Raw genomic sequence first — 144,179 nt, 5'->3', positions numbered from 1 at the left:
ACTCAAGCAAAATGTCTGGTGCCAAGTCTGTTTCTCTATCCATCCGTCTGTCCCTCCATCCATCCTTCTTTGCTTTTTTTAAGGCAAGGATTTAGGCTCCAAAGGCAAATTGAAATCTAAAACATATGGTCCTAAATTAATAAGTAGCAATTCCATCACCTTAGGATCAATGGAGCAGAATAATATCTGGCCACTAATAACAGCTTAATAAAATGAATGGCTTCAGCCTTGTCATGAATTACTTTAAAGCAGGGGATTGAGGAATGGCAATATAAACAACCATTGATTTTCTCCCCTTGTGTGAGAAAGTACAGTATCACAAGTAAAATATGACTCTGCTCTGCCTATAATTGATACCAGGCAAAGCTGCACATCACTGACAAGTCTGGTGTGAAGGGAACGCAGAAGGGAACTTTTGTGATTCTTGGGTGGAGATGAGATGAATCGACGGGGTCTGATGCAAGAAGATGAAAGCTCACACATGGTGCTTGGGATCATCCAAATCTAACATGATCTCATTAATAACCCATTAACCCAAACCAGCTAGTTCGGCTCCATTAATTGAAATAATGTGATTAATGCCATTAAAGCCGACTGGGCAGACTGAGAGAAATGAATGGCTCCTGTACCTCTCCCAGCCACTAGGGATGGAATTTATAACAGATGTCGCCTCGTGGAGATGGATCCCATGCTTGTTTATCCAGAGATAAATTCCACGGTGTTTGGTGGAGCTTATGATGCTCAGGCTGCAGTCCTCAGGGTACCCACTTGGGGAGACCATATGGAATAAAGAGGAACCTCTTTCTTGGTGAACCATGCAGGACTGCTCCGTTGGTCAAAAAGATACGTGAGAAGCTTTTAGTTCTCTTTGCATTTTGGAAGGATTTCTCTTTAAGTCAGCCTGGCTAATGATTAGGCTGGGCTTGCTCCTATTTTGGGAGAGTGCTCTGCAAAGAAGCTGGGGCTGCAGCAACACGCCATAGTGTGATGGCACCCGGGGGCAAAGCCATGGTGATGTACCCTGCGGTGGGCTTGCCTGTATTGTGCTTAAGGCAGGGGTTGGGCAGCTATGGGAAGTTGGTTTTTGCCAGGCCTCCACCATCAGTGGCTTGCAGCTCACAAGGCAACCGCCAATTTTATCATGCCAGCGAATTGAAGAGGACCCCTTCCTATGAGGGGAACTGGGAGCCCTGCTCCTGCCAGCAAGGATGCTTCTTGATGCCCTCACACAAGTTCTACAATGCTCTGAAGCTTGGCATGGAGTAAAGAGAAACCCACACGAGCAGCAGGGCCGCTCCATGAAATCACAACAGAATGAACACAGAAAATCCTGACTGAATTTGCTTCCCAGCCCCAATAACCAGCTGCTAACCTGAGTCCCTAGCAATCCCTCCAGTTACCTAGAGCAGGGGGACAGGACCAGGCAACTCAGAAGCACAGTGGCTGAGGCCCTGGTGGGCCCACCTTGATAATCCTTTGGAGTAGACCTGAAGAAAGGATTTCTCTGCCCAGGCAGGCTGCAGCAAGACACAGGAACATGGAAGCAGTGTTACTGTGAGTGGCTGACTTATACTGGGCTTCAGTCCATCTAGCCCAGCATGTTCAGGAAGGACTAGCGGTGCTCCAGGATCTTCTGCACGCAAAACAGGTGCCCTGTCCCTGAGCGGTGAGCCCTTCCCAGCTTCGCGCTCTCCTTCTCAGCCATGTCACGACTGGCCAGGGGAGTAGCAGAGCAGCCAGCTCCAGCCATGGCTTTCACCCCCAGTTGTCACAGTGGCCGGTGTGGGGCCACTTGCTGGGGAAGGTGAGCAGGGCACCAGATCCTGGGAAAGCTGGTGGCAGCTTCTCAAGGGGGCACCATGGTGGAAAGGGGATGCGGGGAAGTAGAGGTCAGTGGTGATAAACAAGTGAGTGCTGCTGCTGGGACAGACAAGAGAGAAGGGGGCAACCCCACGGGGGGCAGGTGCCCAAGAACACCTTGCTCAGTGTGCCAGGATTGGTTGAGATAGTCCCGAGAGGCCAAGCAAGCAGGCTCCCTTTCCCACACTCCGAATGCCAGTGTTGGCAGGAAGAGGAGCGTTCTGTTCAAAAGCCAGACTTCTTAGAAGAGCTCAGAAAATCACCAAAGCACAGGGCTGAAAGGAATCCGAAGGGGCAAGCACGTTGCCCAGTCCCATGCCCTAAGAAAGAACGATTTTGGGCTCAAGGACCTGCTGCCGAGAGCAAATGACAAGTTCAGACAGATAACCGGAAGCACAAGGCAGGCTGAGTCGCGGGGGAAGCGAGGCCCTTGTGTGGAAGAGGGGCACCTTGCGTCTGGACCGAAAGCAAGCAAGCTGCTGCAGAGGCAAGCTGCTCCTGCTCTTCCCAGGCTGAGACGAGTCTCATTTTGTTTTGAAGGAGAGCAGGCGAGGCTGGTGTGGCTGACTGAGCAGGCGGCGTGCTTAGGGTTGCAGTCCAAAATGGTTTGCGGCCAGGCTCGACGTGCTTGTGACTTGCCACGACATGGCCCTGCGGCAGGTCATGAGGTGTTAGCAGTGGATGGAGGGCAGCTCCCCTGGCCCTCGCAAATGTGTGGGGGCTGGCAGCATGCTGGCTGTAGCTGAGCATGCTGCAAAGGAGTGCTTGGATGGTGCTCCATCAGGTTGGAAATTCCTGATGTTGTGACATGCGTAGGCACGTTTTCCTCTCCCACGTCCCCTCCTGTCCTCACATTCCATTTATATCTCACCTCCTTTCTTCTTGCAAGGACCCCAAGACGCCTTACAAGTCTTGCTCCTCTCCATTTCATCCTCACAACAGAGGGAGGATCGGTTGGGGTCAATGAGTGGCCCAGGGTTGCCCACTGGGCTTCATGGCCAAGCCAGGAGTAGAACCCAGATCTCCGGAGTCCCAGCCTGTCACCCTAACCACGGCACCACATTGGTTCTAATGCTACCCCATAGTGACGCTCGATGACGTAATTCAAAATATCTGGTGGATACCAGAATGGACTGGCTGGAGATACTGGGACCTGTAGTCCAACATATCTGGGGCTTACCAAGGGTGGAGACCCTGCCTGAACTTCTCCTCCCTGGGAAACTCTTCTGCTACTCCCATCATGCAAAAACAGGCCCAAGCAGAGTTGCCACGTTCCCTACTTTCTCCTGCTTGTCTGAACTGAGCCATGATGGCCACCCATATTCCAAGAGAGCTGGCTGAAAAAGTGCATTTCTTTAACTCATAATAAAATTAAGAGCTTCAATCCTGTGTGCAGTTAGAAGATCTTAAGTTTTGTTGCTGCTTTCAGGGGGTCCCAAGCAGAAATAGTCATGAGCTGAGTTGCAATTCCTGTATCCAAGGTCTAAAACTTACAACATTTTGGGTAGGTGCAGACTAAGCATTCCCTAAGTGGGGTGTGGACATTTGCTGATTCTCTTCTCCCACTGTTGCTATTTTGCTCTTGGGGAAATGGTCTGGCTTGGTAGTAAAATGCAAGCTTTGCATGTGGAAGGTTCCAGGCTGGATCCCTGGTATGTCCAAGTTAGGTGGGAAAAACTCTCACCTGAACCCCCAAAGAGCTGCAGCTGTGCTAGTGGGAACCCCCTGCTGGATTAATACCTTCCGTGGATGGTAGAAACCTTTCTGTTTATGGCATGGAAAGCCTAAATCTGGCCCTTTGAATTGTGGGAGTCAAGAATATTCAGCTTCACATTCATTTCATTTCTTCGTCCCTCTGAGTGGGGAAGAAAGAAATGTTGATTCAACTTATTTATTAACTCAAATTAATGTGGCTATTTATATTCTACCTTCTTTTCTTTCCCTCTCATCCAACTGGACTGGGGATTGTTTAAATTTGTTCACAAGAGCCCAGCAATCTGTTCTCCTCTTTGCAATCAATACAAAGAACTTGTGGAAGGGGGGAAAAAGAATAAACGCACATCTGTTTTCCCACAGTGACTGAAACACATTGCAGGCTGCATGCAACACAGGGAGGTCGGCTTTTGCGGACTGTTTGCTTTCTAGCTTTTTGGTTTGCCTTCCATCCACTCACTCCTCATCAGAAAGCAAACACTGGTGAAGGAGTTTCCATGTTAAAATGCTCGCTTTTCCATAGTGGCCTGATTGGCAAACACACCTTGTTGTCTCTATTTTTCCTACCCTGAAAGTTAATTGCTTCTTCTATAAATATTTTTTTCATCTTTTCTATTAATATTTGCAAAAGAGAAGTTGGTACCTACTTCTAAAAATAAATCTATACTCCATTTTTTGTGTATCACTTAATGCAGGCAGCCATTCACACTAGATTGTTTGGTGGTCAGCAGCTGATACGAAAGTTAATGCTTTTTGCTGCATTTGGGTAATTGGTCAAATGGTTAGGATTAATATTCATTCATATCTACACTTTTATGATATTATCAATATAGCTAGACAATGGATTTCAGATTGCAATAAAACTCTTTATTATGACTCTTCTTCTCAGCTAAGATTGTCTTACTTAATTTTTTCAGCTCCCTTTATTAAAGAATGGCTGGTTAAAACCTTGCGGATGACAGAAATGAGCAAATTGATTGACAGCATACAAGGACGAAATAGAGTCACCACACCAGTTGCTCCGTTACATAAATGGTTTCCTTTTATAGCATTCTAGAACCTGCACCATAACCTGCTATCACTGACACACTTTTTAAGAGTGGTATTTTGAACATAACACTTTATGTTTTCTATTTAAAGAAAACGGTGCCAGTTATTGTATCAGCCTTTGCCAATGTGGTGTGTTAGACTACAACTCCATCAACTCCAGCCAGGCCTTGAATGGCACGCGTTACAGTCCAAGACATTTAAAAGATACTGTGTTTGTGAAAGCTGGTTTAGGTGGTCTGCTGTGGACTTCATCACTCTGAAGTTGTAGATATTTGCTGTCTGGTGTAGGTTGGAGCCAATGTAGTATGTGGTCTAAGCTTGAACTGAGCTTAAACATAAGCTTCCTTTAAGCGTGGATGTCCACAAACTTACTAGATGTTTCCAGGAAAGATCTGATTCTCAAAGCCTCGGGCCCCCATCTGTAATATGGAATATTATTTTCTTCCACATTTTTCCTGTCTGGTGGGTTAGGCTGAGAGTGAACAGCTCATTTCCAACTTCCTTAAATGGCCAAGAGGGAACCAGAAGTCAAATCTTCTGGGTGTCCAACATTATAACCGCACTGACCCTCAACACTGGCCTGCCTTAAGGGGCTCTTGTAAAGGTTAGAGATTAGACTGGCAAAGTGCTCTGAACATTTGTCTATTTATTTAAAATATTTCTTGCCTGCCTTTCAGGGCAGCAACATTCCAAAGGGGGTGAATAATATGGTGTGTAATATAAACCAAAATGGTCTTATGATGCACTAAAAGCAAGATAAAAACAGCAAACCTCAATCTGACAGCAATCGAAACAGCAACAACTGTAAATGTGTCCAGGGAAGGTCAACACTCAGGACCTTCTCAAAGGCCTGCACAATGGGGCCTGGCAGAACCCCACTGGCACCATCCCAGAGGTGTGGGGTCACAGTGCAAGTGCTTCCCCTCTCACCTCCCTCACAGACATACAAATGAGAATGGCTTCTTTCGCTGCTGTAGCTGGTTCTTCAGGTAATTGGTCCCTGACTGTTTAAGGTGCCAGAGGTAAAAAACAGCCCTCTGAATGGATGCTGGATGCTGTGTGAGCATCAGGACCAAACCGCCTCCTCCCCACCAACATGCAAGGGATGCTCCAGCTCAGGTTTCCAGACAGTCTTCAAAGGCAGCCCTATGGACTGTGTCCTGGCTGGCTATTCCAGAGACCTCCCAGGCTATGTCTTTGGTCTCTGGAGGGAGCAGAAACCCATCAAAGATCAGATGTAAAGCTCTGTTTGGAGTAGCTGGTTCTCAGCCCACAGCACCTCCCAGCATATTCATCCCACCCACTCCAAAATAGCCTCCAGACACTGGTTTGCGGACGCGACATCCGATTTGTGGAACATTCTTCCAGAACAGGCTCTGCTGGTGCCTGGTTTTATCATCTTTTCAGTGCCAGGTGTAGATCTTTTTGTTCCCCCATGCATTTTAAGAGCTGTTTTTAGTGCTTCGAGGACTTCATTCTGCTGCTGATTTTAATCTGGTTTTATGCACTGGAGTGGTTTTATTCTTTGGGGCCGGTTTTATCTTGATTGTATTCTGTCCCATTGTTATTCGTTGTCTTATGTTTGTATTATGCTTTTAATGTATTGTGCACTGGCTTGAGAACATTACAATGAATAATGTTTCCTTGTGCTAAATATGAATACTAAGTAATTTGTATATTAAATTTATATCCCATCTTTTTTATTATTCTTGCAAGGAAACCAAGGCAACCCAAGGATGAGATTGAAAGAAGGGAGATTAGTAAGCAGTCTTGAGTTCCTAGAAAGGAAAAAAGGCAGGTTATAAATAAGATAAATAAACAAAATGCATTTACTTGATCCTCTCACTTCCCTCCATGTCCTACTTACATCAACCCTGCGAGTTAGGTTAGTCTGAGAGTTGGTGCCTGGTTCAAAGTCAACGCTGCTGCTCATTATGGGCTGAGGCCTCTTCAACTTCTGTGTTTTGTTGAAATTTGGAAAAGTTTAACAGGATGGTAGTGACAATGGTAAACATCTAAAGATTCTACAGGAGGAAAAACAAAAATCAGACGGAGCATTTGTATAAGCTATACATCATGCAGTGTAACGAATACATTGCACAATAAATTTAATACATTTTGTACTCAGAATGATGCATTACTTTCAGGATCAAATTTATCACCACTTCAGTTTCACTTCATCTGCTGAATCAGAGTCACCACCTACTTAATTAAAATCTTCACCTGTGGTTTGTATTATACTATAAATCAGGTCAAACTGGAAATAAATGTGTTGCATATTAAAACTCATTCATCAACCCATAAGTTAATTAGAAAACAAAACAAACCTTATGAAGATGTGCCAAAAGTGAGCCCATCTAGCAGCACTTCCGCACAGACACAATTGGGGCCACGTCTTTTGAACCTAGTGCCATTGAAAAGCTGGAGTCAGGGCATGCACAAAGCACAACAAATCTGACTGATGATCCAATGATACGGGAGCACCACTTGACCATGCATGGGCAGCCATCTACACTTGAGCAGGCTCTGATCCCCATATAGGCACTTGCTGGCTCTGCTTTGCAAGCCATTGAAATGAGCAGATGTGGTGAAATGCAAGCTCACAGCACTGGAGAATCTCCCGTTGAATTGCGCCCCTTCAATGTAGTCTTCCAGATTCTTGATCAATATTAAATATTATTGGTGCCACACCTGCACATTTGGCACTAATTTCCAGTCTTGTTGTTCCGGTGCCATCTTGGACGAGAAGGAACCCTCCTAGAGCAGCAGATCTAGCATGCCTGGAAATGCAGAGCATGCTAGTTGCTGTCCCTGAGGTGCTTCTGCATCTCCTACCGCACGGGGCTTTGCTGAGAACCTGCTGTAGAGCTGGCTGCATGCAGGCCCGGCAGAAGCAAGCCCTCAACAGAGGCTGCCCCTTGCACCTGGATCTATTGCAAGCCACACTGAGAAGCTCGTAAACAAAGGTAACAAGGCCTCTTTACTCACAAACAATCCATAGATGACTTGCATGAAGGAGAGATGTAGGCAGGTCCATGCAGGATATCTTGCTTCCAAAGAAAAGTTCATCGTTAGAAGGTTACCTTAGAAGGGGAAAGAGATGCACAGAAAGGGAAGGAGGGAAGGCACAACAGGTCATGCGACACTTTTGCCTTTCCGGGTGAGGTGGGAAGAGGAAGCGGGACAGGCCCTCTTTGGCAAGGGCATTAGCACTCTGTTACTGGACGGAAGCATGCAGTTTTGATGCAGGTGATGCTGCACAGCTCTCGTGCGGATCCTGCAGCTCCTTGAATGAAGCCTTGGCGCCTTGCAGCGGCAGGAAGGAGGAGAGGCACATTGAGGACGGCAGCCTCCCATGTGCAGCCTGTGTGGACTTGCTCTGGAATGTGAGATTTAAAACTCCTTGAGACAGGATTCGAGTGGGTACAAGCAGTTTATTCCATACAAAAAGCGTTTGCAAAGGCTGGCTCAATGCCTCAGTAGTCTGAGAAACAAAGAACAATCTTTTACTGTTTACAAGAGATTTTATACATTCCTTTCCCCACGCTCAACACTATCCCCGCTTCGCCATTGGCTGGTTACTAAGAAGTCACAATCTTCCCCATCCGTCTATATCATACTACTCCGTAATATGTTCCCCCCTCCTGCTCACACATCCCATGTTCATGCTAATGAGCCTATTATCTATGAGAGGTGTGTCATTTACTATTCATAAACTTATTACGCATGCGCAGTACCTTCACAGAGGTCAACAGGCTGAAGTGGCCTTGAAAATTCTTACTTGACACCAAAATGTTTCTTAAATCTTGTGGGGAGAATGAGACAACGAGAACAGGCCTTTATTCATTCTAACAGATACAGATTCTATGCTTCTTAAGAAAGAACAATCCTTCACTCATATTTTAAAAGATACAGACTTTATACTTCCCACAGGAAGCAATAGCCTCACCCGAATCACCTGCACAGGGTCAAGATGGCTGGGGTCATTTTTCTAGTACCCTCCTAGCTGCCCCGTAATATATGAGTGAAGTCGTAACTACCTGCATGCACCTCACTTAAAGGTGGAGGACCCTTTCAGTTGCCTCTCTTTGGTTTCCTTTGCAAGGAGGATGCAAGAGGCATTTTGCAACATGGGCCTTGGTTTGTAAATATACAGGCTCTATATAAGTGAAGGTGCATAGTCTGTGCACCCCAACCGATGGGCTAACATCTACCACTCCCCTATCAGATTCCTGACACACACACACACACACACACACACACACACACAGAGAGAGAGAGAGAGAGAGAGAGAGAGAGAGAGAGAGAGCGCACCTGCTCACACTGCCTCACAACAATATTTTGACTGAAAGCTGTTCAAAATGTACTGCCCCACACTGCTTTGGCATTGCCTGTGTTTGGATCAGATTTGCCCTGCAAACCTCTCCAGTGTTGGGCAGCCCACCTTGCTTTTAGGCTGAATCTGTTCCGTCTGAGGGAATTTGTTCTGTTCCAGAGAGGAGAGTCAGAAATGGGATTTAGCAAGCGCTCTTTCCCCCTCCCTAGTAAAGCCATGCTGCTTTCATATTATCTGCCTTTTAATCTCACCTCCTCAATTCTAATTCAATTAGATCTTGACAGCTAGCAGATGACATTACTTCTATTTAATTAGCACTCCATCCCACAAGGTCCTGTTCATCAATAGTTCTTTCACACAGACATGGCTTCTCGCAGTTTCCCCTGATGATTCTTTCTATAGTTGGATACGTCGAGTGTCCTGCCAGCACCACATTCTTCTGTCAGTGAGTGTGCAACAACCACAACAAACACAAGCAAGCAGAACTGAAAACTCACACACAAATTGGATTGCCATTCTCTCTCTCTCTCAGGGGGTGGGGGTTGTTACAGGCTATGGGGTGAAGGAGAGCCCAGAGCTTGGGCAGGGGAGAGGAGAGGAGAGGACCACACCTGCAGACAGGTGTGAGAGCAACCTGTGCCCCATCACCACGCTGCTCTGCAGCCGCCACCCCCCCCCCCACTGTTCTCGGCCCAACAGAGCTTGTGGGAACAGCCTCAAAAGACTGCAGCCTGTAGCAGGAAGGCAGGATTTCTGGACCCAGGGCACATTTGGTAATTTGAGAAACTGTGGTGGGCGCCTGTATGAAATAGCTGCAGTGAGAGGTTTAACTACTTGCAAAGGGCCTAGAGACTGGGCAGAAGGCAGAGGTGGGGCTGAGTCCCAACACACTAAGCCCATGCCTTGAACCCTCGCTTTTGCGTGCCAGCAGAAGCCTGAAGGCGAGCTCCTTTTCTTCTCCACCCTTGGCCAGCCAGTGCATTCCCTCCATCTCTGTGTGGAGCTCAGCACCCAAACGCCATGTGCACGTGCACTGGCTACGGTGGCAGCTAGGCTCATTTGGCATGTGGGCATGACCAGCTGAGGGGGGTGGATGCCCTCCCTCTCCATGTGTGGCCACTGCATGCTCCTGTGGACTGGGCAGCAGGAGAAGCACGTTCCGGCCAAAGCCGTGACTACCGTGCCCAGGCCCACAGCAGAGCCTCTGCCCCAACGTGGCCTAGAGGCTCTGAGGCAGCAAGGGGCCTGCCATGGGTGAATGCTGCCTGTGGGGAGGCAGGAATATGGGGATCATCCACAGAGCATGGCCGGTGGGCTTAGGGTGGCCTTTCAGTGGGCGGAGCTCTGCCTGCAGGGAGGCCCTGAGTAAAGACAAGGACTCCCAAGACTCGACATGAGTGCCGTGGCCTTGCAAATGCCCGTCAGCAGCACCTGGAGAACACACAGAGCAGGCACAGAGGAATATGAAATTGTCTTTAAGAACTGGGACAAACCTATGCATTCTTTTTTCCTCCCCTTTGGTCTGATATTTCCTCTTTTCCGGAGATGTTTAAGCAGCTGCCCTAGGTAGGTCAGGCTTAGGTCCATAAGTCACAAGTTGTGTAGGCCTGGTTTAGAAAATGGCGTAAATGTAGAGGCACTCAGAGAGAGGCAACTAATCAGCATGTTCTCAAAGTTACAGCCTCTGCTCTTGATGAAAGCGTAGAACAAGCAAGGAGTGGAGCCTGGGTTTACGTCTCGTGCAAAAGCTGTCTACTCACCTCAGGCAAACCAAGAGGGCTGGTGTGGGCAACTTCAGGAGATCTGGGGTATTCCTTCTTCCTGGACCTACCTGCAGGCCATTTCCTGTGTGCCCCCAATTCTGTGGCATCAGTGCAAAAACAAAACAAAACAAGTAAACAACACTGCAAACCACTCCAGAATGTTACAGTGGCCGAATGCGGTCAGTAAACAAGCCACATTATCATGGCTTTTGGTGGCAGGTCAGCAGCATTTTTGCCAACGTGAATTTTGGTGGCGAAGCAGCAGTGGGAGCCTCTGTGGGCCACATATTGCCTAACGATGTACAAAAGCAGGCGGAAGGGCTTTTCTTCTCTCTCTCTCTCTCTCTCTCTCTCTCTCTCTCTCTCTCTCTCTCTCTTTCAAAAGCAAAAAGAAAAACACACCCCATTCAGGTTGTCTCCCAGGTCAAGTTGGCAGCCTTAGGGACCATTCTCAGCTGTTGTTCCTTCAAATAATTGGAGTCCTGTAAACCTCATTCCTTACATTCAGTAGCTAAAACTGGCAAAGAAAAGTTCCGACTCAGGCTTTTGCTCTTGCGTGCAAACTGTCTGAAGAGGCTGGACCTGGCATTCAGCCACGAGAGCTGCCTTCAGGCATAAATCTGCATTTCCACTTGTACCAGAACTGTTTTCAATAAAACCCAGCCTGCTTGCAACGATTATTACCTGTGTCCACGGAAGTGTGCCACTGGCTTCCCTGACACTCACGCACCGTACCAAATGAAGCATGTTGCCAATTGTGTGACTGAAGACTGACCTCTACAGACTTGGGAGGGTGCCGTCATCTTCGTTCTGATGCCGAAACGGCCCAGGCTGATGGAAGGCAGTGCAGTTGTCTTCCTAAATGAGTTATTTTGTAAGCATTGTTTGCAGCTTTGCCATTAAAATTCATTGAACTACAAAATCAATTACTTTAGGACATTTCATAGATTATAAACATGAATGATGATATCTTCATAATTAATGATTATAAGAAAGCAGCTTTAATCGTTTTCTTCCTTGTGGTTGGTTGGATGTCTAATCTGCGACCGTTGCTGATGGTGAATCGCAAACAGGTAACTGGGTCAGCTTACCCTTGGTGCATCGAGCTGACAGTTGCAATCGCCGATCTCTGACTAAGCCCACTTTGCTTCTCTTCATTTTTGAATCCCCATCTTCCCAGTAAGGATTTGAAATCCATTCACAGCAATGCTTGTGTTCCATCAAAGAAGGTTAGAGAAAAAGAGGACCCTTTGGCAGTGATGAGATCAATGGGTGCCATGCCAGAACTCCCAGACATTTCTGCAGGATCTCTAACACTTTGCACAGACCATCAAGGCTGCAGAAGCATCCTCTGGTAGGGTCAGGGTTGGTTCGCAACAGCTGTCCTTTACCGGCATCCTATGGAGGAGGAGATTCCTCAGGCTCCTGACTTCCAGATATGTTGGATTACAACTTCCAACATCCCTGACCATTGACCACGCTGTTGGAAACCGAAGTCCCAGACATCCGGAGGGCATCGTATTAGCTCTCTCTGGTGTAGTGGGATCACTGAAAAGAGTGTGAAGTTATTTTATTTTAATACACTTCTGTATTGTCCCAACTTGAAGCTCTCCAAGCAGTTCACAGAACAAAACTCAGCAATGAACTACAGTGACATAGTAAAACATAATACTAAAGTCTTACATTTAAGGAGGATTAAACCACAGTTACCAGTAGTAGTAGTAGTAATAGTATTATATTCCATTATATTTATACCCAACCTTTTACTGTCTTGGCTTACAAGGTTCTCTTTCTCACTGCTTTATCCTCACAACTGCAACCCTGAGAGGGAAATTAATCTGAGAGTCTGTGACTGGCCGGAAGTTGAGCGGGAACTAGAACCCAGATTGCCTGGCTTCCAGTCCGTCACCCGTAAAACCCACAAGCAGTGCAAAGATCTAGAAAGGCACCAACACAATTTAGAAATGCAAGGACAAAATGTGCCAAATGGACCAGTTACCGATCCACTGAGCTGCTCCCCGCTTCCCATTGCATCTGCACAGTGCTGAACAATGTCGCTTCAGACGGAAGTGTCCGAACGCATGAAGAAAGTGGGTGCGCTGCAGGGAGTCCTCCTGGCACTCCACTTCTGTCCAGCTTATCCCTGCCCATTTTCAGAACCGCCTTTCCTCCTATGCCATACCCAGAGTTGTAGAATCAATGTTATTTTCAGCAGGAGAAAAGAATTGAGTCTGAGTGCCTTCTAAAAAGGATTGGGGGAGCTCCTTGGATGTGTGGGGTTATTAAAAACACATATTTTTGGTACTTTTATATCAGGGGTGGACAATATGCAGCAACTGTGACCCCTCACCCTCTGGTGCCCCCCTCCCTTTCAAAAGCATGGCATTTTTGTTTTATATTGCTTTCCATGCAGAATCCCTTGGATCTCCAGTTAAAAGGACAAGGCAGCCCCTCATAGGAGAGGAAGTCTGAAACATCAAGGGGACCCCTGGCTGGGGAAAGCAGCCACAGACCTTCTCTCCATACTGCCCCACAGGGCAGCACAGAGATCAATCCTGGGGGGTGGGGGATTCTCTGGGGGGAACAATCCCATTTGGCCTGTTACAGGACCAGCCTATTCTTGGGCTGCACAGAAAGGATGACGGATGGGCGGGCAGAGATAAGGTCCCAGTGGGGCCAGGGAAGGTGCAGGTGATCTTGAAAAGGCCCCATCAAGCTTTCTCCCTCCCATGGCAGCTGCCGCTGCTGCCAAACAGAGCTGGACCAATGGAGCTGAGTCCTCTTGCACTGAAGCGCAGGAATCCCTAGAAGTTCGATTTCTCAGAAAAACAGCAGGTCAGAAAGGATAATGGGGGTGTTTTCAAAATGCCCCAGATCTCTTGGGTTTAATTTTGCCTGCCTGCAGAGCTTATTCACTTTGCAACTACAGACACACACAGACTGCCCATCACGAAATGATTTTTTAAGTGAAATCATTACTAATTGCAGCTGCAGCTGTCAAGAAGATTGAAATGCAGACCCAGAAAGAAGAAGAAAAGGCGAGCCTGCTAATTTGTTTGTTAAATGTTTTCAAACTGTCACATCAATAACGCATAATAAGAAAAGCCTGAAGTTGCGGGTTCGGCGCACAATGCAACACGCCAGTATATTGCTTCGCAGCCATTATCAGTGGCACATTTATTATCATAAAGGGCAAGGAAAAACAAACTTCCCGGCTGAAAAACAGGATCAATTTGTGCTGAAAGTATTGTGCAGTAATCTAAGTGCTGTAATTAAAATGGAGGGTAGGCATTTCTCAAAAACAAGCAGAAGTATAGCCTTGTCATAATGAGGATGTACTCGCAAAGCTGACTGCACAGCCACGGACTCGAGTGAGCGACATTGCTTTCCAGCTCAGCGCGACTTGGACCGCTAGTTCCCAAGAGAGGCCCAAGCAGACTGAGTGCAATGGAATGCCCCCAGGGAGAAGGGGTGATTCAAGATTTCCCACCCAACATTGTGAAATGTTATACCACAAGCAGCTCTATTATTTCTCTTTTTCTAGTCCCACAGGGTGTTGATAATTGAAACTGAGATATTAAATAAGTTTTCTACAGGTTAAAGATGAAACCACATTTGAAACACAAGCTATAATTGGTGTCCCCAGTTAGAAAAACCATTATTCGTCTCTTCTGAACTTCAGAGGTAAGGATGGATCTTCATGTAGCTAAATTGGCATTATCTGCACCCAAAAAGAAGTTGTCAGCAGACTTGGAGAAAGTTTTGCAAAGGTAAAATTAATTGGAGTAGAAAGAAGCTTGTTTTTTAAGGTGAGGTGCTTCCTTAAGGTTCCTAAGTAGGGAGAACCACACAAAAAAGCCCAAGGAGGAGTAAGTGTGCGCAATGCATGCGGAATGCTGACCCACTTGGAAGGGGTGGTGTGAATGGAAAGCTAGGAGGGAGGGGACGGAATAGAATATTCTAGAGGGGCAAGGGAAATACCTTAGATTTCTAAGGTAGCTGGAGTAATTTAGCAGTGATCTGCAGTATTCAGACCAGCACCAGACAGAACTCGTCATTTATTTTATTTCAGTCAAGTAAATCACTTAATTTTATAAACATATTTTGTTTTTCTTCTGGATAAAAATATCAATAGCCATTTAAAAAACGGAATAAAGGTAGAATTTCTACTCATGTAAAAAGTCAATGAAATTCAGACTCTGGGCTGAACGAGACATGAAATACATAATTGTATTTAGCATGTCTAGCTGTTTCTTTTAAATGTCAGCCGTGGTAGGCATGGGATTCAGATGGGGATGATGGCACAAATCTTCCTCCCACTGTAATGCTGATGACTGTCCCACCCGCACATGGGCCTGTGGGTGCTGTTAGCTCTGGGAAGGGCCTTGTCATGACCAAGACCCTGAACTGCATCCAGGGCAGAGAGGATGTTGCCACCCAACATTCAGTGACATCTAATACCCAGGCTCTGATATCAAACCTGTGCCAGTCGTGAGCCTGTTAAGCCAGACAGCACCAAACTGGCTTCCCAGAGGAGAGGCACCATAGCTCAAGAGTAATCATGTGTTTTCCATGCAGAAGGGCCCAGTCCAGATCCCTGGCATCTCCCAGTTGGGCTGAAGAACACCTGAAGAGGGGAGATGTTGCCAGATGGTTTTGGCAGTGCTGGCCTTGATGAACCCATGGTCAGATTCCTTAGAGATGGCACTTCCCTGAACTGAGATGCCCCTGAGGAATATTTATTGGAAGCCGCCCCGAGGCTTATGTGAATGGGTCGGCATACAAGAACCCCAAATAAATAAATAAAAATAAATGAGCTCCAATTAAAATTGGACCTCATAACACCAGTGAAAACAACACACAGGGTGAGAACTGACTGAGAGAATCTTTTAAGGCCCTGCACTCTTCAAGATGTCAGTGCAACTTGGCTGGCCCAAGAAGCAGCGAGAAAGGAGTCCTGTAGCTCTCACCTGACACCGCTTCCTGCCTGCCTGGCTGAGTGGCCTGCAGCCATCGACCGTGCCCCAAGGAATGCCTTGGTGGTCAGGATGAGATGCTGGCTTCCATTAGCAGGAACAGCAGGATCCCTGTGAAGGTAATATGCAGAGAGAGGAAAGTAATCCAGACTGTGATGTGTGTGTGTGTGGCTAGGGGGAAGGCGCAGGACCGATCCTCATCACACCTGAAGCTGTTATTTGAGGGGGCAAGTTGGAAACATCAAATGCATGTAGAGTCATATTTAGTTTGACCTCAAGGCACAAAAACTTTATTTCCATGGTTAAGTGAGAAAAGGGAGAAATTCATAAAGGACAGTGCATGGATAACCGAAGCTTCTTGAAAAGTGTCTGCCTATTATCTCAGTGCTTAAAAAAATAGTCCTGATCCCTCTGGAATTACATACCTCATACACCATCCAGATTGACTCATCAAATCAATTTATCAGGAGAGCCTAATTTAATCTTGCTCGTTGATGAAAAGGGTGTCTATGCAGAGAAGCATGGCTGTAATGCGCTCCTCAGCTTATCCGGCTTAAAGAACCATGAATGTAGTTTGACAGAACTCAGGGGAGCCATAATGGAAAACCATGATGGAAAGGATGGAGATGCCAGCCCGTTGACAGCTTTATCTAGGAGAAACCGCAGGAGAAGTCCAGAACAATAGAGGAGAGTGAAGAGATGACATAAACTGGAGGGCAAATGTCATAAGCAGTAACAGTCAAACGGAACAAACCTTGAACTCGAGCTGGAATGCAACATCAATAATCAGCCAGGAGAAGCATGATCCTAAATGCTCTTCTGCGAGAGTCAATGTCCGCCTAGTGATTTGCGAAATGCTCAACACGGGACACCTGTCACCCCGGCACCAGTGCTGTGATGTCAAAAGTAGGGTGCTCTGTCACCATCTTGGAGCTTTTTCACGTGACACGGCTACTCAGCTGCATTGCCTCCTGGTTTCATAGCAGAATGGAGATCTGGGAACACAAGAGACATTCCCTTTCCTGCTTTTTCACCACCTATCCTGTAGTGCGAACTGCTCCAAAACCCGTGGTATACCAGAATAGCACAAATACACAAGAGGAAATAGTGCTTTCCTTAGCCTTCCCTTTTAAATGCTGCATTTTCCCTGCTCGGAAAAATCATGCTAAAAGCACTGCTGAGACATGGAAATGAAGCTGGATAGCCATGGTGTCATCTAAGGAATCCATGGGAAAAGGTGAGTAAGGAATGAAAAGTGCGTAAAAATGGCTTCTTTGGAAAAGCCTATTGTTTTGTGAAGAAAGAACACAGAATGAGCTGATGAGATGGGGTACAAACTGCAGTTTGGTTTTATAGTCACAGGAGATGTTATGCTTGATAGGGAGTGCCTGAGGATTTTGCTCCATTTGCATTTTTAAGCAAACTGACCCGATTCACAATTTCCAGACTAATATGTGGATTGGGAAGCAGTTGGGAAGCAGGTGGCTTTTGCACCTGTTCAGATTTTGCAATATAGCACTTGGCTCATAAAAAGTTCATAAAATGTGCATTTTAGGATGAAATGTGTATAAAATGTATATCAGCAGGTAAAGCGTATGCAACAATCCTATTTTGCAGAGTGGGAGTAAATGTTAATGCTGTTTAAAATAGATTGCAGGAGAGATGCAGAGACAGAATGGATCAGCTGTATAAATGAACCCATGAGAAAATGGCCTAGATTGAAACTGGACCATCCATGGTCCAGAATCCCTTGGCCAGATTGTTGACCTGAACCATCTGCAGGGCACTCAGGAGTCCCTCGTTACAGAAGCCCCACTGGCTACTGGTATGTTTCTGGGGAGTGCTGTGAAACCCTAGAGGGCTTGGAACCAGGCGACCTCCCCCCACACAAGACTACCTGGTTCTTCAGATGCTCTCAGGAGGACCTTCTGTTGAGGTCACTGCCTTCAGGGGACGCATCTGGTGGAGACACTGTGGTGATGTGCTGCCTGCAGGCACGCCGGCTACAGGTACGAGGCACAGTGCAGTGGTGCTGGCTGCTACTTTGGTCTCCCCCATGCCCAAGTGCTCCCATCCCTTGCGAATGACTGCCCAGTGATCCCACTGGGGGGCTCTGTGCTGGCCTTCTCTGCAACCCCCTTGTGTCCTCCGGGGAGCACGGCCAGGTCACAGGTTTTCCTCAGCAGCCTGACTGCAGCCAGGTTGCTAAATTAGATTTCACCTGACCAGTAGCATGGTGCACCCTTCTGGGAGTGCCTCCCTTTCAACCCTGGAGCACATAGCCTGGGTTTTGGCAAAAACATGGTGGCAGATTTAGGAGCAGGAATAGGAAATACGTTGGCTAGAATAGGAAAAAGGCCGATCAGGTTCAGATCACAAAACAGGAGGCCATTAAACGTGACAATTCAGGGTCAAATACAGTGTAACTAGCAGTCTGGTGCAGGCAGCATACTTGGCTCCTTGAAGACCCACAGGGTTTGTAGTGAAGTTTCACTGGTGCCTGTGTCAATTCTCCGCCCACCCCCCCTTTGTGTGCCTGTACCAGAGAAAGCCCTCCTGCTCCCTGAGAGGGTGGTTCATGGCTCCTGTCCAGGAACACAAAGTTCCTCAGCTACTTTTCACAGGGGAGTATATCTCCTTTGATCTTCTGGGAGATTCCAGAAGAATCTCTGGGTTTTGTCTGCTGACGATCCAGTCATGGCTTATCCCCAGCTCTGAGATGGATTCTAGGAGATTCCACATTGCTTGGGTACCTGAACAGTTTAGTATTCAATAGATTTGCTGAGTAGAGGTGTTTGCCCTTGAGATGTCCTCAGTCAGGATCCAGATGTCTGGTTTTTAGCCTTTGGCAGAGTCCTGCAATTGACTGGAGGTTATTGTCTCTCGGGCCTGAGCTAGACAGAGTCTGCTGAATAGGCCATCCCAGGCAGACCGTAACAGGCCTGAGGTGCCCCAAGAGAAGGCACGTTTGGGTGCTGCAGAATTTCCTCCCAAGAAAATCTAGATTTGCACCCTTTCTGTTGTCCTTCTGCTGGGTCTGTCGAGTCAAGTGCTATTTCTAATTTTATTTTATAATTTATTGTACTTCATTGCACTTTAATATATAGTTTTATTGCTTAAATCCATTTTAATTTGTGTCGGTAAGTCACCTTGAGTGCCATTTTGGGGATTGGGTTAGAAAGGCAGAGTACAAATCAGATCAATAAATAAAATAAATATTTGCTCAGAGGAAACATTCTGATATACATGTGGCCAGAGGGACTGCAATTGTATGCCTGCACTGTCCCAGAAACAAACCTATGGAAATGGATAAGTCCAGCTGAAAATTAATGCAGCCAATGAAAGGTCTTCTCCCACAGGGATCCTGCTTGGACCCTTCACTCATCCTTGGAAGCCCCCAGTAAAAGACAGTTAGGTGGGTGGCTTCAAGACAGAGGTTCTTTCCAGGTATGGATTGCCCTCCACATGTAGGCCCACATGGTGCCTAAGCCCTCGCTGCTGTTTGAGGCAAACTCCAAGTGAAACCCCACACCACCCCTTTCCCAGGCATTTTAAAGACTTGTTTCTTTAGTTCCCAAAAAATTGGTGATTCACTGAGCGGGAACCATTCATAGTGCTAAAAGGGTTAAATTGTTTCCATGATGAATTTGATATTTTTATGGGTAGGTTCTGTATCAACCATGGAATTCCAAAACAGTTAGCTTAGCTTGCAGACATGTTAAATGTAACCCTTTTGCTGTTCTGTGGTGCTAAATGCTCAAGTTCTGCATAATATTTCCCCCGCTGCCGCATTCACTGGCGGTAGGCAGGTTGGGGTGGCAGCGGAAAAGGCTGCATGGGGCACGTGGTGCCCGCTCCCCCTGCAGATGCCTGCATGGGCATCATGACAAATGCACAGGGACAGGGGGTGGGTTGATAATCGCACGCTGCCTGTCGAGAGCAATGTTTCTATTTGAGCTCTGCTTGTAAGACTCCATCTGGCCAGGCTGAACTGGCACCAAGTGGGCGGCTTCAGGCAGCAGAACGAGCCATGGTGCTTTCTTCAGCAGGACGTTTCTTGCTGCGTTGTGTCATCTGAGCCCTGCCACGGTATCTCAGCATGGTCCTTTTGGTTTTTAGAACCCACGATAATACAGCACGTCCTGTTTTATGGTTTAGCTAAACTGCATTTCTGTGAAAAATTTAATCCCTACTCCCATTAGGGGATTGGGAATGATGTTCTAGTCAGACTGTGACTGGCTAAGAAAGATCTTCCTCAAGTTGTGAGGGGGCTGAGCAGAAAGAAAAGGAGCTTGGAGCCACCCATAGTCCTCATCTTAAGGCTTGTGATTCTCTGGATCCAAACTGGACCTTGTCCCGTTAGAAGATCCATGTGCAGGCAACAGAATGGGCACTTTAAAAGACTTTACCTGGAGTTTCCCCCCACAAAGATTGCTTTGGTTCTTTTATATCTCTCCGCTGCCCACCATCTTCCATGTAAAAAACAACACCCACTTCAGGATGTACTTCCTTCCAGAGAAGTCTAAGTTCTTAATGCAAAGCCTTCTACTTGTGGCTGATGTTTAACATTCCAGGCCTGAGGCTTGGGGAAAGGGCGTGCTGACTGAACCCCTATTCCTAAGCAGGGGAGTGTCCTGCAAGGTCTAGGTGTGATGAGTGGTGGCAGCTGAGCCTGGGAATTGCTTGCCCTAATTACACTGCTGGGGGTTGAAGCAGCCTCCTCCCTCCCTCCCTTCATGCAGCCTTGGACTGGGTCAGAGGATTTGTCCATCCAACCCACTACTGTCAGCTCTGACTGTCAGCAGCTCTCCACAGTCCCAGGCAGAAAAAGGTCTCTCCAGCCCCCTGCTATGGGAGATTCTTTACAGACTGGCCTGGGATCGCCTGCGTGCATGCAAAGCACGTGCTCAGCTACCAGATTGCAGGAAGAGTGAGAGTGTAGGGAGATGCAAAACTGCAAGCCAGGCAAGGATACCGCAAATGTCTCTTGTGCCTGCCTAGCAGACGTCACCCTGGATTCTGAAGTGAATGCCTGGAGAGGCTGACGGACAACCAGCTGGCTCCTTTAGCATCCATTGCCCAAAGAGGTCAGCGCTGTTGACATGAATTCCTTGTTGTCAGTGGAAATCCGCATCTGCGTCTGCTCCGGACTGTCTTTTGTCAAAAGCGTGGAGTTCCCATGGATAGCAAAGCCACTTGTGGCCTGTATCAGACACCCCTGTGTGTTTATCTACAGTCTCAGATCTCCTGCTATTTAATCATACGACCTTTTCCGTTTCTACAATCTCATTTTCTCTCAGGCCAATGTGCCACAGTCCATTTGACCTGCTAGCAGCTGGTGCACCCCTATTTTCTGAGACAATCTGCTTGTCAGAAAGCTCCTTGATGGTGGAAATCCTTGGCACTTTTCAATCTGTTTCTTTTGCATTAGTAAGCTGAGTGATATGATACTGCAGTTGTTACTGAAAAGCCATCAGTACCTGCAGTTTTTTAAATACAATCTGCCAGTTTAAGACTGCATAGAAATGGTTGAAAAACCGTTCTCTGGACTCATTTCTGTACCTTTGAAGAAGGTGCTACCGCCTCTGCCACCTCCACCTTGGGCCCCTTCCTGGCCATGCAGTCGTCACGAGCTTTCAGCTAGTTAGGAAAGCCAAGGGGAAGGGGTAGCACATTCCAGAGAGTCCCGGCAGCCACTCTCTTGCTTTGACAAGTGCCGCTGTGGAAAAGCAGCTGGTGATGCTCTCCAGAGCCTCTGCTGGAGGCAGCAGCGACAAGCCCTCCTGGTCTGGTGGAGTGGAATGGTCACATTTCCCACTCTTCCCACTCTGCCACCTGATGCAGCTGCCTCAGTTTACCTCAAGAAGGGGCTGGCCCTGGAGCTTTCCACTGCTGCACTGGGTGACCCTCTGGAGAGAGATGCTGCAGTCACCCTGGCAGCCCATCTTCTCTGCTGGTGATGGGGCCTTCTGCCCACAGCTCCTCAGTTCCCCTCCTGTGGAGCAACGCGTCGCTCTCTGAACTTGTTCTTCTCCTACTTCCACTGCCATGGCATGGGAGAGGTGTGTGTGGATGCTCTGCCTCAGGTGCCACATAACTTACCAGCCCGAAGCAGCAAAATGTCTTGGGCTAGCCATCCTTCTTAAAATCCACCGTCATGGAATAGGGCTAGAATTTGTGTCTGTCTTGCTTTGCCATGATCTTGACGCTTTAAAAAAAGCCTGCCTGCCTCTGTCTGACTGAAACACGAGTGGTGCTGGCGGGGCACAATGGCCCCGATCTTGCTGTTCGTGATGCCTTGGGTGCTCCCGGGACCCCTGGGCACCGGCAGAGGTAGCCTGGAGTCTGACGTGTGAAGCAAGCATGTGTTCCTGCAGGATGTCACTTGAGACGGACCGGTGTTTTTTTTATTAGAAATGAGGCTATGGTTGTAGCCTAGCCTGGTGTGTTGTGGGGCTGCTTCCTTGTTTTCTGGTAAGAATATGTACTGCAGTCTGACCTAAAGTGTATTCTTTAAGGACATAAATTGGACAAAGTACAATGGGACTGCTTTTCAGGAAACAACAACAACAACTGTCTTTTTCCTACAAAGAACTCAAATTTCCTTACGTGATCTTCCTTCTCTCCATTTTTTCCACACAACAACACTGGCATACAACTCCCATAACCCCCATGCATTCGCCATACTGGCTGTGGCTGATTCTGTATGCTGATTTTCACTAGTATGTCTGAACAAGATATCCGGCTTACCCCCTGCCCCCACCCTCTCTCCCCCTCTCCCTCTCCCTCTTTGCCATTTTTAAAGGAGTTCTATCATTTCCACTTTACCACAATTTACAGTTATACATTTGGATCCAGGACGCAAGTAGACTCAGTGGCACAGAGCAGCTTAGGCTGATTTACCAACTGCAACCCTGGATAGACAGAGCACGGCCACAGTGATCCCTGCTCTGCTAGCCTCCCATCTGGATTATTGTGATGCGCTCCATGTAGGGCTACCTTTGAAAACAGTCTGCGCACTGCAACTGATTCAAAGCAGAGCAGTGCAGCTGTGGATGAGGTCTGACTCACAAGACTCTACCACACCAGTCCTCCATCTGTTGCACTGGCTGCCATTGAAGTCTGGGCTAAATTCAAAGTGCTGATGTTCACATTTAAAGCAAAACCCTAAACAATTTGGGGTCAGGTTATCTGAAGGGCCTCTTTGTTCCAAATGTTTCTACCTGAATCCCACAGTCCTTTGGAGAGGTTTTCCTCAGGAAACCACCCCCAAATGAAGTAGGGGAAATGACAAAGTGGAGCAGAGCCTTCTCAGCCACTGCACCCCATCTCTGGAACATGCTCCTCGAGGAGGTGTGCCTGCAGCCATCCTTGTTTTCTTTTCGGTGCCAGGTAAAAGCCTTTTTATTTGCCAAATATTTTAATAGATAAAATCTGTTCTAATCCTGTTTTTATTATATTGGCTGCCATGCTGTGTGTTGATTTCTATTTTAATTGCTGTTGGTTGTTTGGATGTTGGTTTTATTGTTTTTGTTTATATAAATCTTGTTGTTCTGTTGTGGTAAGTTTTTAAGATTGTAAATCACCCAGAGAAACCAATGGGCTATGGGGTGGTATATAAAAGTAATAATTAATAAATAAATAAATTTGGCAAAATCTAAGGCAAGTATTCTCTGGCAATGTGAATTGGAAATAAAGATTTATGTTGTGTATATATTGACTGTTTTATGATCTTGGAACTTAATTCCTTTAATTTGAGCTCAGATTTCCTCCTCCCCCTCTCTTGTATGCTTGTTTTGTTTTTAAACGAGGCATTCTGGAAAGTCTGTAGTTTTTGATAATATCACATTAGGCCATCAGCACTGCCTTCTGCAGATAAAGTTGTTAAGCCCTTGGTATACTGACAATTTCATGACAAAATAAAATGACTTTAATGTGCGCTCCAAAAGCCAAGTAATCAAATTGAAGGCTTATAAAAAAATTAAATGTTCCAGTAATTTGAAATCATGTCTGTTAGTGCCTACCAGTGCTGGAATTCATCTGTTCCTTCAGGCACGGGATTTGGGATGGGTAAGAGGCCTATTTTCTCTTTGCGGCTCAGTTTGGAAGCTGTTCAGGCATCATCAGGCTCATGCAATTCAGCTGTTGCAGAGCTAATTTGTATTGTATTGTAAAAGAGAATTTAGGAAAAGCAAACAAATCTCTTGATGAATGGGCCAGCCTACTAATCCCTGAGCATAATGAGCATGAACAGGGCAAGTCGAAAACAAGTGACGAATCAGACCAGTTGGGCTGCCTCGTGTAGAACGCTCCTCTGCACTGGTGGCCAGTCATGGGCACAGCGAGGGGACCACCCACGGTCTCACAACAGACCCTGCCTCTTCTCTGCTGGGGGACAGATCGTTCTGGACTCTGCACCAGGTGAAGTGCAAGATCATGCCCCAGTTCCAGTGCTTAAGTAAGATTAAATTGCTAGTCAATCAGTATCTCGCTATGAGATCGGCAGAGGAGGTCTTGCTCCAGGAACCCTCTTTGAAGGAGGTACAGAGGGTATCTTCTCAGAGGAGGGCCTTCTCTGCAGTGGTGCCCACACTGTGGAATGCACTCCCCAAAGAGGTCTGCCTGGCACCGACCTTATACTCTTTTTATTCAGTCATCATTTTAATAATTAAGGATTTTAGATATTTTAAGATCTGCTCACAGTCGCACTTTCTTTTCTTTCTCTTCCTTTCTTTTTATCTTTAGTTTTATGAAAGTATTTCTTTTATGTATGTTTATTATTTATTGTTTTAATTACTATATTATTGTATTATTATAGTATTATTTTATCATAGTAAGCCGTCCTGAGCTGTTATTGGAAAGGACAGGATACAAATGTTTTAAATAAATAAATGAGATAAGGCAGGGCACCATCTTGTCTGTCAGCTCAGGCAGCAGAAGGCCTTGGGCCAACCCCACTGCCCTCCTTAGGAAGTGCCTCATGAAGCCAAGTGTGGGCTGTCTGACCTCACGAGAAGGAAGTTGCTAATTGTCTCCTCATGCAAGTGCTTGTTGACCTGCTCTTGTGCTGAGTGCAGTGTGATTATATAACCTTCCCGGAAATGCTGGTGGCTATGCTTAAGCAGTCCTTTATCCGTGTGATACGTGAGGTTCCTCAAACACATTGTGGTCCTTCATAGGCAATTGTCTGTGTAGCTTATCCACACATGCTTCCCTGTTTATTTTGGTTTTATTTTCCTTTTTCATATTTTCATTTTCAACCCATTTTCATAAATGGGTTTATTTTCATTCTGCCATGAATATCCTGTTGATATTGCTTAGGAGAAATTAAGGCAAGAGAGTTTTCGTTATTTTTTTATCCACGTGACGGCTTCATATGGGCCGGCCTCAGTGGTTCCAGGCGAGACTTTTGTTGCCCTGCCTCACTGTGTGGAACAGATGCTGCTGCTTATGGACGGGAACCTTCCATGATTCCCCAGCACTCCTACTCTCTTCTTGTCACCAGAAATATATTCAGAAGAAAAGGATGGAACAGCTGCACAAGGCCTTCTCTTGGGGACCCCTCTAGAGTGGTTCTGCTCAGCATGGAGCAATGTTGCAGGCAATTCTGTTAAATGTATGGCAGACATCACTCGTCGCTTCCTCCACGTGCACACTTGCAAAATGAACTTCCAAGAATCTTTATACAAGTGTCTCCAGATTAATACAGGAACACTGCCTCTCAGTCAGGATTGTTCCATGCCATTCTATACAGCAGCAAAGGGCAGAGGGTGTATGGGTAAGACCGTGAGACTGGGACTCGGGCAATCTGGCTTCTAGTGCCCACTCAGCCATGGAGGCAACTGGGTGACTTTGGGCCAGACATAGACTCTCAGCCCAGCCTACCTCACAGGGCTGTTATGAGGATAAGATTGAGAGCAGGAGGAGGAGAATGATGGCATCCCCTTTGGGTGCATTGTAAGATAAAAGGTGGATTGAAAATCTAATGAATGAATGAAAAGTCTGTGACCCTCCAGATGTTTCAGTCTACAAGCCCCATGATCCCTCACTGTTGACCATGCTGGCTAGCACTGATGGAAGTTGTTGGTCAAAGAGAAATAATTTAAAGTCAGTACCATATTAGACTTCGCCAACCAGATGCTTGGGAGTACAACTCCCTCATCCCTGACCATTTTCCATACTGGCTGGGGCTGATGGGAATTGGAGTCCAAAATATCTAGAGGGAACCATACTGGGGTAAGCTGATCAATATACAAGAAGGTTTTATTCACTGATTTTGGATTCAGAACTTTGACAAACTATGCCTATCCATTCATGTGACTATATTCCTAAAACTCAAAAGCATCACTTTGGAACTGGAAGGGCAAGGCAGGGATAAGCAGCTTAAACCAAACATACATATTCTCTTTGTTTCAGTGCCCCTTTGTGCCAGTGCAGATTTCTGCATGGTGCATCCTTCCAATGACAGATTCAGAACAATGAGGGCCCCTGCCACGGAGAAGCTGCTGCACGGCCGCTAAGAGGTGCACCCGCCCATTCTTTCCAAAACCAAAAGCCTGGCCGCAAATGAAATCCAGGCCGAAAGTAAGGATCTCTGCATCTACAGAAACCATCTGGGGCTCAGACAGCACAGAACAGACTTTCCGCAGGCGGTGGCTGTCATCCCCAAATGCATCTCCCCACACTGGATTTCTCATTAGACAATGATGCTGCAGTTTCCTCTGATTACAGTATGACTTGCTTAGCTGCAATGCCACACACAAACACACACACACAGAGCGAGAGACACACGGACCAATAATTATGAGGCTATAATTTCAAGCAAAATATCTCATGCTTGTACAAGCTGAGAAATTGGACAATTATATTACAGCACAGTTGAAAGTTGCACTCCTGGGCTTTGCAAAGAAATAGATGCATCCCTGATTAATTCTCTTACAACAGCCAAAAGCATCACTTACATTTTTATCAGTTCTCTCTGTGCCTGAAGAATGGGAATAAAGATAAGAAAGTACCTTTTTCTGCACAATCCCATAACCCTTAGAGTGCTTATGCTCTAACAATTCACATGCCCTGATCCAGCTGTTGTTTATTGGGTGACAATTTCTAGGGAGAGTGTTCTTCACTTCATACATGGAAAATTCCTCATTAAAAGCCAATCTGCATGGCAAAGGACACGCACTTGCCAATCATGTACATTCTCTGAAAAAAAAAATGGTTTCCACGCCTCACTGGGTGATTTTGGGCCAGTCACTGACTTTCAGCCAAACTTACCTCACAGGGTTATTATGAGGACCAAATGGAGGAGGAAGAGGATAATGTAAGCTGTCTAGAGTTCCTTGCAAGAAAAAGTAGGATATAAATATAATAAACAAATACCATTTATTTCTATTACATACAAATATTTTCTGTCTAGGAATCTGGTCATGTTTTATGGCAGGATCTGGGAAACTGGTGGCCCTCCAGATGTTGCTAGACTACGGTTCTCATTAGTTCCCATGACAGTCAACAGTCATGTGTGATGGGAATTATAGTCAAGCAAGATGCAATTGATGCATATGCTCATACTTGAATAGCAACACACTTGGACCAGACTGTGGACAACATGATTTATGCCACAGAGAGATGTATGAAAAACCAAAACACTCTTGAGCTCCATTCATTAACTAAAGGTGTATTAAGAATAAGGTTCAGCTTAACAGATCGTACAAATATCTCAACATAGACAAATGTCTGCTCGGATCTTCTCAGTCCATAACTGTAGACTAGACAGAAAGGAGTGCTTATGCGCCACAGACTAAAACAAGAACTGAGCTACACTTCGAGGAAGATCAAGTGTTTCTACCTTCCATAACTTCAGAGATCTGCAAGTGGAGGTTCCCTGCTTATAGAAAGCTAACATAGGTGCTATCCTAGGTCCTTGTAATTTTGTCTGAAGGTCAATAGGAGTATTGGGAGCCCTTCAACCTCAGAGCCCCCCTTGCAGGTAGTGAAGAAAGAATCGTGCCAGCTGCCTCTCCAAGGGCAGGGAAAGGCTGGGGCAGATGGCTTCTGCCTTATCCAAACAGTGCCCCAGTTGTCTTCCTACCCCCTCGGAAGCAATTCATCTAGATCGGCCTTCCCCAACCTTGTGCCTTCCAGATATGTTTGGACTGCAACACCCAGAATTCCTAGTCAATGGACCATGGGAGGTGCAGTCTAATTGCTTCTGAGGGCTATCTGCCTGGGGAACGCTGATGGCTGAAAATGGCTGCCTACATGACATACATGGGGTAATGAGTGGGGTGGCAAAGATGACCACTGCTGCACTTTGCACTGGATGCATAGAAGCATCCATGCTTGGAGGCCTCTGTGCAGCAAGAACAGGTAAGAGGATTGCACTTCTATTGGCTTATCCATCTCCTTGGCAACCCAATTCAATGTGCAAGGAGTTTCTTGCTGGGAAGTTCTCAGATGCACCATTTCCCCAACTGCATTCCAAAGTGACTTTCCAGGAAGGACTGAACTATGTGACCATTCTGGACTCAGGTCTGAAGCTGCAATGAATGGCATTATGAGCTTCCCAACAAACTTGTCTGGCTGGAATTATACATTTACCTGGTATTAGGTCTCCTCGAATTCAGTGGGACTTACCTATGAGTAGACATCTATAGGAATGCACCGTGAATGTAAATTTTAGAAGAAGAATGTGAAGCCAAAAGAGAAGGGCAAATTTAAACAACACTGATGAGGTCAACAGAGACAGGCAGATTTAAATGACAGTACATTCAGTTTTAATACTGCAGTTCCCAGGACTTTGTAAAGGTTTATCCAGCTGATTTTCTGGGGACAGGAGCTTATTTTGCCCTTTACGCAGAGCATATGTTGTTAGATACCACTTTCTTGACAACTTGTTAAAGTCCTTTGTCCACCACTATCTTATAGCTCTGTCTTCTTGATAATTAGGTTAATGTTACTGTTTGATGTCTCTTCTTCATTCTGCTTGGCAAAGAGTTCTTCTGGGTTCACACTTGTGTAGAAATATCCCATGATGGAGAAGATGACACACACAACAAAGAGGAGTGCAGCAAAGAGGGTGAACTCAGCCCACTGGAGAAAAGAAAAGTTTTAAAAAATTGTTTTAATTACGTTATGATATACCCTGCTTTTCTCCCCATAGTGACAAATTTAGTGTAAAAATATTTCCCTTCTGATCTACTGAGCATGGAAGCTGTATAAGTACAGAAGTTGTGAATCACATGAGACACATTTTGGGTCCATTTTTGAAAGGGTCCCATATGCTCTGGGTTGGGAGAGACAATTTTTCCTGGATGATTTGCAGACTTGCATGCCTGTGCAATATGGAGCCAATAGCTGGAAGTGGCCAGTTATACATGGTGGAAAAAAGGACATGTATTGCCAAAAAAAGGACAAAAAGAGGACACGGGGTTGTACAAAAATTGCACATGCTACTTTATGTATGGCTGCAAATTCTGAAATAATTGCTATGTTCAACAGAAATAGCATCCATCCCACCATAGTGGGGAAGGCTGTGATTGGGTGACTGTCCAGGTGCCAACCGGATGGGCAACTTCCAGGTCCTGCTTGCCCTTCTTATGGCTCTGTATCTTTAAACTAAACTTGAATGGAAACAGAGGGTGCCCCCAGATGAAGCACTGTCCCCTCACAAAGTGGGAACTACTTGATGCTAAACTCTGTACTAGGAGAGTGGCTCACATGGGGGTCCTAGGCAGTGTCACCTCCAAGCAGATTACAGGACTTCAGCATTAGAACTGTACAAAGTATCTCCTTCAGGCAGTTCTCTGGACCAAAGGAATCTCACAAGGCATCTTGGAAACACAGTCTTTCCAAGTTGGGGCTCCTTGCCATAAAACAAAGCTGCTTGTCTTAAAGTTGTCATGAATGTTTGCAGTAGTAGCTGCCCTGACGCACTGCCCCAGCTGAAGTTGGAAATTCAGCCCCTGTACTTGAGAGCACAGCCACGGCATGATGGAAACCCCTCACAGGAATGAGAGGAAACTCATTCCTCCCTGCAGACACCCTTGAAATACCACCAGAATGAATGAAGAGAAAGGAGTGGGGACAGAGTGAAGCACTCGAACTGAGCCTGATCATCTGTTGGGTTCATCGTGGGTGTTTGGAGGAGAGGGGTTACCAACTTCTCATGGTGAATCATCACAATAAGATGCCATGGTGTGCAAACCCCCCTCAAAATATTTTGGCCTAGTGCTGGGTGAACAGACATAACCACAAAGAAATTCTGGAAATTCTGCTGGAGTTGGTCTTCAAAGACTCCCAACCAGTTCCTAACCTTTGGCCAGCCTCTATGCATCCACTACTACTTACAGAGTTTCATTTTTGGCTTGCCAGTGAAGATGCAGAAAACAAACTCCCATGCAGAGCAAACAGATGAACTTACATGATTAGCTAGCCAGGAGTGTCAAGACATTTCTCCATAGGCACTGAGTGTTCAGAAGGTGCAGTAGGAACCATCTGGTTGTGTGTCCTGCAAGACCTGGTTCTTGTTCTTTGTCTGGCTTATTTCCACCTGGCCTAAAGAGATGAGACCTTGGTGGACTGACTCTAGCTACAGAAGTTACTCCTGCTCTAAGTCAGAGATCTAGAGACCCTTCTAGTTTAGTAGGTCTTGCTTAGGGCAAGATTTAGTCATAGGTAAGATGTATGATTTTTGCTGCTTTTTACATAATGTTTTATATTTCTATTGTTAGGCCTATTGTGAATTAATTGTGGACTGATTAATGCTAGTTTATATGTATTAATATTTGGGTGATCATTTAAACTTGGTTGCCTTTCAGCTGCTAGTGGTTCATTTTGAAATGTTTTATTTTATTAAGTAAGCTCTTCTGAAGCAGTGAATCACTTTAAGCAGGGTTTAATATAGAAAAAAATATAAGGAAAAAAGTGGATGAATCTGCTGGCAGACACTTTGTTGAGACTCATGGCTTAGCATTTTTTTAAACCTTTGAAAGATTGGCTTCGGGAACAGAAAATTATTCTTGTGACACACATCTACATGTGCCAACACATTCAGATGAATAGTTAAAAAGCAAAAATCAAAACCATTCTGTGATTGTGGTTACTTTACATCAGGCGCAATCTGAAAATGATTATGGGGCTCCATTCAATGGAAAACAGGTTTGCATCTGTGCACCAGTGGTGGTTTATCCATATGGTAATAAGCAAGTGCCTGAAATTATACCAAGGAAATGTTGGGCTATTTACAGTTCCATATGGATTCAAAATGGCGACAGGAGAATTTGGCTGTGTGAGTGAGCGGGGCAACCAAATATCACATAGAAACTTCCGCAGTCATATGTACCTACACACAAAGGTTCATGTGGGTCTTCCTTTGTGCAATGATGAGTACCCACACACTGCAGAGGGGTTGTGCGTGAACTTGAAATGCTTGTGTAGGCATAACTCCATGGCCCTGCCACTCACACAGAGTCAAGCGCATCTTGTCTCAGTAGATCTCCTATTCTCCGCAGCATCCTTTCTGTGAACATTTCTTAGCAACGCACACCTATTGTTATGGGTTCAGATTGTTGCAACGCATGTGCTAAATACCCTGGCGTTAATAGCATTTTTAGCTATTCATTTGTGAGGAAGGACACTAAATTGGAAGGGACACTAATTGCATTCTATTCTGTTTGTTGCATCAGCATTACAGCTTAATTAGTTAATTGCTCATTTGCTCAGTGGTCTCTCTCCCTGTTACGCAGGTTAATCGGTTACTTTTGAGGCATGTCTCTTCTCTTTACAAGTTACTTACAAAGTTACTGCTATATTCATTACTACTGGGTTATATACAGGAAGCACCAATAAGCTTGTATTCTAATCAGACTATAGGCAATTACCTAGATTTTAAGTCTCTCTCTAGCAATATTAATTTAGCTGCTATGTACTTGAAAGGGCTCAGTTTCCACCACCTTCTATTTAGAGGCCATGTTCTGTTCCTCAAATGAGGAAATGTCTAGAACTATTAGACCTCTTTTTCATCTCAGGAATGTAGTGGTCCAACTTTGTAATGGTTTAATGGCAAATAGGGCTAGGGTCAGTGCTGGTTCTCAGTCCACACAAACCATCATCTGGAGCAAGGGGAGAACCTACAGATTCCTGGGTACAATCCTAAATGTACCACCTGGGGAAAAGCTCCATGGAACTCAATGGAACTTACTCCAGAGAAGACTTGAATAGGAAATGCCCATGTGCTAAAATGGGCAGGAAAAGAACACTGTGTTATAGCAGTTAGATAGAGCTACCTGGGCCAGAGAGGTCTGTGTTCAGATCTTTGTACAGCCCTGAAGCCCTGACTCAGAGGTTGCTGCTTGGCAAAAAGCATGGGCTTCTATTTTCTCTGCTCTCCAGAACACAGTCACATCACTCAGGAAGAACCGCTGGGGTCCTGCAGCTGCTTTCATTGGTGCTTCAATTATAAAACATAAATTGATTTAGGGGCAGCTTTAGCCCAGCCTTTCCCAACCTGCCATGCACCAGAGCTTTGGACCTCAACTGCTAGCATTTCTGACCATTGGCTATGCTTACTGGGGCTGAGGGGAGCTGATGCCCCAGACATTTGAAGGACACCAGACTGGGGAAGCTTCATTTTGCCATTAGTCTTGCCCAGCTGCTCACAATTTCGGCTTTATTTTTTATTGGGAGAAGTCATAGCTCAGGGGCCAGTCACCTCTGCCAAGTAGGACTTCCAGGTTCCTGGAGCCTTAGACCCTCTGGTGCAGAGAGGGGCTGATCCTGGGGGGCCAAGACAGATAGGGAGATGTAGAGACCAGTGGCACCTAGCATCGCCACTGATGGGTCAGGGTATGATGGAAAGATCAGTCTGCACCATGTCCATTTTGCATGTGTTCATACACAAGTCTGTTCCATCCTGTTTCTTTAAGCATTTGTTGGACTGAATGATGTTTTTCAACACCCTTCATCAGGGGACTCAGCCTGTCTCTGCCTAGCGGATCAAAAATGATGCCTAGTGGACATGGGGTGGAGCAAAAAGCAAAAGCTCTGATCAAGCCAAAGCACAGCTCTGTGCCCTTCACAGTGGGATTTTATTCCTCCCCATGGGCGAGCCAGGGTGTGCAGAGCTGGTATGGCGTAGTTGCTCGAGTGCTGGACTAGGATCCTGGAGATCTGGGTTCTAGTCCCCACTCACCCATGAAATTCACTAGCACTGTGGATAATGCATCCCACCCCCTACCTGTTCCATAGGTGCAGCCTGGGCAACGATGAGCACAATAACATTTCCAAAGGCCACCGTTAATAGCCAGCCTGCTTGTAGCACAGACTTCATGCTGGCAGGAGCCTGGAGGCGGGGGGGGGGGGGGAGAAGAAGAAGAGACCGAATAAATACAGCCATTCAAGAAGGCCCCTCAACAACCCCACTGAACACAACATCAAGACCAAGCTTGGCCATATTGAAGAAGAAGAAATCCCCCATGGCCCCGAGGGCCAGTTCACCTGTGCGGGCTTTTTGCTTGACTACCTGTCCTAACACCTGGTGATCTGCACAAGGGAATGAGTGAATGGACCCCACTGAGAAGTAGTATATCATTCGGAGACAATGCATTAGGAAGTTCTACCTGAGGCGATTGAGAGCTAGTGGCTCATTTGCACCAGTCTGATGCTGCAGACACCAAGGGATGTATGTGTGGACTCACCTTGGGTCACGGCAGATGAAGGCACCAACGAAGCAAGGAGATCCTGAGAACCATCACCTCCCCCAGCAGCACTTACGTATGTCTGCATCGTTTCCCTTGTCCTGCCTGCCTGTGTCCCATGAGGGCCCTCTTTCTAGCCCTCAGGAACAAGGGAGACTGGAGACAAGCCCCCAGGGCCTGTGAATCAGTCGGTCCCATCTCACCATTGCTTTTCAATCACTTCAGTTTCCATCTCTGTATCAGATGAAGGTCCTATTATATACTGCTCACTTCAGATTAAATCGCCTTTTTATTGTCAGATGATGATGTCTCGGCTGCAATAATTCAGGGCTTTGCCTAAAGTACATCATCATGCTTCCCCTCCTCTTATTTTTAATCTCTTTCAGGACACGAGAACTTAGCGTAAGGAAGCACGGTGTTTTCACTTGTTCTCTTGTGCAGCAACACATTCAGCAGTACTGCAGCAGAGCCATGTCATTAGAGCTAGAGGACAAAGCAAGTCGAAGGGAAGGCACATGGCAGGGCCTTAGGAAATGGGCCAGGACAGAGCCATGGCAGAAGCCCAGAGCTGGGCTAGGGCACCAGGGAGAAACAGGCATTCCTAAAAGGGGGCAGGTTTATGGAGAAGCCGATGAACTGTGGCCAAGATTGACCTGTGCCACTGGATTCTTCATGTGGGACACTGGAATTAGGATGCTGTAGACCCAACCCTTCTCTAGTGAGCCTTCTTTCCTGCTAATTCTCTGGCAGTTTCTCTCCCATCTTCTTCAGAGTAACTCATGAGTAACAGATGGGCATAGATGGGCCTCAGCATCCCAATTATGTTTGTTTCAGCGAATTCTTTTTTCCTGAATCAAATTCTGCAGCTAATCAGGTTTTGCGTTCTGAGGTATGAACATCAAATGTGGCTTTAACACCTGTATTAGGGATTGTGCATGCTTGTAGCATACAGTGCACGACTCTGGCTATCTTCAGCTGTCCCCCTGCCTCAGTGAACAGGGCGTCAATTAGCAGGGCTGCTTCCACTTCACTCTACAGAAGTTGGCAGTCTGATCAGATGGCTGGCAAAATGCTCCTCTGTGTCATCCTTCTATAGGGAGGTAACACAATGGGCCTGCTTGCATGAATGCTGCTGCCCCACACGACTTATTTAAGCCACGGTGGGTTGCAGGATGTGCTGGTGGCTTGTCATAGCATGCAATCCCAGTGAAGGGTGGGTTGTTCCTTTGATTAACAAACTACCCAGAAATCATGAGATGTTTGAGAGTTGTGGATGGTTTGTTAACCAGAGTGATAACCCAGCTTGTGCTAGCATTTGAATGACATGATAAGCTGCAGTGACCACTTGCCTCTGCTTGAATACTCAGAATGGTCATTGGCATATATCACAACCCACTGCCGATCTGTGCAAGCCAGGCTAATGTTCCAGAATATGTAGGGCAGACTGGTTGCCATGTCATACATTTCAGCCCTAACCAGGTTTTCTTTTACCAGACATAATCAAGGTGTGAAGTAAGGGGACGCTCTGGCACCAACTCCTTCCTTGTTGTACTCATTGTCCTCTACACATGGAGGCTCTCTGTACAAGCAGGAGCCTGAATTTTTCAGGGGGGAGCTTGTGTGGGGGCTCTCCATCAATGCAGGAGGTGCAGGCTATCATTCCCCAGGAGCAGAAGATGACAAGTGCAACAACGAGAGCACTCCCTCTCTTCATGCATTCTGGTAAGAGAATGTGTGAATAGAGTTTTAGTTGCAAGTAAGTCCGGACTCCGTGAATGCTGGGGTTGTGGTACAAGTCTGCACTGAGCCTACCCTCTGCTCCTTTGGAAGAAAGCGCAACTTTATATCTTGCCCTCCCATGTGCCAAGGCCTTTAGGTGCTTGATTTCCTTCTCCATGAACAAAATCCTAAATATTATACCTGAGAGTAAGAGAAGGCAAGGCCTGTAATGGAGAACACCACTTCCCCAGCTGATATTAACATGTATTGAGGAATTTGCCATGAAATGTGGACGTTATTGGCAGGGATGTCTTCCATCTTCCATGTCTGCAGGTTCTTTGTAGAAGTCTAAGTCAGCAGGGAAGAAGGCATATTGATTAGCTGATGGGGCACACAATTTTTACTGGATATATGTTAATGCAGAATCTACAGTGGCCTGTGGACCACTCAGAGAACTTCAGCTATTGGGTGAAATAGAAACAGAATAAATAATAAACATTTTCTTCTGAAGACTGAAGGCCCAATGTTCTCCTTTTGGGACTACTAAACCGTCATGAATTCTGCTGGTGGTCTGAAATATAGTCCCACTAAAAGCATCAACAAATTCTGCTTTTACCAGGAAAGTGTTGGAATTGTTTATAAGATGCACTTAATCACCATACAAAGAGAGACAACAACAAGGCTGGTTTAGAAAACTAAAAGGGGTGAGCAGTAATTGTTTGCATTACTCACTGGACTATGGAAAAATGTCACAAGCACCTTCAAAAGAAGTTTGCTGCTGACAAAAGGGTGGGCCTAGACGATAATGGCCCTAGAGATTTACATATTGCAGTTCATTCATATTACTGTGCCATGTGCATCATCTGGTTTCTTTTTGCACATGTCACAAACTACAATAGATCTAGAAGCTGAATGAAGCATGTAATTAATTGCAATGTCCCAATTGGAGAAAATCATTCACTTGATCAATAGAAGGGCAAATAAGTATATAATGAGAAGAGATACTGCCAAGAAAAGGGGAAAAAAGAGGGCAAATTAAGTGACAGTTCTTCACATAAAGATCAACAATGGATTGGCCGTCCTACTGTAATCTAGATCTTCCCTTAATCTGCACATCATACATACCGGGGAGCGGGGGCGAATACTAAAAAAAGCAGGAATTATCTTCTGGACAGCAGAACCCTTATAGTACAGGCTTCCCTCACTAGGGAGTGTTCTAGGAACCCACCTGCATCAGTGTACCCAGCTGGGTTGTTGTGAGAGGCTGCGTTCGACCTCAGTGAGGGCTTTTTGTTTGTTTTTGAGACTCAGTGCACTTGCCTATTTCGTGATGGCTGATTAACCGAAGAACGTGTGGCAGTGAAATTTTGCTCAGCTGAGTGTTCGGCCGTTTTTGATCAAAAACAGCATGACCCATGTGCCCCACCCTCCCCACCCTCCCCACCTCCCGATCTTGCCCCATGCGACTTTTTTTTTTGTTTCCCCAGATGAAGAACATCCTCAAAAGGAAAGGTTTTGCCAATGTAGAAGAAACAAAAAACAGCAAAAGTACTAAAAGGCATCAAGATCGACGAGTTCAAAACCTGTTCTGAGCAGTGGAAAACACATCTCAATAGGTGCATTGCATCAAATGGATAGTGCTCTGAAGGTGAGTCAAGTTTGAACATGTAAAAATAAATACATGATTTTTAATAAATAAATTGCTGGGTTTTTGTGGGTCCCCCCCCCATACTTCTTAAGATAATGTAGCTGCATTAGCTCTTTCACATTTACCATTCCTCTCTGGAATGTAATTATTTATAGGTAAAGATTGCTTCACACACTCACATACTAGCAGGAGTAGGGAACCTGAGGTGCTTTAGACTCCAAATCCTATTATCCCTAGCCACTGGCCATTAATGGGCAGAGGCTGAAAACCCACACTTGCCCACCCTGTTTTGCTTGTGTGAGAAACGGGATTGTTGATTTTATGCACAGTAGGGGGATGCAGGTTTGCCAAGACGATGGCTGGGACAGTATGTATCCGCTCATTTCTGCATCATGGAAAGAGGACCCTTCCTATAAGGAAAGGCTGTGAGTCTGTGGCTTTTAGGCCTAATGGGAGCTGAAGAGGGAAATGGGACAAGTTTATGAAAAATATTCTTAGTGTGGCAAAAGTGTATAGAGTCATCCAGCAAAATTAACTGGCACTAGATTTCAGACACATACAAAAGTACTTCCTCGCTTCATTGACTGACATGTCATGGTGATGCCCTGTAGCTTCAATTCCTTTAAAGGGAATTAGACAAATTCAGGAAGGATGGATTCATCAATGGCTACTAATCATGATGATTATGACACCACCCACCAATTGTTTCATATGTGGTGAATATCTAGTCTGCCTTTGAAGTCTATATATAATTTTCTAGACAGTTACTTTTTCATATATACTTACATATGTATATATATTCGTACATATATTACAGTTCACTTATAACAATTGAAATTGCTATATTCTAATGCATGTATGGTTTTCGCAGTTGTAATATATGTCTGTGAGAGCTGGACCATGAGGAAGGCTGAGCACCAAAGAACTGATGCTTTTGAATAGTGCTGTTGGGGAAGACTCCTGAGAGTCCCTCGAACTGCAAACAGATCAAATCAGTCAATCCTAAAAGACATCAATCGTGACTATTCTCTAGAAGGACAAACACTGAAGCTGAAGCTTGAATACTTTGGCCACCTAATGAGAAGGAAGGACCCATTGGAAAAGACCAATTTTTTTTTAGTTGAAATTTACAATGAAAAAACTGTTTTGGCACAGGGGCGGGGTAGTTAGGCTATATGGAAGCACCACTTGCTGGGAAGCAACAACAGGGTAAAACTGGATGCCCTTATCCCTTGGCTATGAACTTTGCTGAAACATCGGGCTGGCCACTGTGGGACCTGGGACTATATGGGCTTCTGCCCTTTTTCAGAAGGACTCCTTTCAAGTTCCTCTTAGATTCTAATTTCTACTGTTTACAACAATCAGTGTCTCCCCTCAAGGGAAAGGTATTCATTGTTGCAGGATAACATGTCACCATATGTATTCTTGGAAGTAAGTCCCAGTGATTTAAATGCAGCTGACTCCCTGTGAAAGCTGGACCATAAGGATGGCTGAGTGCCGAAGAACTGAGGCCTTTGAATTGTGGTGCTGGAGGAGACTCCTGCGAGTCCCTTGGAGTGCAAGGCGATCAAACCAGTCAGTCCTAGAGGAGACCAACCCTGACTGCTCTTTAGAAGCCCAGATGCTGAAGATGAAACTCAAATACTTGGGCCACCTAATGAGAAGGAAGGACTCCCTGGAGAAGAGCCTAATGCTGGGAACAATAGATGGCAAAAGAGGAAGGAGATGGCAGAGGATGAGGTGGCCAGATGGAGTCACTGAAGCAGTCCGGGTGAGCCTAAGTGGACTCCGGGGGATGGTGGAGGACAGGAAGGCCTGGAGGAATGTTGTCCATGGGGTCGTGTGGGTCAGACGCGACTTCACGACTAACAACAACTTCTCAAGGGCAGCAGATACCACAGAATAGGCCGTACTGAACTCATTGGGACTTGCCTCCAAAGGCACTGACATGGGAGCAGGTGGCAGATATCCTGACATAGGACTGGGAGCTCCATGACAATTCAGAGCTGTTGATGTCTCCCTCTTTATGGTGTGGAAGTGCCAGTCTGTACAGTACAACACAGCACTTTCTCTTGTCATATATGCTCTTTGTAAGCATCTATTGAAATGGACGGTCTTCACCTTAGAGCAAGGGGATCTGCTTGCCATCCATCTCTAATGGGTTTTATCAGTGATGGATAAATGTGTGATTCAGGGGGAATAAAACAGCAGGACTGGCTTCTTGACCAGAGAGAACAAAACAGCCAGATTAGCCAGGCACAAATTTTGTCCTGAGAAGCAGGAAGCAGTTTACAGAGCTGTGGATCACAAATGATGAAGTATTGAGGAAAAGGGGGTGGGGAGTGGACCATCTTTGTCAGAGCCTCAAGATTTATGGGTGAAATTTAAGTTTTTGCCAAGTGGCCTTTGGTCCTCTTTCTTGCTATTAACCGTTAAAGTCAGAAATTAATTTTCCCAAGATAAATTCTGCAATTGTATCTATCTACCAATATGTCTATCCATTAATACAGATTACTATCCAGAGAGCACAATGCTAATGAGCAGCCTTCAAACAAATCGAATAAATAAATGAAATGTCCAGCCATCTCTGTTCCCATCTCTGTTGGACTGGGTTGCAAAATGATAGCTTTGCAACCCAATCCAATGCATATCTATCCGGGAAGAAGCCCTGCTACCTTCAGTGGAGGGGGTTGGACTCGATGGCCTGCATGGCCCCTTCCTACTTTACTATTCTATGATTCGTCCTGAGCAGGCATAGGATTATAGCCTTAGTCTGCCACCCTCCTTCCAGTTTCCAAAATACAGAGCAACCAAGAAAACAACAACTTAATGTCTGTGGCTGGAGAATGAAAGAAAGGGCATTGCCACTTCTGTCAAGAAGAGAATCAAGACTGGACACAATGCAGTCAGACTTAAGTTCTTCTAGAAGTGCAAGCTATCGGGGCTGGCCCCAGGTCTGAGTGGGCCCTGGGCAAGACATCGTCTGCCCCCTAGGGAGTAGTGCAGGGAGCGGCAGTGCCACAGCAAGTGTCAGCAGGGACAAGCACTGGTGGGAGCCTGGTGCTGAAAACTGATGTGCCAGTCAATGTGGCTGCAGCAGCAACTGTCTTCTCAACTTTCCCAGAATGTTTTTGGGTCGCATGCAGGAGCCCAGAGACTTTCTGGGGAAACTAAGATGGCAGCTCCAGTGGCTTCATGCGCTGGGCCATTCAGGAAAGTTGTTTTGTTTTGAATTGAACCTGGCTCAAAAGCAAGTCCCGTGGATGATCAGTGGGGTTATTCCCAAGCAAATGTGCTCCACATTTTAGCCAGAGTCTCACTGTTGATAGTGGAAGGTGGATGGCCTTGTTCTTCCCCATTCACCCCAATGGATGAATGGGAAGTTTTTGCTTGAATGGTCATGCAATGTGTTTGCATAACAATATGAACACAAGGCACATGTTTTGCATGTCTCATATGGCTTCTTTCTTTGTCACTGAGACTTTCAACTTGCATTGAACCAAACAATGTAATTTCATTAGGGACCAACACCAGCAGTCCCATGGTCAGGAGCCTGAAAAGGGGATGGAAAGGGCATGCACACCTGAAAAGACAACTTACATTTGTTATGATGACTGTGTATGAAGCTCCAAAATCAAGGAGGCCCAGGTGCAAGGTGGATTCCTCTGCTCCTGTTTGGCATTTTGCATTGTTGTACCTTGACAGGAAAGGGGGAAACAGCAGTTCCTGGTTAGTTTCTCACAGTCAAGAAGCAGAGGGCACAGCTCCTTACAAAGTTTTCCATTCAAGATGATTGGGGCAATGAATAACCCATATTTCCAGCCTTGTTTTAAGTGCAAGTGTTTTAACCTTCACTGCTTTTTTTTTAGGAGCAACTGAAGGACACTAATCAGAATTTATTTAACATTGTATGGTAAATGGCCAGCACTGTTGAATCCTTTCCTTGTTTGTTTCCTTGTGATATTTCCCAGCACTTGCTTTCATTCAGGTTAAATCATTCTCTCATATATTCTGAGTGTGCATATGTATATATTCTGGCTCCCTCATTTATGGAGCCTAATGGAAGCTTTAAATCTGTTTACAACATTTTAAATTATTTATTTAATACATTAGTGGGCTTTCAGAGTGGCCCAGTTTTTGCTCCTCTCTCACTCTCTGATACACACATGCAGGTCTTAAAAGGAACTTTCATACAGGCTGGTTTATCCAGATGCGAAGGTTCTGTACAGATTTGCCACAAGAGCTGTTTGGAATGACTGATTCAGCAAGAACTATGTAAAATAGGAAGCTGGGGTGGGAACCTATGACCTCTGAATGTGGTTTGACTACAGCTCCCATCATCCCAACCACTGGTCATGCTGACTGTGACTGATGTAGTCCAACACCATCTGCAGGGCCACAGGGTCCTCTCTCCTACACAAATTCTCTACGCAGAGTAGAATAATGGGGGCAAATGGGATGCATGACGCATGCATTTTTCTTGGGGAAAGACTGTAGTTCAGTGGAGGGACACCTGCTTGGCAGGCAGAAGGTTGCAGCTTCCAGTCTGGGTACCATATAATTAAAAGATCTTGAGGAGCACCACTTATAAAGAACATGGAGCTTGTGGAGCTCCTAAACTAGTGCTCTGACTCAGTGCAAGACAGCTTCACACACAGCTCCAAACATGCCTTTCAGTGCAACCACAGTCCTTTGTATCCCTTCTAGTGGTTGCAGTGGGCAGAGGCAGAGCTGTGGAAGGAGCAGAAAGCCATACTGGAATTATTTGCACCTGCTTTCCCTTTACCTGCCTGTAAGGACTGCAGCTGCAGGCACCATAAGGGCTAGTACCATAACCTAGATTTCCGGGTGGGTCCAAAAGAGGAAAGCAGCAGTGAGATGCAATTAATAATCTCTCCCCATCCTCATTCTCTTCTTTATCAACAGTGAAGGGAAGGCTGAGTCAAAGTTAGAACTTTCGGCACAGCCGGAGACAGCAGTGCAGAACACAACTCCCCGCTAGGCATACCTGAAAAGAGCACGGAGCAGTGGAGCTCCCGTTGTTCCTCCCAGGAGGCTGACTGTCACAGGGTACACTGTCTAGCCCAGCTGTCTCCAGCCAGGTCTACCCTGACTGGCCGTGACTTCCCAGGGTTGCAGGCAGAAGTCTTTCATGCCACCTGCTACCTGATCCTTTTCACTGGAGATGCTGCTGGGTGTTAAATCTGGGTTCTTCCTCATGCAGGATGTGTGCTCCACCACTGAGCTATGGGTTCCTCATCCTTGTCAAGAGCATCAGTGCAGTCAGTTCTAACCAGGGCTGCAACAAAGCTCCCTAGAATCCACCCCTCTTCATTTTGTGGACTTCCTCTTGTGTTTGGCCCTGTCCTGGAAAGCCAGCCAAACCGAGAAGCAGTCTGCAAACTGCAAAGTCCGATTGTGCAACAGACAACCTTCTTCCACATCAAAGGCTGAAAGTCTTGTGCATGGAAGAGGGATGCTGCTTGTACAGTGTTCACATAGGGCTCAGTTCTTGAGGAGTGTCATGTGAACATTCAGAGTCCGTACCAGGAAGTCAGATGCATAGCCACAAGAAAGCTGGCCAGAGTCCAGCGACCCAAAGCCAGAGACTCCAACAGACCCCCATCCCCAAAGCAGGTGCCTCACACATTCCTCATTTCTGTTGTTATGGCAAAGGCACTGTTATGGCACTGATTGTGCTTAGTCCCAACATGGATCTGCATGATCACTTATGGGTACTCCATGTAGTCATTGTTAGTTGAGAAAGGTCCATGTGACCTTCATTCTTTAACTTGGTGGAGTTCTTGAAGTGGATCTGTTGAGTTTCCTAGCTTAGCCTGTTCCCAGTGCATATTTTCCCCATCTGATGACTTGAACAGGAAGAGCACTGAAAACTATACTGAATGAAGACATACCTGAGGAAGCTGGACCAGTAGCACCTAACAAACAAGGCCCAAATTTCTTAGGGAATGTTCCAGAGATATCAATGAGTCCAGGAAAAGAAATGGAAGTTAGTTCAGACCATAGAAATGTTAATAGAATCTCACCTTCCCCTTGAGAGGAACCTGTAGTCTGAAACACCATAACTTTTGTTAACACTGACAAATTCCTCACTGACAAGAGTGATGTTGACATCCAGGTCCAAAGTATTAATAAATCTGGAATAAATAGCCATAAATATTTATAGTAGCCTTTTCCAAGCTGGTGCCTTCCAGATATTTTGGACTTCTCTATTGCACCCACCCCCAAGCACATGCACACACAATGAGGAATGCTCTGCCCACCACTGACAACCTAAGACATCTATCTAGACATTTGCCAACCACTAGAATTGCCAGGTACCCAGATAATTTTATTTTTTTTTCTATTACAGTTGTATTATGGAATTTTGGCTGGTTTTATCAAATTTTACCTAGTTTTGTATCTTGTGGATTGCTTTAGATTTTGTAATACAAAAGGTTATAGAAATTCTCTGGAAGAAATAACTAATACGGCTTGTTAATTGGTGGAAGAAGAAAGCAACTGGTTGGAGATGAGCAATGGAAGGGTAGGACCCAGACACTTCTCTTCTTTGGGCAATGTCACAACTAGTTCTAGAATCGCACCCAAAATGAATGGATGGTCAATGCATTTTCCAGGAAAGCAATGAAATTCTCCTCAGGAAGAGCTATTTTTGGTGGTTGCTTTAATCAAAATGGTCAAGTTCTTTTCTGAGAAAATTTGACTCAGTCCAGGTTTTTTTCACTTAGACTACTTTAGAAGAACCATTTCTAAAACCATCCAGAGAAGACTGAAGGAAGACTATTGTCGCTTTATCTCAGAGCTGCTGTGCTTGGTGATCATGTTTGCCACATTTACATTCTTCTCTGCAGGAAACTTGGGAAATTTGTCGAGCAGATATACATTCCTAAACTCTCAGGGTTACAGCTGTGCTGGCAGCCTATGTGCATCCTACATTTTAGAAATGCACGTATTCTGTCCTTCACACCTTTCGTGTTTGCTGCATAGACCAATGGTGTAGATGGGGGGGGGGGGAATGTTAACATAGTATGAATGGTAGAGCAACATAAGAGAAGCAGCAACAACGCAGAGGTACATTGAGGCCTTTAACCGTGGGCAAAATGGTGTGGCCGTGGCTGGCCAGCTAGGAGAACGCACTGCAGACTGTGGTGGGATCTTCTCACAAGTCAGCAGCTGGACACCTACACAGTGCTGCTGCCAGCCAGTGCTGCCTCATTCCAGCCTTGCATTTCCTGCCAGCAGGGACTTGGAAGAACCCTTCCTCTATGGCCATTGCCTCGCTAATAATAACCTCTTCCTATTTCTTCCTGCCTGTATACTACCTGAGTGGTTGTCAATGGATCTAGCCATGGGAAATGTAACTGCCATACATGAACACAACTTAAGAATGTAAGTGGAGTACCCTGCTTGCAAAGTGGCTAACCGGACATGTATGGAAAGGCCACCAGCAGGAGATGAGTGCAACTGCCCCCTTCTGCCCCCTCGGGATGTACAGCCCACCCTCAAAATGTACTGAGGAGATCCAAGCTCTGGCTAAGCCTGGGCTAACCATTCCTGTCAAACCATGGAACTATAACTGCCAAGAAACGGAACACCCAAAGCCAGTTCCCACCTCACGGCTGTCATTCCTTCTGATGGCTTTGTATCCATGTCTTTAATCTGGAACCAAAGAAAAACAAAATCAATGTGCAATTTCTCTTTCTATTAAGGATTTCCAAGAAGCCAAGAGACTGCAAATCAAAACATGAATGATGTTGACGGGGAGGGAAAAGCGCACAGAGATTAGTTTCAATTGAGCTGTGCCATCCATGGGCACCATTCTGAATAGGCAACCCTGGCTTGGGGTTCTTGCATCATGCGAGCCTGTTTAACCTCCACATAGCCTTCGGATTCACCAGGTTTGCATGGCATGGCAATCCGCAGGTGGAGGCGGCATATTCCAAATGGCGGCTGCCTGCGCTTTGCCTGTGCTGCAGGCTCCCCAGAAGTTAGGCCATCCCCAGTGGGCGGCTGCACCGTGTGCCCCGTTATGTGGACACCCTGTTGAATGAGTGGCGTGAATCCATCGAATGCCAGATGTCCAGAGCAAGGATGGGCAGAACTGGGGCTTGAAGTCCTACTGCACTCATCCTACTAAGGTAACCCAGAGCCAGGTCGAAGCAGTGCAAGAGGGCATCCTTAGCAGAGTCAGTGCTTGTCATTAGCCAAACACTGTCCTGTGGATGCAAATCTCCCCTGGACTGCTATTTATTCGGGCTTCTATTACAGAAATCTCAAAATGCATCGTTATTACTACTGTTATTACATGGCACTCATATCCCACCTTTTCTTCCTCTTGTGAGGATCCCATGGCATCCTCACAAGCTCCATTTTATCCTCACTACAAGACGCATGTGAGTTAGCCTAGGCTGAGAGAGAGTGACTGGCCCAAAGTCTCCCAAAGAGCTTTGTGATGGAGTGAGGACTAGAACCCAGATCTCCTGGATCCCCAGTTCAGCCCTCCATCCACTTCTGCACACTGGCTTTGAAGTTTTAAGTGGCTCTACTGGGGCTGCATTAAGCCATCAGCAAAAATAATTTGTATGTTTTACTGGTGAATAGCATTGAGGATTAAAGGCAAACAATGCACCTTTGCCAGCTGTGGCAAACAGGTTTTGTTTGTTTGTTTCAGCCTTCCATTTAATTTGCTATTGTTAAATGTCTGGGGCCAGAAATCCTTGCTGATCTGCTGCAATCAGCCAGAGATCTGCCAACAGATCCTAAACTCTACAGGTCTACAGGACCTCTAGGGGCATACAGAGTGCTTTATTTTCTCATATTGAGTGCAAACAATAAATGAACATTTCACAGACTTTCTGTGACCTTGAGTTGGTAAAGCAGGCATTTTATCATCTCAGCATGGCAGCTCATGCTGTTTCAGAAAGGGGATGTGGAAGGAAAGAGAGGGGCTTGGCTGAGTCGCTGTTAAAGGTGAAGGGGACAAGGATGCAGGACGGATATGTGGGGAAACATCTCACTGGCCCTGTCACTCGTTCTTGCAAAGGACTGAGAAATGCAGGCGAGCCTCAACTTCACACATCTGAGCAGTATTTCTTCAGCTGCTCATTGCTAGTGGGGAGGGTGTTCAGTGCTGTCTCCTTATAAGACTCCTGAGCATGCCCCTGTGTGGGCACTGTAAGCACACCTAACAGGGCAGTAATAAACATCCAACCAAATAATCCTAGAGTGGGACATTTATTTACAGGTTTCGTTCTTTTATTTGCAACACTTTTTAGACTATGCCTTCTTCTCTCCCCTCTCCCCCTTTTTTTTCTCCCATGCCTATAAAATGCCTCGGAGTACTATGGTGGATATATGTATACTGGTAAACAGACAGTAAGCTGTAAAATAAATAGTAGTTACACATGATTAATAATGAACAAATTGCTTGCAAATGGTCAACAACTGCATTCCCCTGATAATGAATTCAGCCTGATTAGCATCCCACTAGTGGATCCAGCCAGTTATCAGTGCTGACTGACACTGATAAATTTTTCATTGGAGGCTGTGCAGCCATCAAATAAACTGAGATGTTATTGAACCCATTCCCTTCCTGAATCCCATGAAAAGTCTTGTAAAACAATAGGGCTGAAAGCAGAAAAGAAGTTGTTTAATTGACTTCTGTGTTGTTCTACAAGTGAAAAGGGGATGCTGAGGGAAGGGCAGTAAAGCAGAGCTTTGTATAACATCAGCTTGGCACCTGGGTGCAGCCTCTGCAGGATCTTAAGACTGGAAGCAGTGAAGGCTCACATTCTGCATCATAAGAGCATGGGAAAGGGAGGCAGGAAAGACCCACGGTAGTGGCAAGCAGCCAGGTGAAGTCAAGAGACATGGGCCCTGGAAAGAAAATCTGTTGGCAAAGAAATACCTTAATTTCTTGTAAAACTCTCTAGGGATGTTTCCAGACAGAGGACTCCTGATGCTGCAAATCAAAAGGCGTTCTGTAGTAGGACTGTATGAAAAATCAATTTCCATACGCTTTTAGCAGAATTCATTCATTTTGCACCTTCCAGAAGGAGCACAGACTCAAAACACAATGCATGATGGAGAGCCAGTGTGGTGTAGTGGTTAAGAGCGTGGGACTGGGACTCAGACAATCCGGGTTCTAGTCCCCGCTCAGCCATGGAGCCAACTGGGTGACTTTAGGCCAGTCACAGACTCTCAGCCCAACCTACCTCACAGGGTTGTTGTTATGGGGATAAGATGGAGGAGGAGAATGATGTAAGCTGCCTTGAGCCCTTTGTAGGAAAAAGGCAGGATATAAATTTAAAAATAAATAAATGATCAGAATCTGCACATTACTGAGTGTCAGTGCCAATTGCAGACAATAAAAATTGTGTTTGACAGCAGGCATGTACCAGAAAAGTGTGCATGAAAAAATGCATACTTTTGAAAATGCACACAAATACGCTTTAATCAATGGGAGAGGAATACACTCTTTTCCCCTCTGGAAAAAGGCACACTAGCAAATACACAGATTTTCTTGCCAGTTCACAAACTGATAAGGACATCTCAGAGTAAGCTTTGAGATGGAATTTGAAGAAAGGTCGAGAGGTGCTGATTTGTACATTCTTACTGATTTGCCTATTCAGTCTCTTTCTCCTTCATAGATTTTCTGTGGTAAGACAAAAGATGGAAGAAGCAGCAGGAAAGCACAGGAGGGTTATGTGGAAGTTGTCATTTGGACCTATTGAAAGATTCTGTGAATAAAGTGGGCAATGTCACGATAGAAACCTCATCTGGAATTGCATGGTAGGGTGGGCGAAGCCTTTACATTTGGGATGATTAGAGGAAAAGCACACAAAGGTAGACTAATTCTAATACGATTATCCTTACGGATTGGTTAGTCTTTAATTCAAGGACTTCAGCATCATACAGTCTGACCCTTTTATTTTGGCTTGATTTCGTTCTCCAGGGTGTCTCATACCCCTATGATCCACAGGGTGCAGAAAAGAATGGAAAGAATGGAAAGGTGCTCCCTCATTAAGACTTTGCCCAAGCATATGTTGAAAGATCGGAGATGGCTCAATCATCTGGCCTATTCTGTCAGCTTAATGACTGGTCTGTTCATTAGCAAAGAGTCTTAATTTAGCTGAAATGTCGCTAGAAAATTTACTTCATTTGCTGCATCTGCCATAAAAATGGGGAGTGATTTTACTAAAATAAATATGGTTTGTTTTCAAAGTGGCAACTCATTAACAAAAAATTGAAAGAGCTTTACCATCCCCAAATGGCCAAATGAAAGTCTTATCATTTTGATAGTTTTTGGCATGATTATTTTGGCAACTTCTGTTCTGAACTCCTAAAACAAGTAATACATATATTGCATCATTGAATTGCTTTATCCCATCACCCTTCTGAAGCTTCTCTGTAAACTTTGTTTTATAGGACAATCTCTTGAAGGACATTTCTTCTCATCTGCTACTAACTTTCTAGGGCTTTGTAATTCAGTAGGCTTTATTCTTCTCTCCAACTGCCACATTTGGCAGTCTAAACTAGGTCTAGCAGCTCAGATGTCATAAAACCACCCAGCAGACGTGACAGCAGATGCATTACTACTTGTAAAAACATTGAGAGGAATAATGGGTTGCATCCAACATTGCTATTCTGCCATCAGAAGCAGTTTTTGTCAGTTGAACTGGAAGGGGGTGATGTCCCCCTCGAAACATAGAGCCCAGGCACCCTCAGCATCTGCTCCAGAGGACAGGGAACCACTGAAGCAAACTTTTGGGTGGTCCAGAGGGCTTTGATGGAGAGCAGGCAGGGAGAAAGCTAATAGACTTTACCTATATAGCCATGTTGTCTAAGCAGATGGTCCTGTCTACCTCTTACTGATGGCACTGTGGCTTTTCACTGAAGGGCAGTGATGCCTTTCTAGCTCCATCCATGAGACAAGCTCCTACCCCGTCTACCAGAACCAACATATGGCTGCAAATCCTAACCTCCTGTAATTGGAGATAATGAACATTCAGGCGGGGCCTATTTATGCTTTCTGCTGGATTGTTGCCAGGAAATAAGACAACAGAACTGGAATCTCTCCTTTGAAATCCCAATACAGCCAGGATGGGGAATGTCTGGGTTACAGGCCTAAACTGGTCTGCAGGAGTTCCTCATCTGGCCTACAGGCTGCCTTGGATTTCTCCATGTGTGGGGCTTAACCTCTAAGCTGCACCCCGTCTAGGAATCCTAATTAACACCGTGGATTACTTGAAGCACACAACTTACCTGGAAAGAGGAGATCCTTCCATGTTAAACCCCACTGTTACCTCCTATCACAGGTCAGAGATCATCAGCTGGATGAAGTGGCATCCAGTTTTACCTCTCATTTTAGTCAGGACAATGATAAAGCAGACAAAGCCAGTGACTCAGTCAGTGCTCAGAGGAGCTCTGCTTAGGTCCTGTTCACCACAGAAGCGAAAGTGGTGACTGGCAAGCAAAGGCCAGCAGCTCAGACAGTCCCTGTAGAAGCCCTCACCAGACACTGTCTGAATGAGCCCTAAAGTTGAATGAGCCCTAAAGTTGAGTGAGCCTTTAACTTGAGTGCTGGGCTGAAAGCAAGAATAGGGACAAATGCCAAGTCCTCCTCCTAGGAAAAAGCAAGTCAATGCATTGATACAAGATGGAGAACTTGTGGCTCAGCAGGAGTGAAAAGGAAAAAGATCTTGGAGTTACTGGGGGCAACAGGGTAAACATGAGACAAGAATGTGATGCAGCCACAAAAAGGGCAAATGCTATTTAGGGATTCATTAATAGAAGTATTGCTTGCAAATCACAAGAAGTAATACTTCCCCCATACTCTTCACAAGTCAGACCTTCTCTAAAATACTGTGTCCAGTTCTGGGCTCCAAGATTAATAAAGTTGCAGAAAAATTGGAAAGGGTCCAAAGGAGGGCACCAAAAATGATTCAGGGTTTGGTAGTACTGCCTTATGAGGAGAGACTGAGAGAAATGGGCATGTTCAGCCTTGAGAAAAGAAGACTGAGGGGGGCCATGTTATCCCTTTATAAATACCTCAAAGGCTGTCACAAAGAGGAAGGTCAAGATCTCTTCTCACTGATGTGTAGGACATGGAAAAATTAATTCAAGTTGCAACAACCCAGATATCGAGCAACATTTCCTTGCTGTCAGGGCAATACATCAGTGGAACCAGTTGCCTAGAAAGGTTGTAGGCTCTACCACACCTGAGACATTAAAAAAGAAAGTGGACAGCCATTTGAGTAGGATGGTATAATTTGGTGACCTCCAAGGACCTGCTGGCCTTCCTGGCCCCTTCCAACTCTAGTATTCTATGATTCTGGAAAACTGGCTAGTGCCCTGGTCAGGACAACACAATGTAGGTGAACTCAGTGATGCAGCTGGTGCCTGGGGGAGTTGCCTCAAATGCCACCCAAGCACATTGCGGTGTCCTATTCCCCTTAGTGTAGACCATAAAGAGCCACTCAACCCAGATGACATCTGCTGGAGTCACTTCTCTAGACCTGGCTGAGTACCTTTCTTGGTACAAAGAGAACTTCGTGCCTTTATCTGTATCAAGAAAGGCAAAAGGGCATCAGCATGGCTTCACCCCCTGCAATCATTCACCATGCCTCACTGGTCCCTGAGGAGCATTCTGGCCCATTCCTGCAGCAAATGCTTCATTGGATGCTTTCCAGATATTCGACTTCACCGCCCATTTGGTTTCCATACTTACCAGATGGCTTGCTAGGCTTCCTTTTACCTTGTAGACCACTAAGCTATTCACAGACTTTTCCTGGACAGTATGACTAAATGTGGAAGTCGATCCTTGGTACTGTATCTTAAAATGAAGGATTTGTTGGTCACTACTCAGAATTAATTTGGAGTATTCAGTAGGGTCCTAAGCATAAAGAAAGGGAATAATTAAACATACATTCTCATTCTGTAATGAAGAAACAAATACCAAAATAAACAATTTTGTCAGAGCAGGTGCTGGTTATGACCCTGCATGGTTTGCAACCGACTTCTGCTGCACAAGCAGTTCTTATGATCTGCTAGGGACTCTTCTCTCAAGACCATCACTTTTTGAGATGCATGTGGTGATCCAAGAGAGGGCCTTTTTGGTGGTTGCTTCCAAGCTGTGAAATTTCCTCCCAAAGGAGGCTGGATTCACTCCTCCTCTGCTGTCCTGTTGCTAGCAAGCAGAGACCGCTCTTTTCATGAAGGTTTTTGCCTGTAAGTGGGTGTACTGAGTTGGGTACTGTTCTTTATTTTTATGTTTTATTCTGTAACAGTTACACATTATTGCATTTCAATATATTTTGTTATTGTTTTAATCAATTTCAAATGTGCCTGCAAGTTTCCCTGAGGGCCAATTTTTGATAGAAGTTAGGGTACAAATTATAGAAATAAAAATGCAAAATAGAGAGGGGAATGGGGCATGGAGTTATTACTGTCTTTCTGTTGCTGAACCTCAACTAAAGTTCTCTGGAGAGCTGACAGGAGCCACTGAGGGTGACTGCCAGATCCCCTGCATTCCCCAATTGCCTAGCCATACAAACAAGCCACAGGTAGTGTAAAGGGAAGGAGAATTAAGAGAAAGGGCTCTTTAAGTGGCCAGGGAACACTGAGAAACAACAAGAAGGTTAGATGGGACAGGTCTGGGTACACAGAAGGTGGATGAAGCAGGAGAAAAGTGAAGCTAGACGGAGTGGTTGGAGGGGAAAAAAAGCAAAACAATAAATACCAGAAGGTTCCAAAGCAGGGGGTAGGAAGGAAAAGGTACTAACGGGGTTGCTTGAAGAATTAAGGAACTGAACTGATTCTAAAAAAGATCTTGGACTGTGCAGAAATGGACAGATTGACTTTGTCTCTGAAGGAGAAAGACGATACAAACTTCTGTCAAACTTGGGACTCTTTTTATCATTGGCTAGAGAAACAGGACTATGCATAGATTTAAATATGTTTATAGTTTAACATAAACAGAAAAAATGTGGGGGGCTGACCCAGGAGGTCTGATGTTTTTGATGATTAATGACTTTTTAGTTCCTTTTTTGTTAGGTCTATTAAGAATAAAACTTACTAAAAAAAAGAATTAAGGAACTGGTTGCTGTTCCCACACAGAACCCATTTTTGTGGTTAGGCAGTATCTGTACTGAGTTTTGTTGCTTCTGGTTTTGCAACCCAGAATCCACACGAATTCTTTGATGACCATGGTGGGATTTCCCAACCTCATGGTGCAGGTCATATCCAAAAAAAATTAATCATGGAAGAAATCAATATTTAAGTTTCCTTGCTCCTGCCGCCCATGAGTATAAAAACTGACAATAAGGGGCAGTTAAGGGAGGCTGTTCAAGGAGCAATTATCTTCAATTATCATCCATCAAGGGGAAGTCATGAAAGAGGACAAGCAGCAAGAAGGAAACAGGTCTTCTAAAGAAGGGAGCCCTTGGCAGTTCTGGTGTCTCAAAGCCTCTCCTGGCACCACAGTTGAATTTTATACCCTCCTCTCCCCAAGAATCCCAAACCAGTTTTAACAAAAATGAATGGGAAAACCAGAAAATGGAATGCAAGCATTTGCCAATGAAGTGAACTGGATTTGCCAAAAAAGTGACTTAACAAAACGTGTCAGTTACAGAGTCTGCAGAAGCACATTCAGTCCCCAAGTCCCCCCACTCTGCCAGCTCTCAACAAGTGGGGTGTCAAAAAATCAGTGGGATGCACATATTCAGAAGATGGTGTGGATGGGGGAGGCAAGAAAAAGGACAGGTTGAGGTTTCAGCTCACACCTTTTTAATGTAGCCTGAGTTTTAAAACCAACCAACCAGGGAGCTGAGTGAAAGCAATAAAAATATTTTGGATTATGGCATCACCTGCACCCCCTCCTTAAATGAGAGAGCCACCGCACACTTGAGTTCCATGGCATAATCTTAGAACTACAAAAAAGGGAGAGCAACACCTTTTCAAAGAGAGTTTAAAGTCAATGACCCTGTTCTGTATATTCATGCATATTCTTTTTCTTTTTTCCTCTTCAAGCATGCACCTTTCAGAACCAAGCTTAAATGCTACTTCAACATGAGCAGCGGGAAACATAGATCGTATAAAGGGTCTTTTTCTGGCACACATTTATCCCAGAAGAATTAACCTTTTTCCTAATGATAAGTAAATATAGTCCACCATCTGTGCCTTTTCTGTTGAAATGCACTGGGAAAGGAGGGGCTACTGTCAAAGGCACACTGCCCTGTAGACGCATTGCCACCACTCCATATGGCCGGAGAGACACAGAGGGAAGAAGGTCACATTTTCTTGTTCCTCTGAACATATGAAGGGGTTTGTGCTTCCTTTGTCATACAGAAACCATCGCACAATGCCTGACAATGGACAAAGGAACCGTGTTGAGAGTGTGCCAGAATGAAACAAACTGATTTTGCATGTGCTTGATATCCATCTTTGTTTTGAATGTGTCTTTTGACCTAGAATGGAACCAGCACTCTGGATGAGTTGCTGTAAAACAAGAAGGAAAACTCACCTGGAAAGGTTTGATGGGCTGCCATGATAAGTCATAATCTTGGATTGCCACTTCTATATTGCTGTCGGCCAAATTTAGGACCTGAATGTAACTTTCTCTGGGAGCTGGCACTGGCATCGCATTTTCCTAATTAAAAGAAAGATCATTATGCCAACAACATAGGCATGGGGATTCCATGAATTCCAGTTATTATTGATCCCAGTGCATCAGATCAGTTATCACTTGATGCTGATTCATTACATTCTGCATTGGTTGCAGAATTAGAACCTATAACCTGGCTCTCTTTTTAAACATGTCTTCACAAGCCAATAATGTAGAACGTGTTAGAAGAATGGCCACTACTTTATCAGCATAGCAACCTGTTAGTCTACCTCCTCACATGCAGATAATCAGTGCTTACCTACCTCTATCTTGAGTTCTACAACAGCTGCAGCTGCGAATGCCAAGCCCGCAAGGATCATGCCGGTTGCCATCTTTTTAATGGGCCTGAGAGTAAACACATGCAACTTCATTACTAAAATGAGCCATTTAAAATTAATCACACCATTCCTGTGAGCCCAAGATCATTGCACATTAAGGCATATGAAAAGGTAGCATTTCAATTCTGCACTGCTGAATGCAGAAATCCTTTAACATCAAACCTCCACATTATATTATTAGGAAGATATAACCAAGGCCCATTCAAGTGATATATTTTTTGGCAAAAATAATCTATTCTTGCAAGTTTCACATTATCTTCCTCTTAGCTCTTTTAGGGGGAGATGCTGCTTGGCATTTCGTGAATATGCGAGCTGGAGGAAAGCACTTCTGGCAGTCTGCCTCCAACTCCCTTCTGGGGGACAGGCAGAAAAAAATGCCCCAGGTTATTGAACTACACAAGTCAAAGGGATGCAAGAAATAAATTGCACATTTCCCAAAGCTCTGATCATGACTGAGATTTTCAAAGGGGGTTCTCTGTGTGAGAATATCCCCTTGGGCTTGAATTTGTGATGAACATGTTTGGGTGGAGGATCAGTGGGTGAAGACCCCCCCACCCACTGCCATGCACACATTTGGCTTGCAGAAAACTATTGGGGGATTAGAAATACAAGGGGCCTCCTCCATAGCCGGCTGAAGACTGCATGCATGCATTCCTCGTGCTGTAAGGGAATAGCTAAAAGCCGCAGGGGAGTTTGCCTGATGTTTTATTGCCTGGAAATAATACAGAATCCACATTTTCCTGGAACTTAAAAATTAATTTGTGTTACTTACCATCCCTAAAATATTCTGTTTGATAGCTAAGAGGCTTAGACATTTTCAGCTTATAAAAGGGAAAAAGTGTGCACGCACATGCGGTTGCAGTATATTTGGTGAACAGAGGGAGAATACTGCACTGTTTGTTGGTCAGGTACTTACGTGAAATTAAATTTGCACAGGTTTACTAAGGGGTAGAGCCCAAAGTCAAACACTGGAATGAACACAAGGATCAAGAGAGGATTTAAGAACTGAAAAGCCAAAAAAAGGTATAAGATTAGAAAATCATGATAATTAAACCAGTAATTGTAAACATACTTAGGAGAGAGTAAGCCCCATTAAACACAGAAACCACTTACTTCTAAAGAAATATGCACAGGATTGCATTCCATGACCATTAAGAACTATCAACAGAACTAATAAAGAAGGATTCAGGCAAACATTCTGGACTCCCCTTTGCAACTCTTGCTTTACTTCATACTTGGGAAATTTTTCCTGCTTTTACATATAAGATATCGGTGTGCATTCACTTTGTAGCAAATATAGCATTTGGGGCCCACTCATGTTCATTTGTTAGGAAATGGGATGAGCTTATTTATATGTATCCTGCTTTTTCCTGCAGGGAACCCAAGGCACCTTACCTAAGCCTTCCTCTCCTCCTCTTCATTTTCTCCTCACACAGCCCTGTGAGATGGGTTAGGCGGAGAGTCTGTGACTGGGCCAGAGTCACCTAGTGAGCTGTACAGTTGAGACCAGAACTCAGAACTCCTGAGTCCCAGTCTAACATTCTAACCACTAGCCATTCTGGTTTGGCATAATGAGTGGGATGAATGGGTTCATTATGGTTATCCCATGCTTATCCATTCATCACTCATTTGGAGTTGGAAGGACTGGCTTCTCTCTAATCACAGCAGCTGGATTTGGTGGCCACCTCCTGATGGCTGCCATGTTACTTTCCCAGAATACCACAGATGTTACATCAATACAGGGCACGCAGGATGGGGTGTCTATTATTCCCCCCTTTTTTCCAGAAAGATGTGATGTCAAGAGCATTCTGGGAAAATAAAATGATAGTTGCCAAAATCAGTTTGCCACAATAGAAAACTGCAAATAAATAAATGAACAGATAACAGTTACAACAACAATCTACTCATGTAAAGAAAATGAATGTACTTTGCATGAATGACAGAATGAATGGAATTTAATGGATGAAAAGAGAAACAAATTGGGTGATGATGATGATGGTGATGATGCACTATGATTGCCTGTATGACCATACCATTTCCAACCGAAGCTGATGGAATTCCAGGATACAGTCTAGTTTGAGATTATGTATCTGTATCTGTTAATGATCACAGAACTGATGATAATCTAGCACAATCAATGGGAACAAAGTCACTCTGGAAACAGGCACTTGCTAATAGACATTGCCCTACCTGCATTTGGTCAGGTTGAAGGACATATCCGCTCTGAAATGTAATGACATTGAAACTGGTTAGCAGATGAAATAAGGTACGTGTAGCAGAACGGGCATCAGCCAAGCAGACAGCCAGCACAAGTGGGGAGGGAGGGAGGGAGGAAACAGCTGCAGTGACTTCCCAGTGGCTCCGTGTTTGTTTTTATGGTTGACTCAACATTCTTCTTGACAAGCAAGGAACAATGTTTTATAAGCAAGCCATCTAAAGAACATCACAGAGCCCCTGCTGAAGATGTTCTTTTATCTCCTGACCGAGGCAGCATCTCGAAACTAGACACGGTGATGCAGTGTTTGCCTTAAAAATGGACAGTATCTGTTTCTGATTGACCTAATGCATTAATGAGCCTTTATCTGAGATTTCCATGATGTTCTGTGGAACTTTGCCTGCAGTTCCGCTGCCCTTCCTGATCCATATCTGATCACCTCAGAGATGGAGTAATCAGAAGAGGGTTTATTGTGTGTACTGGATGTGGGTAGTGAGTACAAAGGTGCCCCTTGGGAGAGGCACTTGGATGATTTCTTTATATTTCTCTTAGAGCCAGTTATGGCCCTTACCATACAATTTGCCACACATTCCACAGCTCCTCTTTGCTAAGACTGTTCTCAGGTTCTCACATCATGGCCATGGGCTGCCCCATATATCCATAGGGAAGAGAAACTTGTACACTCATTAATGGATTTCTCCACCTCCCAGAAATATCACTGCAAATATCTAGCCTTCCAACACAGTTCCTCTGAAAATTAGGAAAGCCAGTGCTCTATAGATAAGAAGTTACTGGACTGGGCTCCAGTTTCATATCCCTGCTTTTCCTACAGGAATGCTGCAAGCATGACAAGAAGCTGAACTGCATGAGAAAAGGGCAAGGTACAAATGAATTTGAACACAAACGTAATCTGAAATGGCCTTATACTGAGTTGGGCTATTGATCTATCTTTCCCTGTCTACTCTGACTAGGAATAAATGAACAATTAGTTTTGCTTCATGTTTCACAAGAATTTACCCAGTTTGCACTTTCCAGAACCGAACACAGATTCAGATATGAACTATGGTCCAAGTCCATATATTTCTGAGCTTGCTGAATGACTTGCAGAACAAAAGAATGTACTTTAAAAATGCAAACTTTAATCAGTGGGGAAAATACATACATTTCAAATAATGTACTCAGTTAATTATATATACGTGATACATACTTTTTGTGTGAGAAGAAAAAATAAAGCTCACAATCTGATAGAAACACAGGCTGGAATGAACTCTGAGCTGGGATTCAAAGAATCTTGTGGGACTTGAGATTTGCTGATTCACACAATTCTAACACTAACCAACAGTGACTTTCTAACAAGGTGTTTCCCAGCTCTATTTGCTGACCCCCCGCCCTGTCTTTACAAGAATTGTTTGGGTCTGAGCTTGGGACATTATCTATGGAAAGCATATGTCCAGTGATTGCTTTACATTTCCATTCCCAAAATTGAATCTACTACTGCCACTACTACTGCTAGGATGGAAAGTCGATTGAAATGCTCTCAGGGACTCAGGAGCACAGCACGCTTCCATACACTGAATCAGACCCTTGGTCCATCCAGCCCAGCTATGTCAACACTTACTTGCAGTGACCAACCAGGGCTTCACCAGAGATGCTGGGGGTTGAACCAGGGACCTTCTGCATATAAAGTAGATGTGCTATCACTGAGCAAACCACTGACTTCCACGAATTCTTTGAATCTCCCTGAGCAGAATGTTTGGGTCTACTTACTGTTTCCAACCCATTCCATAGTCTATTGCTCTCACTTTAGCAATTTAGGCTTCCTAGACATTATGGATATAATTACTGTCTCTTTAAAGACCTGCTTTTAAAAAAATCAATATAAGGATGACCCTGTATACAATGCAAGTCCATCATTTTTAAAAAGTGAGTTTAATTTTTTAAAAAGATAAATATCACTATCGTGAATACATCTTTCCACTTACGAAGTCAGCATTCATCTTAGTAGCCTGAAGCGTCCATCTAGAACCCTAGGAGTGGAGAACAAACAATTACAAATGCCATGAGCTGTGCATGGAGACAACAGGTCATACTCTTTGAAAATATGGATAATTGCTTGCATGACTAAAAATAGTAAGATGGAATACTCACAAAAAAAACAAAAACACAGAGAATTGTTTTGAAATTACAATTATCAAGAGAATGCCTCTTCACTCTCTTTGCTTTCCTTCCTTTAAAGGTTTAAGCAGCGTTGCATTAAATTAATGAGTAATTTAGTAATTAATGAAAGTATTTTGCTATACCTTTTTTCTTTTCTTTTTTCCTGATAAGAATTATGTAAACACCATAGATTTGTGTCACTGTATATTTGTACAAATAAAGAAAGAAATCTATTGAAGACAAATAGCTGCCAGAAGGCTCAATTCACACCCCACATTTCTTCTTCTTTTTTTCCTGCAGGCCTTTGGATAAAAGCAGGTTGCTTACCTGTAACTGATGTTCTTCGAGTGGCCATCTTTGCAGTCACACATATGGGTACTGCACCTGTGCAGTGCCTGTGGCCGGAAGATTGCCAGCTAACAGTTTTTGTTGGGAAGCTCTGCTCCCCCCGCACCACTGTGGCCTATAAAGAGTGGAGCGTCCGCCATTTTGTTCAGTCTTTGTGACCGAACGTGTGCCACCTTATGGAAAAATTTTGAAATTCCAGATGGAGGAAAAAAAAGGAAGGTTGGTACCATGGAAAAAAGGGAATCGTCGGTACCGAAAGATGTATCCACTCACCGACACCAAGCGGGGCCGGCGGGTGGGTTGTGTGACTGCACAGATGGCCACTCGAAGAACATCAGTTACAGGTAAGCAACCTGCTTTTCTTCGTCGTGGCCTCTGTGCATCACACATATGGGTAGATTAACAAGCTTACCATAAAGGAGGAAGGAAGGTGTCCTCATTGAAGAACGGAGGAGAGAACAGCTCTGCTGAAGGAGCAATCCCGTCGAGCTTGAACATCGAGACGGTAGTGTCTGGCGAAGGTGCAAGCGTTCGCCCAAGTAGCGGCTCAGCAGACATCATCAAGCGAAACCCCGGATGCGAAGGCAGATGAGGCTGCAATGGCTCTAATAGAATGGCCTCAAGGAACTGAAGGCAGATCGAGCTTAGCTAGTTGATAGCATAAGACTATAGTATGGACTATCCATTTAGAGAGTCTCTGTGGAGTGACTGGATCGCCCTGATCCCTAGCAGAATACTTAATGAATAGCTTATTGGAACGTTGAATAGACTCCGTCCGCGATCGGTAGAAGGCTAAGCAACGCTGAACATCGAGTGAATGCAAAGATCTCTCCAATGGAGTCGACAGTGACGGAAAAAAGGCAGGCAGCACAATGTCTTGCCCCGTATGGAAAGGTGTAGTCACTTTAGGCAGGAAAGACAGGTCGAGGCGTAAAACGACCTTCTCCCTGTGAAAGTTCAAATAAGGAGGGTCTATGCGGAGAGTGCAAAGCTCACTGGCTCTTCGGGCTGAAGTGACAGCCACAAGAAACGCCGTCTTCCAAGAGACCAAGTGCAGATCCACTGTCGCCAATGGTTCAAAGGGGGCCTTCGTAAGGGCTTGTAGAACGACAGAAAGGCTCCATGTGGGCATCACCATTCTAACTGATGGGTTAAGATTATATAGCCCCTTCAAAAATCTTTTGACGATAGGTTGAGAAAAAAGAGGTGATCCGTCGACTAAGCCACGGTAGTAGGCTATTGCAGCCATATATACTTTAATGGATGATGGTTTCAATCCGGAATGGTGCTGTTCCAACAGGAACTGAAGAATTTGATGTATAGATGACAGGAATGGAGAGAACGAACGAGACTAGGCAAAGGTGGAAAAACATTTCCATTTAGCTGCATATGACCTCCTTGTGGACGGCTTTAAGGCAGAATCGATGATATGTTGAATATCAGGGTGCAAAAGTGTTGAATTCGATGGGTCTTGTCTTGAACCTGATGGTACAGAGAGACCAGAGAAAGGGGAAGCGCTCAGGTGATTGGATTCGACGACTGGGTTCGAGTCGGTCGAAGTCGTCGCCGGCACTGATGGAATAATGGCAGTCATCAGATTCGCCCCGCTGTTAGATTCAATGAGAGCAAGTCCGGGTGGCGAAGTGTGCCGTCCTCTTGTGTTATAAGATATGGAAGCGATGGTAGATGAAGAAATTCCCCGTGAGAGATGTCAAGTAGTGTCGCAAACCACACTTGACGTGGCCACCAAGGGGCAACTAGTATCCCCGATGCCTGGTCGTGCACTATTTTCGCTATGACCCGCATCAGAAGAGGGATCGGAGGGAAGGCGTAGAAGATCATGTTGTTCCAAGGGATCATGAATGCGTCCCCTAGGGATGCGTGTCCGATTCCCGCTCTCGAGCAGTAAGCATTGCACACCTTGTTCTGTTGGGTGGCGAATAAGTCCACGTCGGGAAACCCCCAGCGCTGGAAAAGGTGGTCGCGCGTGCGAGGATCGAGCTCCCATTCGTGAGAGGTGAACATGTGCCTGTTGAGAAGATCTGCCTGCACATTGTCCACACCAGCGAGATGAACAGCCATCAATGTGATGTCTCTCGGGATGCACCAGTCCCAAATTTTCATAGAAAGTCTGGCCAGAGTCGGTGACTTTGTTCCCCCCTGCTTGTTCAGATAAAAGACGGTAGCTATATTGTCCGAAGTTACCTGAACGACCCGATGATGAAGAATGTCCTCGAAAGAGCACAGGGCCTTGAATAGTGCCAGCAGTTCTAGGAAGTTGATATGATTCGTGGATTCTCGACGATTCCACGTACCCTGGGTAGATAGGCTGGAGCATATCACTCCCCATCCCAGAAGAGACGTGTCGGTACCGAGGGTTATCGTAGGAGGCCGAGCCCTGAAGGGGACTCCTACCGTCAGATTGGTCGGTACCAACCACCAAAGTAGAGAGTGAAGCACGGAAGATGGGATTCGAATCAACCTCGACGGTGGATCTCTCTGAGGATGGTACACCTTGTTGAAAAAAAGTTGTAGTGGACGGAGCCGAAGCCTGGCATGCGGAACTATGGCAACTGAGGAAGCCATATGCTCCAGGATCCTCTGGATAGACTTCGCCGGGACCGTTCCATCTTGTCGCATTCGATGGATGTGGCGAGCAAGAGTCTGTTGTCTGTCCCAAGGGAGGAAGGCTTTTTCCAACATCAAATCCAAGTGGGCTCCAATGAAGGTGAGCGTCTGTGTCGAAAGAAGAGAAGATTTCTCTGTATTAATACGTAGGCCTAGGTTATTCAATAGGGCACAAGTTGTATGGATGGCCGCGAGGAGTCCTTCCCTGGACTGCGACACTAACAGCCAGTCGTCGAGGTATGGGTAAATTTGTATGCCTTGGAGGCATAGGAAAGCACAGACAGGAGCCATGCACTTGGTAAATACCCTCAGAGCCGTAGCCAATCCAAAGGGCAAAACTGTAAACTCATAAAGATGGGGTGCAACAGCAAAACGAAGGAAACGCCTGTAACTCGGGTGAAACGAAATATGGAAGTAGGCGTCCTTCAAGTCCAATGAGGCAAACCAATCCTCTCTCCTTAGCAACGGCAAGATGTTTTGAAGGGTGGTCATGCGAAACTGTTTTGGTACAATAAACTTATTCAAGTCACGTAAGTTCAAAATTGGACGTAGACCACCATCCCGCTTCGGGACCGTGAAGTATCTGGAATAGAATCCGTGGAGTCCATCAGATGGGAATACTTGACGAATCACTCCTTTACGAAGAAATTGACGTATTTTGTCGAGCAGTACTGGTGAACATGATGTAAACCGGATCGGACTCGATGGAGGAACGATGTTGAATTCTATTCGATAGCCGTGCTGAACGATGGACAATACCCATCGATCAGATGTGATGGACTCCCAAATGGGGAGTCGGCTTCGGAGCCAATCCCCAGATGAGAGGGGGGTGGGTATTAGTGGAGTGTGAAGAATGGTTCACCAGTCCCGTCAACGTTGCCTCCGATCATCGAAACGGCGGCGGCCTTGTTGGAAATGTTGCTGGGGCTGCGGACAGCAGCGCTGCTGTTGCTGCTGCTGATGGTGCTGGGGCTGTTGTCTCGGTTGATATGACTGCCTGTAGGATGGGCGATTCCAGGACCACTTATGTCTAGCCTGGGTCTGTATCTCCGTCCTGCATGCCGTCATCTGTGATTCATGCAGCTTCTTAAGCTTGTGGTCAGTGCGTGAGTGGAAAAGCCCGGACCCGTCAAAAGGCATTTCCTCTATCCGGCATTTGGTTTCTTCTGGAAAGTTGCAGTTCCTAAGCCATGCATGCCTCCGGAGAGAAATGGCACCGACCAAGGCCCGTGAGTCAGCATCCACATGGTGCCTTGCCGTAGATAACTGCTGCACCACAACCTGCATAGCCTCCTTAATCAGGACCTTAGCGAGGTCACCCTGGTGGTCTGGGAGGGTCGAGGTGACGTTGTGGAGGCGCTGCATAATGAAGTACTGGTACCTCGCCAATGTCGCCTCGTAATTCGATATGCGCAGCCCCAGGCCTGAAGCAGCGTAGACTCACCTAGCCAGGGAGTTGATTTTTCGGCCCTCCTTGTCCCTCGGTGCCGTGTGCCCTCTCGCCTCTGCCCTGTGAGGATTCGATGACCACAGAGTTCGGTTTGGGATGGCGGAGGAGGAAGGGAATGTCCTCCTCCCGAACCCTGTACATCGACTCTTACCTCCTGGACGTTGGTTGAGGGTTTGAGGGCAGATCCCAGGACTGTGTCATCACCTGCTGCAAGGTGGTTATGAGCAGCAGGATGATAGATGTCGACTGCTTCCCGCATATGACATCATAGAACTTGTCCGTTGTCGGTCCCGGACGCTGGATGGCGTTGATGTCGAGGGACTGGTCAAGTCTAGACATCAGCTCTGCGAAGGAGACGTGGGACTCGTCCGGTGACGCAGGACCCTGGGATGTAACAGCAACGTCCGGGGAGGTTGAGTCGACCTCCAAGTCGGCCGAATTGGCACCGTAGTAGGGTGGAGCCGATGATGACGACTCCGCTGGGGAGAAGGAGTGGCTGCTTCCATCCTGAGGGGATCGAGGTGACGCCCGTCTCGGATCTGACGAGCATGGCTGATTACAGGATGGTGGAGAGGATCGTCCCCTGGGAGCAGGGTAGTATCCTATGGAGAGTGGATCACCCCAAGTATGATAGTAGGGGCGACGCCAGCCCTCCGAACATTGCTCCATGGAGCGGCTCCTCCAGCTCCCCGGTAGGGACAGTCCAACATCTGCCTCCATGGTGGCCGTGGGCATGGGTGTTGGTGACCTTGCCCTGGGGGGCAGTCTTGGATTTCCCCGTCAGATATTGAGCCCCGTAGAGTTGGAAGGGGCGCAGGCGGGAGGTCGACCACGTGGCAGGGAGACCCTTGAGGGGTAACCCGCATAGCCTCCTGAAGGACCGGTTCAGGCAGAGTCAGTACCATAAGCACTGCCGGTACCAAGGGGCCCGTCGGTTCCAAGTCCCGATGTCGGGGACGGTCCGGATGGTCCGGATTCCTGGGCTTCTTAGGAGGCTTGGAGACCTTCTCCTTCCTGGCCTTCTTATGGCCTGCCAACTTCTCGGATTCGGCATGCTTCTGCTTCTCGTGCTTCTTTTTGGGTGAAGCAGAGGGAGCCACCAAAGCAGATGCACCTTCGTCCGAAGGCCGTGAGGGTGGGGCCACAGAAGCAGAGCCAGGTTTTGGGATGGAAAGAAGCGGGTCCAATTGTATAAGGGCCCGATCCCAAAGGAGTCTCCGGAGGTGATTTTCGCAATTCTTCCTGGCCTGCTTGGAGAAGGCCAGGCAATGAGCGCATTTATCTGTCCTATGCCCCTCTCCCAGGCAGAGGAGGCATAGGTCATGCGGGTCACTTGGTGCCATTTTTGACCCACACTCTGCGCATTTGTGGAAGGCCGCTCGCTGCGCCATTGCAGAAAAAGAAGAAGAGGGAGACAACGCAGAGGGTAAGTATATATTTTTGTTTTTTGTTTTTATAGACAGATAGATCGAAAAAGAAGGAATAATAAGAGAAAAACTACTAGAACTATGTGGAGCAGGACAATGAACTGGAAGCGAGGAGAAAAACTGGGAAACAGAAATGGAACGATCGAGAACAAAGGCAACGGTCAAAGCAAAAGCAAGGCACAGCGAACGGCGGTCGCAAAGACTGAACAAAATGGCGGACGCTCCGCTCTTTATAGGCCACGGGGGGGAGGGGGAGCGGAGATTCCCGCCAAAAACCGTTAGCTGGCAATCTTCCGGCCACGGACACTGTGCAGGCGCAGTACCCATATGTGTGATGCACAGAGGCTATGACGAAGAATTCAGATTTCCACCTTGGAGCTGAAATCTGCACTTCAGATTCCCACCTTGGACCAGTCGCGGTCCCCCAACCGGAAAATAAAGTCAGCCGAAAGAACCAAGCTAGTAGCCTCTCCAAGATCAGGAAGCCAGCCCTGGAGTTGGGTAAAGGGTATTCTGGGTGGTGGCAGTGAGGAAACTGGTGTTGCCAGGATATGAAGTATCTTGACAGCACTCTAGGTCCCTGCCCCAGAAGGCCACAAAATATGTTGTATTAGACCTCAGCACATGGAAATGCAGGTTAAACATACTTCTTTAACATGCCAAATCCCTGCAAGCAACAGACAATCTATGCATTATCTCCCGATCAAGCACAGAACCTTGCCATCAATTTGTCTGAAAGATAAAATGACCCTCAGAGCAGAGAGGAAATCAATGGAGCAGTGACATCCAGCAAACAAGCAACAGATAGAAGTTTGCACACAAGCAAGGAAGGCATAGAATCAAATGCAGAACCTTGCAATAGCCAGTTTCCAGGACAGGCCTAGGATAATTTGCTACCTTAGGCAAAGGCAAAAATAAAGGAAATGTCAGGTAGTATTGACAAAATTCACCCTTAATGGAAATTGCTAGTGAGTGTTGCCTTTGAATCACATGCAGACATTCAGATTAGAGGTGTAGGATGCAGTGAAACCACACTTGGTATTAGTGCAGATTACCTGTTGATCAAATAGAGCCCAGAACATTGGCAGCGGGATAAAAAGAAACAAGACCCGTGTCACCATTTTAACTTCTGTGATCAGCTGGTTCTGTGAAGGGACGCACCAAGCAAGGTTAGAAACAAGAATCGTCAACAGAAGGCCTCTCAGTAATCCAGAGAGGCTCAGACCAATTCCAGTTTTTGAGGCCACTAGCCAGAATGAAAACAAAAATAACAGTTAATGAAAACAGAATTAAGCATCTCCCCCACACGAGACATGGTTTGAATATTTTTTAATTCAACAAATTATTTCTTAGATTTTTTTTCTGTGCAAATACCCTACTTATTGAGGTTTAATTTAGCTTTCATGCATTGTCATATTTGATATTAAGCAAGGTGAGCTCATTTGAGTGTTCTGGTCTCATCACTGAATGAAGGCAGTTTTTGATTGAATACACTGAATGTGTGTTCACCTGAGGCCACTGATGCAGGTAAACTGACAAAATGCACCATGCAATTATGATGCCAGGAAACATTCCTGAGACTCCAAATCTGAGCATTTCTTGAAGCAATTCCTTTGTCTTGCAATCCAATTTAAATTTCATGGAATATATTCATTTGAGGAAAATAACATCATCACTGAGATCTTTTGATATGTTTTTGTTCCACTGTTGCTGAAACTGTTTGGCTGCAGAAAGCAAATCTTCATTATTCAGTGCACTAAACTAGCAAAGAGATCCAAAAAGGGTGCAAGTAATTCCCTATGACTCTCATCAATGTGTAGGACTGAGTCCAGGATGACGAAGAAGACACTGACCCTAAAATGTGACTTGGCAGTAGATTCAGCTGCAAAGTCATGACTGGCAGAGAACTCAGATGAGATGCCAATATTTTATACTACCAGTGTAGACTTTCTTAGGTTCATGTTGTACTGTGCACAATTCTACTGAATGACTTTAAGCAAGGGCTTTGATGTTATCCTACCCAACAGCAAGTGAGGCAATCCATGCCAGTTACCAGAGTAGCTTGGTGGAGCTTAGTGAGAACTGTAATCTACAAAGATAACATCAGAAGGCATCCGAATTTGGGCATGTGCTTGAGCCTGGACAGCGGCTCAAACAGTGGAACCTGGACAGTGAGGAATTCAAATTTATTTAAAACTTTTCTTGCTGAATTCAAATGCTGTGCAACTGACTGCACACCCTCAATCCATGCAGGACACAGAATCTTGGGCATCCTATACAATGAAACAAGAAGATGATGCTTCAGAATTTGCCACCTTTGAAGAGTTGGTACATTTGTTGAATAGTTCTGGAATAAATAATTAACTCTTTGCAAGATTCAGCACAGTTGATGTCTATGAAGTTTTGTGTGTGATTTCCAGAGTGGCAGAAAATCCTACCTGAATTATGTGCAACTAGAACTGCGAGTACATTTTGTACTTCCAAGCCCTGTAAGAAGGACTGTCATAAACTTGACCAATACAGACTGGAAAATCTAACTGAAAAGCTTCCAGACTTTTTCCTACACAAACAAAAATCCTCACCCCCATGGTTTTCCCCATGAAATAATCAAACCAATAAACCTTCTGTTGAAAATGTTGAGCTGTCTACAATATTAACCTATCGAATATCTATAGCAGTCTGTGTTCTTTTGAAAACTACCTGGAGTGGCATCAACAATGATTGAAAAATATTTGACATTTCAAATGTCATCAAGAATTGTTTGTACAAATGACTCAGATAGTTCAATAAATTCATTTTGTGTGTATGTAGAGAGATAACTGACTTAACTTGTGCTTTTGAGTTTCTTGCAGTGCTTGAACATGTTTAACATGATAAAAGTAGGTCATATTTACTGAGGATTTTTCTATGCCTTGAAAGTTTCTATTTCCTTGATCACCAATAGATTGACTGGAACTAAAAAAGACAACGCTCATTCAGAAATTAAAAGGATGGTATTCATAATGTGCTGCAGAAGGGCTTTTTACCCAGTTATTAGTTTCAATACAGAGTTCAATTCAGCTTGGTAGATAATAAATTCTTCACTGAAGTTCTATCTGATGCTGTCCTATTGGCTGATTTCCATGCAATACAGTTTTGTGTAAGTGATGTTGAATTCACGTGATGGCATTCAGTCTTTTATAGAATCATAGAATAGCAGAGTTGAAAGGGGTCAAGAAGGCCATTGGGTCCAAACCCCTGCTGTTGCAGGTCAGCAATGTATACCATCCCATTCAAATGGCTGTCCAGTTTGAATGTCTCTAGTGTGGGAGAGCTCACCATCTCTCTAGACAACTGTTCCCACTGTCATATTGCTCTGATAGTGAGGAAACCTTTCCTGATATCTAGCCTGGATCTGGGCTGTTGCAACATAAACTGATTATTCCCTGTCGTACACTCTGGCATGAGTGAGAAGAGACCTTGCCCTTCTTCTTTCTGAAAGCCTTTGAGGTACTTATAGAGGATATCCATCAGTCTTTTCTTTTCAAGGCTGAACATGCCCAGTTCTCTCAGTCTCTCTTCATGGGACTGTGTTTTCCAGACCCTGGATCATTTTTGTTGCCCTCCTCTGGACCCTTTCCAATTTTTCTGCATCTTTCTTAAATCTTGGTGCCCAGAACTGGACACAGTATTTTAGAAGAGGTCTGACTAGTGAAGAGTACGGGGGAAGTATTACTTCTTGAGATTTGCAAGAAATACTTCTATTAATGCATTAATGTGATCCCCTTTTCGTGGCTGCATTGCATTATTGACTCATATTTACCCTGTTGCCCCCAGTGGCTCCAAGTTCTTTTTCCTTTTCAGTTCTGCTGAGCCACATGTTCCCCATCTCATATTGATGCATTTGTTTTCTTTTTGCTAGTTGGAGGATTTGGCATGTCTCCTTGCTGAATCTCATTCTGTTGCTTTTAGCCCAGCATTCAAGTTTATCAGGAGCACCCTGCATCTTCACTCTGTCATCTAAGGTGTTTACTATCCCACCCAGTTTTGTATTGCCTGCAAATCTGTACTTCCTCATCTAAATCATTAATAAAGACGTTGAAGAGTACTGGGCCTAGAACTCAACCCTGCAGCATCCCAATAGTTACCTTCCTCTATTTTGAGAAGGTGCCATTGATGAGCACTCTTTGTGCCCAATTTAGCAGCAATTTCAGATCCAACCTGCTGTGTCCTGACCAGTCAACAAAATCTGATGCATTTGCATGAATTTGTTCAAAATGAAGTGAGGTACACGATACAGAGATTGTTTTTCATACTCCAGTCTCTTGCACTAGATTCACAGTTTGGAGGAGTTTTATCGGCATAGCAGTAAGGAAAGAATCATTATCAGCATCTCATGGAATCTCACTGGGAATTTCAGCAAAAAAAATGAAGAAATATTGCATTCTTCAGCATCATGCTTGTTCTATACTCTAGGACTCATGAATTACTTTTGCTACTTAACATTTACAATTTCCATATTGCTGTTGAGTTTCTTGATTATACACAGAATCTTCTGCATCTATTACTGTTGGCACATCTCCTTCTTGACTACTTTCCTACTTTTGGTGTTGAAATATTACCTGCTGGAGTTGTGGAGTTTTATCATCTGAATTATTATTTGTTGACATATATGAGATAGTGAATAGAGATATGGATACATAGTGGGGTAATGTCCAAAAATTTTAAATGTATGTCATCATGAAACTAATTGGAGTTTGCACAATTCTTCACATGGAATCTGAGCTATATGACTACTAAAGCCTGTGGTGATGAACGAGCTACCAAATATGTGCTCAGTTGACCAGCGAACCAACCAACCATCTTTCTTAGTTACCATAGTAAAAAATTTTCATGCTTACATAATTCCTTAGTTATCTAGACATACAATTGTAAAGACACTAAAATATAACAATTCTCTACTGTTCAACATGTACTTGATCCAGCACCAGCCAAAAGCAGCTTAACTGAGAAGATACATCAGTCACTGTCTAGTTTTGTGCCAACAGAACAAAAGTACTTTTATTAACATTTATGAACAGTTTAAAATCTTAAAATTGTTAAAATATTTAATATGGAAATATCTATATCAATTAAATAAACAAAAAGATAAATAAAATAAATAAAATCACAACTCGTATTTGCTTAAATTTGCACATTTTGGTGCAACAGAGATGCACATAAAAACAAGTTGTAAAACTTATTGATTGCTAAAAATATTAGTAAATGCCTTAACCTGAGTACCCCTTTGAGTCAAGGGCTCAGGCCACATGGCTGTCCTGGCCCACACGCTCACTGCCCTGGCATTCAGACAAGGATAATGGATAATAACCTCAGACATTATAATTTTATTTCATGGTGCTGATCTCCATCTAGGAAAATATATGCTTTCCATAATGTTTATTTTCATGCTGTAAAAGGACACCAGTGTTGCATTGTGTTCAGGTACTTTCCAATCCATACTTTTTTTGTGTGAGTGGAACATTTTTGATGCAATAGCTTTGGAAGTTGACAAAAAGGAAACTACACATAGATATGAGCGGTGGTCCAGTTACCCTGAAATATATGTAGAGAAGTATATGCTTCTAATGTAGGAGCAACTCTTTAAGTGATGTAAATATACTGTAAGGAAGATAAAGTAATACTTTATACAAGCAGAAGCAGCAAAGTAACCTGGCAGGCAGACACACATGAAATCAGTGTATCTTAGATCTTATATCTTCATGTGTGCACCAAAAATATAAATTGAACATGCAAGAAACATATGTTTGCAAATATATCTGTCATACAGACACATGCATCAAGAAACTGGTATTGGATATACCTTCCTGATGGCAAAATTGGGTAGGTTACTGACCCTTATCCAGATGTAAAACACTCTGTTGCTCTTGGGTGGTTCGTTTTGGCAGGAGGGCAATGAAATTTGTCAACAACCCTTCAACAAGGTTGGTGGCAATTTCCCTGCACCACACTATTATTCCCAAGTGGGATCATATATCATGCATCTTATATAGGGAGTTTATGTACAAACACAAATTGCAAGCCAATTTAGAATGTGTGTGTGTGTCATCCTTTTTTAGCATCTTTTGATGATGCTGTCAATTGGATTCGGAATTGAGGTGAGAGGAGTTCATTCATCATTGTCTTCTTCCTGTGGATCTCTGATAGGCCAGATCTTATTGGAGGGGTATATTGTTACTCTTCTTGCTCCCCTTAAAAGTGCTGAGCTGTTCCAGGAGTGCTGCCTGTATCCAGTTTGCTATCCTTTGAATGGATGTCAGTGAAGGCTTATTGGCAATCCTCCTATCAAATATTTGAGTTTATTTGTAAACACTCAAAAAACAAAAGTCATTAGATCTTCAGAAAGATACCCAGTAGCAAAAGGTGCTTAGGGTGCCATCCTATGCATGTTTAGACATAAAGAAGTCCCATAGCTCCCAGCTTTCCCCAGCCAGCCAGCTGGATTTTGTGGGACTTTATCTATAAATGTATAGAATTATGCCCTTTGCAAAACTGAGCTCCCTTTTTCTCTGTTATATTTTCCAAGTGTGCAGTTAAGATGATGCGATAGAAAGAACATGCTTTTTGTCTCTGCCCCCTCCACTGCACCAATCTGAGGAGGAGCCGGAGATCCTTGTGTGTGCTCCATGCATGGTTTAGAATCTTGCCACATGGAGTCCTCAGCTGAGGGAAACCTCTGCTCCCAGCTGCAGGTGTTTTCCCCCAGTGCATGGAGAGTGGTGGTTCCAGCCTGGTGAGGCAAGATTCACAAGGATGCAGCACCGGCACTGTTTCGTAAGCAGGGATGTCATCTTCCACCTCCCCCAGAATCCCCTGTTCCCTCTGAGTTCAGCTGCCATCTGCATACTAGCTGGTGAGAAATTAGTTGTTCTAGCTACAATGCATTGTTCCTTGTTGTAATGTAAATACACTGGGGAATGTTTGTGCCTAGATTGCCAATTCACCCCAGTAGCTTTACAAAAGACCTGTTCCCGGTGGAGATGGGCATACCTACAACTGGTTTGTTGATATGGATCAACAGAGCTGCTTGTATTGTGGACTCTCTTTGTGGATGTGGTGATGGGGACAGTCACAAAGAGCACTTGCAAGTAACATGAACCATTACACCACTGGGCAAGGATATGATGGAGGTGATGAGCTCAGGGAGTCTTTTCTACCACTCATATGCTGGTAACCCTGCAAAGGCATAATGCCTGAAGATGGCTTAGTCCTTCCCAAACTCCCAGCTTTTCACACACAAACTTCTTGCCCCTTCCCCTGGTTAGAGGGACAAAGAGGAGAACCTGGATGAGACATCCATCTTGTCAACATCTACCCTTCTTGGACCATCTTGACCTCCTTGGAGAGCTGTCACCTGGATTTTATAGGCTATCATCACTCTTTGCTCAAATTCAGGTACTGCATCAGGGCAGCTCATACCAATACCTACATTCAAACACATCTGATAGAAATCTCTCAACAATTATATAAATATTTCAGATATAATATTTTTAACTTACTGAGTATTTTTCTGATGCCCAGTCCAGCCAGTGCTCTCTTTTAGGTATCTGCTGGGAACGATTCCTTATCCGGTTTGTAAAAGCAAACTAGAGGAGAAAGTTAGCAATTTACAGAGGTGTGTTTCTTACCAAGTTTATCTGGTACTATTATCCATCTGTCCACTACCAAAAACCACTACTTACTTCCATGTTACTTATGTAACCTGATCTCCCCCCCCTCCCAGTTCTATATCCATGCCTTAAATCAAGATATACCTTTTCTTTTGCTTGACCTCCACAAAAGATAAAGTACATCATTATCAAAGGAAGGGACTGTTTTGGGCACATATGACCCTGGGTTTAATACCGATCAATACCAGTTAAGCAAATTTCAATTTGTACGTATGGAAAAGGCAATTGCCTGTGATTTTATCCTTAGCATTCCCTCTCTCCCCATCTCTCCTTGCCAGAAGAAAATATTTAATTTTTCCTCTGTGCCAGACAGGGCACAGAGACTTCTGAAAAATGGGCCACTGCAGTGATATTAGGCAGCTCCGTATATGCAACTCCATGGCTGACCACATGTCTACAGTACCCTTTATTTGTGAAATATTGGTCTGGACAATATAAAGGATAAAGAAGTGGATTCTCCACCCTTAAGAAGTAGGAGCATAAGTACTGCTTTGCTGTGTCAATCTAAGTTTCATTCAGGCCAACACTCTTCCCCATGAGAAGTTCATGATGATTGTGTTTCACTCCAACATCCATTTATCATTTATGCCACCTCAGGACACGGATGTTCCATTTAACTGTGATAGTGCCCTGGGCAGCCCCATCCTGTGCATGTCTCCTCAGAAGTAAGTCCCAATGAATTCAGTGGGTGAAGAATCCCATGAAGTAGATAGAGGGTTACAGCTGAGGGACCGGTCTTCTATTGAGCCTTCTAAGCCATTTTTCAAGCATCTTAAGCTGATGGCTATTGTCACACCATGTGTTAGCAATGTCCAGTCTAGCCATGTTCTCTTTTACCTGAGATAATTATGCATTAATCATTGGACAAAGAAGTTCTTCCTTTTGCCTGTAATGAATCTAGAACTACCAATAAATTTCTTTAGGTGACCCTGAATTCTAATATATGTGGAAGGGAAAGTAATCTCTCCCGTCACAAACCGTTCATAACTTCATAGATGCCCAACGTATTAGATCCTGGATGCCTCAACTGTATAAATCGTTGCAGTGACCTCAATCCTAGAGTAAAGTAATATTATCCAGAAAGATGGATGGTAAAAGGTCTATTTATTATGTATTCAATGAACTATTTGGTTTAGCTCCAAAAGACACTCAGACTTTGAATGGAATTGAACACAAAGATTTCTTTGTACTGACATAGTGCCTAAATGGTTACTTGGATTAAGTTCCTTGTCCAATCTGGCACTGGCTCTTGGCATCACTGAGAGCAAAGTCTTGTGCAGATTTTTCAGATCAGGACTCTGATCCTTGAGGGGGAGTTAGACTTGCCCCCACCCTTATCGATGAAGACTTCTCTGTGGACCTGAATAGGATTGGTGGTACTGTGAAACTCACAGAATGGATCAGTTAAGATCTCCTCAACCAGGGGGCAATTGAACACTAATATGTGCATTCAAGCATATACAAATGGAAAACATGCTTTTACAGTCTTAGAATCATGGATTTGCATACTTACCCCAATGCATTTGCAAACTTCAAGTAAGATATTTCCTTGTGGGGGACTCTTTTTGTATATTCCATTTCCAGCAATAAACACCACTGTAAAAGAATTGCAGTTTAAAAGAAAAACAAGGAGTTACTTGCATTGATGGCTCTCCACTAGTGGGAAGCATGTCTGCATCTTTTTTGTATATCTTCTCTACACCTCCTGCAGCCCCTGTTCCCTGAAAATTGGTCCTGAGAATTGGGGGAGCATCCAGAACAGCATGGGACAAAATGTGAAGGGCTGCGGGATTGACTAGGGGGGGTGCCCTGCTGTGCCAAACTAGTGCAAAGTCTTTGCTGGATGCAGTGGCACTGCTTTGGAATTCTGTAAAGGCATGCAGAGCCCAAGGGTGTAGTGGAGGGGCCCTGCAGGGTCTGAGCACCCCCACTTATTTTGGAGGGGGTCCTCCAGGGGGGCCACTGAATCTCAGAATCGAGGGTTACTGTCTCCCCCCCCCCACCCCAGCACCTCTCCAGAGACTTAATTTTGCTCGTTCGTGGCTGGCAGCTGCCCGTGAGCCTTACAATTATTTCTGTTCTATTTAATCACTGATGCAAAAATGAAAGCCTGAAGAGGGATTTATGGTGACAGTGAGCATTATGCACAATGTAGTTCTTATTTCCATTACAAATCCCTGCAGAAGCAAGAGTTCCTATCTATGAAAAAGAAGCCCCGTATCTGAATGTTCCTATCTTGGTCACTATGAGAAATGAAATATTGGTGAAGGTATCTGATTTGTTGTGACATTTTTTTTCTGTCACAGCTATGTGTTGCCATGCACGCATGCTTACACACACCCACAACTTAAAAATAAGTATGCTTTATAGCTGGCCTTTAGTTTGTGCTCATGTGCCCTCTCAATGCTTTTCTCTCTTTGCATGCCTTGGGCCACAGTTACAAATGCCACAAATTTTGAAGAAGGGGGAAAAACTGTAAATATGATCTTCATGCTTGTATCTGAATGGTTGGAAATTCAATTGTGCCAGCCTCACGCTACTGAGGGATGCTTGTGGGGGTGGGAGAACAGCAGGAACAATGGGAACAATGACAAATCCCTTTCTGGTAGCCTTGTTCAAAGAAAGGACAACACCTGCTCCCATGTTTCCCCTTGAATGCCTTTGTTGTGTACTTTTCACATGACAATGCCAGATGATGCCCAGTATTCAGTAAATGCGCACAAAGAAACCAAGTGCTACACAGAAAGCTTCTGCGATTCTGTGAATGCATTATTTTGATGGGGCGTGGAGAAGAAGCCTATTCCTGAACCATCAGCTCCTGGCTGTTGGCCTCTCCTAGTCTTCTCTACTGGAAAGACCCTTGTCTCAGGGAAAGCAATAAGGCCCATAGGAACATAACAAGCTGCATGAATTAGAGCCTCGGTCCATCTAGCTCGACAAGAGGGTAGGTATGGCACCCTTTAGAAGATTTTGGCCAACTGCCCATTGGCCACACTGACTGGGACTTAGGGGAACTATAGTACAAAATGTCTGGGTACTACCAAAGGTTGGACTGCTACAACTTGCTTATCCCACTGACTGGCAGTGGCTCTCCAAGGCGGCGGGGGTGGGGGGGGCTCTCTCCAAGCCTACCTGGAAACTTGTGCATGCAAAACACGTCCCTCCAATCAGCTAGGAGGGCTTCTGACCTGGTTACCCTGGGGAAATTATGCAGAGGCCCTTTCATGCTCTCTTTGCCAGAGGCCCATTAAACACAGCTAGGCTATGAAGCATGAAGGCTACACTGAACTTCCAGTCCTCAGGCATTAGAACTCTGATTGCCAGATAAACCAGATGCTGGAGATAAAGAAAGGAGACTGGGAAGGGCCGCTGCTTTTGTGCCTGGCTTGCAAACATGTCCAAGGCTGTTCAGGGCAGGCTCTACCTTTCGGCAGAGTGAAGTCAGGGAGGCCAGCAAGCTGTTAGTTATTCGCATTTATTATTGATGCATTTTATGGCCAGGGAGGAGGGAGAGGCCCCCGTGGGGTTCAGCTGTCAAAATAGCTGGCCTGGCCTTGGGGAGCAGGCTCCATTTGCTGTCCCACCCAGGGGAGCGAAACGCCCTGACCCATTCTGTCATTGCAGCAGGAGCGACACTGGACTTCCTCTGAAGCAGAAAGGCTGTTCTTAAGCACTTGACCCGCAGTCGCCTCGGGGATGAGTCAGGCATAGAGGATTGGCTTGGACACTTCTTCCTCAGAGGTTCTTCGATTTACCCAAAGTTTATGCTCGCAGGATGCAGCTTTCTCTCCCTAATAGCAGGACTGGCTTCCAGGCATCAAAGCAGGACCTAAGCTGTGATGGGGCCGAGTGCCAAGAGAAAGGGTGTGGAAGAGGGAAAACAACATCCTCTGGCTAGGCATTCCTTTTGGCCCCATCATCCCTCCACACCACTCCCCCCACCCCCCGCACTGGGTTCCTAGGCAGAGACATTTAGCACGAGAACAAGCTTACTGGAGGTGAATGCATTAAAAGCAGAGGAGAGCTGGAGAGCAAGACAAGGAGAAAGACTAATAAAATGCACTCACTTCTCTGGCTTTTTCCAGCTTTCACATTTCTGGTTCTGTACTCTGGAACACCTCAGACCCCGTAACGTTGGAGTGAGAGATGATGAACAGGGAGCCTATTCAAATCCTGGTCCCATTCTGATTTAGGGCTTCAGGGTTTGCTGTTAGAACTTCCTAGCATCTGAGGAGCTTAGGTGTGCTAGCGAATTTGATTTGTATTTCTTTAATACCAGAAGGAACTGAGCCAGCACCAAAAGACAGAACTTCAGCAAGCCATAGCCAGAGCGTTCAGAGTTAATTCAGGGTTTGTCACCTCAGTTGGTTGCTAGTATCTCTGGGACAGAGAATGTGCTGTATCCTGCTGGTTCTCTAGAGAGGCTACGAATGAATCACAACACATGATATGTATGCCCCTGGAAGCCATGAAAGGTGCTATTCTCCAGAAGCCATCATTTCCCAGGCAAGTTGTGGAACCACACTGATGGGGCACATGCAGTGCTTAAATGCAAATTCTGAACCCAAATCTGCTTGGAAGCTGCAATCGCAGAATGGAGGTCTTCTACATCTGGGAAGCTCAGATGCATAGGGGCAGGCCGTGCTTATGCAGTACAGATACAAATGCATTGCACGCATACTAGGAAGTAGTTCTGCATTTGATTATTAGTTCATGGGTTCCAAGGAGAGCCTTTACATCCAAACATGTTCTAGGATTATCTATCCAATCCAGTCATAAGTTCTTGTGAAGAGGAATCAAACCTGGAAGGTTGTTTAGGATTCCAGATTGATCACTGCTAAGGCTAATATTACATAGCTTTTTAAGGAATATGGCATTGCTCAGGGGTAGATGGTATCACCATCAGTGCTTCGTTGCAGAATGTTCTACTTACCAAGAGCTATGACCATAAGTGCGGCAGGAACACCAAACGCAAGTGCATAACAGTCTCCTCCAAAGCACTTCACATCCCCTAAGAGAATGAGAAACAGGACTTCGTTTTAGCATGTTCACTGCTGATTTCCATCTCTTCCTTCCAGTGTTATATTGTAAAAATTTTTGATTTGTGAAGTCACTCAGCTTGCTTTCCTTGCTCTCAGTAGATCTGCACACATTGAATCAGTCTTGTGAACAGCTTCCTCCATACACAAATTCAGGAAACAGCATGGTTGGGTTTCACCCATTTTCACAAAGTCATTTGCACAAAAGTCTACCACAGGGGCTCCATTTGGGAGGAAGAGGAACAATGTGCAGATCTATCCAAACTGCATTCTCAATGTACTATCCTGGTTGTGTGCATTAGTCCCTCAGGTCAGGGCTGATGGCCTGGATGCAGAGCAGGCACTTATCAGGCGGACAATTAAGTAAAGTCTGAAAGCAGCAAAGACTTGCTCAGACTTATCAGCTACTCCAGAGACAGGCTTTATAAAAGCATGGCTTGCTTGCATCACCGGATCCTGGCTGAGTTGGTAGCTGCAGTGCCTCCCTTGGCCTTCGACAGTCACCTTTGGGAGGTGCTGAAATGCAGCAGAGATCAGGCCAGTCTCTGTCTCTCTGGTGTCCACAGAGCAATTTCCAAGGGTCCCGTTGCCAGGTGTCCTGGATTCAGCTGGACTCTTAGATACGTGTGGCATGTGGGTCTCAGACCCACACAATCTGAAAGTGCAAGCAAGCTATGCAAACACTGAAACACTGGGCAAAGAGTGAGATTAGGGCAGGTGTGTTGACCCTTTTCCACTTTCAAGACCAGATACTTTTCTGGAGCAGCCCTTGAGGACCACATTCCAGACAAAAAGGGGCACTGCCGAAATACCAAAACAAGCAGCATATTTTACCTCTTGTTGCCGGTGCCTTAGGAGATGCTTTTCAACATTTTAGAAAGGCAGGCAGAGGTACAAAAGCCAGAAAACCATTCAATGATCAGTGATCGCAGGAAGGAGTAGGGGCTGGAAAGCCACACTGGGGAACCCCAAAGTACTGGAGGTTCTGCACCCCCGGATTACAGAAACAGAAGTGTTACCCTGCTGGAAGATACAGAAATATGAGACATACCATTTTGGTATGTCTTCATTGAGCTGACCTTCCGTGACTGCACTTGCTCCAAAAGACATCTTACTCTGTGTGTGGGAATGCTCACCTAACTTCAGCACGAGGTGTATGAATACATATAGTACATCTGTGTAGGTAAGCGTGTCTGTAAGCTACTCAGGCATGTGAAATGTGTGTCCAGGCTTCCCTTAGCAGATGCTGGAGTCGAAACAGAATAAAAGACAGAAAGTAACCCCTCGAGTTTAGAGTAGAAACAGAGAAACTGCTTTATTTTTGGGCAGTGATCAGGCAGGGGAAACTGGCAGGCCAGATTGTAATGCAAGATGGCCATGCAACAATGTCCCCATCCCTTCTCTGAACTCCCCAACCTGGAATTTATTTCTGGCTCAAGGATTATGCATACCCACTGACAATTTTCCCAGAAAATCTTCTTGCAAAGCTGAAGTTTAACAACTTCCATCATGGATAAAAACATTGATTATTATTACAGTTTAACATCTTTATCTAAAGATAACAATACTGATTTTCTACGTATTTCCAGTGTTGGTCATTTATTTTTCTTTCTAGGGGATTAGTTGAAGATTGACAGTCCAGGAAACATTCTGCATCATGCCTAGATTATTTCTGATATGCAGCAAGGCACATACTCAAGATAGCAGCCACTCAGGGCTTCCAAAATGCCAATTGTCTAAGGACAAGGGATTCTTTTTCTTTTCAAGGTAGACATTTAAGAACCAACAATGCTCATTTCACTCCACACCATGCTACTATATTTGTTTTGGCAATAGCCTGTGTTGACATATAATACAGTGTTCAAAAGATTTCACAAAATGTACTTGGCAACAGCTATTTACAGTGCTGACACAAGTAAATCGCTTGACTTGTGGTCATGAACTTTAGAAAATATAGAAGGCAAGAGGACCCCTACACCCAGATTTTAAAACACACACTTCACCACTTTACTGATGCTGGAAAAAGAACAACACACACACACACACACACACACAGAGAGAGAGAGAGAGAGAGAGAGAGAGAGCACTGTCATTGCTCTTATGCAATGCGAAGTGTAGGTTCTAGCTTTGCCTGCATTCACCGCATTCATTTCCATCTGGTGGAAACAGTCTGAGGACTTATGGTACAGCAACATTGTGAACCTAAGCAGGTCTGGATGGAGAATGCCCAGGAACCCTGTACTGTATGTTGCTAATGTCCTTTACAGTTCTCTTACTTTAAACCAGGGGTGGCATGCACAACCTATCAAAGAGAAGGCAACTTCAGACAGAGGACTGTCCCCTGCCAGCTCTCCGAAGTAGAAGACTGCCTGGTATAAAGTAGCCCCCTCAAGCCCTCATAAACTCACTGGCATTGGCGCAGCATCACCACCCACCCACACGTGTCCTGTAGGGCCTATAAAGAGCTGTAGGATGGTAGAGTCGGGGCACCTTGAAGTTGCCCATCTACAGTTACCACCTGAGCAAGCATACTGGCTGCCAGGTCCATCTTCTGGACTATGGTGAAATGCCTTGCACTGCTATTCAAATTACATTTATTATTTCTAGTCACACTTAAACATTTGCAGGCCTGGAAGCCTGCCCTTTCGCCCAGGGCTGGCACCAAAGGTAGGAAGGGTTGGGCATCTGCTGAGGGCCCACACTCCAGCAGGAGCCCGCAGGTCAGATCCCCTGAACCTGATTCTCCCCTCCACCCATTGCAACCTGCTTGCTCACCTGACTATCAATTTGGCCCAGACTACAGTATGGTAAAAGGAAGAATAGTAGAGGACACTAGACAGCCTATGTGTCCCTGAACTGTCAAGTAAACACATGGTAGCAAGAACGGCAAATGATGATGAAGAGCAGTAGCAGCTGGTGGCAACGGCAGCGAGAATGTCGATTTGCTGAAAGAGTCCTGCCCAAGGGTCCTCAAATGCTGTCTCCCGCTGAGTGCTGCCAGCAATTCCCGGCTTTCACATAACACCTTGCTCACCTCTGTCTCTGGCCTGATCCTAGCAACACTGCGGCTGCTTCCATGCGTTTGTACCCTATTCCCCCTGTTCTTGGGGTAGTCAAAATACACGACATGTACGTGCAGCAGAAGCATATTGGAAAGTAAAATATTGGTGATATTTTGATTGAAATGGGCCTTTGAAAGTCCCCCTTTCTGGGGAAAAAAGTCTTCAAGATGTATACTAAAAGCTTATGGACATCACAGTTGCCTGGATAGAGAAGAGAATGTGACATTTTACAAGTGTCCTGGATACGTAGCAGAATGTATAATTCTGGGGAAAAATTGCAATTCCCTTTCTTCTTATATCAGAATCAACATGGGATAATTACAGTGGTCTGATGAAGTCCCTCCAAAGGCACATATACATGGTTTCATTCAGACCTTGATATAAGGGATACCAAATTGGCTGAGGCAGTAGCATAGTCATAGTGTTTCCAATCCCTGCAGGCTTTCTAGCTCAATACTGACCTCTCAGCACAGGAGTAATGAATGTGGAGATCAAACTTCCAGCATTAATGGACAGGTAGAAGACAGAGAAGAACTTGCTCCTTTCCTGGGCCTAAAATGAGACAAGATCACGTCAACATCGCATGTATTAATAACTAGAAACTGCTGCTCCTTTTGTATGGTGAAGGGGAAAAGGAATTGGCAAACAAGGTAGTATTTACATATTCAGAATGAGACTTTTAATTGAGTCCCAGTATATCTTCCTTCGATTCAACTTGGCAGTGCTTGACAACTCATCATGTCTAGACAATTTTCCTCAAAAAATACCAGTCAAAAAGAAATGCATTCATTATCAAATAAAAAAAAATCTAGACACTGGAAGTTGAGATAAGGAACAGGACAGAAGGAAGTGGCAGAGTGCAAAGTCATTGGGGAAGTATAATTGGAAAGGTAAAGTTACACCACAGTCTTAAGTACATTTGCTTTGTAACATTGGCCCGTTTATTTCAATTGAACACACTTCTAAGGGTCAAGGCAGAACAACTGCAGGTACCCTCAGAGAATACTGATTATCTGGATCCAGTTCAGTCTGGGTTTCTCTCTCATTATGGGACTGAATCAAACCCAGTCAGCTTGGCGACTGACCTTCACCAGGAAAAGGACAGGGAGAGCATGGCCCTGTTAATTCTGCTCAGTCTCTCATTGGTGTCACTTTTGATACCATGGTATCCCCCTGATTCTACTCTGCGGACTGGATAATGGAGGCACCGTGTGACATTGGCTCTGGTTTCAGAGTCAATTTCCTCAGATCCTTGGCAATTGAGCGATGGAGAACTGCAAGGTATCGTCTAGTCCCCAGTGTTGATCAACAAGTATATGCAACCACTGGTGACACTTGCTGGTGGATTTGTGGCCGTGTCACCAATGTGCTGATGACATGCAGCTCTGTCTTCCAGTGACACCTGAATCAGTTGAGCCTGTCCAGGTTTTGAGACTGTCCAGGTCCCAGGCTCAGGGACAGACCGGATGACAACCATAAACTGAAGCTGAAAGCTGGCAAGATAGAAGCCCTGAGGATGAATGGCTGCTGTGTCTGGTTGATAGGTCTTTTCCTGTTCTGAATGGGGCAGCACACCTTTTCAAAGATCAGGTTCGTAGTCTGAGGTTACTCCTAGACGCATTTCTGTTACTGGAGGCCCAAGTAGCGATGCCGGATCAGAGTGCCTTTTACAGCTTCAGCTGGAAGGCCAGCTACAATCTCTCCTAGATAGGTATGACCTGGTCACAGTGGTAGAGATCCTGGCAGCCTTGAGGCTGGATTGTGGCAATATACTCTGTGCAAGGCAACCTTTAGGGCAATCGGCAAATTAGAGCTAGGGCAGAATGGGAAAGGTTGGCTGCTGTCAGTAGCTGTGCATTCTCAGCAAGTACACTTTGCTGAAGGAACTGCACTGGCTGTCTATTCACCGCTGGGCCAGGTTTAAGGGTTTACTACCTTTGTATAAGGCCCAAACCACCTGAAAAGCACCTTCTTCCTTATCAACCTACCCTAATGGGATGGGTTATCAGCACGGCCTGATTGGAGACCGCCTGCAATAGCGCCTTCTGTGCAGTGAGCCCCTCTTCTGGAAATCAGACAGGCACCAACATTTCATTGCCTTTGGTACCTGCAGAAGGCATCTATTTCAAGATGCTTTCCTTGATTGACCTGCCATAGCTTACCTCAGTATTTTCTTTGTAAAAATGTTTAATATTGCATTTTTTTAATTTTTATTGTTCACCACTCTGGAATCTGTAGCTGTAGCATATAAATATAGTCAATAAATAAACATCCTTGTTCAATCCCATGAAACATGCTCAGTCCTCACTGAATAATTGATTGGGTCTCCTATTGGGAATTATTTTCCCCTCATGAAAAAAATGTGCACCTGAAAGATCTGGTTTCTCCCCAGGCCTTCCTGTATCTCATCCCTCTTATGCATGAACAGCACCATTCTGGCTAAATAAAAATCCAGAACTGCGGATCAGTTTGCTATCAATAGACAGGATTGTATGAGCAGTTCATTTCAGATTCACGTCCCTTTGCTGTCTTAATCGTGTTCAGGATCAGATCCAGGAACACTTACGAGAGGAACTAGCTTTGCAGCAGCATGCAAAGTGATGGTGAAAACATCTGAGTCTCTGTGCAGCATCCCGTGTTCACGATATGGACTTAACTTCCCAGCTTGCCAGCTTTCTCAGCAAACAGACGCTGGCCGATATTCCCTTTCAGGCACTCCAAAATGAGCTGGAGAAGCCACGTAGAGTTTTGTGGTGGCTCCTTTTCATTAACTGAAGCACACCTCAAAAGAAGCCCTGAAAATCAAGAATGACTGTGCTCCAGTCAACCATCTCAGGAAATTAGAATCCAGCAAGTGTGATAGGTATCAAGGTAGGGGGCCTGAGATCCAGCTTTCACAACCACTTATTATTTAATTGTGGATGACGGAGCAGAGGAAAGAGCAGCCATGGAAATTCAGTGTGCAGACAGAAAGCCTGAAAGTTATTCAAGCCACTCTTACATGCATTAAGCTGGAGGATGACCAAATGACAAGCAGACTTGATGCTCTTTGTATCAGGCACAAGGTGATTCCTAACAGCCATTAGGAATTGCACACAAAGGGTAGAGAGGTACGTGGTAAAATTTGCAAACATCAGTTTCCCTTGGAAGTGTATGTGTCCTCTATTGGCTATTTCATTTATAGTAAGAGACAGAATTGTGGAACAATATGTCATATTGTTTCATATTGTTTATATACAATTATATCTTTTGAGGTGGTTCCAGTTGATATTCTGCTATTTGCCCTGCCTCCTTCATAGGGTCCAGGCAACATCAACTCCATCATGTCTCGCCCCTGCTCAATCCTTTTTTTAATTTTGTTTTCACAAAAAAACCCATTATAGAGGGAATAGCTCTGCACTGATTTTTTATTGGTACTCCATCAAGACCTGTGGCAGGCAATCTTTTTGAGCCTCATGGGCACATGTGGCAATTTGAGAAGTTATCCCAGGCATCGCCACAGAGTGGGCATGTAGCAGATGAAAGCATCCGCCTGCTGTGACCTGCTGTCTCTGAGGCATACATGCTCCCCAGAGGCAGCTGGCTGGGAAAGGAGAAAGGACAGCTAGAAGTCTTCACTCTGCTTTGAAGAAATGCCAGTTCCCAGCAGGATTTTTTCATTGCAAATGAAGCACTTAAAAAGTAGGAGGTGTGTAGAATTGGGTGGGTGACACAAGAGGTGTTCCATTGCCTATGCCTGGTCTAAAAGCTACCCCAGTTCCCAGGACTGTTTGAAGACAGACAGTGTTAATGGGACTGTGGGATGCAACGGAAGAAGGCATGCATGTGGAAGGTAATAAACCTTTACGGCTACATTTGCACAGAGCATTATCTGAGGCTGGGATGCATCCTTCCCATACACCTGGCCCACGCAAAGCCAAAGCCTGTGTCTTTACCCTCCTGTGCCCACCACCATCCTTCCTGCAGATGTGCAGGCCTGTAGTGGCAGGAGGGCAGTTGTAGGACTAGCCAGATGATGAATCAGTGGTTTCTTGGAATGACTGCACACCTCACTTTTAATGCACGCAGACATAATGCACGGGCAAATGTAATGCAAGCTCAGCTGGAGACAATCTGCGGCACAAATAAGTAAATAATATTAGCCTATTAGGGAAAATAGAAGAAATGACAGACTCATTGATTTACACAGTAAATTGAGATAGAATCAGAAAGCAAAGACAGAATTTCTCATTCCTGCTCTTTGTGCTAGGAACCTGGCTTTGTATGTATGAAGATGGACAGATGAATTATTGTATTTATAATAGCCTAACAAGCTAAAAGCCAGTTGTTGTTTTTAAAAGGTTTGTTTGTATTAAGGTGAAGATTTTGATACAATGATCTAAATATCTAGGTGAACTTGGTCATTCTGCTCAACTCATTCAATAGAGAAAATCCTCTCCGTTAAATCACAAACGACAAAGAAGGAGATGAGTGTTCATACTATGACCCAAATAAGCTAATTCAGCAAAATGGTTTCACACACATTTGTCCCTTTTCTCTAGCAATGGCAAGAAAATTACAAAGGGGGAAGGGGATATACCACTCTTTTCCCAAGTTGGTGTTCTACAGACATTTTGGACTACCATTCCCATCAGCATGGCCAATGGCCAGGACTGATGTGACTTGAAGTTCAATACATCCAGAAGCCACCAAGGTTGGATAGACTGTGCCATACTTATGGGTGTGTATAAATATTTGAACACTTAGTAACTTCCCATTTATTTCACATGCTCATTACAGGTCATCAGCAATCCTAGACAGAGGCATACCTGAAGAAGAACGACTACTGAGAACATACTAATAGGTACATAGTTCCTGAATAGAAGTATGGACAATTAACCTTATGGATTGCATAACCATGCAGGATTAAATGAAACTATAATACAGTAAAAAGCATATAAGAGGACCACTTTGAATGGAAATCAATACTGTGCTATCAAGTTGCATATGTGCTAGTGAATCCAAACAGAAATCAATTGTGTCCCATTAGTTTATAGTAAGTATAAGTTGGTTATATTTAGAAGAGCCTTGCAGAGAAAAACCCAGATCATTATAAAGCTGCAAACTGAGCATTATGTTGAGGGAATTCTGAAAAACTAGCATGGTCTTGGAGCCATTTAATTCGGTATGGGTGATCTGTTGCAACACCAAGGTGCATATCCCCTGTTCTAGGAAACAACCAAGATTGTGTACGTAGTAGTAGTTTGTATCCCATGTGAAAATTAGTTCTATTTTCATTATAAATCAAGAACCAGTGATCAAAGAAGGATATTTTTCTTTGTAATACTGTGCTTTGGAGATGAAGCACGGTAGATCTTAGATACAGCTGAACTGGTAAAACATTGACGAATTGCCTGTTCCTATATGAACCTGCCCAAAGTATTACGATCTCTCTTAAGAAGACAGGCTCTGGAGTAAGAGTAAGTGAATCTAAAGTCCCCTTCCCCATTCCCTGGAAGGTCCCAGGGCCTGTTGTGCCTCAGCTACACCAGCCTTTCAAAGTTAAACCAATTAATAAAAATCTCCTAGGCTAAAAATCTTGGGAACAAGCTCTCTCCTTTGGGAAAAAGTCCACTCCACTATGCCAACAGTAGCTGGCCATGCAAGTGACAGACAATCTGCTCATTGCTGGCCACCCTCACCTTCAATCTTGCTCGATTAAAGACACATCCATCATGGTTTTATATGCCAAAGAAATCATCCTCTGAGCATATACTGAGCAGCTCCATAAAAAGACTTGGAAGGTCAGCATGTCATCTGAAGGTAAAAGTCTGACTGTAGAATGGAAGTACCACTTTATGGGTGCTGAAACTGAGCGCATTTTTAACTGTCTAAATTTGAAATTACATCTGAAAATATAATTAAACCATGGTTGTTATAAAACACCCAAAAAGCTTTGGCTACTGGATGGTGTGGAAATTAATTAACTAAATTATTATTACAGTTCCATGCAATAGCAAACTTGGGGTATGAGTAAGAAAAGAAATGGAGCCAAAAGAGGGCCATTGAGAAGCAAGCATGTTTAATGGAACCCTGGGGCTTGTGGACCAAAAAGAGAAGGAAGGAAGGAAGGAAGGAAGGAAGGAAGGAAGGAAGGAAGGAAGGAAGGGGGAAAGACCCCCAAATAGTCCAGTGAGGACTGGACATACATAAGAACCTCATATTTAGTGTTGGTTGGGTAAAAATAATTGAATCCTGGTGAGAGGTGGAACAGCCTACTGTAGTAGGAATGCCTGCTTACTTATTGGGACCCTGAAGAGGAACATTCCTATTAGGGACAGGTAATATATGGCAAGGTTTTGTTGACAGTCAGTGGTATGGACCACAATTAGTATAAACAAAAATGTTGCTACTTGCAGTAAATATAGCACATGCAATTTTGTTCATTTACTTTTGGTTTCTGGTTTACTGGCTAAATATAGAGATATAGAAATATGTGAAACAAAAATAAACAGAAACAGTCTTTGAAAAATGTTGTTCTAACCATGGCACTCTTACTCCTTAGTGAAGGAATCTATGGAGTTGCTGCTGTAGCTTCTAAGAATGTGCATATCAGATTCATCCTCTTATCAAAATTTTATCTACTGATTAGCTGCTTATGCAACTTTATCCATATGAAACACTGTGGGGAAACTTAAAGGTCAGCCCACAAGGCTTCCACAAGGCCCTGTTCAAGTTTAAGCCGGCAGTGGTGGCTTGCATCTAATCACCTAAGCCTGAGTAAGCAATGTCTGGAGTTGATATTAAATCTCCTTTAGCAGCTGCTCCTTTGGCCGTGACTAAGCTGATTGATAAAAGTGATGAGAGAGCTAATGCTGGTTTTGTGCTATCTCCATGTTTTAATTATAGATTGCTCTCCATCCAGCCCTTACCTGTTTTCGGAACAAGATGCAGGGATTATCAAAGCACTTGGGTTTCTTGGCATGCCATTTGTTTGAAGTTCTTTATTTAGCATGAGGTCCACATTGCAATAGGGAACTTACAGTCACAAAGCTGTGCCAACCGCCATGCTTGAGCTTTTGAGAGAATAATTGCTGTGGAATAACCATGACCAAAACATTTTTAAGGCAGTGCTGAGGACATCATGGACCAGTGACTTGCTGCAGAATTCGTTAAGCTTGAAGGAAGGATGCATGAGCCTGACAGACTCAAAATGATTCAGTAGCCTATGCAGAAGCAAACCATTCATGAAAACCTCACCTGTTTACATCTCCACAGGCCACTGTGCTCTCCTATTCTGAGTCCCGGAGGATGGTAGCAAGAGGTTTCTTTTGATGGTGGCCCCCCAACTTTGGAATGCTCTCCCAAGCGGGGGGGGCTTGCCTGGCAGCCACACACTACAATCCTTTTGGCACCAGGCTAAGACTTCCCTATTCTCCCAAGCTCACAAACCATTTTAAAGTGCTTCAAATCATTTCAGTATTTTTGTGCTTTATCACTTTAGTTTCTGCAATGTTGGTTTTACCTCTTATACCTGATAGTGTATTTTATGTTGTTTTGGTGCCTTTTATTCATTTTATAATGTTGATTTTGTTTGTATTATTAGTTGTGGGAGAAAACTTGCCATTTAAGGATGCAAACATTTCATCATGTAGTGATTGTGAACTCCTTGTTTACACTAGTCACTTAGCAAAGGTAGGGCAGCTCCACATCTCACCTTTCCTGAATAAAGCATCATTGTTAATCTTGGGTTCCCCACAGCAAACATAAAGTGTGGATTTTTTTAAAAAAAATGTTTGCACATGCATCTTTTACAAACAGTTTATGTTAATTTGGGAACTCCATCCCAGTGAAACATTCCTGCAGCACATGGTGTTTAAAGATAAGCATAATACATGCTTTTATTGCATTCGTACCTTACGTGTTTGACTGCTGGATGCAAGACACGCACACCAGTGTAACAGCTTGTTTCCTGCCCAAATTATAATGTCTATCTTCCTTTAGTTATACATATATGAGGTCTGTCTCAGTTCCACTTTTACATATTCCCCTACCACCCTTGTTACAGAAGATATACCCCAACTTGCTGTGACGTGACCATGGTTTGAAAGCATAGGTGACTTTAAAACATAGGAGACCTGGTGTGGCATGGTAGCTTCCTCTTTGCCTGGGGATCCAAGAGTTCTGAGTTCTAGTCCTCACTCTGTCATGAAGCTTACGAAGTGATTTTGGGTCAGTGACGCAATCTCAGTCTAGCCTACCACACAGGGTTGCTGATGAAATGGACCTATGTAAGCAGCTTTGGTTTTTCCCAAGAGGAAAAAAGGCGGGAAATAAATGCAATGTGAAAATAATAGGAAGCAACACTGGACTGGTGCTGGTGGCGGCAGTGGCTGTCGTGAGCATGCGCTCGGATGAGATTCCCAGGCGCGCACGGGAGATGCAGGGCTCTGGTGGGCATGATGGCTTAGACCTGGAGGAGGGCGAGTGGAGAGTTGACCCAGCAGTGGCTCAGCGTTCTCACTCTGATGTTGGAGTTGTTGAGACTAGTGAGGCCCCAGCTGCTCAAACTCCTCCTGGTAAGCCAGCCCGAGCCGCCGCTGCATCAAAGCACTTCAAGGACAACCGCTGAGCCACTGCTGGGTCAACTATCCACTCGCCCTTCTCCAAGTCTAAGCCTTCCTTCCCACCAGAGCCCTCATATCTCGTGGGCATGTGGGAATCTCATCCGAGCGCACACACACAACAGTGGCTACCAGGGCAGAGGAAGCATTGTGCAAACTGCAACGTACCTTACTAGTTGCAAGAAGAGGCAACATGCTGCCACTACTGCTGTGAGAAACACGGTCAGAGCCTTAAGTCCTCAGTGAACCTCGCACCTAGCACCCTAGGCAGGCGGCCACCCTCCCAGCCCTCTCACATGAGTACAGAATGGGAAGGGAAACACCCACACCAGCATGTGATCGGCCACTGGAAGCCACGGGTGCCGCCAGGTCACCACTGCTCACTGCTGGCTGAACAACACGGTCTCTTTCTTTTGTGATACAGACGGCCTCCCTTTCACTCTCCTCCTACCCCTCCTGGCTGCAGCCAGATGTGACAAGCACCACCTCCTGCCATATGCCTCTGGAACCTGCATCTCTCCCCAGGCTGCAGGCCCAATGTGGGCACTCACTTTTCTGTAGGTTAATATAAACAATGGAAACAGAAATGCGTGTGCACCCAACTGCACTTTCTTGTTACTTATGAAGTGGACCTCAGTGCCTTCTTATGGAATAACAGCTGGGGCAGAAGACACACAAGCAGGATGTCCCCCAAAACAAATCAATTAACAATGGTTTCTTATTCAGAGTTTGGAATTGGAGACTGAAGTATTTCAAGGTTTTTAAGGTTTGGTTATCCATTCGCAAATAGATCCACAGGGATCTACTTAACCCAGGAAGGTAATACTTAACCTCTCAGACAGAAGTGCAGTGATTAATTTGGAGGAAATTTGTAAAGCTTTTTGAAAACAAATATTGTGTGTTCTTATTACAATCACAGCCTAATTAGCTGTTAATGAAAATATAACTAAGAAGGACTATTAATTATTACTTTTTTGTAAATGTTACAGTTGTGGGAATGACAGAACTCTCGGAAGCTATTTCCATAAAGTAACTGATGGGAGATTTCTAGTTTCTCCATTATGATGTGTTACTTTAAAAAAAAACACCTTTTTCTTTCATATCCTCTGCACTGAACTATATGAATTTTGTAATTCTGTTGTTGCCAGTTCTCTGCCTAATAAAAGTCCCTATGTTCTTTAAATCCACTCTTGTACAAGCATTAATACTGTTTTCCCAGCATGAGTGAAGATACAAAGTTCAGGGCAGAGATACACAATCTTATGTAAAATCAACAGTCAAAGTATTGCTCTTCTGATAGTTAATAAACTGATCTTTTGTTAGTGGCAGGGATTTGCAATATCCTGAAGATGGACCATTGTCCTTTCCCATTTGTTTACCATTCACAAGTGAAGCAAGATAGTGAATATACTAGAATGGAAGACCTTACAGAAAAATACAAGGTATTTTTCTAAAGTGCTGGTAATATAGTGGGCAGCATTCCTTTATGTCTGATTCCTTGGTGATATATTTTTAAACACTCATTGCCTTATGCTAGGAACCCTTTCGCCTATTTACTTTAGGACAATATTACCATGCTTTAGGCATGGAAGTATGCAGCTACGAGCAAGATATTGGAGACAAGAGGAAAAGAAGATTTGGACTCAGAGTTGCCCAAGATAAGTGGAAAGGCTTTGTGGCCCAAGTTGTGCAGCACATTGACTGTGTAAATCATCAAGAAGCTTTACACAGGGCAGGGCTCCAGAGCCAGTTTTGAGCATGATTTATATTTGAAACACAAGTCTTGTTTATATTCCCATTATGCGCTTTAACAGTGAACTCACGTGGTGAGCACAGACAGAAATGGAGCCAAAACAGAGGGACAGAAGGACTGGAGCAATTGCAAGGTTTGCAGAAGTACAATAGTTAAAAACCTGAATTTGGGAATTGCAGGGAGCAATAACCCCTGAAGCCCGATGGGAACTATGCTCCACAGTCAGGTCATGTCAATTGGGGGGAAATGGAGTGGAAACTTAGGAAGTGGAGATGCCTTGGAAATTTTGCTTCATGTCGCACTTAACACTGGTCCACATAGATGTTAACACTGGTACCACCTCCGTGAAACCACTGCAGGAGTTACATGGGAAATGTCAAAGAGTAGAGTTATTGCTTTTCTCTCAGCTTCAGTGACAACACAAAAAACACACAGGAAGGAGAGCTAACAAGGAAATTGCAAAACAGGTTCCAAAAAAACTGGTTCTGCCTGCTCACTCAAGGTTTTGGCTGGGGAACGGCTGCAGCTCCAGACCCAGTGGCTCACAGTCAGCTGTGTCATCAGTGAAGCTTTCTGAACTTTGGGTGGGGGCACCGACTGGAAGTAAGCAATTGCCCAGTGCCATCCTGTTGTGGTCCCACCTACGCTCCTCTTTGATGAAACCACACAGGGCAGTTATCTTCAGTAAGCAAAGGTTGCATATCTTGTAAGACTCCATACAAGGCGGAAAGCCTTCAGATGTTGCTGAGAAGTGTGTGTGTGGGGGCGGGTGGCGGAGCCGTAGCTCAGTGGCAGAGCAGATGCCTTGCATGCAGGAGGTCCCTGGATCAATCCCTGCCATCTCCAGCTGCAAGAATCAGGTAGCGCCAACGTGACTTACCTTGTTCTACCTGAGACTCTGGAGAAGTGATGGCAGACAAAGTGGACTATAGGGTTAGTGGTCCGACCTTGTATGGGACAATTTCCTGTTTTCCTCAGGAAACATCCAGAGCTACTCAGGGACACTGCTGCTAGCATTTCTATTGCACAGATGCAATGGAAGTATAAAAACAAATAGAAAGACTTGTAAATAAAAAAGATTATGAAATGACAGAGAGAAAGGACAAACTTACATGCTCCTCTTCAAACTGGTCTCCACCAAAGGCTGCCACGCAGGGCTTGATGCCTCCTGTTCCCAGAGCAATCAGAGACAGGCCAGTCATTGAAAGGGCCCTTCAAACACAGATGAAAACCTCAGCACCGCAGAGGGACTTGCGGGGGATAGAATAGCTGAACTAATAAGAACAGAGGATGAATCAAGCCGGGCCAGAACATGGGTCCATCTGGTCCAGCATTGTGTTCACAGTTGCCCATGGGATCCTACAACCAGTTGCCACAACGGCCAGCCAGTTGTCCGTGGGATCCTCTCAGATTCAGACACCCTACCCTCAGCCATGACTGGGGTCCTCCCAGGGCCACCTGGTCTCCCGGAACTATCGTTACTGCAACCAGCCTAGTCCCCCTTCCCTTTGCCCTTCCTGGCTCGCTTGCCTGGTGACGCCAGTGGTGCTCCGATGGGCCAGGGACCAAGCAGCTGCCTGACTCCTGATCCATTACCGCACCGCAGCACTCATTTGCAAGGGCCCGAGCAGGCGAATGGTGCCTCTTCAGCACTGCTAGACGCACTCAGGAATGCACCCCTGCAAGGTGGAGCAGGCCGCAGCCAGCCTTTCCCCCCACACGTGCTTGGAGCGGGTGGGCTTTCCCAGTGCCTGATCTGCATCTGAGGCCCCTCGGAAGGAACCTCCTCCTCGTGAAATAAGGCGGGCGGTGACACAAAGAAGGGCCTTTTCTGCAGTGGCCCTGGCTCTGGAACAAGCTCCTCAGAGAGGTTTGCCTGGCGCTTTTTACATTCTTTTAGGTGCCAGGCGGAAACCTTTTTATTTTGACAGTATTTTAAATGTTAATTGCTTTAAGTAACATTTTAACTGTGCGTATGTCATTAGTTTTAATTTTTTTATTTGTAATTGTTGCAAATAATAACAAATTATTTGGAATTATTTGCAATTACAAATTGCATCCTATATTGGTTTTAATGTTTTTTTATTTGTAGTTGTTGCTTTATATTGCATTTTACTCTGTATTTATTCTATCCTGTATTTTATTTTGCATTTTGTTGTAACCTGCCGAGGGAGCCATACAGCTAATGGGGTGGGTTAGAAATCAAATCAAATCAAATCAAATCAATCAATCAATCAATCAATAGGCAATAAGCTAGAAGGTGTCAGCTTTGGCAGATCCTGCTTGGCAATATGAGTTCTAGTCAGTGTTTCAGTTCCTCACATCCTTGAGAAACTGTGCTAATAGCATAGCTCCACTTGTAATTGAGGGGAAAATCTGATTTTAACATAAATTCTGGAGAAATGGGACTGCCCTAGGCATCCAAAGGCTGGGAAACGCAGTCACATCCACATGCTTCCTGCCCCGCTCTGGTATTTTGCTGCAAGAAAGCTGCTCTCCTGCCAGAAGCACAAAGTATGAATGAGGCCTGAGGCCCAGTTCAAATATTTGGAAAAATTATATCTTACAGTTCTGAAATGAGGCTTTGGAAAGACTAACCCGAGTAAGTCTGCTATTATGCTTCTTTAAGAAGATTTAGAAAGCTTTGCAAATCTTATTTATTTAGTCAAGATTTTGAAAGTTCCAAGTGATTAACTGGGGCTATCCAGGAGATAGAATTTGGATTAGAGCTGTTGCCGTTTTATTTTTTACTCTGATTTATATATATATATATATATATATATATATATCCGACTTTTAAACTGCCCAATCCCTGAAACTATCTGGACAGATGAAATAAGAAACACAAAATGCAAAATCATTGCATAAAATGTAATGCTGATGTCTGTTGCATAAGCCTTCTTGAGTAATATGGAGAAAAAGGACATACTTTAAAAAAATAAATCAGTCTAGCAAGGACTATGGCTCAATGATAGGGCACAGTGGATGACTGCAAAATAAAATGTGCATGCTTTCCACCCAATTTTATGCAGGCATGTGCTTTATAGCGCATATACAGTACAAGACTGCAGTGTTTATGGTATACATCTCAATGAAGGCCTACATGCCCTCTCTGGCACTAGGCAAGTAATCTACAAGCTATAGAAGATTCCTTCAGAAAGCAGAGGGAATCAACATGAAGAGACTGAAGCTGAGAATCAGGACCTGTCAATATTTAGGCTATTTTATTAAGAAATAATCTAATAATATCATTGCAATCCATGAATCAAGGTATCTTTGCATTGCAGACTTGACTTAACCAACTGACAACACTTCCAAGTGTAATGGAGAGTTGGTCTATGTGTCGAGTTTGATGCATGGTGAACTTTGCACTTCCTATCCATACTAAGAACATAAGAAGAGCCATGTTGGACTGGATCAAAGGTCTATGTAGTCCAGCACGCTCAGTGGCCAATCAGCTGGACCTGGGAAGCCCCCAAACAGGACATGAGCTCAATAACACCCTCCAATTCATGTTCCCCAGCAAGTGCATAGGAAATCTTGAAAAATAAGGGTTACCTTCAGACCTGGGCTACTTTTAGTATCGGAGGCAGTGTGCCTATGCACAACAGCCGCTGAGGAACATGGGCAGGAGGGTGCCCTGTACTGTGGGCTTCACACAAGCAAGTGGTTGGCAACTGTGTGAAGAGAATGCTTAACTAGATAGACCCTTGCTCTGATCCGGCATGGCTCTTATGTTCTAATGTGCACCATGCTTTCTCCACTATTGAAAGGAATATATGGTCAGGGTGAATAGTAGCCATTGGTATTATTTAGTAGTACTCAGTGTGGTAAACGGGGTTGCCACTTTTGGCAAATGGCATTTCTGCAGGCACAAAAACACAAGGCGCAATTCCCTCGACTCCCTTGGCAAAAGTTGCATTAAATGATGCGGGGAAAGTGGTGCTGGCAAGAGATTCAGTATGACAAAGCCTGAGCCCCAGGTTCGATGTTTCCTGCAGGGTTCTAGGGTGGACTCTGTCCGTGCCTGCATATGCCCTTGACCTCCACAAATGCCAAACAGAGACACCTTTAAAAACAGAGACACCTTTGTTTTTCTTTTGTTCATGTTTGCTCTTGAGCATGAAACAGAGTGAAACATTTTTGCAGTGCTAAATATAGTGAATGGCTGCCATCAACGAGGGCGCCTGTGGCTCTGGCCAGAGGTTCCCTTGCAATTCGTTCTGCATGATCTGCGTTCCAAAGGCCGAGGCCTCCAAGGAGTGCTCTCACCACTGAAATGGATGGAGGCTCTGCTGGAACAAAGCTTGATGCTTGGCATCCTGAGACTTAAGGCTGGCAGATTTTCTAACGTGAGGCACTGGCAGCTTTCAGGTTTGTGATGTCCAGATTCGATAGTGAAAAAATACATTGTGCCAAGATGGCAAAAATCTGGGCCGAGCTACACAATGCTTACTGCTAGGTGCATTTGAACACTCTCTATATTAATACAAGTTAATTAATAATAAGCTTATCAAAACATAGCAGGCCAGCTTCTTCATTACTTACACATGAACGATCTGGTTTCCCACACTTGGTATTGCCCCAACTGACTTGATCATGTGCCCAATAACATAAACAATGGAGAGATAAATGATTGTTCTGTGGAAGAAGAAAGGAAAAGTGGGGAAACATTATCAGCCAAAGGCAGTGGCATGATTTACAATCTGAAAACAGAACATGCATCTGTGTTTCCTGATAGGAGAAGGACAAGAGATTTTCTGTTGCCTGGACTTCTACAAGAATTGTAATTCCTCTTTCTCCATCACTCTTCAAGACACTGGAGAAAAACTATGGCTGAAAAGAAGTGTAAGATGGCATGGATGTAGATCCTGGTTGCAGTTGTGGTTGGCTGCATGTCCGCCTCTTGTGCTAGGCCCATCCATCATCTGAATCATTCCTGACCAAAAGCAGGAGCACAGTTTTTGAGCAATAGTAAGGAGCAATGTGGTTGGTGGCTTGTGCCCTCTATTATTGCCTGTGGGTGTAATCCAGAAAAATGCAGGTGAGCTCAAGGTACACAGGTACATAAGAAAACAGGCTTAGGGGCAGACAAGACATGGCAGGAGTGTTCTTAATGCACCACGCCCCTTCAGAAGAGGGGAGGATTGCTCTTAACAGGAAAAGATAAATCACAGAGGAGTTAGCAGCCAGGTCCCCAGATCTTATTTCACTTTGATTTCATTGCTCTAAGTGCATTTTTTCAACTCCAGGTCCAATATGGGAAGTGAGCCAAGCAAGGTTACGTGTATCCACAGAAGTGAGGGAAGGTGTTGGAGTGCTCCAGCTTTCCTGCTCCCCATGTAATCTTTTTCTTTTACAGATTATACCCCTCTGCCATTTTATATATGTATGAACAGGGTTAAGAAGATCTCCTGGCTGTCCCATCCCAACTTAGCTTGGACAGAGACCATTCAATCACCATTAGATTCTTCTCAACCCTTTTGTTTTGCTGACCAGTCCTCCACACTGACCATTCGAAAAGCTTCCTTGCAGAGCAAAGGGGCAGTTTCTACTTGCAGAGATTGAGCTGGATTGCTTGGTGGGCCCACAGAGCCACCATGAGCAGCTGTTGAGGATGGGTGCACACAGCTCCAACCCTCATGGAACAACTTCAGAATAAAAAATAAAGCAAGCCATTTAAAAATGTATACATGCATCTATTATGTTTCTGTGCTGCCTACCACCCAAAGTTCCATCAGCGGTTCACAGCATTGTATAGAAAGCTATCTTACTAGAAAACCGAAATATCATATTTTCCCACCCCAGCATGATGGACCCATTTTCCAATAAGAAAGTGTATTATGTTACACATCACTTTTATTATTTTAGTAAGAAGAGATATCATTATTGTAAAGCTAATTTTGGTCTGCAACCATTAGTTTTTATAGTGGTCTTTCAAAAAGACATGTTGCTAAAATACTTTGGGTATTTTCCCTCACTATCTAATTAGCACCAATTTGAGGTTTGCCTCTTTTTGTCTTTTTTTACAAAAACCTCTCATACTTTAACTTCCAAACTCTAGGTATCCAATAGTTTTGCTCCCTGTATTTCTAGATTTCTCAGGGAAACTGAATTTGTACCAAGTAGTGGAGTTGTACAGTCAGTGCTTTTTTTGTCATAGAACGCACCGGAACAGAGTTCCAGCACCTTTTTTCGACAGATTTTCCAAGTTTTAAAAGCAACTTTTGAGAACTTGATGTTTGGTCCATGTGGATTTGAATCACCCTGTTGAGCGTAGCAGGTTGGCAGCAAAATCATTAAAACAGTGCATGCGGGCTGCTTCTGTGTCGAATCCGATGCATGCGTACTTCGTCTGCGCTGCTTGTGATGGCGCTGCTTGGCTTGTGGAGCTGCTCGGCTTGTGACTGGTCATGTGGTTGCGCGCTACTTACTACGGGCGGTGACCGTTATGTTTCATTACACAACTGATGTGTGTGGGTGTGTGTACAGTGATTGCGAAACATAAATAATTTCATGAGTTCTGGCATCTTTTTTCTTACAAAAAAAGCACTGCGTAAGGTGGATCTCAAACTACCATATAAAGGCAATAATTCAAAAGAGAGGCCTTATTCCATCTAGGGACCATTCATGTGTATGTCACACACACACACACACACACACACACACACACACAGAGAGAGAGAGAGAGAGAGAGAGAGAGAGAGAGAGAGAGAGAGAGAGAGAGTTATCTACACAATTCTGCATCTGTCTTAAAGTCCTGTGAAGCCTTTTAAAGAATGCTGGCATCCTGTCAATCAATTGTACAGGAATGAGAAGGGAGAGGATTGTGTGCCCCATACAAAGAGATATAAAAAATGTGGGCATGTACTCCTTTCCTTCTGTAATCTGAGCTATTCCATATTCCATGTATCTCTAGCATTAAAAGGACTGAGACCCTCAGTTCAGGGGAAGCAGAGGACAATGACATTTTGAATACACAAGGTATTTGGGTATAAGTACATCTCCAGTGTCAGGGGGCATTTATAAATTGCTCTTTTATGCCTATTCCACAGTTAAGGAAGCCCTACCCATTCAAACTTAAGTTTTTCCTTTAAAAGCATATGAAAAATGTAGAGATCTGAGAAACCTGTGTCCACTGGGAATAAACCTTGAAAGGATATTGCAGACCCAAGATACCATCTCTGTATATTTGTAGCCCTCTGTTATAAATAAAATCCCTACATAAATGTCAAATGTGTTAATGTAAAAGCAGTGCCATTGCCAAATGCATTTGAAATTTGGGATCTGCTTGATACCAATATATCCGATTAGTATACAGGGCTGGCCAGAGCCCGCCTGCTGCTTGAGGCAAAGGCCTGGATGGTGTCTGCTCCCACTCTGTGTACAAAACCAGGCCAGATTGGCTGCTGAATCTTATTTCAGCGCCACTGAAGTGGCAGCGCCCTTTGTGGGACCTGAGGCAGCAAGCTGGCTTAGGCAGATATCGCTCTGTCCTCCACCAGTTTCTAACTACTTCCCATCTCCTGCCAGATGCTGCCTTGCTTAGCTTGCTTCCAGGTCAGTCCTGTATGGTGCTTTTACAAACGTCAGAAGTCTGCAGCTGTGGGCACTTGACTCCTGCATTATTGGACTGGGGCCACAGTTATGTGTGCTGGAGCCTATGGTTGCAAAATTAATGGGGCTGCCATGAGAGAGCACGCATAAGTGTTTCTTGCTGTTGTCATGGGCGGTCAAATCATTTCCAACTTATGGCAACCCCCTGAAGGAATATCCTCCAAGCTGTCCTGCCCTTGGCAGCCCTGCTCAGCTCTTGTAAACATATGCCCATTTGTGACCCCTAAATATGAGATGATGAACTGGGTTGTTGAGAGTTACGGATATTTTGAAATGAATCTTCCAGAAATTCCTTGGTCTGCTCATTGCCTTACAAGGCTTGTTCTGTCATCATGAAACAAGTGCCTCTATGTTCACCTGTGTTCAAATACGGCAGGGCAGGCAGGCTCTGAAATACCGCTTACATATAATTGTAAGGAGACCGATCAAAGTGTAAACAAGAACCACCTAGTACGATATTAACATACAGCAAGTTCATGACATATTATTGCAAACTAAGGCAACCACGTATTTTTTTCAATTTAGTACCCATGCATCAAGCAGACCTCTCCCCCTTTGCTTTAGTCAATGTAGGTGAAGTCAAAGTCTTTATTCCTGAAGTAATGAACTCATCCTTACTTGTATTTTCCCAGCCAAGAGTCAGCAATGAGAGCACCAATGACAGGTGTAAAGTAACACAAACTGGAGAAGGCATGGTACACCGAAGTAGATGTAGTCTCATCCCAGTGGAGGAAGTAGAGAAAGTACAAAGTCAGAACCGCTGAGAGAGAAAATACAGCAAAAACAGAACAATTGGTTTAATAACTAATATAGGACCCCCAGTTTATGTTGGGGATGACTGTTGGGAAGACACAAGTGGCATTGCAACCTTTCTGCCCAATAGGAACATTGTGTGTTTACCAGGAGCATAACAAGAAGGTTCTACTTTTACTGACACCCTTTCTAAATTGGAATGGGCTTCCAAGGGAGGTGGTTGAGGGCCCATCAGTGAGGGTGTTCAAGGAAAGATTGGGCAACACATGTTGGAGATCACATGACTGGAGCTGACTGGAGCTAGGAGTCAGACTAGATGGCCTGGGAGACCCCTTCTGACTTGCTTTTTCCCTATGTTTTTATGTGCTGTGAATTTTTGGCTGCCAGGCCATTGTTAAAGCACACTGCCTTCAACAAGGGAAGAGCTGACAACGTTGGGTACCAAACTAACAATCCTTTTCCCTCTCTTCATTTCTGTTCCCCATTCTCCCACTCATTCTCCACAGATGGTTGCCTTCACCTATTGCTGACAGGGCCCCAGTGCTCCTTTTGCTGAGGACTGCAAAGAAGAGAGACGGGATACACTTGGGTGCCACATATACAGTACAACCCTTCAGTCTATCGTGTTAATGAAAATCTACATCAGAGACAGCAGTGGCATTAAAGGCCATTCAAGATCTGAAGCAAGGGAATCTTTTCAAGGGACTCCTCCCAGTAATTCCCCACTGCTCTCCATCCACCTAAAGGCAAAACAGATTGCAAAAAGAGCAGAATTTTCATTTGGCAAATTGCATAGAAATGATGAAAGATACAACACACCTTTCATGCCATAGTAGGAGAAGCGCTCACAAAACTCATTCACCACAATGAAGGCGATGCTGAGAGGGTAATTGGTACCACATATTTTCTAAAGAAGCAAACCGGAAAAGAGGGAGAGTCACATAAACACTTATCCACAGATCATATGTACCACTGGCATAATGGCATGTACAGAACCTATAATCCCAGCACCATGTATACATACACATATTTCGGAATGGAAGAACCCGGTGTCCCTGGGGAGGGGCTTCAAGAGGAATACAAAGCTTACAATAAAAAGGCTGGTCTCCAAGATGGATGATGAACAAAGTGAGTGAATGTCAAACGTAGGTGAATAAGCTTGAATATATTCTTTCCTCTGCATACATTTCCAGCCCTAGAAGACTTAACTGGGGCTCATTTTATGTAGCAGGGCTGACAGGAGATGCAAATGAGGGGTGTTCAGAGTAAAGTGGGAAGGAGGAACTGAGAAATTCATTCATGAGGAGATGCATGGCTGGGACAAGTTGTGTGAGGGAAAACCGTTGCTAGCAAAAAGCTTTGTGATTGCAGAACAGATCATTCTTTCGACTTGAATAGCAGTCATTTTCTGGAAAGTCCCTTTTATTCCACCAAGCGATCAAATTAAATAAAGAAAAGATACCCTGATAGATGGTACTCCATCTATCTGGTAATTTTAAAGAAATCTTTGCTTCCAGAAAAAAATTAAAGGAAAAAGAGCATAATTTCAGTGGGACTTGGATCTCCAGATACCAAACGCAAAAGTATGACTACAAGCCCAAACTACACTGAGTGGCACCGGCATTGCTTTCTGAGCCTTTACTTTTGTCTTCAAGTTTGTGAGGCTTCACCGTACAACAAGGAAACTATGCTAGTTGGCAGCTTCCCCAGAACACTGTTGCATCATATTATGGTGTTATCCCAGGACATAAATGGGAAACGTAGTCTACAGAGAAATATAAATTTATTTGACAGTGAACCCCACCCCCCCATCATATATCCTGCACTGCTAGCATAGGCCTGATAGCAACCAGCTGTTTAGGTGAATTGAAGGCCAAAATCTACACATTCAAAGACTGTAATTACACATCATAAATTTGAATGCTGTGATTACACTTGCATGTCTTCTGCTTTTGCTCTAATGGTCCTTGACAGGAAAACACACCAGGAGAAGCATGGTTAGTCCCTTACAGTGATTTAAGTGCATGTGCTTGGATTCAGGGGTGGTGCAGCCAGTACATGTGGGCCCCCTTTTCCATAGGGTCAGGGACTGTAAAGAAACAGAATCTCCACACAAAGATAGTCTTCAACGTGTATAGTTTTGCACATGGTAGGTCTCTACTGGAGAATGGCAAACCTGTCAATTTTGGTTGCTTTTAGTTTCTCATGTTTCCAACTGTACCTTTGTTTTGCCCCATTTCTGCCTTCTGATACTATTTTCTTAAAAATCCCACACATTTCCATCTGGATTGTTTTTTAAATGACAAGCATGCCATTTCTTAATACACCCATCTATGTATACAATTTTGCTTAATAAATGCATTGTTCAATAATTATTCCTATTGTGATGTGCTTTTGTACATAATTTAACTTGTATATGCATTTTGTGTATACCTTCCACTGCTGTATGAATTTTTGTATGCATTTTTTCATTGGAGAGTTGCATCACAAACTCAGAAAAGTGTGGGTATCAACAGAATAACTGAGCTTCAGTTTGTAGTTCAGGAAATACAGATTAGGCAAATTAGGCAATACAAATAATTAAACATGAACTGATTTAATTTCTTCTCTTTTCTTCTCTCTGCATGCTTAAATGAACAATTGCAGGAAAGGGATAGTGCCTTCCTTGCAATCCCGCTTCTTTCTACGTATATTCTTTGTAATATCTGTAAGGGGCTTTTGGTTTCTCTTATTAGAAATGCTGTTTTCAGGTGCATGCTATTAAAAACCTGGATGAATGTGACGTAACAATTTGTTCAAACCAAGCTCTAATCCGCATTTTGTACTCTGCTTGGCCACATTCCGACTTTCCTTATTAGTCACGAACCATTATGCATAGTGGTATGGTGGTACATTTTTAGGTGCAGGTTCTCATCAGTGACAGTCTCCATACTCACACCCCTAAGGACAATTCAAATTATTAGGCAGTCGCATTAATCCATCTCTGTCAGAAACAGATTTCTTTAAAGCTACTAGACCTTAATTGTCCATTCAAGAACAAGCCACTTCGAAATACTTTGCATTACAGCAGGGAACAATCAATTGCTGCTGGGAAAATTTCTTTCTATCCAGCTTCTGTGAAGACTGTAATGAAGCTCAAATTAGGGATGAGCTGATGCTGGCATGTCAGGCTGGGTTGAATTCAATGGGCTTCCTGCCTGCTTCCGGGCTGATTGTAAACAGGCTAAGTTGGGATTTTACAGTGGACTTCCTTCTCTAAGATAGGCTGTGGTTTGTTCATTTTAAAAAACTTAATAAAATATGCACAAATCATGCTACAAGACACAATTTGTGTATATTTATGCAGTTTGTACAAATTTACAGAATTTCTGCAAATCACACTGTTTCCACAAATTGAAAGATGGAAACTATATCATTCTAGTTCAATTAGTAGTGAATATCATGCTAGAACTGCAGTTTTCAGCTTCACATAGTGATTTGTGCAAATTTCCTTAGTGTTTTTGTTTTTAAATGTAGGAACCATGGCTAGTCTTAGAGATGTAAGTTTGCAAGCTGACTAGACTTGTACAACTTGCTGAGTTGGTGTCAGCAAAGGGCTAACGAACTAGAATGTGTGTGTGTGTGTGGGGGGGGGTGAATCACGAAAATCCATCAGATTTTCACCTCCCCATCCCACAGACATACACAGGATTCCTCATGCACCCCTAGCTCAGAGTAAATAGAGAAGTCAGATTTACTGTCGATATGGCAGATGATGTTGACATCACTGCTAAAATTAAATTCCTGGTTTTGCTTCCCTAGCTGTAAAAAAATGGCAGTGCCACCTTCCTGAAGTCTCTGGCTCCACTGCATCTCTGCATGCACGATTTGTCTGAACTGAGCCGGGGGCAGTGGGACACAATTCTTCCACGTTCATTCATGATGCAGGGAATATATGTACTGGGATCATGGAGGACTTTGGAGATGATTGAGAAATGAAAATAATCCATGAGAATGGAACTGAAGGTATGAATAAATAACTCCTGGCAAGTTGTGGACCTACATATTCTGCTTCCCAAGCTTCAAAAACTGACCACTATTTCTTCTGCAAAAAAAAAAAAAAAAAAAGCTGGGCAGAATTTCCAGGACAGAAATGGAAAGTGGGTACTTAATCTTTCCCCAGACACCACTTTCCCCCTTGAAAGTCCACTTCCACCAACCCATTTTCCACATCTGTACTTGGAAATGAAATGCACTCCCATTTATCTTGATTCTAATAGCTGATAAATATTTTTAATAACCCAGAATTCTTTATTATATAACATTTTATTATCTTTTCTTGTTATTCTGTAATATCTACCAGCCCTGTTCCTGATGAGGTGACATTGTCTACCTGAGCTTTTCTCTACATGCGGTGATAGAGAACATTTCTCCAGGCTGCCCACTGTCCCTTCCTACCCTACCCATCCGGGACTCCTGTCTTATTGCACATCTGCACTTGGCTTCATGTTTGGAAAGGGGGTGTGTGTGCAAATAAATAAATAAATCCAGACTATGTGAGCCCAAAGCAAGTGGCCAGTTTCCAGAATCTACTGGTGGGAGGAATCAGCAAGGCCGCCTCGTCTTTTCTCTGTATAACAGCCCACTGCCTCTTCCTGACCCTTTGCCCCATTTCACATATGTTTTATTTCTTTCATTGGCGGTTATGTACTTTCCTCTCTGAAGTTTGATTGTACAGCTTTGCTAATTTCATTCCTTTTTAACAATTATTCCACCACTGAAGCTCTTCCTCTGGGAGCAACTTGTAAGCTAACTTCCCATTAAAATATGGGAGCATGGTGATAAAACCGGGTTAGCAGAAATATAGTGCTGTGAATAAAATCTGTTAAATAGTCTGGAATAATTTCTCGGAGAGAGAGAGAACAAACACATGAATAAGTCTTTTACCTCAAACTTGTGAAAGATACAGAACTGCGACAGTGGCACTGACCAAATTAAAAACTTGTTGCTGTGTTGAGGAGATGCTTTTGAAATATCCCAAACAAACCTGTGAGCTTATCACCACACACTCGACTCATATTATAGAGAAAACTTTTGGAGTATGTTCTCCAAGCAAAATACAGGGCATGTAGTGATAATTCTTGAAGAAATACTGGCTCAATGTTTCCCCAACTTCTTTGAGCTGCCATTCAAGCAGATTAATCAGGCAAGCATCTCCTTCTGAACTTTTAGTGTTAATAGCAACCTTAGGCAAGGAATGGTGTTTGAGGCCAAAGTGCAACAAGGAAGGAAAGAACAGTAAGCACTCGAGAAATTTCTAGAGAAGTTAAAGGAAACACACACACATACAACACTTACCGGGGATTTTTTCTTAGGAGGGCAAATTCCTTTTCGAGGATTAGCTTCTGCAGAAATAGAAGTGAACAGAGTCTCCTTAGATGCTTTTTTCTGCAAGAGGTCCATCCTGTTTTGACAATTTGCCTCACATAACTCTTTGCTGCTGTGGTGAGATGGCTGGGAAGGTTTCCAATGTGTAGCTTGGAATTCAGATTGGAGTTAACCCTGATTGTGCACGTTTCTGCCTCGCTCATGGAGGAGGACATGAAAGATGCGAGTAAGGCTAACGTGGACCGAGTGAGCAAGCCCTAATCGGAAGGGTCACAGGAGTGCCCTCGGCACCTGTGGGCGGGATTGTGCGGTTGCTGAGGCACCCCTCGGGTCCTGTTCTCACGGAGCCCTAGTGTCGAGACAAGTGAAATGCATGCTGGAGGATCGCCCTGCTCCAAAAGTCGAAACCCATAATTAGATGCGAGATTTGTGGCTTAGGGCCACCTCTGCTATAATAGTGGGCTTATTCAGTAGCAACCGCAGGCATCCCTGCTTATTTGGAGCTAGCTAGCCGGAACAAAATGCGCCATTGAGGCCACAAAGCAAAGGCGCTCTGTTTGGCTTACATTTAGCCTTCCTCTGTGCTTGTCCTGAGACTTGGATTTCCTGCTATTAAACTGTTTCCCAATAAGCCTGCTGAAGAAAGAGGAGGATGTATGGGTGATAAATCAATGCATATAATACGTATATTCTTCTGGAAATGCCTTTTAATTAGAGGAGGCTCCTAACCATTCAGCCACAGATATGCTCCTAATATAGGTAATAAACGCATCTCCTCTCTGTCCCTCAGCAGAGATAAGCACAGTAACTCTATTTGTGTTTTGCAAGATGCTATAAACAGGGCTGTTTATTGTCTACCCTGTTTCAAGGGCTGAGAATGGATAGCAACTATATCACAACCAAAAGATAGCCCTGTTTCTGAAGAGCTTATGATTTAATAAATAGAACAAAAGAGATATACGAGAGAAAGAGAGAGAGATTACAAGCGCTCAGATCCCCATTATTCCTTCCTTACAACATTTAGGTTTCCTTGTCCCTGCATACAACCTCAACATAGTATTATCAACTGATCTCACTTCCTACCCCTGTCCAACCTTTGCTCACACTATAAAACAAAACATTTATCCTCATCTCTACCATGAGAATATATAGGACAGAGTAAGAAAAGAGATTAAAACAAAACAAGGGAACACCAAGAAAGGAAATGTTTAGGATCCTTCTTCTCCTAATAGTTATTATTAAATGAACTTAGACCCACGTATTTGGTGTGTGTGTGTGTGTGTGTGTGTGTATAGCTCAAGTTGGGATTTTAACACAATTCTTGTGCTTGACAGGCCTCTAAGTAGAAAAAATCTCTACTGTTAAAATTAAACCCTGTTTCTTTGAGTTAGCTGTATGGCCTTTGTTTTATAAAGTCCCGATACATTTGGCACTGGCTGCTTCTAGTTCAATAGTATTAACTTTGTCACCATCCATACCACAAGTGTGGCAACCACAGACAGGTTTGCTGCAGCAATGGAGAGATGGTATAGATGCAAGCTGTCAATGAAAAAGTCTATAGGGCATTTCTTGGTGCACTGTAAACTCAATATTTGGCCTTAGGCAACCTTACAGCCTCCGCTCACATACTGCAATTCTACCTTCTGTGACTTGGTAAAGAGTCACTAACAGATGCAAAGTGCTTTGAATACTCAGAAGGACAATGTACATATCAGTGCTAAGGAGTCACATGAAAAAGATGGCCATGGAGACAGCAAGAGTGACACATTGAAAGTATGTTGGCAGTATTTAAGTTTACTTAGTAATTAAAATATTTCTAATGCTCTCTCTGTCAAAGGATCCCAGCATATGAGTGAGATGGTGTAAACTGGTGTCCTTCACTGAGCAGGGGGTTGGACCTGATGGCCGCCTTGGCCCCTTCCAACTCCACTATCCTATGATTCTATGAATATGTAACAATAGTCAATAACAACAGCTTGAGATAAAATCACAAAAATAAAAACACTCCGATCCAGTATAAAATTTATAAAATTTATTTATTTATCTATCAGATTTATATCCCACCTTTTTTCTTGCAAACAATGCAAAGTGACTTACAACATTCTCCTCCTCCTCCTCTCAAGTCTTATCACCACAATAACAACAAGGTAGGTTGGGCTGAGAGTCTGTGACTGGCCCAAAGTCACCCACTTGGGTCCGTGACTGAGTGAGGACTAGAGCTAGGTTGCCTGAGTCCTGGTCCCATGCTCTTAACCAACACACTGGCTCTCAAAGCAAAGGTAAGTCAGACCCAACCTATGGTCAGTAAGACTCCCAAACATTCAGGTTTGACTTGGCTCTAAGACAAAGACAAATTCAGTGCCAGCTGACACTTTTGGGGGAAGAGCGTTCCATAACATGGGTGCCACAGCTGAAAAGCCCTCTCTTGTTTCTCTACATGATATACTCCACCCAGGGCAGTAGAATGTGAAGGAGGTTTCCCTTGACAGATCTTAGTACTTGGGCAGCTGTACACTGACTCCTCCCTGAAGTGTCATTTCCTTTATGGATATAGCATCAACTTTCCTCCAATGGGGCAACACACATGTTCCTGCTGCTCTGTGTGTGTGTGTGTTTTGTGGAAAGAAGGTGGTAGGCCCTTCTGAAGTGTTGGAATTGAACTCTTGCAAGGACAGATCTGCCATGCAGTGTTCCAGAAGTTAGACAGGAGGGCAGAGAATGTGGTTGCATCAAAGGTGGACCATTCTTGAAGATTTTTCCCAAGGGAATCCCATAAATGTGGTTAACAACTTCATTTCTGCTCCACTGTCATTGGTCAGATTTTGCTTCTGGTGCAAGAGGTGGTTAAAGTAAACAATCCTTCAGGTTTCACTTATTATTATTGCTACATTACATCTATACCCACCTTTCTTTCTCTTGCAAGGGGCCCAGGGTGACTTACAAGACTCGCCTCCTCTCCAGTTTTATCCACACAACAGCCACCCTGTGAGGTAGGCTGGGCTGAGAGGGAGTGACTGGCCCAAAGTCACCTGTGAGCTTCATGGCTGAGCAGGGACTAGAACCCAGATCTCCTGAGTGCCCGTCCAATACTCTAACCACTGCACCACACCGGATCTAGCTATCACAACATACATATAACCAGCTGCTATATATTTCTGGTGACATACATTCTCAATGTAGAAACATTGTGGTTCATACTAGCCTGAGATAGTTTGTTGCATGTGATGGCAAAACGCAATTGCAGCGGCAGAGTTCATCCAACAAATGTATGCACAGCCAGGGCTTGTTTCTGAGTAGACGCTTTCCAAAGTAAACAAGAACGGCACATGATTTCTTAGCAACTAAAAGCCTGCTGCTTACGGATTTTGTAAATGCAGTTTCTTAGATATTACTTATACTGTAAGGAAAGGAAAGCAGCAGGAACAGTCCGCACTCAACCAAGCATCAGTTGAAGCTGGCCTAACTTTCAGAGAGGGAGAAAACAGAATTCCACTTCGTTGCTAGCGAGTTGCAGAATTCCCTCCCCGAAACGTTTGAGCAGTTTGTTCCAGGGAACCCTGCCCGTTGGCAAGGTGGAGAAGATGGCTTCTCCTTTGCCCTTTAACCAGACTATGCAAGACTGCTTTAACCCTTTAATGGGTGATCAATCAAAATAGCCAATTTCTCCTCCCTACATACTCCAACAGTCTGAAGCAGAGAGAGTGGAGATGGTTCCCTTCCCTCTGTCTTTGAGGTTTTTGCTGCCTCGTGGCCATAAATTCAGGGGGTTCCTACTGCATGTGCAAACAAGCACTGGGAAAGAACGATTTCTTCCTTTTCCAATTGTTCTAGACAAATGGGTTGTAAACTTCAACCAGCCAAAATTAAATTGCAACCTAAAGTTCATAGCTGTCTTTTGTTATCACTTCTAGTATCAAATTGCTTGCTGCCTCTGTAATCAATATACAAACGGCAAACGTTATTTCTGCCGCTTTACTGGCTTTGGGGACATTCCCGGCTAGAGAGCCTTCTTGCAAGTGATGTTTTACCAGGTCTCAAGTGCATTTGTTTCTTAATCTATGATTCTTCTTTTGCTGCTGTTTCTGTGTCAGTTCATATTTTAAGAAAATTGCAAAGGAAGTACACCCATATGATCCCCATCCTATCCTGTTACCTCACGTGCCTTGACCAAAAGCATGTCATGGCACTTTTTCCTAGAAGGGGATTTTTCATGAGGAGGCCTCCCTGCAGTGCCGTTTTCTGACCCACCTGAAAGGCCTGCTTTACATTTACGACAAAGGCAAAAGCGGCCACACTAAAAAGGCGATTCACGTATATTCAGCATGATAGATGAAACTGCTCCTATCCCAGGGCAGGATGATGTATCTAACATGGGCCACTGCTACTGCAAATGGCCATCCGTCTTGCTCTCCTCTCTATTCTCCCATGCAACTTTCAGTCACACTTGTGGTATCCTTGTTCCTAGAGGCTTCCTTCCATCTCTCCACATCACTGGCCACTGCTGGCAGGAGTGGGAGAACCACAAACGCGTTGATCTCACAACGGAGGCAGTTAAAGGCAGCATGAGAATGAGGTTTAGTTGATTTGATTAGATTAGATGCAATCCTATGCATGTGTAGACAGAAAAAAGGTCAGCTCCCAGCATGCGCCAGTATATGGGCCAGCTGTGCATGAGACCTGAGCAATTAATTAATAAGTTAAAACTTAATTAACACAATTACTTCCATCTCAGGTGAAGCAATTACCCTAAGCTTCACCTCCAGGTTGCCATCTTTCTGAGTACAAAAGTCTGATTGTTTTATTCTGGGTATAGCTTGCCTGTAGAATCTACATTGTGCTTCCATCCGTTTCCTTTTTTCATGAAGTTTACAAGGCAGTCTGTGAGATAAAACTTATTGGATTGCTGCTTCTTTCATCTTTTAGTTTAAGAGTTCACTTACGGTCCAATCCGAGCGGTGAGTACAGAGAAATAAGTGTCAGGCAGTTCAATGGGACTTTCTCCCAGATAAGTATGGGTAGGATTTTATCCTTAATGTGTCTGTCCCTAGGCTATCTAGGTAGCAAAAATCTATTTATTAACTCTGGAGGAAACCTTGGGGCATAATAAGATCTTATTTAAAATAGCTAGCAATTTAAATGCTACCTTTGATTGTATTCATATTACAATTTTTAAACATTCTTTAAGAAATTACAATGAAGTCCTTATACATATTTATCTGCAGGTAAATTCCACAAAACTTGATGTGGCTTACTTCTTAGCAGCTTGTCACTGTAAATAATGTTATAGGTTATGGGACAGATTCATTGCTTCTTCACGCCAATTCCACTTCCCTCACTCTGCTCTTCTGCAAGTCTGTCCCCACAGAGGGGAGAGCTCTGCCCTTTTCCCCGTCTCCCGATAGCCCTCAACCAGTTGTATGCTGCAGTGGTGCAGAGTAAATGGACTCCATAGTTAGCATATTTAGTCCTTTGCCCACTTACGGAAAGATGTCTCAGGGGCTGCCCCTGCCTAGGCCCCAGCAAGCAGGATATATTTTGCAGACAGCTTGAGCTGTCTGCTCGGGGTCTGGAAAGGAGAACCCGCTTGACACATCTTTCTGATAGCTAAAAGTTCCTCACCTTTTTGGTGCACTGCCAAGGAGTGATTCAGGAAACTGCTGGGGAGTGACAAGTCCTCCCAAGCTCTTTCTTTTTGTTTCTCCCTAGCCCTCCCAAAAGATCTTCTTTGGCCAATTGGCAGTTTACAATTAGAGCAATGACATCCCGATTCAGAATGATCCACTTTTATTTTTAAACTGGAGCGTACCACTTCCACCCTTTACAAACTGGAACTTCACTGAAGTGCAGTGTGGTGCTGCCACCGGGGTGACCAAGGGCAAAAAGGTCAGGCTCAACCTGTGCTTTGGACATTTCAACAGGCACCACTTGCCACGCAGGCCACATGTGCTGGATCCTCTCTTCTATGCCCCGTTCAAGGGGCAGGAGCCACCTGCCTTCCCTAAGTACCAAGAAAGAAAAAGCAACCCCAGATGGAGTCCTCCCTGCTTGCTCCTATAACATCTAGGTCCAGGATGGTGCAGTTGTGACCATCCAGAGGTTGCAGGGTCCCAACATCCTGCACCACTGGTCATGTTGGCTTGGGTGATGGTAGCTGGAGTCCCATTAGATCTGAACTGCCATAGGTTTACCACTTTTATTCAAGCAAACTAGTCCATCCCATGCTGGGGTCATGTTATGCCTTTCCCTCCCCAGCATTATGGGCTGCTGCTCACAGAGGCTTTGGAAATCAGGAGAGGAGGGAGCACCTTGGTATCGTGCAGTAGGTGAACTGGATGGGCATCTGGGCTTTCAAGCCTGGGATTCTGCTTCTGTAAAAGGAGGATTGCTAAAATGGCCAGGCTGTGTAGCTGCTGCATATTTCCTGTGTTAGGAAGCCTGGGCTGATTGCTTCTGAGGGCTGGCCTGTTGCATGGCAGAGGGGGATCCATCTCGATTCCCCTCCCAGCTGCCAGCTAAGTGCCGAGGGAGTAAAGGACAGGCAAGAGCCAGAGACAGGGCAAGAAAGGACAGAGCTGGGGATCTGGGGTCTTCGACAGCCATGACTTGCTCTTGACCGCCTAAGGAGAAGGAAGAGACGATCCCACCCAGATACAGAAGTGGACAGGGCTCTCAGTTGACCCTTCTGCAACAGGACAACGTCCTCCGCCAAGATGGAGGGCCACGGGTGAGCTCAGGCACCCAGGCCTGGCCTAGATGGAATATGCAACTCACAGCCACTGCCCACCCCAAGAATCTTCTGCCTGATGTGGTTGCTTCTCCTGAACTAATGCGGGGATGGCCCTTTCTGGAGCTGGCTGCTTTCCTAAAAGAGCCACTGCGGCAGCAAAGAATATTGCGTGTCTGTTGGGAAGGTTGAAGACGGCACCTCCACCTCTGCTCAGCCTGTATCTCTGTCAATAAATACGAATATTGCAAAGCACCAATAAAGATCCAGTGATGTCCTTCCAAAGGAAACCAAGGACAGGTAAGCACTGTGCCCCTCCGCCAAGGCTACATAACAATATCGATTATATTTATTATAGTTTCATTAGTTTGATTTGTTTTAAAAATGTATTATTAAGCATGCATGTTATGTGAGTGTTTAATTGCTCTGTTATCAGCCACCCCAGATGCTTTATTGAACAACATAACTAATATATTTTAAATGTAAATCTATTAATAAATAGATTCCATAATTAAATCTTATTAATTGTAGTTTATAAATTAAGGGAGTGATTCTGTGGCTGCTAGAGGGTTTCTGGGAGCAGTGGGTATAGGATGCTCTGGATTCCCAGAACCAAAGCCAGAGAGCTTGCAGCTTGCAGCTAGTTGAAGAAAGCTCCATGAAGTTAAGATCCTGACCTTGGAGAGGAGGAAAAGGGGTGTTGGGGGGGGGCAGGTAAAGGAGGAGACCAGAGCAGCCAGGAAACAAGGTATGCTGCAGCCACCCCAGCCTCCTTTCCTCCCCCATCAGAGGCCATGGGATGCATGCACGCCTCCATGTTTGGGGGCTTATGCTCATCTCTATAGAACTGCTCCCTGCCTAATTTGAAAGCTATCAAACCACATTTAGGTGTTTGCAGCTTTGCAGTGCTCTATGCTCCTCCCTACTTGTGATCCACGCTGCCCCAGAACTCCTGGTTAAGGGGCTGTCTGAAGGTCCATGTTCAAACAAGTACCAACAGCAGAAAAAGGAAATAATGCTCTACATGTCATTTCTAAGCTCCAGGAGTCACACCAATATCCAAAGGAGTGCCTGCTTCTCAAAATTTATATTCATCAGTGCATCCAGTGATAAAGATGTGCTGGCAAAAAACGAGGAAAAGCACCACTCCAAAAGACATATTTGCACCAATTTTGCTAATGCTAATGTATTTGCATGAATGGCAATTTAGAAATAATTCCCAATGTTTAAATAGAAATTCAGCACATCTCCCTGTAGTGGAGAAGGTTGTGACTGGGGGGCTGGATTGCTCCCAGTACTGGCTGTTGGATGGGCCATGTCAGGACCCAGCTCACCCTCCTTTTGGTTCTTTTTCTTTAGACTGGACTTGGACTGGATAGCCGTTCAAACAGAGGAATATTGTCTCTAAAATTTTGACAAGTGGCCTCCCAGAATGCATCCAACGGCACACAATCCTATGCATAGTTTGTTCAGGTTGGAGAACAGAAAGCCTCACATGATCACTGACCTTCTGGCTTCTCTTTTTGTCCTTTTGCACAACTTTTCTCTTCCACCATTTCTGCCATCTCCTTAGATTTTCTCCGAGGCAAGCCGACTGTCTCTGTCCCAAGTCTTGTTAATATTTTACTCTACTGTTTTGGCCCTCTCAGCAATCTATAAAACACACACAAATTCTGGCACCCTTCCTCCTCTCAGCTGAAGTATTTATCTACTGGAGTTACTTATCTCAACTTTGCCAATTTTTAAAAACCCTCTATGTTCAAACTACATTTGGGTTTCAATGTAGTTTATTGATTAAAGTCTTGACAAACTTTTGAGGGAAACACTTCAGAAGTCACCTTGAGTTACAGCAGTAGCTTTTTTTTAAGGGGAATGTGTGTGTGTGTGTGTGTGTGTGTGTGTGCTTATTCCACTCCAGGGCCAACTCACAGCCTGCTGCAGATGCTCACAATCATCTTGGCTTAGGTGTAATAATACTATTTGACAGCAGCTGGAAATCAGAACCTTAGTGAATCCATGTGACAGTCCTTAACTTTACAAGAAGAGACACGCCTCATTCAGTGTAAACAAGCCAACTTTTATTCTGTTTTCTGCACAGCAGATGGAGTTCTGTTTATTTTATTGTAGACCATTCATATTTCAGGAATTTAATACACACTAAGAGGAAAACATGTTTCACAATATGTGTAACATAAGCTCAGTGTTATTTCCCACTGTATTACTGTGCATAGGGTGGCCATGTGTCTACAGCACACAGTCCTCCATTTCAGGATTGTCCGAGGAAAGACCTCTTTTTGAAGGGCTGTCCATTCCAAGCGGAATTTAAGTATAATGGAATCTAAGACGCGAAAGCCAGCAGGAGCCGAGATGTGGCGCACTGGCAGTGGGCAACTCGAGAGCAGACTGTGCCGGCCCGTGGGGGTGGGGAGGGCACCTGCTTTGCCTGAAGAAACCCCCGTGCTTAATCTCACCATCTCCAGCAAGGATGGGAGGATCAGGCCAGAATCCAGGTCTCTGGTGCTCACCGGATTTCTTTCCTGCACTTAACCCAGGCCAGGCTGCAGGCCAGGCTGAGAGCAAGCCTATGCACGCTTGGGAACACTTGCTGCTCCTTTGCTCAGAGTACACAGTTCTTTTCACAAAGCATGCAAAGGTGCGTGCTTGCACAGGGGTGTGCGGTGCCACGTGAACCTCACAGGCTTGTTTGCACTCCCTTCCTGCCAGATGCCCATGAGACGACTCGCACAAGTTAAACTTAGGCCAAAGAGAGAACAGATTCTTGGAAGGCCAGGCAATCTGAAAGACTCTCACCTCCAACCATGGTCCTCACTCACCTCTAATCCCCAGGTGGGGCTGGAAAATTTCCTGCCTGAAATGCTGGAAAGCTGCTGCCAGCCAGTGCTGCTGATACTGGGTTAGAAGGATCAAGGCTCTGATCACAACATAATGCAGCTTCCTGTGTACCTGGTCTTAGAATTCCTTGCTTCAGTGATATTTATTCTATTTCTATTTAAATTATCATCATTATTACTAAATGTTCATCTAAATGTATAAATTAGCATGCATAAATTTTATGCAGAGTGGTATCTTTCTTCTTGGTGGTGCAATTCTTTTTTCTGTGGGACGTAAACAGCCACCCTCACATGGAGGGCTGTGACTGAACCCTATTTTACACAGTTGAGGCAGGCCCCTGTGGCAGGTCTCTGCCCTCTTCTTTTCCTCCTCCAGCAGACTTAGAAGGGACCGTAGAAGCACAGTCCTTTGATTAGAGCTCAACAGGGTTACAAAACTGCCTAAATCAAAGCAGCATTCTCTTTGAGATGTGGAAGAAACATCTACCCACATGAAGCACTGAATTCAAACTGAATCACCCCCTTCCTCCTTCTCTTTCGGGAAAAGACTCTGTCCCTCCCCTCCCACTCCTTGAGGGATTGGTGGTGGGAACATCAGACACTTCTAAATTGCTCCACTTGTTTGCCTGCCATCTCCTTAAAGGGTCAAGGAACTCCCCTCCATCTCCCCCACCTAGTTCTGAAATTTCTCCTCCGTTTCCAAGGTGGGATGATTTTCATGACCTGCCTGAGAATCCTCACTAGATAACCTTGAAAGTGCAAATCCATCTACTCCCCTCCGCCTCCTCCTCAGCATCTGATGAATCTATCTGAGCAGACTGTAATGTGCAAGAGCTGGGCCTTGAGAAAAGAAAAGCTGTGAGAAAAGAAGACTACGAGGTGAGAGGATAGCACTCTACTGGTATTGACTGCCGCAAAGACGAAGGCAAAGACCTCTTCTCACTAATCCCGTAGTGTCGGACACGTAACAATGAACTTAAACTACCATACATCAGGTGCAGGTTAGACACAAGGATGAACTTCCTGTCAGAGCAATATGACAGTGGAACCAATTGCCAAGAGAGGTGGTGGGCTTTCCCACCCTAGAGACATTCAAGAAGCTAGACAGAGATGACTTTTGTGGCCCTCTCCAACCCTACCATTCTATGATTTTATGTCTCTATGATTGGGCCCCCTCTCTGTGGTGGGTTGCAGTGCATGCTTGGCAGAATTTGAATATCCAAGCTGTGAACTGGTTGGGCAGGCCATATTTATTTATTTATTTATTTATTTATTTAAAACATTTCTATGCCACCCCCATCGCAACAAAGCCTCAGGGCGGCTCACAACATAATTAAAACATATAAACAACAAATTAATACAATTAAAAATTTAAAAAACCTGGTAACATCTTGGCTGAAAAATTTAAAACCTATAAATACATAATAAATTAACAATAAAATAAGTTTTAAATAAAAAGGAATAAATAAAACATGAATATGAAAGATTTCTAGCCATTGCTTTCTCTTTTCCCACCACATGCAATAGATCTGGAACCTGCCGGGGGACACATATCAGTCTTGAACAAGAAGCGCTCTGCTATCATGTCATTTTCTCAACAAGTCACTTGCAGCTCCCTCTCACCTGAAGCAGACTACAAACTCAACCCACTTAGGAACCATTTTGTGTTTGAAACATTGTGTATGATCTGGTTCATATGTTATCACCAATTCATGGGGTGTTTCACCCATGAAACATGGGTTGTCCTGTCCATGAATTGCCAGAATGTCTTCTGCTTTCATAAAAAGCCCAAGGATGCAACAGTCTTAGTTTGTCTGATCCAATGTGCAAACTCAGAACTCTGAGTAGTTGAGGGGCAAGTATCCCAGAATTTTAATAATAAATCAAAAATTGAAAGTCTGGGCTGTTCTTTCCTTATCAACCTGGACTTTTCAGTTCACACATCATGTCAAGCTGCCCAAAATGTTCCTGGGTTGTTTCTGATGCAAAGTGGAAGGGGTGTGCAGGCAAAAAGCAGGGAGCTTATTTGCTCAAGCATGGCCTTAACTCACAATGGGTGATTTAATCCATAGTGTTTGAACCAGGTTTACACATCCTTAGGTGGCTAAGTGACCAGATGTGCATTTGGGCACTGCAAGACTCCATCATTCTTCCTGATCCAGCTTGCACAAAGATGGAATCCTCTTCAAAAAGCAGTAACATTTGCAGTAACATGTGCTCTTCCACTCACCTCTACAAATAATTATTATTGCTTTCTGAAGAGGGTTCTGCAGCTGCCATCCGGCTGCTGTGCATTCACACTGTTGAACTACAGCCCAAGTAGTACTGCTACTCAAAGTAAAGCATCTGTGGGAAGCTAACCCCATTTGCTTTCAGAAGTTTCATTCCACACTTCTGAAAGCATATGGGGCTAAACAACCCTTGTATAACCTTAAAAGAAGCCATGGGATGGGCCAGTGCTGTTTAAATTTCACACAACCCACCCTGCCGTATATTCCAATAAAATGAAGTCAGTGGTCTAGCTTGAATAATCAGAAGGGCTGCCCTCCTGCCCAGTCTGCCTCTCTTAACATTAGGTGTCAGCCCGGTCACGTGGGTCCTCACGAATGGGCCTTGGGGATAAGAGAGGAGCAGCCAGGCCATTAGGGCTTTACAGATGATCTCCCTGACATAGTCTTTTGGACATTTAGGTAGATGCAAGCCAAGCAGGAGTTGCCATTCGGTGCCTGCCTCTACCCCGGATGAGCCACAGAATGCAGTTCTTGGCTACCACCTTCAAAGGCATGCAGGGAAGCTACCATCTGCCTTCCTGACCCCACTACCATGCCCCACTCTCCTGGACCACCCTTGTCACTGTTGCTCTCCCCCCCACCAACTGCCTTCCAGCATGGCCTCGATGTGCTCAGAGAGAGGGAGAAAGAGCAAGATCAGGAGTGAGAGAGAGAGCCGAGCTGAGCCACCTGTTGGTTGAGGAGTGGCTTCTCCCAGTGGCCATTTTGCTTCAGCGGGAGACACACAGCGCAGTGCCTTTGGGTGATGCCAAAGGGGGGCACCACTTCAGGACCCAGGCCCTTTGGTGGCGGCAGGGACAGTTATGATAAGAACTTATGGTTTTATTATTGTACTGTTTATATTTTATTGCGAACCGTCCAGAGAGCTCTCTGGGCTATGGGGAGGCAAATAACTGTAATAAATGAATAAATATGTAATAAAAAGGCTGGTCTCACTATAGAGCACTGCAGCAGTCTAAACAGGTGACTATCTCAGCTTGGGAACCAGAGTTACAAGGACCATGTGACAGTGACATGAGACCAAAGGATTCTGGGGACAAATCTACAGTAAGAAAATAAGCATGTTTTTTCCATGCTAGAAACCGCCCAAATTCTAGAGAAATTTTGAGTTTGCCCTTGCTAGCAATTACACCCTTGCGTTAACTTAAAGAAAGCAAGCAAGCAAACATCTACTAAGTCCTTTGGCAGCATCCGAAATCCTGGCACAGCTCCCTCTGGTGGCGAAGTGCTATAAAGCACCACATTCAATCAGCCAATGCTGCAGGATCAGAATCAGTCCTGTTGGTACTTGCAGGGCTCACAGCCTGGGCATTCACACAGCACAGCTGACAACCCTGGAAGACTTCGTAAAAGGCTTCCTTGTGTTGCTTGGTTTTGCTACAGCCACATGGGTCGCTGTGGTGGTCCTGCTCCAGCTTTCTGCCTTGCCTTGAACTGTGCTCTGTCTCTGGGAAGCTCCGATCTCTGCTCATCCCTTTGGTCTCACTCTTCCTTGCCAGGGATGTGCTCCTTGTCTTTCCTGACCTTGCCTTGTTCCTCACCCCGCTCTGCCTTACTGGAATCTGCCCTCGGTGTGTTTATGGACTGTGTCTTCATTTCTGACTCTGCTTTGTCTTACCGGTACCTGACCCCAGCCTGAATTTGGACTTGCTTTTGTCTCTGCCCCTCTCGGATCTCCCAGAATCTCCACCCCTGCCTATGTCCTGCTGCTGACACCTATTGATTTCACTAGCTCCATGCTTTTCTACCAAGACAAGGCGTTAGAAACAAAACTCGACGGAAGACACATTACCACAGCCTGAGACAGCATCTGAAGACCATAGGATATTTCTGATTCCCTGATCCAAAGTCAGAGAAAGCACACTGACCTGGAAGGAGTGGTTCAGAGCGCCACTCCTTTTCCCCTTACAGCCAGCATGGAAAGAACTGAACTGGCTGTTCTCTGAAGTTGAGTTCCCAAGAGGGTATTTTGGTGGGTGGGAGGGACAGAAGACTGGAAAAGCCTATGTTCAAGTTACCTTGGGTCTCTCCGGTCTCTTCCTTCCCCTGTGATACTCCCCAGTAAGGTGAAAAAGACTATCTAGCCAAAAATGCAGGGTGGGAGACCTGGGAGGTGAAGTTCACCTGTGCTATTCCCATTTCTCTGCACAGAATACTTGTAACCCTCCAGGTTCAAGGACTTACAGTAATCAAGCGTGCAATGTATTATTTCTGTGCCCCGATACTCTAAAACAATAATGAACAATTAAAATGCAATAAAAACCAGCAATGACAGAAAGGCGATTGCACCAAAGCCAGCAGATCCACTCCCATCGCAGAGTTGCTCTTTAAAAAAGCAGTCTTTGCCTGCTAGCAGAAGGACGGCAGATAGAGAGCAAACCTAGCTGCCTTTGCCAGGAGTCCTGCAGCCTCGGAGCAGCCATTGAAAAGGCCTCCTCTCATGTCACCACCGAACATGTCTCTGAAGGAGGCACTCCCTGGGAACGAGGGTCCAGCCAGCCTTTAGCTACAGTGAGGCACTTGTTGCCCCTTCTCCCACCTACCACTCTTGCTTCTCTTTACCAACTTACCTTCAGCTTTCAGTGGCTGCTGAGCGTGTTCAGTCTTCATTGAGATGTTTTCTTTCAGATTAAACTTCTGATCTAGTTTTTTTAAAAAGTTGTTGGGGTGTTTGTGTTGTTGCTTTTTTGTGTTTTGGTACTTCTGCAAAGCCTGAGGTTCACTCAAGCATGCCAGTACCTCCCTTTGGTTCTTCATTGACCTTGTTTTGGCCCTGTTTTTGTCAGCACTCCCCACCTGAGTTTGCCATTACAGTGAATGATCATGTCCAATGGGGCTTGCTCTGAAATAAATATGCCCAAGATTGCAGGCTGAATAGCTAAAACAATGCAATGGAATAGCCATCAGCTGACTGGTCACAATCAGCTCTTTGAGATTCTATTCACTTGGTCTTGCTGATGTGGCAAGTGGCTAAACAGTCTATAATTTGCTGGGTAAAAGGGTGACAGTAGCCTTAAGAGCGGAGTTTATAAAACAGATCAATCATGCACAATTCACTGAGATCTCTGTTCACCTAATAGCCACAGAGAGATACCTGCACTTTATAACTTCTTCCATAATTAACACAATGACCACTTGGCCTTGCACGTACAAATGGGCTCTTTGCTCTTTAGAAGAACTGAGAGTACTTTTGAGTCTCACGATTAGTTTTTTCAATAAAAGCCCACTTTTTCATGAATAATTTTATCTATTATTTTCCCATGACCAAGTGTACAAAGTGTTCAATCTACAAAGCTGTGTAGATGGACCATATTTATTTAACCATTGATTCAATAATGACTTAATCGTTAAGGTAATTCCAATGTATGTTGCATACAATAAAATAACCACACGTGAGTGCCTGTTCTAGAAATACTAACATAGGAAAAAGACAAAGAAATCCAACCAAAAATGATTTTGTCCTCTTGAAATTAATTATAAATTGTCTAAACTATGATCAAGGGTGCCTGAATGTCTTGTTTGCTATCCTAAGGTGGGGCTGTGGATGACCCTGTGTGCAAGCAGGGATGCCAAGAGGGGTTATCAGGCAGCCGGAGGAAAAGCTGTCGGAAGGGCATGAAGATATAAGGAAATTCAGCAGTGGGCTGATGGCCAGGCTCGACTGAGGCCCAATTGGCACCTTTATTGGATACCAAACCTACAAACGAAGCATAACATCCGAACACTCCTTTATGTTTTCTAATTAGAGTTGTCATCTCTCTAGGGATATAGAATGCTTATTATTATACCTGGCCATTTTTCCTCTTGCAGGAAACCCAAGACAGCTGAAATGGTCTTCATCCTCTCCATGTTATACTCACAACAACTCTGCTGGGTAGGTTAGACTGAGCATCAGTGATGGACCAAAATCCGCAATTGGCCTCATAGCCAAGCGGGAATTAGAATCCAGTTTTCCCAGGTCTGCAGTCTAGCCCTGTAACCACTATATCACATTGGCCCTCGAAATGGCCACCAACCACACGATGACAAATCTGCTAGCAACTCCAGAGTTGCAAGCTGAAATGTCCCTTGTCTAGCTTAAAGCATGATTTTGCAAAACATATCCTTACAAAAGATTGTAAGAAAAGTAAATTGCTTGAAAATTGGTCTCCCCTTTGTAGTTATCCAGATGTTGATGAGCAGTTGGATTCAGTATCTGCCTTCTGTGAGAGGAAAGGCATGTTTTCAAGAGGTGTCACTCATGGAATATTCTCCCACTCATTTTTGGGGACCTCTCTCACCTCATCACCACAGCTTCCCCCATTCACGAGGGTCTCCCAAGTTTCTATGTAAGATACCATGGGAAGGAGTGGACAGGGAAATTCACTTCCACCAGCCCAGCTAATCCATCTTAAATCTGGCTCTAACCCAAGAAGTACAAAGTTGTCGATAAGTAACCAAGTGTAGATCATTGTTTTTGCAATACATAGTGGACTCAAACTATATTAACTTATTTTGCCCTTGTAAGCTTTTGAAAGATGACTGGAGGTGTGAGTTTGTTTGTTTGTTTTTTTATTTTTCACATACTACTACTAATAATTGTCACAATATTCCTTTTGTGTTAGTAAGCATTTTGCACCTGGGGGGAAATAATCAATGCAATTATAAGTTCAAAAGGAAAACCCTCAAGCCATGCAATCTAAAAAAACAGTTAGGCTGCCTTCTGACCTTAAAGTGTAAGATCAATTTGAAATGTGCAAACCATTGTCCTCTGAATATTGCTTGAAAGTTCATGTGTTAGAACAGTACATGTTCCCATTGACTCAATTCATTTTCCTTTTATCTGCTGTTTGATTTAGTAACAGTACACACATCTTAAACTACTTTTTGAGTTCAAGACATTTTTAAATAAAAGCACAACTTGGCACAATCAATAAATGACAGCACAATGAATATTTTCAGTGAAGGTCAACAGCACCCGCCATCTATGGAAGTTTTTAGGAAGGAAAAGAGGAAAGAAAGCTGGCATTTTTAAGAAACAAATTAATGCTGTATTCTGGAACATTCTCACTAAGGAGCAAACCCAACTGAACTCAATGGTGCATTTCTGAGTAAACATATACACTAGAATTGTGCTGCCAAGCACTTATCCATAAGTCCCATTGGATCCAACTGGAATTACTTCTGAGTAGATATACACAGGAATGAATTGTAAATGGTCTATTAGAAAATGATACTGAAGTTTGTCTTACAGAAGTGAAACAATCTATGCCTCTAAGAATGGAGTGGATGCAAATTCTGTAAGTACCCCAACATAGTGCATTTGGATGACCAGTGAATGTTCAAAAACATTTAGAAAATAAATATTGGTATGCTTTTTCCTGAAATGTATTATGTGATGTCTGCTGTGTGACAGACAGATATTCAACAGGTACTGATCTGCCCAGGATATCAGTGCAGCCATGAAGGAACAGACCAGTACCGCTGGGCTGCAGAGTGTCAAGATGTCTACAGGAAGGCAAATATTGCTGTCTGAATGGGAGTGGGAGGGGGAGCTTGAGATCCCCCAGGTGCTTTGGCCTACAACTCCACTCAACCCTAGGCAGCATAACTAATGGGGAGGACTTGGCACAGGACTTGTAGGCCAAAACATCTGAAAGGCCATCAGTTGCCCATCCTTTTTTAAAGTATACACCCTAACAGAAAGTTGGTGCCACTTAGGGTCAGATTCAAGCAACAAAACGTTCTGGACCAGCACTGAGGGTGCTAGAGGAGGGGACCCTGTTGAATTTCTATCTGGAAGGATCCTTTAAAGGAAAAAGGAAATGGTGTAGTGGCAAATTTAGAAGGGGGGGGGGGGTGTCCCTTCATGATAGTCAGAGCCATGCCTCAAAGCCAACCCACAAGCCATACCTGTTTCCAAGATTATGCAACCAATGATTCTACAATAAAAATGAGCTTTGCCACTTGGTTTGAATTTCTGTTGAGTAATGAATGCAAGAATCTCTTTTTGAAGTGAAACAGTGACAACTACTACTAGAAGTTATTTCTTATTATCTTATTTATTATGAATAAATGATTTTTAAATTACAGTCATATCCTGCTCTCCAGTCAAAAAACTCCTAGGATGGCTCATGTGGAATTAATAAGGCAGTTCCTGCCCACAGGCTTACTATATAAAAACATGACACACAAGGGGAAAGGGGCAGGGAGGGAAGAGGGAAAAAGGAAACTCAGACACTAATTCCCCACGCATATGGAAACATATGTAGTTATATTCTCCCAAGAGCAGTGGTGTAGATTGACAATCACTGTCTGGTTTCTTTAATTTTCTGTGCCCTCTGCAACCGCTGACTTTTTGTGTGCATCTGGGTGGGAGATTCTCCATGAGTCTGGAGACCAGGGTTTAGGGGTTCCCATTTCTCAAAATATCTAACAAGCTTTTGTGCTTTCATTGGATCCATGCTGAATTGTGTGTAAAGTAGCCTAACTGAAGTAAGAGGAACTTGAGGGTATCAGAAGTCATGGCTGATTTTTCCCACTGATTGCAGTGAATATACTCCAGTTGTGACACTTTTATTCCACTTTAGCCATTTTCTTCCAAATAAATCTGGGGCTAAGAGTTGCTAAAAAACACCGATTGGCAATTCCCAGAATGGTTTATCAGTCAATATCTCCTTCCCAGAAACCCTGGAAACTGTGCCGCTCTGGGGGAGGAATAAGTGTCTGCTAATGGCACGCAATACCCTTGTCAAACTGCATCATCCAAGACTCTCTGGGGGAAGTGATGACTGTTTAAAGTGAAAAAAGTGTGGTGTGGATGCAGGGGGAATGGGGGGTAGTTTTGGGGCAGCAAAGGTAAGCTGGCCACATGTTTCTGAGGAGCAGGTGCTGACCACAAGGGAGTCAGAGAACACATGCGCATGCCGAGCTGGCCCACTCATCTCTGCGGTGGGCCCCCACTCTCCCAGGGCCCTGATAGCTTATACACCCTCACAGTCATCCCCTTTGGTATTTGCGTGGACCAGTTGTCTTGATTTTAATTGGATGTCCCAACATCCCATCCACCATGAGATCCCATCCTTGTAGTTTTGCTGATGTTGACTTCATAACCTGGCTTTTAATCTCAATCTGCCTGTAGTACCACTGAGTCAAAACCCTTCTTGGATTTTATCCTTTCAGAAGTCACTCATAGTCCAAGGCAGTCATATGAACTGTCATTCATCATTTCATCAAACAGGGTGTGTGTGTGTGTGTGTGTGTGCGCGCGCGCGCATGCGTGCACGCATGCATGTGTGTGCGTGTAGGTTGTTTTTAAGAGAAATTGTGTCATTTTATTACTCAACCACTTCCCTTCCTTTGTACTAGGCAAACAATTTTCAAACTATCCCAAGATGATCTTTTCTATGGTTGTTTCTAATTTATTGAGTTTTGCAAATATAACTATTATCATAAAGTTAATTGCTTTTATTATGGTAATTTGAAGAGTTGTCACATGATATATGACTCCCAAGACAGTTCTAAACGAGAAATAAATGTTCAAGCTCCCAAACTTTGAAATATTTATTTCTTGTTTCTTCTCAGACTCCAAGATCTTTTCTATAGTAACAATCATGCTGTGAGGCTAGCCTCTGGAGCAGTGACATCGGGCAATATTTTTTTTCCAAGACACTCAAGCTTAGCTTGGCTCTTCTTCTCCACTGCTGGTTTTCACAGTAAGCCATAGGGCTGTTGTACAGGGCGTGGAAGAGGCAACTGGTAAATCCAATTAATCTATTCCAGCTCTAATTAATCTGACCTCAGATTAAACTGGATTTATCAGATCTACTGATTGTACCTTTCATATCATATAGCAATCCTATGACGCATTTAAAAAAAAAACCAGTAGACCTGCACAGATCTTGCAAATGCTTATGACACATGCATTTCGAAGTAGGTATAACTGTTCTATATGTAGAAGCAACTTGATCTTCCACATTGAGCTTCTAACTGGAGAGTGGAATTGCAAGCTCCATCTTGAGTGGAGAGGTTTTGATTCAAGAAACAATTCACCTCTGTTTGTGATCTATTTTGGAATGTTTGAAAAACCCATCACATTGCTCCTTCTGAAAAACTAGAACACTGAATGTTATTTTCACTTTGCATACAGACCATGGAAGCTTGGTAAAGTTGGTCTTTGACAATTCTGATATCAGATAACTTGACCCACATGTCCCAGACATTGGTACTTAGTTTTCTATTAGATTTGGTATTTCTGGAATATTCCAATGCAGTTTTTGGCTTTAAAATGTAGTGGCTTGGATCTACAGCTGGCTTGACATGATAACAGTGAACCTGAAATGTTTCTCTTATCTTGAAATGTGTTCTTAGATACTATTTATCTGTCTTTTGGTGGAGAATTTGATTTGAAAAGAGGAGAAACTGAACTCTAATTCTCCAGAGGCTGCCATTTTGTTTATTCCATTTTGGGGAAATAAAAATAGCAGACCTTTCTCTTGCCACCCCTGTCACCATTATGAATATTCACAAATGAAAATATACTTTTACAGAATAAACAAAGGGCTGAGCTTATTTTGCTGAGACTAAAGGTACAATGTTAAATACTAAAGAATGGAGCCTTCTAAAAAAACCAAAACAAAGCACTTGAAAGTCACTGCAGCACAGTCTTTAAACTCAAAACATTGAGAAAACTTGTTTCACTGAATCTCTAAGCCCCAAGCTGTTCTCACACAGGAATGAAAGAATCCCTGCTCCCCACAGAGACATGAAAGGGGTACACCTGCTGTATTGTTCTCTTTAAGTATCCACACCTAACTAGGAGATATACCAAGCCTTTCCGCCCAAGCTGATGAGAGGAAAGAATGAGCTCATACATAACATGCAATAAAGTTCTCCTCACCTCTCGGCAGGATGATATGCACACTGTGCTACCACATAATTACATGGCAGTGTAGCAAATGGGTACTTGGTAAATGGACCTCTGTATTTATGTAGGGAGTAGATTGTCTCTTAATGAACCTAGGAAATAGATTCTGACTGGTGGACCGAGTGTGGAACTATACATGTTATCTCCTCTGCATTTCTTCAGACCAGGTTGCCGGTTCTCCGTTGTAAACCTGATGAAGAAGACAGAGTTTCCAGAAAATAAGTGATGGGAAGGTGAAGGATGCGAAACTTGTCACTAACTACTTTCCCACAATAGTAACCCTCACCTACACACACGTCCAAGCACACAGATGCAGGCTGCTTTCCTGCCAGCCTGGATTCCAGACCACTTTTTGAGATAGAGCCTTGAGTCTGAAGCCCCTGAAGGAACAACGGCTGCCGCAAGTTTCAGATGGTCCTTTCTCTGCCACGTTTTCACTCCCATATGCAGTGGAGGCTATTTTGGGAACAGGGTTCAGCACCATGTATAGCTCCTTTAAAGTTCAGACTAAAATCTCAAGCGGTTATATAGACCCACTGACACTGGGGCCAGCAGCCTTCTGCTTCAATGTTTCCCTGTGACAGCTTTTTACAGGGGGAAAGTAGCTGTCAGGCTACGATTATAACCAAGAGACAATATAATGTTAAAGTGATGTTTTTACCATCAAGATTTCTTCAGTATTGCTATTCAGCATGTGCACATTTCAATATTTCCAACCCACCACACCTTTAAGAATTACTTTCCTGGTCACTAAAATATAATCACTGGTGAAGTGAGAAAGCCAGGCAAGTTGGTGGAGAGAATTATTATCTAGGAAGGAAGGCTGTAGGCAAAATGCCATTTGTACAATGCTGAACGGCCCTTGGGGTTTATGGTCTGACTCACAATGTCCATAGCACAATTTACTTACTCTACACGATGCAGTTTTAATGGTTTCCACCGTGTTACCTGGCTGTTCCAGCAACCAGGAAAAAAATCCTGCACAACAGCACAAATTCTCTTCAATCAAATGTTCCCACAGAGGAATGCCAGGGAACTAAAGAAGGAGGAAGGATGCTCATTCCAAGCGTGAACTGAGTGAAGGGGTCTCAGGTGATCAGTGGGGAGCAGGTTGGTGCCATCGCCCTTTTCCTGCACGTGCGGCAGTGACTTAGTTCATGGCAGCCGAAACAGGCCAGGATGCACACTGGCCAAGTTCCTCTCTTTATTGAGACCAGTGCAGCACGCTGCATCATCTGAACTCAGGCGACGTGCCTCTGCGGGGTTGGGCCGTAGCCCTCGAACAGCCCATCAGTTGTTGCTGGTTATCTGAGGGCGCCTGCCCACCCTAAACAAGCCATGATCCTGGGATAAGAATGACACAGCCAGACCTGGCGTGATTAATTAGGGAAATCATCCAGAGCATACTTGGATTGTTTCATCTGCCAGGATTATGCAAACTGCTGTCAGGGATATCTGCACCTTCATGTGAACAATCAGTCCCACGTAGCTCCACATGCTCAGAAGTCCCATTAAATAAATAAATAAATAAATAAATAAATAAATAAATGCCTAGAGACAGAACCGTTGAAGTCACCGACTGTCAGGGGTCCGGACTATCTCTCTACCAACTTTTCTCCATTTCTCTTCATGGGAGAAGCTTCTAACAACCATCGTTACTATGTTAAAGCTTGCCAGCCAGGACTGGCTTTGTGATACAGAGGAAGTAATATAAAGGTTGTTAGCAAGCAACATCTATCACGTTACAACCATCTAATTGTGGAGCTGTTCTTGCCCATATCAGGAGTTGATTGTACACTGATTTTCTGTTCCTCCCTTCTCCACCAAATGGAGGTGGCTCCACCCTCAGGGAGGTTCTGCTTGCAGACCAGACTGTGGGAACTCTGGATGTTACTTAATATCAGATCATAGGTCTGATAGTGTCACAACCCTCCTGCTCTGACCTCCCTATTCCACAGTGTCTCCCCCAGAGCCAGAGATCTTGTTCTCATCAGGTACTTGGCTTATCTGAAAGCTCATTAACCGTGACTTTTCAGCTAAGCATTCCAATTCCTCCTCTTCTTCTAGTTACATTCAGAGTCTGAAATATCCATTTTGGAATGCTGTATTTTGGGAGAAATTGGCCCAATCCCTACACAAACTGGCACAACCACTGGTCATGGTGGTAGTGGTAAGGAATGCAAATGTTTGTCATCAGTACTATTACAATAATGTGCCAAGCCAATAGTTTCTCTTGACATTCACACAATAAATCCACACTGCACAAACGGTCATAAAAGGTGTGCTGTTATCCAAGGGGAAATTCACATCTCCCCAAATATATTGCATTCTGAGTGCAATATTTCTCTATAGCTGAAGTCTGTCTTAAGGGAAAACATCTGAATTCCCTGCAACAAATGTGTAACGTTGCTCTCCTTCTGCTCACCTTGGGTGATCCTGGGTGCTTGAAGCCTCAAATGAATCATAATTAAGAGCATAAAAGGAAATTTGCAATTTCCTCTGAAAACTAAATTGTGTCCATCTACTAATTTCACACCCAGCAACTGAATTATTAAACCACCAGTGGCATCTTGGTTATCCAGTAAGGACTTTTGAAGAATAATGTGTTAATCATTTTTGAGGAGATAAACAAGCCATTAAGGATGCTTGTCAGCTGCCTCAAAATAAATCACAGAACATGATAAGATGCTATGGTGTATCTAGTCACCAGAAAATTGGAATTAAAATTCCGAGGATCTGTTCTGTGTCAAATTTAATATACTATGACCCAGGAGCAACGTCAATGGAGTCATCACATTCACATTTGCTTAAAGTAAGAGGAGATAGATTGTTGCCAAAATTACTGCCCCTGAAGGAGTTTTCTGTGATACAGGCACCCTGGGATGAAGACAGAACCTGTGCCATTACAAAACGGATGCATGCTCCACTTCCCCAACAGTGGTGTGGTAGTCTGTTTTGAAGAGCAGGCATTAGTTTTGACCAGTGCTTTTTTTGTAAAATAAAAGGTGCCGAAACTCACGTTTTAGAGTCACACTTTTACACAATGGCTGCTGCCGGCAGTAAGCACTCAGCGTGCGACCACACGACCAATCCCAAGCTGAGCAGCGTCCCAAGCGGAGCAGTGCCCTCACAATCAGTGCCGACAATCAGCGCTGACACACAGGCACTATGTTAATGATTTTTGCCGCCAACCTGCTATGCCCAACAGGGCGATTCACAATCACTTGGAAAAATCCATCAAAAAAAGGTGTTGGAATGCCATTCCAGTGCATTCTATGACAAAAAAAGCCCTGGTTTTGACATTCCCCATAGCCAACCCCACCACCAGGGAGAAACCAAGTTCAAGGCGCAGTGGCAATGCATCTCTTGTTCACTGTGCAGTGCTCCAAAGAGCAGTGATACACGGCATACTGTCCCACATAAAAGAATCATCTGACTGCCAGAATAGTAGTGCTTCACGTGCTCCACATTGGCTTTCGGAAATAAAATGTGCCATTAGAGAAAGAAGTGCAGCTTGCAGCAAGAGAATAGGCTTAGGCTTCAGTGACATGCAGGCTGCTAGCACTTGGGCCACGAGCAGCAGCAGCAACAAGAGCAACAAAGGAGGAACTAGAAAAGGTAGAGCCAGAGTAGGGTCTGAAGGCACATAAGGCATTGGCGGTGTTGAAACTAAGCAGATCTGGGGCTGGGCTGAGCTGCAGGAGAGACCACCTGCCTGTGGGGGCATCCACTGGCAGTGTGTGTGAGTCCCAGCCATGCAACAGTCTGGACACATGTGCAGGGATGGCAGGTGGGGAGGTGAGTGGAGGTACTTATACACTGGCAACAGTGGGGGATGTTCTTGTTATTCTGGATGGACAGCACTCTTCTGCAGCCCCAGACCAAAAGACACACCAAAACAAAGACAGGAGGAGAAGGCTGAGGCCATGCCCAGGGGAGTATGTGGCCAATCTGGGAGAGAGAGGTGATGCGGGCAGGAGCAGTGCACCCTGGGATTCATTTTTAGCCACAGGGGCTGATGGGAATATATGCTGCCATTTGGAGAGAAGATGGAGAAGCATGGAAACCATGCATGCATAGAAAGCACACACCTGGCTGAACCCAGGACATGGTGAGATACCATGCTGGGTGGTAATGGCATGGTAAGGCATACTGTTATGTGTGAATGCACCCAGTAAGTTTCTGCTTGCCATGGGATGGGGATGGGGGAGGTCTCAGCTAGTGTGACCCTTGGGCACTTTGGGGACAGCTAATATTTGCCATATAGCTGCTTGGCAAGAGCAATAAGAGATTTCTTCCGTCTTTGGCAAGTGGATCATTTGCAGATGGAGTTGCCCCTTAATGGGCTGTTTCGTCTGGGTTCCAGTGTCACAGGAAACTATCGTGGGTTTGCAGAGTAACTTGTAACCCACACTTGTCACCCTGACAAATCCATCTTGGGTTTGCATGACACACTAAGCCATTTTGGCTTATATGCCACAGTGGGTTGTCATGTTTTGAGAATCCAGAGCATTGATTCAAAGCGGGTGATTCACATCAAAAGGTATTATATCCCATTTTATTTCAGGGTCAAGTCTGGTTCAGATCACCTCCCTGCATACTGACATCAATCATTTTGAGGTGCTCTCCATTCAGGGATGTGAAAATCTAAGAAAATGGAGTGTGTTAAGATTTTCATATTTCCATCTTGAAGCTCATCCAGGCTTCATGTTTTTTCTTTCACACAAAAAATTGTGTATATGTCAGTGCACAATTTCCCAAAGGCACAAGTTTTTGTGTTCATTTTTTGAAGTATCTACTTTCCTCCCATTGATTAAAGATGAGAGCCATGCCGGATTAGGGGTGGAGCGCAGGGATGGGCGCCAGCATATCTCACTGGAGGCAGCCAGGCCGGAACTGGGACTGGGCCCCCCCACCGACAACCATCTGCCACCGCTGCCACCGACCGAGGCTGGCCTGCGCTCCGGGGACTGGGAATTGCTGACGCCATGCAGAGCGGCCATCGCAGGACCCGGGGACCAAGGAGCCGCGGCTGGACTGCGCAGCAGGCCGGACATCGCCCACCGGTGCCATCTTCTCCAGCCAAGTGCTGCGTGGCCGCCCTGCTTCCTTCCCTCGCCGGCACGGGTGAGAGGCATGCTGAATTGGGGGCGGAGCGCAGGGACGGGCACCGGCATATCTCGCTGGAGGTGGCCAGGGCCGGCGGCCAAAGGGCGACGGCCTAAGGGCACTCGCCACCGTTTGGGACTGTTTGGGGCTGGGCGGGGGCTGGGCGGGGGCTGGGCTGGCAAGGAATCTTGCTGGCTGGTGGGTCATGATTACTGTGAAATTGTAATTTTGTGATTTGTGAATGGTTGGTTGATTGGTGGGGTGTTTTTAGAGTTTTAAGGGTTTTAATTTGTTTTTAACTTATTTTAATGGAGCCATCCTTGGCCACGATTATGAGCTTGCCTGGGGAGCACGTGGGTGCCGCCATTGGCGTGGTTATGGGCGAGGGACGTTATGGCAATGGGAGTTTAACGAGTCATTGCAGAAGAAGGAGGGGCAGATGGTTGACACCTGTTCCCCCTTCTGGTTATTCCCCCTGCCGGAAGGGTCCAGGTAGCCTTATCAACTGCCCACTGGGCCTGTCGGTGCTGCTGCTTAATGCCAGGTCGGTCCATAATAAATCATCCCTCATCCACGAACTGATTGTGGATGAGGGGGCCGACCTGGTTTGCATCACAGAGACCTGAGCAGGTGAAGGGGAGACATCTCCCTCTCTCTACTGTGCCCGCCCGGGTATCTGGTCCAGCACCGACCTTGCCTGGAGGGGAGGGGAGGGGGGGTCGCTTTGTTTTACCTAGCTTCCATCTCCCTCACGGGGCTTCCTGTTCTCTTGAGGCCGGGTCTAGAATGCCTCTACTTGGTGTTGGGCAACTGAGACAGATTGGGGATTCTGTTGGTCTACCATGCACCCTTCTGCCCAACAGACTCCCTGCCTGAGCTGACGGAGATTGTCTCGGACCTGGTGTTGAAGATCCCCAGGATGTTGATCCTGGGGGACTTCAATTTCCAACTGAGACTGTTCTGTCCGGGGTGGCTCAGGACTCCATGGCCTCCATCACGGCCATGGGCCTGTCTCAACATGTCATTGGCCCAACCCATGAAAGTGGACACACTCTGGACCTGGTTTTCTCAACAGGGCAAGAAGAGGGGGATCTGAGGGTGAGGAATCTATGTCTGACTTCCCTGTCATGGTCAGATCACTTCCTCGTGAGGTTTGAGCTCAAAAGAGGCCTCTCCCTCTGCAAGGGTGCAGACCCTATTGTGTTGGTCCGCCCCCGGAGTTGGATGGATCCGGATGGATTCCTGAAGGCTCTGGGGGAATTTCCGGTCGATAAGGCTGGTGCTCCTGTCGAGGCTCTGGTTGAACTATGGAATGGGGAAATGACCAGGGCTATTGACACAATTGCTCCTAAGCGTCCTCTCCCACCGGGCAGAGCCCGTTCATCCCGTTGGTATACACCTGAATTACGGATGATGAAGCAGGTCGGGAGATGTCTAGAGCGTAGGTGGAGGAAATCACGGGATGAATCTGGCCGAACACACTTGAGAGCCCATTATTGGGCCTATGCTGTGGCGGTGAGGGCGGTGAAAAAGAAATTCTTCTCCGCTTCCATTGTCTCCTCACAATGCCGTCCGGTGGAGCTTTTCAGGTGGTACATGGGCTGGTTCATCCGGGCCCTAAAAAAGATCCTGTACCACCCTCGACAGCCTGCTGTGACGACTTTGCCAAGCATTTTAAGGAGAAAATCGCTCAGATTCAACATGAGCTGGACTCCACTAGTAACTCAGAGCCTTCAGGGGAGGAATCAATGTTGCCGTCTGGTCCTAAATTGTTGGATGAGTTTCAGTTATTGCGGCCTGATGATGTGGACAAGGTGTTTGGACAAGTACGTCCCACCACCTGCTTATTGGACCCTTGCCCATCTTGGTTACTTAACAAAGCCAAGCATGGGATAGGGACCTGGATCCTGGAGGTTGCCTCTCTGAGGGATGGCTGGGTACCTGCCCCTTTAAAGGAAGCCGTAGTCCGGCCAGTCCTGAAGAAGGCATCTCTGGATCCAGAGATGGCCACCAATTATAGACCGGTGGCCAACATCCCGTTCTTGGGCAAGGTGTTAGAGTGGCTGGAGGCAGGACAACTCCAAGCCCTCTTGGATGAAACTGATTATCTGGACCCATTTCAGTCCGGCTTCAGACCCGGTTATGGTACTGAATCTGCCTTGGTTACCCTGTATGGTGATCTGTGCAGGGAGAGAGACAGAGGGAGTGCATCCCTGTTGGTTCTCCTGGACCTCTCAGTGGCTTTCAGTACCGTCGACCATGGTATCCTTCTGGATAGGCTAGCGGGATTGGGGGTTGGGGCACTGCTTTGCAGTGGTTCCGCTCCTATCTCAATGACCGATTCCAGAAGGTGGTGCTGGGGGACTGTGGCTCTGCACCATGGCAGCTATGCCATGGAGTTCTGCAGGGCTCTATTTTGTCCCCCTTGCTATTTAACATCTACATGAAACCTCTGGAAGAGGTCATTAGGAGGTGTGGGCTGCGGAATCATCAGTACACTGATGATACCCAGTTCTACCTCTCTTTCTCAACCGATCCAGGTGAGGCAGTGGCTGTGCTGAACTAGTGCTTGGCCGAGGTAATGGGCTGGATGTGGGCCAATAAACTGAAGCTCAATCCAGACAAGACAGGTCCTGTTGGTGGGTGGTTTGCGCTCTGGGGTGGGGGACCTGGACCTTGTCCTGAATGGGGTAGCACTCCCTCTGAAGGACAGGGTCTGCAGCTTGGGGGTGCTCCTCGACCTGAAGCTGACCTTGGAAGCTCAAGTGTTGGCCGTCGTGAGGAGCGCTTTCCATCAACTTCAGCTGATCCATCAGCTGCATCCCTACCTGGAGAACGACTGCCTGGCAACAGTGACACACGTGTTGGTGACTTCCTGACTTGACTTCGGTAATGTGCTCTATCTGGGGCTGCCCTTGAAGACGGTCCGAATACTTCAGTTGGTGCAGAATAGAGCTGCCAGGCTGCTGACAGGGACTGGGCGTTGTTCTCATATAACCCCAGTCCTCCATCAGCTTCACTGGCTCCCCATTGAAGTCCGGGCCCAATTCAAGGTGCTGGTGCTTACCCATAAAGCCCTAAACAGCTTGGGACCTGGGTACCTGAAGGAGCGCCTCCGTCCATACTTGTTCTCCCACCCTCTAAGATCGGCGGCAGAGGCCCTTCTCCAGGAACCCTCCGTGAAGGAAATTAGGTGGGTGAGTACCCGGAGGAGGGCCTTCTCTGCGGTGGTGCCCAATCTGTGGAATGCGTCATTATTTGCTTTTCGGCACCAGGCCAAGACCTTTTTATTTAAATGTTATTTTAATTGATTGTTAAATTATTTATTGCTTTTATCTAACTCCGGGATGTTTCCAATTCTGTATATTTTTGTATTTTGTTATTTATTTGTTGGAAGCCAACCCAAGGCTTATGCGAATGGGGCAGCATACAAGCACTCCAAATAAATAAATAAATAAATAAAGCATAACTCTGTGTCTGTGCACTTTTTCATGTATACTTTTCAAATATATGTATTTTCAAATGCATTTTTCTTTGGTCCATGAATGACATCACAAGCTTAGAAATGTGCAAACTTTGCACATTGAATCCAAGTCTGCAATCAAGTTCAGGAGGTGGAAACCATGTACATTCTGGTCTAAAATAAACTGAGACTAATTAGTCTCATGCATCTCCCATCTCATCATGGCCCCTGTGAAAGACCAAGACATACTAACCCAAGACTGTTCACACCTTATGGAACACTGCAAGTTTCATAATCTGTTTACTCCATTGCTGAGAAAGTAGAAGTGTAACCTGCAGGTCCAATATGTACCTACATACCTACCCACCCCCAAACCTATAAACAATTGGAATAAATTGAGAAATTAAAAGTAAATGGATGCACACTGATCCAAAATGTGTTTTGGTTATCAAATATAAGGAGCAGAGAATACAGAACACACAAATCTAGACTTCATAAGGTACAGGTTAACATCTCCTGGTTAGCTTCGTTTCTCACCCAATAATATATCATACTAGAAGAAATGATAAGAGTTACAGTCTTTTCTTTATTGAAAAAATACCTCTACCACTGATCACGGTCTCTTGGAACTCTCCTTTCTAATGCAGCCCAGCAAATGCTGGGGTCTTCACTGCCTGGAGTGAATGCAGAAACTGGAGTGATTACCACCTGAGAGCAAGACTTGGCGCTTACTGGAGTGAAAGCTACTTTGATCATGCCGACAGTTAATGAGTCACATTTGGGAGCTCTTTCATTCCAAGTTTCTGGTCTCGAGTATTTGGAAGCTGAGTGCTGGGGCAAGGCAGTTTTGTCACTCTCCCTGGTCTTTGGCCACTCAGGTTCAGGAGCTGGCTAGTTTCAGAAACCGAATTATGCTTTACTCCCCAGGTTTCAGATGATGGGTGAGGTGCTCTTCTTCTAGGCAGTCTCTTTTTTGCCAGGAGAAGATGTTCCCCTTTCTCGATAGGTGGAAGAGGCCCCTTTTTCCTACTTCGTGGAACACCCCTGCAATTAGTGGGTGTCTTCTTCCCATCAGGACCCACCTCCCCAGTTCTATTCAATGGGCCATTGCCCTCAGGCTCTCCTTTACTCAGCCCACCAGGCAGCCTACGTTTCCCTGCCTGTGATCTACTTCTGTGCGACACATTCCTCCCGGCCCGGGACATGCTCCTCTTGGCATATGGCTTTCTTGCTTGAATCTGGCCCTCCTTCCTTCTTGGGGGCAGCCCTCTGGCACTGTCAGAACTCCACTGTGCTTTGGTGACCTGCTTAGCATCAACAGAAGACTTTCTCCTCCTGTCACTCAATTCTGTGCCACTCCCTATTGCTGATTCTACAGGAGATCCACTTTTTTCACCCGTGGTTTCCAGTTTTCTCTCCTTTAGCTTGTTCTTTCCAAGGGTTCTTTTACTTTTCACGCCATGCAGGCTGCTTTCTTCAGCCAGCTGTTCTTGCTCCTCAGCATGGGATTCCTGGTTCCCAGCCTGAGAGTGGCATTCAGAAACTGCCTTATGCTTCATGGGAGATAAATTACTCCTGGGATCTGTGTGACCAAAAAGCCCCTGCTCTGGCTTCTGCAGCCTATAATGCACTTTGTCTAGCTTGGACTGCCACTCCTCTTGCCTAGGTTGCCCCTTCTTTGTTCTGACATGCCCCTCAGGACACAGAGCATCCTGATCGCTGTGCTCCTTCCCCGACCTACCACATCCGGGATTGCTCTTATCTTGCAAGAGATGCCCCTCCCCTGGCAACTGTTGCTTCCTGTTTGTCTTGACATGCCCTTCATCCATCCCAGGATTCTTTTCACCTGGCTTGGGAAACACAAAATACCCCTTATCCGTCCTGGAGCAATGCTCCTCTGGCCGAGACGGTCCCTTATTGGCCTTCAGATGCCCCTCTTTCAGATCACTTTTCCCCTCAGCTGGCATGGGAACTCCAGGAAACTTCCCCCCTGGCCTGGGACAGCCCTTGCCTGCTCTGGGGTGCTCCTCACTTGCCTTTGGGCACTCCGAGGCAGCTGCTTGGCGATGCCTGTCCTGAGCCCCCGGAGAGCCCCTGCCTTCCTGGTGGTACCTTCCTTCGGCCCAGTCCCGGCACTCTTCTGCCCAGTCCCGCCACTTGCTTGCCCAGCGCCGCCAATCATCAGCCCATCGGCGCCTTTCACATGTCCAGAAACGCCAATTCGCGGAACAGCAGCGTCCCTTGTCCCATTCATTTCCTGCCGGGCCATTACTTTCTCTCTCATAAACAGGTATGCCTGCAACAACCAAGGTACATTTGGTTAGCAGAAGCACTGGCAGTAAAGCACAACCCCAGATTTCATCCTAAAAGCAACACTCGTGCTCACTCCACACCCAGCGAGATCTCCCCTTCACTTGCCAAAATATATACTCATTTAGCAGAGTTCTGCAATCGCACCCTCCGGCTAGCACATGCGCGTGCAATCGAAGCATGGAAATGCTGCATAACCCCAAGGGACAAAACCGCACAACAAAATGGGTGAGCGACATTGAAATGAAAGGGCTGCCAAGCATCGAGAGCATGGCGAAGCAAGGGCTGAGCCTCCGGGCTCTTGCCACTCAGGCCACTCTATTGACCAGAGGGAGAGCAATGGGGGACGGGTGCCTTGGCAACCAGAGCCCACCCTAGCAGCTGGGCCGGTGGGGCAAGCCAGGGTCCCCCAGGGCTGACACTGCTCATCCAACACTCTTTCCTATTCCGATCCTTTTCGAGCAGCAGCTGACTGGGTATGCCTGTGGTTCAAAGCGCGCATTGTATTATTTTTTGCTTTAAATATGAATAATCTTTTGCCACAACAACGGATCATCCTATGTTATTTCATTTTTATACTGCTTACCACATCCCAAGTAAGAGAGTCTTATGGCTACTGGGGAGGCTTAGAAATTAATTAATAGCAGTATTCCGGATCAGGGCAGCTGCGGCAAACTCCATTTTAGCACTGCAGTCACGATTGTGTTAGGATTTAGATGAGTTCAAAATGCAAAACACCACTTGCTCCAAGTATTTCTTTTCTTTTTCATCAGCATTGTCAAACAGCTTTTAATTTTGCTTCATTTGCCCTGACGTCTAACAAATATGCAACCAGTTATGAACACAGAATGATGGGAATGGGAGACCATAAAGGCTTGTTCAGTGCTTCTCAGCTAGATGAATACACTGGAGCTGAACAAAACATTAGGCTAATTGTGGGGTGTGGTGGAGGTTAGCTTTTTATTAACGTTATTATAGGTGGCTGCAACCTTGATTCAGGACCACCAGGTACCAGAAAGGAATGTTAAACCTGTTCCTGCAGTTTCCAACCCCCAAAATCTGTCATCCCATGCAAGGATTTAAAAAATGAAAGGGAACCTTTTTTTCTATACTTATTTGCATGGAGCAAGCCCCTGTGAACTTAGTTAGACCTACCTGTGTGTAGAATTGTATAGGACTGTGCTCTTAGTGGTAACTTATCTGTAGCAAGGGATCCTGAAGATTCTGAGATCATCCAGGCACTGTGGGCATTTTTGCAGTCCAACCAAACATACAACTGCATGGATAAAGCCTGCTTTGGCACTGAATGAGAATCCCACCAGCTACTAGTTGGTCCGCCAGCATATGGACAGTGGTCCACTAAGTACACTGTGATCTACCCTTTGTCTGTCCTTGCATTATACTTAAGTTACTATAATGTGAGAGTAATATAAGAACAACAGCATAAGGACAATGCAGAGTCTGATGCAGTGACCAGTTTACGTCATAATAAACCACTATTTCTTTTTTGCTATACACCATTCCGGGCACCAGTAATTCACTGAAAATATGGCAGAATCTCAAAACTGCATCTGCAAATATCATCTAATTTTCACTGTTTATTCTAGATTTCAGGATATGTTTTGCTTATTTATTTGCTGAGTTGGCTACTCCCTACCAATCCCTACCAAAGGATAAAGAGTGGATATTATGTCTCATATTTTCTTGGTGAATTTCCCAGGGCCCAGATGGTATAGTTTTAAAACAAACCAAAAACCCTAGGCCAGATTTTTCAGGATTTCTCAATTTTCAGTAGGGCAAAGAGTAATTCCTCGAATCAGCCCTCTCCTAGGTACGCCCTGCACTCAGGAAAACATTCCACCCAGGCATGAGGTGTAAACCGGTCCACGCCAATTTACCATTAACATGGATAGATACCGTCTTCCCGTCTTCTTCAACTTCTAAGTACTTGCTTTCATTCTCAAGATGTCTGAAGGAGAAATGTGGCATGGACAGGGAGCAAAATATTAAGTCATTAAATTTATTAGTATTCTGTATTTATGCCCAGGGAGAGGTGCTTATGGATTGTTCAGGTGCCAAAGTCCTTGGGCCAGCCTGGGTCTCTGCGTCCCTTGACAAAGGTTGGAGGACTTTTCCTGTTCTTCCTCAAGCACCAAGAAGCCCAAGCTACCAAGTGAGGGAGAGATGTTTCTGGAATAAGGCAGGCCGCCTTAGTGCGACCTGAAAATATCAATGGCCCACCTTTCCAGGTTGTTTGTCCCTCAACGCACCTGCACACAAGACTTTTCCCCCTTGGGGCAGATTCATTCATGCATTCTTGAGGTCATAAATGCTTCACAAAGATTTTATTTTCATATGGGGAGGTGAAATTATTCCCAGCCAAAAATCTCCACACAAAAAGAATTCTGATGCTGAAACATAATCTCTTGATGAGGTAGTTATGTGAAGGTGATTTCAGACAAATTAAACCCCATGTGAAGACAAAGACAAAGACGAGGTGATAAAAATGTCTACCAACACTTCAAGTTTTATGCATGCAAGAATCAACCCTGAAACTGTACTATTGACAATGTCACCTTTCTACACACATCCACACAATACTTCTCAGGAGCAAGGTTTCCTTCCTTAGCACAATCCAGGCAACAGACCATTCCTTTGCAAAACCTCTTTATTCGCCAAAGTAGATCCAATCAGCTCAATCATCACAGAATAAACCTCTGGGCATACACAGAGTGGTTTGTTGAACCTAATCTAGCAACTATTTCCAGGAAGCCTCCTTTTCAGTATGTCTAAGCCCCATCTAACCCTCAGGGAGGATCCTTTTGGAAGCAAACATGCCTTTTCTCTGTAGACCAGCCCTTTAATTAGCTTGCCCTCTTTCCTGATGCCACGTCATGGGGTCAAGGGTCATAGCAGCTTCATTCCATCCCATGCCCACTCCCAACAGTTGTACATCTTGGGTATGCCCAGAGCTTGGCTCGACACCTGGAGACAGTGGCCTTGAGGTGATCTCCTCCACTTCTCCCACCTCCAAGTCTGAAACCCCAAATCCCCCCCCCCACCACGCCTCCTCCTCTTCCTTCTCTGACGCAAGATTCCAGTTGGGCACCAGGAGCAGCTGCCCCTCCCATGCGCAACAGTAGCAGCCCCTCTTGAATTCTGTAAGGTGGACAAGTGGCTTGTACCTTCCCAGGCCTTTCATGCAAAGATCTCTTGCCTGCACTCCCTCAAGAACAGGTGTGCCTCCCATGCACTGTCCCTCTGACTGAGCCACACTCAGCTGCCTCTTCCACATCGTCTCTGACTGGAAAAAGAGCCTCCCACACAGGCATAGCACCCTCCTTCTCATTCCGCCACAGACAGCACCCACAGCAGCACACCCGAGGCACCCACACACAAAGTGTCTCTTCCTGAAAGCCTAATTAATACATGCATATGAATACATGCCATTCCCTTCCTTCTCAGCTACTCTACTGCTCTCTCAAGGTAGCACATGCTGTGCACAGTGGCACTAAATGCCTGTGCCAGGGCCACCTGCCTGCACTCTCATCTAAGGATGTCGTATGCAACCGGCAGTGCGGGTCATGCAAGGAGGCCTGGCCATTGACTCATTCCATTGGTGCTGATTCTCCTTGTGATAGCAGTTCAAACATGCTGGTGGTAGCCGCCAAGAGGGGAGCGCTAGACCCATAATGTGTTATCACCACATAGCCAATCCAGTGTTACACACAAGCTGACCTGCTTCCCCTTTTCCATCCCGTAGCCCGGGCCTACCCCCAAAACTGCTCTGGGTGTCCCACATCCAGCTCCTTGCAGATGCACAGCATCTTGGACGGCAAGAGCCCATGAGCATTCATTCTGGGCTTCCAGGCCTGCTCGTTTATAATAAAAGCATTGCAGTTATGTAGCCAAGAGCTTCAAACATGGAGGAAGAATTCCTTGGAAAACACTCGGTTTGCTCCCTTACCTTTTGGTGGTGATTTTTTTGCCATTGATGAAAGCGGTCATGATGGAAAAGTGGTGGAATCTTTTAGGAGCACTGAAGAAGGATACAGAAAAATCTGAAACACAAGGCACACTCATTTTGAAATGCCTCCAGCCACCCATAAACAAGTTCATTATCATTCCTCAACCATTCTTCCCTTTCATGTTTTCCTAACAAATTATCCCAGCAATGCAAGTCATAGAACTGAAAAGGACCTCGAGGATGCTGGAAGCTGCTCCCTAAGGACCAAAGCATCTTCAGAGCTGCTTCTGCCCCTGCAGCATTGCAGGCAGTGCTTCTTCTGCCACCAGAGGGGCGAGAAGGGGAAGGAAACGGGGCTTGTCATCTGCTTGCTTCCTGCTGGCAGCAACAGAAGCAACCTTGTGACTCCCATCATCATTTTTTCTCCATGAAGGCACATTTTACCAGAAGATCAAGGGGACAAAATGATTGAAACCAGTGCTTGGTCAGCACATCCCTACAAATCTTCTATATCTTGGCTTACACAGCCCCTTCCTTTGACCTCTCAGCTTGTTTGCTTGCTTGCTTGCTTGCTTGCTTGCTTGCTTGCTTGCTTGCTTGCTAGTGAACATGGACAACTTGGCTTAAATCCTTAAAATCTGGCCATTGAAACAAACACACACATGTGAATACTGTCTTGAAGATAGACGTCTAACCACAAGTGGGTAATGCAGTTACCTATATTGAATAAGGCTCCAGATCAATTATGGTGGCAACCAAAGGGTTGACAGCAGCGTGGATTCCAGATATGGCTTAAAGATTACCTGAAGAGCAACGCTGCCCTGTGAAAAATATTTTGATGCCATCCTGGTCAAACACTGACAGGTGTTTCTCAGCCTCGCTTCTGTCTAAAGAGAGAAAAGAGGTATAATGAAAAGTGTTGCACATACTGAGAAGTCTGGGTAAAGAAAACGTGAGCATTCAAAGACATCAGTAACAACAGCCAAGCCACTACATCTTCTCTTTCAAGGATTTATGTGGGGATTAAGGAAGGGAGGCAACAGAGTTCTCTGCTTGGAGGCCAGGAAGATTAATTCCTCCCATTTGCACAGTGCAGCCTTGTCTCCAACAACAGTATTTCTGAAGCAGTGTGGGGGGCAGAGGGGGAGCCTGTTCCGGACTGCACCATTTTCTCTCTGCCGTGCTTTCCAACCCCACAGCCAGCACCACGTCTCCCAACATCTGCTGAATCTCCAGCTCACCCTTTGCTGCAGGGCGCCTCAGGGGCAGCCCTCCTGCAGCCGCTGCTTCTGAGGAAGGGCCTCCTCAGAGCCAGGCTCCGGGGCAGAACTCTGGGCGAGCCAGAGGGGGAGCCACTGCCCTGCAGAGCCCCCCCCCCCCCCCCCCCACGGCCGTCCGGCCATTGTCACTGGTGCTTTCTACAGCTTCTGGATCATCTGCTTTAGGGCTGCTGGGTGGCAGCTCCAGAGGTCCTTGTGGGGCCCATGTTCCTGCTGTAGAAAATGCCACCGGGGAGAGTGGCTGGCCAGAGTCTTCCTCATGTCTGCCCTGGCAAAAGCCATCCCAGCATGGAGGAGGGAGTGCACGAATTCCCCCTTTCCACTCTGCTGCCTCAGGCGGTGGAGTCACCCTGCCTCATGGAAGGGTTGGCCCTGGCAACTTGTTCTGAACTTCCAAGAGGCCATATTTTAGATGCTCAAACTTTCCTCATCATTGCTGCCACTATTTGTGTGCGTGTAACTGTGTTGCCACCTACTGATCTCCAGGATCCTCTAGGCACAGTCTATCTGAACAGCTGCTTCCAAGTGGCAGAAGGCAGACTTCGGTTAGGTAGCCGAGTGGGTTCTTGTCCCCTTTAAACCAGGGTAGAGCAAGTGGTGCCCAGAGGCACGAGTGTGTCCCACATGCCTTCCTTGACACACGCCAAGCCACCTTACTCCTCCGGATTCTATTTTTTAAAAACATGTCTATATTTTCCAGATGGAATTGCTCCAAAGTGAAGTGGGAGCCTCCTTAATTTCCCATGAATCTCCCTTGTCTTTGTGGGTTGCCATGCCCAGCCTTGGAGCCATCTTGGTTGTGTTTAGGACAGATCCTCAAGTTTCTAAATGTGCCCACGGGCCCAGTGGTTGCTACCTCTGGCTTAAACACTATGTCCTTACAAGGTCTCACTAGCCTTATTGGGGCTCTTAAGATATTAGCAGCAGACCATGAACAACCATTCATGGTCCATAAGCTCATCCAAGCCCTAGCAGAGTAAATGGAATTAGTTAAGGGACTGGGTGAGGCCCTCTAGAGGACTCACTTGTTCCTTTGAAAGAATCCTTGCTGCTTCCATCGTAGTGGTCTCGTGTGCTTTCTGCAACGGAAGACAAACCCTGTGGGAATCTGGAGCCACCTCTCCCTGATTTTGAATTATTCTAGCTCAGTTGCTGCTACCCTGAAAAACAGCCAACAGCTTGAGCTGTGAACCAGGACATCCCTGGTTGTTGTTGTCTCTATACCACCCAAGAGCTAAAGCTCCCTGGGCAGTTCACAAAAGCAGATTAAATAGATGGTTCAAATAACAGTACAGCCATAAACTCAGTGGTGGTCCTTCGGCAGGGGTGGGGAACTTCTGGCCAACCCAGTGTTGTTGGATTGCAACACCTATCAGCCATTGAGAATAATGGGAGTTGCAGTCCAGCAACATCTGGCAAACCACCTTTCTCCAACCCTTGCCTTAGGGAAGCCACTCTTCCCTGAACTTCAGCTCTGCCTCCTAAGCCTCACCCTCAACCTCCAGTAATGTATGGGGACTGGAAAATGGTGCATATTAACTGGCTGCTCTGGGAACAAATTGTGGGGATGTGTGAAAATAATATATTCCAGCTTGGCAGTGGAAAAATACATAGGATATTGTATTCTTTTACTATGCATTACTGGGAAGAAATGATAAAAGAACAAAAAGTGGTGGCAGCTCTGGGTTTCTTATAAACCTGGCAGATGGTGGTGGTTGTGGTGGTTACCCTCCGAAAGCATTCCTGCTTTTCCAAAGTAAATTTAAAATTGTGTATCACATATACCAGGGTATAAGCAACTTGTGTATAAGACAAGGTTGATATTTTGGGCTGGGGTGTGTGTATGTGTGTGTTTGTCATATGTTGGACATATAGGATGATCCCCAATTTTTGCTTTGCTATTTTCGGTTTCAAGGGTTGTCTTATATGCTGGTATACATGGTACTCAATCCATGCTAGTAGTTAAGAGAACAGTTCAGGCTGATTAATCTATTCCAGCCCTTCTCCATCCTCTTGCCCTGCAGACATCTTGGACAACAAATCTCTCATTCCTTATCATTATATGCTGTTTGGGGTGGTAGGACTTCTTGTCCAACACATCTGGAGGATACCAGGTTGGAGAAAGCTGCTCTAGAGGGGAAAAACAGGAACAGGGAGATGGGAAAGGTCCCACAAATATCAACATTGAAAATGCACAGGAGAATTACTTGGGGCATGCTTGATCCAGCTTGATCTTGCAAAGAAAAGGGTGATTGATTTGCTGCATTTCAAGCAAACTGGTCTTCCTTGTGTGACCTTGTGTCAAAGCCTAATTAGGTACGTGAATTTATTTAAACCATTCTAATGCCACCCATCGTACAAACTGATTCCAAGGTTCAATCCAAGCATTTTGGATTAATTGACTGAAAATAAATGAGTGCAATTCTGTGAATATCGCCTCGGAGACAGGAAGAGAGAAATGGCACCAGAGAGCAGCTTGGATGCCTTACTGTCTGAAAGGACTTTGTAGGCTTCCACAATCTCCTTGAACTTCTGTTCAGCTTCTTTCCTGTTTCCTGGATTTTTATCTGGGTGCCATCTGAGCACTTTGCTCCTGTACCTGCATAGTGCCATAAGATGCGACAAACATTAGGTGCCAACAATCTGCATAGACCGAAATGAAGTGACCCTCTCCAGTCTCCAGCCAGCATGGACACTGTGTTGTAATCTGACCCATCCAGAGGCATATACGAGGGATTTTCCCTCCCTGGTGTTTTCACCACCTATGGAGAAACTTTTCCTTCATTGGGCAGTCCCACCTATGGGGCTTCTTCTTCTTTGGACAGAAGTAAGAAACCCCAGAGGTATTCCTCAGGACAGAAGGGAACTTGCCACAGTGAAGGGATCAAAGACCATCGCAGGCTTCCATCCTGAATAAACCATGGAAAAATCTGATCTCAGCAACTTTCCCTTGTTGCTGCCACCAAGAATGGACAGCCTGAACGTGGGTGAAGCTACCAAGAGGAAGCCAGTTACTTCGCGTCAGGCCCTGACATTCACGTTGGTGATATTGGCAAAGAAGCCGAAAAGCTGAAGTCTGAGGTTGTGTGAGGAAAGGCAGATGACCTGAAGACCGTTTTCTCTTACGCTCTTTTGATATCACTCATAGAGGCATTTTGGGGAACATCCAAGATTTTGTAGTAATCCGCCATGATGTCCATCCATCCAGTGCAAAGTTCAGCGCAGAAGGTGAGGAAGGGCAGCAGCCAGATGCGGGGGTGATCACTTTTTCTGAAAATCCAATGGGAGTGCACATGTCTTGAGATAAGCAGACAGAGAGTTTGTTTAGGGGCAAAAGTTTTGCCATTGCAATTTGGAGTGAAACTGCCAC

At 45.0% G+C, this 144,179-nt stretch overlaps 1 protein-coding gene across 1 annotated transcript; it reads right to left on the bottom strand.

Annotated features, from left to right (window-relative positions):
• Positions 1-28,466: 28,466 nt before the first annotated feature.
• On the bottom strand, positions 28,467-112,206 carry SLC15A2 (solute carrier family 15 member 2). The gene is made up of 23 exons (XM_044438269.1): positions 112,140-112,206; positions 103,879-103,925; positions 99,361-99,448; positions 98,407-98,548; positions 94,720-94,812; positions 91,284-91,383; positions 80,277-80,367; positions 76,648-76,725; positions 73,228-73,310; positions 71,544-71,630; positions 65,061-65,150; positions 57,978-58,022; positions 55,971-56,003; positions 54,697-54,785; positions 53,706-53,787; positions 53,302-53,427; positions 50,509-50,673; positions 44,392-44,438; positions 42,806-42,916; positions 40,359-40,455; positions 35,312-35,458; positions 32,932-33,036; positions 28,467-28,787 (listed from the first exon to the last, which is right to left on the bottom strand). The coding sequence occupies exons 1-23, from the start codon at positions 112,195-112,197 to the stop codon at positions 28,617-28,619; spliced, it is 2,175 nt and encodes a 724-aa protein (XP_044294204.1). The 5' UTR covers positions 112,198-112,206; the 3' UTR covers positions 28,467-28,616.
• Positions 112,207-144,179: the final 31,973 nt, after the last annotated feature.

The sequence above is a fragment of the Varanus komodoensis genome, unplaced genomic scaffold, assembly GCF_004798865.1.
Source record: "Varanus komodoensis strain SLA01 unplaced genomic scaffold, ASM479886v1 scaffold32, whole genome shotgun sequence".
Classification (NCBI taxonomy): Eukaryota; Metazoa; Chordata; class Lepidosauria; order Squamata; family Varanidae; genus Varanus; species Varanus komodoensis.
This window is presented reverse-complemented; position numbering and strand designations above follow the sequence as displayed.

What these genes read in the sequence shown, in the direction of transcription:
- SLC15A2 (XM_044438269.1), bottom strand. Translation starts at nt 112,197, where the DNA reads ATGGCAGAAATGGTGGAAGAGAAAAGTTGTGCAAAAGGACAAAAAGAG. An exon ending in CTCCTACTATGGCATGAAAG is followed by an intron (nt 98,549 to 99,360) that starts GTGTGTTGTATC and finishes TTTCTCTCTCAG; the next exon opens with CGGTTCTGACTTTGTACTTT. An exon ending in GGAAACCAGATCGTTCATGT is followed by an intron (nt 91,384 to 94,719) that starts GTAAGTAATGAA and finishes CTGTGTTTGAAG; the next exon opens with GGCCCTTTCAATGACTGGCC.